This window comes from Anomaloglossus baeobatrachus, chromosome 12 (assembly GCF_048569485.1).
Source record: "Anomaloglossus baeobatrachus isolate aAnoBae1 chromosome 12, aAnoBae1.hap1, whole genome shotgun sequence".
Lineage (NCBI taxonomy): Eukaryota > Metazoa > Chordata > Amphibia > Anura > Aromobatidae > Anomaloglossus > Anomaloglossus baeobatrachus.
The window spans coordinates 100,437,470-100,581,648 of NC_134364.1; the positions used below are offsets into that span (position 1 = coordinate 100,437,470).

Below are 144,179 nucleotides of genomic sequence, written 5' to 3' on the forward strand. Positions count from 1 at the left end.
ATGGAGATGGTAACTCAGAGAGCAAAGAAAGGGTAGTAGAAGAAATAGTCTCTATTGTACGAACCAGGCAACTTTCTTGGCACGTGGAACCCCAAGCAAACACTTTCCCAGAAGCCCAATCTATGTGTGGAGAATGGAGTTTAAGCCATGGTAGATCCAAAAGAATGGTGTCTACCCCTTCTGGTAATACCAAAAACGAAATGACCTCCTGATGGTTATGTGGCATACGTAGGGTAAGGGGTACGGTTCTATGGGTTACCATCTCGGGTAGCACCGAACCATTCACCACACGTATGGGAATAGATTTGGGGAGTAGTAGTAAAGGAATAGCATGTTGACAAGCAAAATGGGAGGATAGAAAATTCCCATCAGCCCCAGAGTCCACACATGCCACAACCTCTATCTTACAGGTGTCAAAAGAAAGAGAGCCCGTCAGGGTCAATTTAGAGGTAGAAGTAGGCACATTTAGTGACCCCCCCAAGGGTCACTAGATGGGAGCGTTTCCCTAACGGGAAGGACACTTGTTAGCGTACTGTCCAGACTGGCAACAGGCAAAACAGATAGGTGGAAGAGCCTGTTGATGAACTCAGGCACCCGTCCGAGCTATCTCCATAGGAGTAGTAGAAGACTCAGACGACTGAGGAGCTATGGGAGTCGAAAAAGAAGGAGCCAGTCGCACATTAGGACGTGCCTGAGCAACTTCTAACTTTCGCTCGGAACGTCTGACGTCAATTCTAGTAGCTATAGGACTCTACAGTAGAGTAGTGGGAATTTCCCTTGTGGATAGGGCATCTTTAATGAACCCAGCTAACCCTTTCCAGAAAATAGCTACAAGAACCCTGTCAGGCCAATCCAGTTCAGCAGCCAAAGTCCTGAACTTAATGGTGTATAGGCTGGCACTAGAGGACCCTGAGAGAGTTCCAGTAATTGTTGGGCTGAATCATGCGTGACTTGAGAACCCCTGAATACTGCTTTTAAGGCCTCAAGAAATGATTCTGCAATGGCAACTACTACATCATCTCTCTCCCATAAAGGAGTAGCCCATTCTAAAGCTCTTCCTTCCAATAGGGAAAGAATAAATCCCACTTTGGTCTCCCCAGTGGGGTAGTCTTTTTCAAGCAGCACCAAATGGTTGAGACATTGGTTAATGAAACCATGGCATGTTTTACTCTCCCCTGAGAACTAATGGGGAAGAGCCAACTGAGGTCGTGCCTGAGCGAGCCGTACTGCAGGAGTAACCAATGCTGATGCTTGATTGGCTGCACGCGCAGCTACTGTTTCAAGGTCAGCAGCTGAATTGCCTTCCTCCACAGTTTTAAGTCTGGCCTCCAACTCCTGGATATACCGGTGCAATTGCTGAATATCATACATTTCAGCCAGACTCTTGGCGCACTCGTACTGTTACGGATGGACCTACTGATATGGTAAAAGATGAGAGTAAACCGATATCAGTGGTCAGGGTCCACCGTGCAGTGGTGGTAAACTGCAGCTGATAGAATAAGGCTCTACTGATATTCAACAAAGACCCAAGTAATAATATACGCCTGTGTTACGGGTAACACAGGTGTTAACGCAGGTATAATAAGTACTCAGAACCTGCGTGTACAGTCTCTGTGTTCTAGGCCACACAGAAGCTGTAGCATAATATAGCTGGACCCTGTTAACTCACAGGACCCGAAGTGGGTAATAATATTTAAAGGAAAGGACCCTGTTAACTCACAGGACCAGATATGGTGCAATGCTCTCCTGTGACTTCACAGAAGTTAATATATATTGCATACACAGTATGGATAGGCCTGCAGAACACTACCTGTATTCTGCTAGTATATGCTCTGGGTATATGCAGGAGTGAGCATGTAGGGTAGTGCTCCTATATCGGGATGTATTAGGGTGTAGCCGGTTAACCATCAGTCCCTTAGCGGCACAGCACCGATATCTATGGAACCCTGCCTAGCCGGCTTCTGAACCTAATTCGGTCTAGATGTGACCTCGACACCTCACCCTAACCTGCCTCCTGATCCTCAATCAGTCCAGTTGGACCTCGCCGCGTATCCCTACCTAAGATAGCTGTGTGATGCTGTATGCACAAAGACGAGTGCGCACCTTCATGTGGGCATCAAGGCTATTTATCACCTCTGTACCACCCACAAGATGGAGGAACCACGCGTAGCCAGCCCCTCTGGCCAATGAGAGCCCTACACATCACTGATGATGTGACAGTGGCCAATAAGAACGTGCCACATCACTGATAACGTCACCGGCCAATAGGAATGTGCCACATTATCGATGATGTCACGGCGGCCAATGAGGACGTGCCACATCACTGATGATGTCAATGTGGCCATTGGGAATGTACAACATCACCGATGATATCACTGTGGCCAATAGGAAAGTGCCACATCACTGACATGCTCAGATAGTCTCAAAAGACCCATAGGAATCCCGCACATGCTCAGCAGGCTCTTTTTGACACTTAGTGTCAGAATTCCAAAAAGTCCTGGTCACCATCCGTGGCTTAGGAGATCGGACCCAGCGACCTCGGGTACGGGGAGGAACAGCTCTAGAAGACAAACGAGGAACCCCCGTTCCCCGATTCGTGACACTTAGTTTGCCAGCATTGCTGCCCTTGCATACACATATGAATGAAGACTCCTTGTGGGAATTGCCAACGTAACCTCCTTTACTTCCTCCTCCTCATCTGCTGAGCTACACAGCTGCGTGCATCTGGGTTCACACCAAGTAGGATCTACAACTTCATCATCAGGCTCTATGTTGTCCCACTCCTCCTCTTCCTGACCTGACATCACAGGACAGTATGCATGCGCCTCAGGTATCTGAGCCTCATTATCATCACCTTCGCCAGTTGATGAGGGTCATGATCCTGCTGGGATCCTACTTCGTCCAGGCCAGGATCCAACTCACAAAGACTTAGGGCATCGGTGCAGATGCCGTCTACCTCTTCAGTCTGGGAACCTTTGGAGTGGACCTGTAATGCCCATGGGATAGAATGTGTGAACAGCTCTTGAGACTCACCCATGTGTGGTTCCCCAAAGTCAGTTTGCAGGTTAGAGAATTGGGACGTGGGTGGAAGCAAGTGTAATTGGGGTGGTACCTCCTGGGGAATGAACTGTGTGTGATGTTGAACTGCAGGAAGAGGAGGAGAGGCCACTTGATGCAACGCTTACCATCCACTCCAGCACCTGCTGTTTATCAGCCTCATTTCAAAGTTGAACCGATGTGTGCCTGACAAAGTAATGTAGTAAAGTAGGCTGTCCAGAGACGCAAGTTGTTCTCATTTCTCTTGGGATAGGATGTGCCGGCAACTGCTCACTAGACCTTTGACTAACAGAACTTCCCACACGTACATCTCCAACACCCCACCTATTCCCCCTTCCACGAACACCTCATTGTTTTTTACCATTCACGGTTGACCTTTCAAACACATGTTTCGCAAAACTACACTCACACCTGTCAGACACCTAACGCAAAAAGATTAATTATTTATTTCCTGCCTGAGTTGCCAATATTGTGAAGGCACTAAAAATACCACTACCTACAAATGCTTTTTACTGTGTAATTTGGAGCAGACACAAAAAACTGCCAAGAAGACCTTTTTACCTTGTTCAATACCAAATTTTCAGCAGACACTAATAAGAATACCTAGAAATGTGTTTCACTGTGTAATTTTGAGCAGGCAATTAAAATTGGCAAGATCCCCTTTTTACATACTTCCCTAGCAACTTTTTAGGCCACACACAGCTAACTAGTAATACCTATAAATGTGCGTAATAATATTTGATGCCATGCATTTCCCGTTCTTTTGCAGCAACTGTTCATTGTTGTGATCCTACACAAAATTAATATAATTGACTCTACATTTTTTTCTCTATTAAGGTTACTGTTACCATATCATCTGTGTAGGATCAGCAGAATTTGTTTTTACACTACATTTTCTATCACGCAGTATTTTATGCTGTGGTGTGTCTAGACTGCATTACCTATGCACTATTATATGCTATGATGTAATTGCATTTAACAGGGTGGCATCTGTTGGCGGTGTTGTTTTGTACTTTGTTTGCCCCTTTCATGGCTGTTGTCATCTTAGCCACCTTCACTTTCTTTGCAGTATCACCTTGCTATTACTATTTGAATAATTATTTTTGCATTTTCATTATTTGGTCCTTGTTTTTTTCTGGTGTTCTTCTTTGACATTATCATAGTGGTATTCCACTTTTTTTTCTAGGTTAATACCTATAAATGTGTTTGCGTAATTTTCAGCAGGCAATTAAAATTGCCAAGAACCACTTTTTAGATACAGTCATATGAAAAAGTTTGGGCACCCCTATTAATGTTAACCTTTTTTCTTTATAACAATTTGGGTTTTTGCGACAGCTATTTCAGTTTCATATATCTAATAACTGATGGACTGAGTAATATTTCTGGATTGAAATGAGGTTTATTGTACTAACAGAAAATGTGCAATCCGCATTTAAACAAAATTTGACCGTTGCAAAAGTATGGGCACCTCAACATAAAAGTGACATTAATATTTTGTAGATCCTCCTTTTGCAAAAATCACAGCCTCTAGTCGCTTCCTGTAGCTTTTAATGAGTTCCTGGATGAAGGTAAATTTGACCATTCCTGTTTACAAAACAATTCCAGTTCAGTTAAGTTTGATGGTCGCCGAGCATGGACAGCCGCTTCCCATCATCCCACAGATGTTCAATGATATTCAGGTCTGGGGACTGGGATGGCCATTCCAGAACATTGTAATTGTTCCTCTGCATGAATGCCTGAGTAGATTTGGAGCGGTGTTTTGGATCATTGTCTTGCTGAGATATCCATCCCCTGCGTAACTTCAACTTCGTCACTGATTCTTGCACATTATTGTCAAGAATCTGCTGATACTGACTTGAATCCATGCGACTTTCAACTTTAACAAGATTCCCGGTGCCGGCATTGGCCACACAGCCCCAAAGCATGATGGAACCTCCACCAAATTTCAATCCAGAAATATTACTGAGGCCATCAGTTATTAGATATATGAAACTGAAATAGCTGTTGCAAAAACCCAAATTGTTATAAAGAAAAAAGGTTAACATTAATAGGGGTGCCCAAACTTTTTCATATGACTGTACTTCACTAGCAACTTTTTAGAACAGGCACTGCTAAGTAGCAATGCTTATAAATGTGTTTGCATACTTTTGAGCAGGCAGTAATACGTAGCAATACATATTTACATGCTTCACTGGCAACTCTTTAGCAGGTACTACAAGTATCAATCCCTATTTTGATCATGAAATGTGCCAATTTGTGGCACTCACATTTCCCTATGTTAGACGTGCCTATTCTACACTACCGCTCTCCTATCTCAGCTACCTAGCATTAAACCCATAACCAAGCACACTGTCTAGCAGCACTGGCAGCATCACCTTTCCTAACGTTTGACATTCAAAAAATGGCGCCAATGCAACATGTCCGCAATTTATATGCATACTGACATGTGATTTAGGCAGCCAATCACAGAAACCATTCTTTCTGAACCTTGTGGGTGTTTGCTGCACCGTGATTGGCTGTAGCAACATCTACAAGTAAATTTAAGGAAATAAAATGTCGCCGCTCGCCAAAAGCCTTGTCCCAGTCCGGAGTCCCGCCTCCTCCACTGATTTTAGACTTCCCCACATCAGACAGCCCCCAATCCTATATAGAAAGCAGAAAATGCTGTTAAAAAAGAAAAACATTTTTGGAAACACGGCCAACATTCGGGGGCAGAAAACTAACATAACCGACTGTTAGGGAAAGTGCTCGGGATGGCCGAGCCCAAAACGAACAAGCTAAAGTTCGTATCGAATTTGAAATTGGCGAACCTTTTCTGAACAGGTTTGCTCATCTCTACACATCGATACAATCCACCAATGTTACAATCCAACCCCACAGACCAATGACCAGGTCAATGTTAAATCCACCCCTACACACTGATCATATCCCATGCACAGAGGTCACAAAGGCACGGGTAACTTTTTCAACTCTTGGACTATACAATTTAATACAAAATAACTCATCCTGATGAAAAATAGATCAAACGCTCAGGAAAGTAAGGCTAGTGTAAGAATTAAGCTTCTTACCTTATGCTGCAGCTATTAGCATCACTTTCCCCAAAAGATCTATTTTAACTAGAGATCTGGATGGTATAATGTCTGTCTGGGTCCCTGTTCATGACGCCCTGTTTGTGAGTGAAATACACTTCTTCTGTGCAACTGGAACTCAAATAAGATTTGTTTTACAAGCGCTTGGGAAATCATTGCAGTACACACGCTTTGCGGTATACTTAAAGTTTCAGTTTTATTACATCATGTGACCAGTTTATATAGTATCCCAAACAAAGAAATAACTCTTCAGAACTATGCACCAATAAGAGCGGCAGGGATGGGTGTAGAAATGTGAAACTTCCCCGCCCATCAGTGTTAGCTGAACCCTATGACATCATTCAGTTATAAGACAAGATGATTTCTATGGATTGTATTCTCTCACACCTTATTTATCTGTGCACTGTATGGCGGTAGCTATCTGTGCACTGTATGACCCTATCTGGGCAGTATTTCTCTGCACACTGTATGGCAGTATTTATCTGTATACTGTATGACCCTATCTGGGCATTATGTCTCTGCACACTGTATGTTAGTATTTATCTGTGCACTGTATGACCCTATCTGGGCATTATTTCTCTGCTCCCTGTATGGCAGTATTTATCTGTGCACTGTATGACCCTGTGTACTGTAAGGCACTATTATCTGCACACTGTATGACCCTATCGAGGCATTATTTCTGTGCGCACTGTATGGCAGTATTTATCTGTGCGCTGTATGACCCTGTGTACTGTAAGGCACTATTATCTGCACACTGTATGACCCTATCGAGGCATTATTTATGTGCGCACTGTATGGCAGTATTTATCTGTGCGCTGTATGACCTTATCTGAGCATTATTTCTCTGCACACTGTATGGCAGTATTTATCTGGGCACTGTATGACCCTGTGTACTGTAAGACACTTATCTGCAGACTGTATTGCAGTATCTGGGTATTGTAAGGCACTATTATCTGGACACTGTATGACAGTATTTATCTGCACACTGTAAGGCACTATTATCTGCACACTATATGGCAGTATTTGTACACTGTACGACAGTATGTGGGTACTGTAAGGCACTGTTATCTACACACAGTATGGCAGTATTTATCTGTGCACTGTGTGGCAGTATCTGGGTACTGTAGAGCACTATTATCTGCTCACTATATGGCATTATCTGGGTACTGTAGGTCACTATTATATGTACACTGTATGGCAGTATCTGGGTACTGTATGGCAGTATTTCTCTGTGCACTGTATGGCAGTATCTGGGTACTGTAGAGCACTATTATGTGTACACTGTATGGCAGTATCTGGGTACTGTATGGCAGTATTTCTCTGTGCACTGTATGGCAGTATCTGGGTACTGAAAGGCACTTTTATCTGTGCACTCTATAGCAGTATCTGTGTTGTTAGGCACTATTATCTGTGCACTGTATGGCAATATCTGGGTACTGAGAGGCACTATTATCTGTGCACTGTATGGCAGTATGTGGGTACTGTAGGACATTATCTGTACACTGTATGGCAGTATTTATTGTGCACTGTATGGCAGTATCTGGGTACTGAAAGGCACTATTATCTGTACACTGTATGGCAGTATTATCTGTGCACTGTAGGGCACTATTATCTGCACACTGTATGGCAGTATCTCGGTAGTATAAGGCACTATTATCTGTGCACTATATGGCAGTATCTGGGTACTCTAAGGCACTATTATCTGTAGACTGTATGGCAGTATTATCAGGGCACTGTAGGGCACTATTATCAGCACACTGTATGGCAGTATAAGGGTACTGTAAGGCACTATTATCTGTGCACTGTATGGCAGTATCTATTCACTGTAGGACACTATTATCTGTGCACTATATGGCAGTATCTGGGTAGTGTAGGGCACTATTATCTGTGCACTGTATGGCAGTATCTGGGTAGTGTAGGGCACTATTATCTGTGCACTGTATGGCAGTATCTGTGCACTGTAGGGCACTATTATCTGTACACTGTATGGCAGTATCTGGGTACTCTAAGGCACTATTATCTGTAGACTGTATGGCAGTATTATCAGGGCACTGTAGGGCACTATTATCAGCACACTGTATGGCAGTATAAGGGTACTGTAAGGCACTATTATCTGTGCACTGTATGGCAGTATCTATTCACTGTAGGACACTATTATCTGTGCACTATATGGCAGTATCTGGGTAGTGTAGGGCACTATTATCTGTGCACTGTATGGCAGTATCTGGGTAGTGTAGGGCACTATTATCTGTGCACTGTATGGCAGTATCTGTGCACTGTAGGGCACTATTATCTGTACACTGTATAGCAGTATCTGGGTAGTGTAGGGCACTATTATCTGTGCACTGTATGGCAGTATCTGGGTAGTGTAGGGCACTATTATCTGTGCACTGTATGGCAGTATCTGGGTAGTGTAGGGCACTATTATCTGTGCACTGTATGGCAGTATCTGGGTACTGTAGGGCAATATTATCTGCACACTATATGGCAGTATGTGGGTACTGTAAGGCACTTGTACACCTGTCAGCAGCAGGTGGACGGTGGCCCCAGGACTGGGTGAATGTAGCACAGATTTCCCGGGAGCTGGGATCAGGGGTAATGGCGGTAATCACAGACAATATGGAGATAGTCAGGGGCGATATCTGCAGTCACACAGGCGGCCCCGGGCTCCGGGCAGTGATGGCCTCTGGGGGCGCTGCCCTCCTGCACTGCACTGTCTCTATGGTCCCTCTCTGGGCACAGTGTCCGGCCTCTGGGGGCGCTGCCCTCCTGCACTGCACTGTCTCTATGGTCCCTCTCTGGGCACAGTGTGTCCGGCCTCTGGGGGCGCTGCCCTCCTGCACTGCACTGTCTCTATGGTCCCTCTCTGGGCACAGTGTCCGGCCTCTGGGGGCGCTGCCCTCCTGCACTGCACTGTCTCTATGGTCCCTCTCTGGGCACAGTGTCCGGCCTCTGGGGGCGCTGCCCTCCTGCACTGCACTGTCTCTATGGTCCCTCTCTGGGCACAGTGTCTGGCCTCTGGGGGCGCTGCCCTCCTGCACTGCACTGTCTCTATGGTCCCTCTCTGGGCACAGTGTGTCCGGCCTCTGGGGGCGCTGCCCTCCTGCACTGCACTGTCTCTATGGTCCCTCTCTGGGCACAGTGTCCGGCCTCTGGGGGCGCTGCCCTCCTGCACTGCACTGTCTCTATGCTCCCTCTCTGGGCACAGTGTCTGGCCTCTGGGGGCGCTGCCCTCCTGCACTGCACTGTCTCTATGGTTCCTCTCTGGGCAGTGTGTCCGGCCTCTGGGGGCGCTGCCCTCCTGCACTGCACTGTCTCTATGGTTCCTCTCTGGGCAGTGTGTCCGGCCTCTGGGGGCGCTGCCCTCCTGCACTGCACTGTCTCTATGGTCCCTCTCTGGGCACAGTGTGTCCGGCCTCTGGGGGCGCTGCCCTCCTGCACTGCACTGTCTCTATGGTTCCTCTCTGGGCAGTGTGTCCGGCCTCTGGGGGCGCTGCCCTCCTGCACTGCACTGTCTCTATGGTTCCTCTCTGGGCAGTGTGTCCGGCCTCTGGGGGCGCTGCCCTCCTGCACTGCACTGTCTCTATGGTCCCTCTCTGGGCACAGTGTCCGGCCTCTGGGGGCGCTGCCCTCCTGCACTGCACTGTCTCTATGGTCCCTCTCTGGGCACAGTGTCCGGCCTCTGGGGGCGCTGCCCTCCTGCACTGCACTGTCTCTATGGTCCCTCTCTGGGCAGTGTGTCCGGCCTCTGGGGGCGCTGCCCTCCTGCACTGCACTGTCTCTATGGTCCCTCTCTGGGCACAGTGTCCGGCCTCTGGGGGCGCTGCCCTCCTGCACTGCACTGTCTCTATGGTCCCTCTCTGGGCACAGTGCCCGGCCTCTGGGGGCGCTGCCCTCCTGCACTGCACTGTCTCTATGGTCCCTCTCTGGGCACAGTGTCCAGCCTCTGGGGGCGCTGCCCTCCTGCACTGCACTGTCTCTATGGTCCCTCTCTGGGCACAGTGTCCGGCCTCTGGGGGCGCTGCCCTCCTGCACTGCACTGTCTCTATGGTCCCTCTCTGGGCACAGTGTCCGGCCTCTGGGGGCGCTGCCCTCCTGCACTGCACTGTCTCTATGGTTCCTCTCTGGGCAGTGTGTCCGGCCTCTGGGGGCGCTGCCCTCCTGCACTGCACTGTCTCTATGGTCCCTCTCTGGGCACAGTGTCCGGCCTCTGGGGGCGCTGCCCTCCTGCACTGCACTGTCTCTATGGTCCCTCTCTGGGCACAGTGTCCGGCCTCTGGGGGCGCTGCCCTCCTGCACTGCACTGTCTCTATGGTCCCTCTCTGGGCAGTGTGTCCGGCCTCTGGGGGCGCTGCCCTCCTGCACTGCACTGTCTCTATGGTCCCTCTCTGGGCACAGTGTCCGGCCTCTGGGGGCGCTGCCCTCCTGCACTGCACTGTCTCTATGGTTCCTCTCTGGGCAGTGTGTCCGGCCTCTGGGGGCGCTGCCCTCCTGCACTGCACTGTCTCTATGGTCCCTCTCTGGGCACAGTGTCTGGCCTCTGGGGGAGCTACCCTCCTGCACTGCACTGTCTCTATGGTCCCTCTCTGGGCACAGTGTCCGGCCTCTGGGGGCGCTGCCCTCCTGCACTGCACTGTCTCTATGGTCCCTCTCTGGGCACAGTGTCCGGCCTCTGGGGGCGCTGCCCTCCTGCACTGCACTGTCTCTATGGTCCCTCTCTGGGCACAGTGTCTGGCCTCTGGGGGCGCTGCCCTCCTGCACTGCACTGTCTCTATGGTCCCTCTCTGGGCACAGTGTGTCCGGCCTCTGGGGGCGCTGCCCTCCTGCACTGCACTGTCTCTATGGTTCCTCTCTGGGCACAGTGTCCGGCCTCTGGGGGCGCTGCCCTCCTGCACTGCACTGTCTCTATGCTCCCTCTCTGGGCACAGTGTCTGGCCTCTGGGGGCGCTGCCCTCCTGCACTGCACTGTCTCTATGGTCCCTCTCTGGGCACAGTGTCCGGCCTCTGGGGGCGCTGCCCTCCTGCACTGCACTGTCTCTATGGTCCCTCTCTGGGCACAGTGTCCGGCCTCTGGGGGCGCTGCCCTCCTGCACTGCACTGTCTCTATGGTTCCTCTCTGGGCAGTGTCCGGCCTCTGGGGGCGCTGCCCTCCTGCACTGCACTGTCTCTATGGTTCCTCTCTGGGCAGTGTGTCCGGCCTCTGGGGGCGCTGCCCTCCTGCACTGCACTGTCTCTATGGTCCCTCTCTGGGCACAGTGTGTCCGGCCTCTGGGGGCGCTGCCCTCCTGCACTGCACTGTCTCTATGGTTCCTCTCTGGGCAGTGTGTCCGGCCTCTGTGGGCGCTGCCCTCCTGCACTGCACTGTCTCTATGGTTCCTCTCTGGGCAGTGTGTCCGGCCTCTGGGGGCGCTGCCCTCCTGCACTGCACTGTCTCTATGGTCCCTCTCTGGGCACAGTGTCCGGCCTCTGGGGGCGCTGCCCTCCTGCACTGCACTGTCTCTATGGTCCCTCTCTGGGCACAGTGTCCGGCCTCTGGGGGCGCTGCCCTCCTGCACTGCACTGTCTCTATGGTCCCTCTCTGGGCAGTGTGTCCGGCCTCTGGGGGCGCTGCCCTCCTGCACTGCACTGTCTCTATGGTCCCTCTCTGGGCACAGTGTCCGGCCTCTGGGGGCGCTGCCCTCCTGCACTGCACTGTCTCTATGGTCCCTCTCTGGGCACAGTGCCCGGCCTCTGGGGGCGCTGCCCTCCTGCACTGCACTGTCTCTATGGTCCCTCTCTGGGCACAGTGTCCGGCCTCTGGGGGCGCTGCCCTCCTGCACTGCACTGTCTCTATGGTCCCTCTCTGGGCACAGTGTCCGGCCTCTGGGGGCGCTGCCCTCCTGCACTGCACTGTCTCTATGGTCCCTCTCTGGGCACAGTGTCCGGCCTCTGGGGGCGCTGCCCTCCTGCACTGCACTGTCTCTATGGTTCCTCTCTGGGCAGTGTGTCCGGCCTCTGGGGGCGCTGCCCTCCTGCACTGCACTGTCTCTATGGTCCCTCTCTGGGCACAGTGTCCGGCCTCTGGGGGCGCTGCCCTCCTGCACTGCACTGTCTCTATGGTCCCTCTCTGGGCACAGTGTCCGGCCTCTGGGGGCGCTGCCCTCCTGCACTGCACTGTCTCTATGGTCCCTCTCTGGGCAGTGTGTCCGGCCTCTGGGGGCGCTGCCCTCCTGCACTGCACTGTCTCTATGGTCCCTCTCTGGGCACAGTGTCCGGCCTCTGGGGGCGCTGCCCTCCTGCACTGCACTGTCTCTATGGTTCCTCTCTGGGCAGTGTGTCCGGCCTCTGGGGGCGCTGCCCTCCTGCACTGCACTGTCTCTATGGTCCCTCTCTGGGCACAGTGTCTGGCCTCTGGGGGCGCTACCCTCCTGCACTGCACTGTCTCTATGGTCCCTCTCTGGGCACAGTGTCCGGCCTCTGGGGGCGCTGCCCTCCTGCACTGCACTGTCTCTATGGTCCCTCTCTGGGCACAGTGTCCGGCCTCTGGGGGCGCTGCCCTCCTGCACTGCACTGTCTCTATGGTCCCTCTCTGGGCACAGTGTCTGGCCTCTGGGGGCGCTGCCCTCCTGCACTGCACTGTCTCTATGGTCCCTCTCTGGGCACAGTGTGTCCGGCCTCTGGGGGCGCTGCCCTCCTGCACTGCACTGTCTCTATGGTTCCTCTCTGGGCACAGTGTCCGGCCTCTGGGGGCGCTGCCCTCCTGCACTGCACTGTCTCTATGCTCCCTCTCTGGGCACAGTGTCTGGCCTCTGGGGGCGCTGCCCTCCTGCACTGCACTGTCTCTATGGTCCCTCTCTGGGCACAGTGTCCGGCCTCTGGGGGCGCTGCCCTCCTGCACTGCACTGTCTCTATGGTCCCTCTCTGGGCACAGTGTCCGGCCTCTGGGGGCGCTGCCCTCCTGCACTGCACTGTCTCTATGGTTCCTCTCTGGGCAGTGTCCGGCCTCTGGGGGCGCTGCCCTCCTGCACTGCACTGTCTCTATGGTTCCTCTCTGGGCAGTGTGTCCGGCCTCTGGGGGCGCTGCCCTCCTGCACTGCACTGTCTCTATGGTCCCTCTCTGGGCACAGTGTGTCCGGCCTCTGGGGGCGCTGCCCTCCTGCACTGCACTGTCTCTATGGTTCCTCTCTGGGCAGTGTGTCCGGCCTCTGGGGGCGCTGCCCTCCTGCACTGCACTGTCTCTATGGTTCCTCTCTGGGCAGTGTGTCCGGCCTCTGGGGGCGCTGCCCTCCTGCACTGCACTGTCTCTATGGTCCCTCTCTGGGCACAGTGTCCGGCCTCTGGGGGCGCTGCCCTCCTGCACTGCACTGTCTCTATGGTCCCTCTCTGGGCACAGTGTCCGGCCTCTGGGGGCGCTGCCCTCCTGCACTGCACTGTCTCTATGGTCCCTCTCTGGGCAGTGTGTCCGGCCTCTGGGGGCGCTGCCCTCCTGCACTGCACTGTCTCTATGGTCCCTCTCTGGGCACAGTGTCCGGCCTCTGGGGGCGCTGCCCTCCTGCACTGCACTGTCTCTATGGTCCCTCTCTGGGCACAGTGCCCGGCCTCTGGGGGCGCTGCCCTCCTGCACTGCACTGTCTCTATGGTCCCTCTCTGGGCACAGTGTCCGGCCTCTGGGGGCGCTGCCCTCCTGCACTGCACTGTCTCTATGGTCCCTCTCTGGGCACAGTGTCCGGCCTCTGGGGGCGCTGCCCTCCTGCACTGCACTGTCTCTATGGTCCCTCTCTGGGCACAGTGTCCGGCCTCTGGGGGCGCTGCCCTCCTGCACTGCACTGTCTCTATGGTCCCTCTCTGGGCACAGTGCCCGGCCTCTGGGGGCGCTGCCCTCCTGCACTGCACTGTCTCTATGGTCCCTCTCTGGGCACAGTGTCCGGCCTCTGGGGGCGCTGCCCTCCTGCACTGCACTGTCTCTATGGTCCCTCTCTGGGCAGTGTGTCCGGCCTCTGGGGGCGCTGCCCTCCTGCACTGCACTGTCTCTATGGTCCCTCTCTGGGCACAGTGTCCGGCCTCTGGGGGCGCTGCCCTCCTGCACTGCACTGTCTCTATGGTCCCTCTCTGGGCACAGTGCCCGGCCTCTGGGGGCGCTGCCCTCCTGCACTGCACTGTCTCTATGGTCCCTCTCTGGGCACAGTGTCCGGCCTCTGGGGGCGCTGCCCTCCTGCACTGCACTGTCTCTATGGTCCCTCTCTGGGCACAGTGTCCGGCCTCTGGGGGCGCTGCCCTCCTGCACTGCACTGTCTCTATGGTCCCTCTCTGGGCACAGTGTCCGGCCTCTGGGGGCGCTGCCCTCCTGCACTGCACTGTCTCTATGGTCCCTCTCTGGGCACAGTGCCCGGCCTCTGGGGGCGCTGCCCTCCTGCACTGCACTGTCTCTATGGTCCCTCTCTGGGCACAGTGTCCGGCCTCTGGGGGCGCTGCCCTCCTGCACTGCACTGTCTCTATGGTCCCTCTCTGGGCACAGTGCCCGGCCTCTGGGGGCGCTGCCCTCCTGCACTGCACTGTCTCTATGGTCCCTCTCTGGGCACAGTGTCCGGCCTCTGGGGGCGCTGCCCTCCTGCACTGCACTGTCTCTATGGTCCCTCTCTGGGCACAGTGTCCGGCCTCTGGGGGCGCTGCCCTCCTGCACTGCACTGTCTCTATGGTTCCTCTCTGGGCACAGTGCCCGGCCTCTGGGGGCGCTGCCCTCCTGCACTGCACTGTCTCTATGGTCCCTCTCTGGGCACAGTGTCCGGCCTCTGGGGGCGCTGCCCTCCTGCACTGCACTGTCTCTATGGTCCCTCTCTGGGCACAGTGTCCGGCCTCTGGGGGCGCTGCCCTCCTGCACTGCACTGTCTCTATGGTCCCTCTCTGGGCACAGTGTCTGGCCTCTGGGGGCGCTGCCCTCCTGCACTGCACTGTCTCTATGGTCCCTCTCTGGGCACAGTGTCCGGCCTCTGGGGGCGCTGCCCTCCTGCACTGCACTGTCTCTATGGTCCCTCTCTGGGCACAGTGTCCGGCCTCTGGGGGCGCTGCCCTCCTGCACTGCACTGTCTCTATGGTCCCTCTCTGGGCACAGTGTCCGGCCTCTGGGGGCGCTGCCCTCCTGCACTGCACTGTCTCTATGGTTCCTCTCTGGGCACAGTGTCCGGCCTCTGGGGGCGCTGCCCTCCTGCACTGCACTGTCTCTATGGTCCCTCTCTGGGCACAGTGTCCGGCCTCTGGGGGCGCTGCCCTCCTGCACTGCACTGTCTCTATGGTCCCTCTCTGGGCACAGTGTCCGGCCTCTGGGGGCGCTGCCCTCCTGCACTGCACTGTCTCTATGGTCCCTCTCTGGGCACAGTGCCCGGCCTCTGGGGGCGCTGCCCTCCTGCACTGCACTGTCTCTATGGTTCCTCTCTGGGCACAGTGTCCGGCCTCTGGGGGCGCTGCCCTCCTGCACTGCACTGTCTCTATGGTTCCTCTCTGGGCACAGTGTCCGGCCTCTGGGGGCGCTGCCCTCCTGCACTGCACTGTCTCTATGGTCCCTCTCTGGGCACAGTGTCCGGCCTCTGGGGGCGCTGCCCTCCTGCACTGCACTGTCTCTATGGTCCCTCTCTGGGCACAGTGCCCGGCCTCTGGGGGCGCTGCCCTCCTGCACTGCACTGTCTCTATGGTCCCTCTCTGGGCACAGTGTCCGGCCTCTGGGGGCGCTGCCCTCCTGCACTGCACTGTCTCTATGGTTCCTCTCTGGGCACAGTGTCCGGCCTCTGGGGGCGCTGCCCTCCTGCACTGCACTGTCTCTATGGTCCCTCTCTGGGCACAGTGTCCGGCCTCTGGGGGCGCTGCCCTCCTGCACTGCACTGTCTCTATGGTCCCTCTCTGGGCACAGTGCCCGGCCTCTGGGGGCGCTGCCCTCCTGCACTGCACTGTCTCTATGGTCCCTCTCTGGGCACAGTGCCCGGCCTCTGGGGGCGCTGCCCTCCTGCACTGCACTGTCTCTATGCTCCCTCTCTGGGCACAGTGCCCGGCCTCTGGGGGCGCTGCCCTCCTGCACTGCACTGTCTCTATGCTCCCTCTCTGGGCACAGTGTCCGGCCTCTGGGGGCGCTGCCCTCCTGCACTGCACTGTCTCTATGGTCCCTCTCTGGGCACAGTGTCCGGCCTCTGGGGGCGCTGCCCTCCTGCACTGCACTGTCTCTATGGTCCCTCTCTGGGCACAGTGTCCGGCCTCTGGGGGCGCTGCCCTCCTGCACTGCACTGTCTCTATGGTTCCTCTCTGGGCAGTGTGTCCGGCCTCTGGGGGCGCTGCCCTCCTGCACTGCACTGTCTCTATGGTCCCTCTCTGGGCACAGTGTCCGGCCTCTGGGGGCGCTGCCCTCCTGCACTGCACTGTCTCTATGGTCCCTCTCTGGGCACAGTGTCCGGCCTCTGGGGGCGCTGCCCTCCTGCACTGCACTGTCTCTATGGTCCCTCTCTGGGCAGTGTGTCCGGCCTCTGGGGGCGCTGCCCTCCTGCACTGCACTGTCTCTATGGTCCCTCTCTGGGCACAGTGTCCGGCCTCTGGGGGCGCTGCCCTCCTGCACTGCACTGTCTCTATGGTCCCTCTCTGGGCACAGTGCCCGGCCTCTGGGGGCGCTGCCCTCCTGCACTGCACTGTCTCTATGGTCCCTCTCTGGGCACAGTGTCCGGCCTCTGGGGGCGCTGCCCTCCTGCACTGCACTGTCTCTATGGTCCCTCTCTGGGCACAGTGCCCGGCCTCTGGGGGCGCTGCCCTCCTGCACTGCACTGTCTCTATGGTCCCTCTCTGGGCACAGTGTCCGGCCTCTGGGGGCGCTGCCCTCCTGCACTGCACTGTCTCTATGGTCCCTCTCTGGGCACAGTGTCCGGCCTCTGGGGGCGCTGCCCTCCTGCACTGCACTGTCTCTATGGTTCCTCTCTGGGCACAGTGCCCGGCCTCTGGGGGCGCTGCCCTCCTGCACTGCACTGTCTCTATGGTCCCTCTCTGGGCACAGTGTCCGGCCTCTGGGGGCGCTGCCCTCCTGCACTGCACTGTCTCTATGGTCCCTCTCTGGGCACAGTGTCCGGCCTCTGGGGGCGCTGCCCTCCTGCACTGCACTGTCTCTATGGTCCCTCTCTGGGCACAGTGTCTGGCCTCTGGGGGCGCTGCCCTCCTGCACTGCACTGTCTCTATGGTCCCTCTCTGGGCACAGTGTCCGGCCTCTGGGGGCGCTGCCCTCCTGCACTGCACTGTCTCTATGGTCCCTCTCTGGGCACAGTGTCCGGCCTCTGGGGGCGCTGCCCTCCTGCACTGCACTGTCTCTATGGTCCCTCTCTGGGCACAGTGTCCGGCCTCTGGGGGCGCTGCCCTCCTGCACTGCACTGTCTCTATGGTTCCTCTCTGGGCACAGTGTCCGGCCTCTGGGGGCGCTGCCCTCCTGCACTGCACTGTCTCTATGGTCCCTCTCTGGGCACAGTGTCCGGCCTCTGGGGGCGCTGCCCTCCTGCACTGCACTGTCTCTATGGTCCCTCTCTGGGCACAGTGTCCGGCCTCTGGGGGCGCTGCCCTCCTGCACTGCACTGTCTCTATGGTCCCTCTCTGGGCACAGTGTCCGGCCTCTGGGGGCGCTGCCCTCCTGCACTGCACTGTCTCTATGGTTCCTCTCTGGGCACAGTGTCCGGCCTCTGGGGGCGCTGCCCTCCTGCACTGCACTGTCTCTATGGTTCCTCTCTGGGCACAGTGTCCGGCCTCTGGGGGCGCTGCCCTCCTGCACTGCACTGTCTCTATGGTCCCTCTCTGGGCACAGTGTCCGGCCTCTGGGGGCGCTGCCCTCCTGCACTGCACTGTCTCTATGGTCCCTCTCTGGGCACAGTGCCCGGCCTCTGGGGGCGCTGCCCTCCTGCACTGCACTGTCTCTATGGTCCCTCTCTGGGCACAGTGCCCGGCCTCTGGGGGCGCTGCCCTCCTGCACTGCACTGTCTCTATGGTTCCTCTCTGGGCACAGTGTCCGGCCTCTGGGGGCGCTGCCCTCCTGCACTGCACTGTCTCTATGGTTCCTCTCTGGGCACAGTGCCCGGCCTCTGGGGGCGCTGCCCTCCTGCACTGCACTGTCTCTATGGTCCCTCTCTGGGCACAGTGTCCGGCCTCTGGGGGCGCTGCCCTCCTGCACTGCACTGTCTCTATGGTCCCTCTCTGGGCACAGTGTCCGGCCTCTGGGGGCGCTGCCCTCCTGCACTGCACTGTCTCTATGGTTCCTCTCTGGGCACAGTGTCCGGCCTCTGGGGGCGCTGCCCTCCTGCACTGCACTGCCTCTATGGTCCCTCTCTGGGCACAGTGCCCGGCCTCTGGCTGCAGCCATTACTATAACACACAGATACTCTCCTCTTCTGGCTTCCAAGGAAACACATTTTCATCTGCGCACCTTACAAAACCTTCCCTCACTATTCCCTGAAGAAAGGTTCCTAGCTCTCAGCCGTTGGTTCTGCAGGGACATTGTGCTGCCATCTATTGGTCACTGCAGGCACAGCTCTCTCACTATCTGCAGTAATCTCTAGATATTGCAGGGCCCTTTTCTTGTTTCCTTTCTGAAGATGTGAGCACAGCCATTGCAACCTCCTCTCTATTTACTATTTAGCATCTCAGGGGCTGTAAAATACTACAAATGCTTCTATTGGTTTAGTCATTTCCTGTTGCACCCTACAACGCTATAAACCTGCAGATTAAGGTTAATACTGGAAGGTTCCTGGACGTTGTTCTGAAATAAAGCTCGTGTTCTCCAGGTGTTGCACTTTCAGCACCTCCATTAATTTGTAAAGTAACCCTACATGTGCAGCTTAATAGCAATATCGGACATGACAGGATCCCTTTAAGGCTTGTCTGCAACCAAAAAAATAGAAGTAGAAATTGGGGAAATATCATGTGAGGCGCAACAAATAAATGAACATTAATGTCGTAGAGCCTAGGGAAGAACAGCGGGACCACAGCCCTGCAAAGAATAGACACTTACAACATTGTCACCAGATATCGAATCAGGAGACACAAAGAGTGTATATATGCATATTAATAGATTCCGTAACTTCTTTTAGGATAAAACCCAAACTTTATTGAATAGTCAAATATACAAATATTAAAATTCAACAGGGAGACACACCATGTTGAAGGACGGTTATAAGCCCCTATTAAATACACACATCAGTATTGATCGTCAGATATAATGTCAAAGACGCTGATTTTTTATCTCTTATTTGTACATCCTATCAGTTATGATTATTCTAGGATCGCTATTGTTGCCTAGATGTTAGTACAATATGACTGCTGTATACTGCTAATCTTATCTCAATTCTATATAGCACTCTAACAGGGTCAAACTAATTCCATTCATCTGACATCATAAATAGTCATGACTAGCACATGGGTAGAGGCACGGGCGGCAGCGCATCAAATGATGTTTTTTTTGGTATTGTTATAGCTATATAGACACTGCGTTATCCATGCGTTTAGGTCAAGTGCCTACAATTCGCAGATTAAATTCACACGCATGGATAAATCAATTAATAAGTAGTGTGTCATTCATATTAAACTTATACTCAGATCGATGCGCTGTCATCAGTGCAATCAAACCATGTGCATCTACTAACCCAAGAAAGAATTTTTTTGCATCATTAAACACTTAGTGCATATGTATACTTGCGGATATATTTTTTTCATATTCAATGTATTAATTTAAATTTAACCCATAATATCTCCAAAAACATGCATGATTTTAATGAATTAAAGAGCATATGTGTAGTTATAATCATAACATTGCAGCACCAGTTATATATAGTTCATATTCCCAATGCACCTCCACGTTGCTAAATTACCAACAAATTAAACTTAGTCTAGGATCGATTTTATTACCCAGACATTGAAGTTATACAGCTGCAGTATATTGCAACTTTTGTTTTAATTATATGTAGCACTCAGCCAGGGTCATAGCAATTCTATTCACCTGACAGCATAAATTGTCATAGCTTGCACGTAGACAGAGGCACAGACGGCAGCGCATCAGATGATATTTTTTATTTTTTATTTTTGTTGTAACCATATAGATACTGCGTTATCCATGCGTTTAGGTCTAATGCCCATAATTCATTGATTTAATTTGTACACATGGATAGGTCAGTTATTGAATAGTATATCATTCCTATTAATCTTATAATCACATTGGTGCGCTGTCACCAGTGCACTCGCATCATGTGCATCCACTATCTCAATAGAGTTGCAAAAGCATTTTTATATTTATTATATCGCATTGTGGACGTGCATATTTAAATACTGGTACATATACATGGATATGCTCTTTTTAGATAAATTCAATATATTTATTTACCATTTAAATTTAAATTTATTATCTTCAAAATCATGCATGATTATAATAAATCAGAAGGCATGCATCTAGTTATAGTCACAACCCTGCAGCCAAGCTATATGCAGTTTATATTCTCAGTGCTCCTCAACGTTGCTTGATTGCCATCAACTTTGCAGCACATAGAAAATCACAAATATAGCCACATGCTGCAATACATAGGGCCAGTCGCCATTGTGTTAATTGGAGTATGCAAAATACAGAATAGCAAGTACAAATATACACAGTCACCAGGCGTACATAAATGTCCAGTAGTGCAACTTGATTTATAAAAATGTGCCTGTGAAGGAAGCCATATTTGCTAAATAGCAAGGATATACAATTGTTTTTAAAGCGTATATACCAAACTGACGTAAATTCATTTACCTGAGTGTGGGGCGCCCGTCCTTCCACCTTTGACGCACGTTTCACTAATGCTTCTTCAGAAAGAGGCCTCTTTCTGAAGAAGCATTAGTGAAACGTGCGTCAAAGGTGGAAGGACGGGCGCCCCACACTCAGGTAAATGAATTTACGTCAGTTTGGTATATACGCTTTAAAAACAATTGTATATCCTTGCTATTTAGCAAATATGGCTTCCTTCACAGGCACATTTTTATAAATCAAGTTGCACTACTGGACATTTATGTACGCCTGGTGACTGTGTATATTTGTACTTGCTATTCTGTATTTTGCATACTCCAATTAACACAATGGCGACTGGCCCTATGTATTGCAGCATGTGGCTATATTTGTGATTTTCTATGTGCTGCAAAGTTGATGGCAATCAAGCAACGTTGAGGAGCACTGAGAATATAAACTGCATATAGCTTGGCTGCAGGGTTGTGACTATAACTAGATGCATGCCTTCTGATTTATTATAATCATGCATGATTTTGAAGATAATAAATTTAAATTTAAATGGTAAATAAATATATTGAATTTATCTAAAAAGAGCATATCCATGTATATGTACCAGTATTTAAATATGCACGTCCACAATGCGATATAATAAATATAAAAATGCTTTTGCAACTCTATTGAGATAGTGGATGCACATGATGCGAGTGCACTGGTGACAGCGCACCAATGTGATTATAAGATTAATAGGAATGATATACTATTCAATAACTGACCTATCCATGTGTACAAATTAAATCAATGAATTATGGGCATTAGACCTAAACGCATGGATAACGCAGTATCTATATGGTTACAACAAAAATAAAAAATAAAAAATATCATCTGATGCGCTGCCGTCTGTGCCTCTGTCTACGTGCAAGCTATGACAATTTATGCTGTCAGGTGAATAGAATTGCTATGACCCTGGCTGAGTGCTACATATAATTAAAACAAAAGTTGCAATATACTGCAGCTGTATAACTTCAATGTCTGGGTAATAAAATCGATCCTAGACTAAGTTTAATTTGTTGGTAATTTAGCAACGTGGAGGTGCATTGGGAATATGAACTATATATAACTGGTGCTGCAATGTTATGATTATAACTACACATATGCTCTTTAATTCATTAAAATCATGCATGTTTTTGGAGATATTATGGGTTAAATTTAAATTAATACATTGAATATGAAAAAAATATATCCGCAAGTATACATATGCACTAAGTGTTTAATGATGCAAAAAAATTCTTTCTTGGGTTAGTAGATGCACATGGTTTGATTGCACTGATGACAGCGCATCGATCTGAGTATAAGTTTAATATGAATGACACACTACTTATTAATTGATTTATCCATGCGTGTGAATTTAATCTGCGAATTGTAGGCACTTGACCTAAACGCATGGATAACGCAGTGTCTATATAGCTATAACAATACCAAAAAAAACATCATTTGATGCGCTGCCGCCCGTGCCTCTACCCATGTGCTAGTCATGACTATTTATGATGTCAGATGAATGGAATTAGTTTGACCCTGTTAGAGTGCTATATAGAATTGAGATAAGATTAGCAGTATACAGCAGTCATATTGTACTAACATCTAGGCAACAATAGCGATCCTAGAATAATCATAACTGATAGGATGTACAAATAAGAGATAAAAAATCAGCGTCTTTGACATTATATCTGACGATCAATACTGATGTGTGTATTTAATAGGGGCTTATAACCGTCCTTCAACATGGTGTGTCTCCCTGTTGAATTTTAATATTTGTATATTTGACTATTCAATAAAGTTTGGGTTTTATCCTAAAAGAAGTTACGGAATCTATTAATATGCATATATACACTCTTTGTGTCTCCTGATTCGATATCTGGTGACAATGTTGTAAGTGTCTAAATTGAGTGATGCTTCCTAATTTTGAAGTTGGGACTTATGTGTTGATTAACTGCAAAGAATAGAAGCCAGGGGGAGAGTTATGTGGAGGCCAAAGCCTCAAAATCCAGCAAAATTGCTTCTAACCGGTCACCATTGTGGTGGAAGTCATGCAAATCAAATTGCGAAAAATTTGGACTCTGAATTTGTAATTAATTTGCGATTTTCAGAGTGAATGGCTCATTCCCTGCACTTTCCTGTCCAGACTAAAATGGACGTGTGTATGTGATATATGTTCATGTAACAATGGAGGCTCAATTTCTCGTAGGAAGTAATGAGGCCCATCGTATCCTTCCCTTCCAACTGTGTCAGTGTCCAACATGGCGTATTGTGATTGCAGAGGACGCTGTGCTCTCTGAAATGCTCAATGGTTCTTCTGCTCAATATCAGGACTTTCCTCTTCAGCTTATTCAGATTTGGTTGTGTAAGTGGCCGATGCCTAAAAAATATACAACCCATCGTTGTTTTAGACGTCCAGAAGAAGATGAAGAGAAGCCCCAGGAAACCCAGTTATTCCAAACGCCCATCAAAAGATGAGTGAAGCTCCAGAACACCCATAGCTGTTCCAGATGTCCAGGAGAAGATGAAGAGAAGCCCCAGGAAACCCAGTTATTCCAAACATCCAGCAAAAGATGAGTGAAGCTCCAGAACACCCATAGCTGTTCCAGATGTCCAGAAGAAGATGAAGAGAAGCCCCCAGGACACCCATTGTTGTTCCAAACGTCCAGCAAAAGATGAGTGAAGCTCCAGAACACCCATAACTGTTCCAGATGTCCAGGAGAAGATGAAGAAATGCCCCAGGACACCCATTTTTGTTCCAGAAGTCCAGGAGAAGATGAAAAAAACTCCCAGGAAACCCATCATTGTTCCAGACATCCAAGAAAAGATGAAGCGAAGCCCCAGAAAACCCATCCTTGTTCCAGATATCCAGGAGAAGATTAAGAGAAGTCCCAGGAAACCTATAATTGTTCCAGACATCCAGGAGATTAGTAGAAATCCCAGGGACGTCCCGGAGAAGAGTAAAAGCCCCAGGAAACCCAGCATTGTTCCAGATGTCCTGGGGCAGACTAGGAGAAGGCGCCAAGAAAACCCATTATTGTTCCACATGTCCAGGAAAAGATAGGATAAGCTCCAGGAAACCCATTATTGTTCCAGATGTCCAGGAGAGGTTCAGGAAAAATCACAGGGAACCCATTATTGTTCCAGAGGTCCAGAAGTAGATTAGGAGAGGCCCCTGGAAATCAATATAAAAAACCCCGCAGATCATTCCACCATGTACCGAAGTGACTGGAGAGAAACAGAAGTGTGAATGGCTACTGGACAATTAGGAGGCCATTGGGACCGCTACTTCATGTCTGACTAGGTGTGGAACCATCTAACCGGATGTGGTCATTCATAGCATATTAGGTACTAACATGATTGTTTTCAGGAAGTTATTATTGATTATCAATCAATTTGCTCATTTCTCATAGAAAAGCTCATACTCCTTCACTTTCCTAACCAGAAGACGTGTGTATGTATAATTGGCAGAATGGCCATGTAGTGCACACGCCTGAACTCTGCTCCATTGATTCCCTATGGAGCTGTAGAGTCCTGCGCTCGGAAACCATGTAAGCAATGAATGGGGATGCTTTCATGCAGTAATATACCGTAATATCTTTATTTCTCTCACAATGGAACGATGTAGAAGGGAAACTACCAGGGTGCTCATGACAAGCGGAAACCACATCTGTCGAAACTTCTCTATTTTTACCAGGATGCATAAGGCTCAAGATGCTGCTTCTACTCCTCGTAATGTTTGGTATTAATTCTTGTAAGTACTCCATCTAAATGAATAACTAGAATCAATTTTTATACATTTACCGTCTGTTTTGACCTTGTGGTACTGCTAGTTATTGCATTCAGTTCTGTATAGAGATGAGTGATGGGGAGGACTCCTGTTGCCTTGTATATGAGGGGGGAATCATAGCACGTAGACGCCCTAGGACAGATGTCCCCACTTACATAGTCATTTAACATTACCAGCCAGTGGCATGGGTCTAATTTCTGAAATCATGCACCTAGTAACGCATCATAGTATATGCTGCTGCCAACTGCTTGACAGCCACCGCCACGGACCAAACAGCATGACAAATATTGCCCGGAGAGGACCAGCTGTATGTATTATCATGAAGAACTGTAACACTATTTTGAGTGACTTATTTTAGAATCTCTACAGGTCCCCGACATGCATGCATTCCCTTAAAAGTGTAACTTCATTATTGCAGCTGTGCATGCTTTAATGTGGGGCTGCCACTGCGACATTTCAGAGAAAACATCCTTTGAAAACCTGGTCCGGAACTATGTGTCTCTGATTACTAATCTCATACAGTACAGCTGCTTCTCCCAGCTCAGTCCGCGAGACAGGTTAGTGCTGTTCCCATACATAGGGAGAGACCTGTCAATCAATGGCACTGAGGCGGGGAGGAGCCGCTCTTGGACTAACTGTATTAGGGTGCCCATAGAACAGGCAGCAGCAAAGCAGATCTTTTGAGCTGTTCACAGACTACGGCTGCTCTTGTGCATTATCCAGTATATGGTGGGTCTTGTGGGGGTGTTCCTGATATATGGCAGTCTGCACTATGACATCACTGTGTATTATACCTGTACTGTAACATCTCTGTGTGTATTATCCCTGTACTGTGACATCACTGTGTGTATTATCCCTGTACTGTAACATCTCTGTGTGTATTATCCCTGTACTGTGACATCACTGTGTGTATTATCCCTGTACTGTGACATCACTCTGTGTATTATCCCTGTAATGTGACATCACTGTGTGTATTATCCCTGTACTGTGACATCACTGTGTGTATTATCCCTGTACTGTGACAGCACTGTGTGCATTATCCCTGTACTGTGACAGTACTGTGCGTATTATCCCTGTACTGTGACATCACTGTGTGTATTATCCCTGTACTGTGACATCACTGTGTGTATTATCCCAGTACTGTGACATCACTGTGTGTATTATCCCTGTACTGTGACATCACTGTGTGTATTATCCCTGTACTGTGACATCACTGTGTGTATTATCCCTGTACTGTGACATCACTGTGTGTATTATCCCTGTACTGTGACATCACTCTGTGTATTATCCCTGTACTGTGACATAACTGTGTGTATTATCCCTGTACTATGACATCAGTGTGTATTATCCCTGTACTGTGACATCACTATGTATTATCCCTGTACTGTGACATCACTATGTATTATCCCTGTACTGTGACATCACTGTGTGTATTATCCCTGTACTGTGACATCACTGTGTGTATTATCCCTGTACTGTGACATCACTGTGTGTATTATTCCTGTACTGTGACATCACTGTGTGTATTATCCCTGTACTGTGACATCACTGTGTGTATTATCCCTGTACTGTGACATCACTGTGTGTATTATACCTGTACTGTGACATCACTGTGTGTATTATCCCTGTACTGTGACATCACTGTGTATTACCCCTGTATTGTAAGATCTCTGTGTGTATTCCCTGTACTGTGACATCACTGTGTGTCTTATCCATGTACTGTGACATTACTGTGTGTATTATCCCTGTACTGTGACGTCACTGTGTGTCTTATCCCTGTACTGTGACATTACTGTGTGTATTATCCCTGTACTGTGACGTCACTGTGTGTATTATCCCTGTACTGTGACGTCACTGTGTGTATTACCCCTGTACTGTGACATCACTGTGTGAATTACCCCTGTACTGTGACATCACTGAGTATATTATCCCTGTACTGTGACATCACTGTGTGTATTATCCCTGTACTGATATCCCTGTGTGTATTACCCCTGTACTATGACATCACTGTGTGTATTATCCCTGTACTGTGACATGACTGTGTGTATTACCCCTGTACTGTGACATCACTGTGTGTATTACCCCTGTACTATGACATCACTGCGTGTATTATTCCTGTACTGTGACATCACTGTGTGTATTATCCTTGTACTGTGACATCACTGTGTGTATTATCCCTGTACTGTGACATCACTGTGTGTATTATCCCTGTACTGTGACATCACTGTGTGTATTATCCCTGTACTGTGACATCACCTTGTGTATTATCCCTGTACTGTGACATCACCGTGTGTATTACCCCTGTACTGTGACATCATTGTGTATTATCTGTGTACTGTGACATCACTGTGTGTATTATCCCTGTACTGTGACATCACTGTGTGTATTATCCCTGTACTGTGACATCACTGTGTGTATTATCCCTGTATTTGGACATCACTGTGTGTATTATCCCTGTACTGTGACATCACTGTGTGTATTATCCCTGTACTGTGACATCACTGTGTGTATTATCCCTGTACTGTGAAATCACTGTGTGTATTACCTCTGTACTGTGACATTACTGTGTGTATTATCCCTGTACTGTGACATCACTGTGTGTATTATCCCTGTACTGTGACGTCACTGTGGGTATTATCCCTGTACTGTGACGTCACTGTGTGTATTACCCCTGTACTGTGACATCACTGTGTGAATTACCCCTGTACTGTGACATCACTTAGTATATTATCCCTGTACTGTGACATCACTGTGTGTATTATCCCTGTACTGATATCCCTGTGTGTATTATCCCTGTACTGTGACATCACTGTGTGTATTACCCCTGTACTATGACATCACTGTGTGTATTGTGGCGCCCCAGGACCTGGTCGCCACAACAGCATTGCCCTCCCAAAGGGTTAATGCTGAGCCTGGAGGTAATTGGGAGGTCCATTGGCCAGCAAGTTTAACATCCAACGCAGTTCTCCCTCCGGCCAGTGGGGGAGCTCTGAACCTGGAATTCCAGGGAGCATTCCTTAAGTCTGACCTGAGGGAGGAAGTAGAGTTCAGTCTGTAGAGAGAAGTGGAAGGAAGCAGACACAGAGTGTGCTGTCCTGTGGATCTGGGGCCTGGAGCTGGAACAGCTTGGCCCAGGGAAGCAGGAGTAGCAGAGAGGCAGAGAAGAGACTCGGACATCAGAGTCTGTGGCCACCAGGGCTTAAAATACTCCCTGGTAGCCGAATCCGAAGGGCAGGAGAGCTGCAAGCACCTGGCCCATAAACAACCCCAAGGTACAGCTGCAGCATCAGGGCCCGGTGTGGACTCCAGCAGAGAAGCACCAGAGAGGGCCTGAGCAGCCTACCACAGAGGGAAAGGGACGTACCACTGGTCCCAGCAGCAAAGAGGGCCATTGCTGGATCCAGAGAAGCAGGGTCCTATCGTAGTAAAGAAAGGAACAGGAGTAGGCCTCATACTCAGCTGGCCAGAAAGATCACCCCAAGTACTTCCAGGCCGACCAGATCCCCTTCACCACCTGTGATGGTCTCCCAGGATTGGACTGTTCCTAAAGTAAAAGAGGAGAAGGTAAAGAGACTGTTGTTTGTGCCTGGTTCTTTCATTGCCTGTCGGCCCTTCACCGTGTTAGCCACACAACACCATAGACTTTCACGAGCACTAACAGTGTCCCCGGGGCTCCGCTCCACCTGTGGGGAGCAGTACCACCATTGCTGCTATATCATCACCCCGGAGGCCTCACACAGCAGCGGCGGCTTAATAGCCGCAGACCACAGGTGGCGTCACGAAACAAATACTTTAATTGCTCCCAAGTCACCAGCCATATTAAACTGACACCCACCAGGGCCACGGAGTCGGGCCCCGCCACCACTGACGTCCCCCGGACTAGTCCGGCCCGGCATCGGGTGTCCCATAGCCCTGGGGTGGGCGAGTCAAATTTTGGCGTCACGAACAGGATTTCGTGCCCGGTCCCACCGGGTACTGTGCGCCTGCAGAAACTGTGCTTAAAAGACTGTGTTACTGTTTGCAAACTGTCGCCGCCATTAGCCTCGCCGAGCGCAGGAAGAAGGGGGGCGTGCCTGACAAAGAGCGCGAAGGGAGCGCGCCATCAAAGCAGAGCGCCGTTAACCCCGCGCGACCTAGAAGGAAATTTGAAAAGTGAACGGAGCCTGGTAAGGTTCACTAAGGGGGGGGAGATGTCCGACTCGGAGGGAGGGCAGGTGGCTGCCATAGCCCGAGACGCCGCAGCACCAGCCGAAGCAATCCCAGTCGCCGTCGCCCCAGCCGCCGCGGTAGCGCCGGTAATGCCGATCACAATGCCGTACATCCCGGGAGCAGAATGGCTGCCGCAGTACTCCGGGGAGTCCCATACCTTGAGCGACTTCAGAGAAAGGCTGCACAGCTTGTTCCGGGTGTATCCACTGACTGAGAGCCAGAAGGTGGGCATATTAATGGGGCAGCTAGCCGGCGCGGCCCAGCGTGAAGTGAAGTCCTGGCCTGATACAGATAAAGGGACAGCAACCCAGATACTGGCCAAGCTAAAGAGTACTTTCGACACCCGCAGCGCAGCAGAAATAAAGATGAGATTCTTTGGGTGCAAACAACGGGCCACAGACAGCATAAGGGACTATGCCTTAAACTTGCAGGAGGCCCTGAAAGCAGTTAAACAGGTGGACCCAGAGAGTGTACGTGAAGAAGACAAACTCCTAACTGAGCAGTTCATAGAGGGGCTCCTGTCAGATGTCCACAGGACCCAGCTGCGTATCATGGTCCTGCAGAACCCTGATCTGGACTTTGCAAAGTTTAAGGACCAGGCCATCCGGGTACTGAGAGAATCTACACCGAATGACCCAGTACCCCTCCGGCCTCTTGCTATCACGTACCCAGGGGTGGTGCCTGCAACACGAGCCGCTGCAGGGGCTGAGGCGCAGTCCCTGGATAAGGATCCCGCTGCAGAGCTCAGACAGCAGGTCCAGGAGCTGACCAAGACTGTAGCTGCCCTTGCCAAGACCGTGCAGTCTCTACAAGTGACCCCATCGCCTGCAAGAATCGAGTTGGCCTCCAGCCCAGATGACGTCCCATGGATGCGACAGAGGAGGATTCCGCCGACCCGAGGCAGAGACACAGACCTGTATGATTCAACGGGACAACCGATCTGCCGCCGCTGCAGCCAGGCGGGCCACATTGCACGACACTGTCCTTTAAATGGGCCGAGCCTGGGGCCAGGCGCCGACCCCCAGGTGTAAGGAAGCCCGGCTCAACCCCCAGTCGCAGCAAGTATGTGGGAGGACGCCCGGTCCTTCCTATTGTGCTGGATGGGATCCCTTTGAATGCCCTCCTGGACACGGGGTCCCAGGTAACAACCATCCCTTATAAACTGTACAAAAGATATTGGGCTGATTCAGACATTGACCATGGCCCAGATGATGATTTAACAATTGGGGCCAGTAATGGTCAGCCCTTACCTCAAATTGGGTATAAAGAAGTAACCATTAAAGTGGGGCGGGTAGAATTGCCATGTCAGGGGATGATAATTGTAGATATTGATCGCAAAGAATCTGACCCACTGCTAACCATTGGTACAAATGTGATAGAAAATTGTATTGCCGAAGTGATAATTTTGTTGCAACAGGCGTCTGAAACTGCCAGCTCCGGGCAGCAGCGTGCCCTACAGAGGGAGATCAGAGCCCTGATGAGGAGGCAGCAGGTAGAGCTGGCCGGAGGAGAAATTGGCAGTGTGAGGGTAAGTGACCCCCCCCCATTGCAATACCCCCAAGAAGTGAAATGTTGATATGGTGTCGGGCAGCAATAGGCCTCAAGGGTCAGGATTACCATGCCTTGGTAGAACCGGTGTATTCAGACAGTAGGCCTGGAGTCCTGATAGCCAGAGGGGTAGCAGACATCCGCAAGGGGAGAGTGCCCGTCCGTGTCCTGAATTGTGGGGAGGAGGAAGCCAAATTGCCCCGGTACGCCACTGTAGCAAAACTATACACTGTCAGTAACAATACCATCAAAGCAGTGGAACCCTTGACCCCGTCCGACCAGGCGGAAGACAATGGTTCCAAGGGGCAGCTGGAAGACTGGTGCCAAAAATTACATGTGGGCACCGACTCCACCCCCTCACACCAAAAGCATGGGGTTTACCGGGTGGTACAGGAGTACGAGCGGGTCTTCAGCAAACACCCCCTAGATTTTGGGCAGGTAAAAGGGGTTAAACATCAAATCCCCACGGGTGATCATCATCCCATTAAAGAGAGATACCACCCTGTACCCCCAGCACAGTATCAGCGTGCCAAAGAAATGTTACGGGAAATGAAGGAGGCTGGGGTTATCAGAGATAGCTGTAGCCCTTGGGCAGCTCCACTAGTGCTCGTAAAGAAAAAAGATGGTACAATGAGAATGTGCGTAGATTACAGACAAATTAACCGCATTACACATAAAGATGCTTATCCACTACCCAGAATAGAGGAGTCACTAACAGCCTTAAAGTCAGCTAACTATTTCTCCACCTTGGATCTCACTAGTGGGTATTGGCAGGTTCCCGTGGCAGAGGCGGACAAGGAGAAGACTGCATTCATGACGCCAATGGGCCTCTGCGAGTTCAACTGTATGCCATTCGGGCTCTGCAACGCCCCAGGGACATTCCAAAGGTTGATGGAGTGCTGCTTGGGCCACCACAACTTTGAAACCGTGCTGTTGTACCTGGATGACGTCATAGTCTACTCCAAGACTTATGAAGACCACCTGAGGCACTTAGCAGAAGTGTTTGAGTCCTTGTCGGAATATGGCCTGAAGATAAAGCCGTCCAAATGTCACCTCTTGAAGCCAAAGGTACAGTACCTGGGTCATGTGGTCGGCGCAGAAGGTGTGGCACCTGATCCGGAGAAAGTCACCGTAATCAAGGACTGGCCAAGACCCACCACGGTAAAGGAGGTGCGGCAGTTCCTTGGGCTGGTGGGCTACTACCGAAGGTTCATTGATGGTTTCACAAAGATAGCAGCGCCCCTTCAAGATATCCTGGTGGGCCAGCCAAAGCAGGCTAAGAAGCAGAGCCCTCCATTTGAATGGAGCAGCCAAATAGAAACATCCTTTGTCCGACTGAAAGGGGCTCTCACGGGAGAAGAAATTCTGGCCTACCCTGACTACAGCCAGCCGTTTGTACTGTACACAGACGCCAGCAACGTGGGCCTGGGAGCAGTTCTGTCCCAGGTGCAGGGAGGCAGCGAGAAGGTGATAGCTTACGCCAGTAGGAAGCTTCGGCCCACAGAAAGGAACCCAGAAAACTACAGTTCCTTCAAGCTAGAGTTCCTCGCTATTGTTTGGGCAGTGACTGAACGCTTCAAGCACTATCTGGCATCGGCCAAGTTCACCATCTTCACGGACAACAATCCGTTGACACATCTGGCAACACCCAAGTTAGGTGCGTTGGAACAGCGATGGATGACCCGGCTGTCTAACTTTGACTTTACCATCAAGTACCGAGCTGGCAAGAAGAATAACAATGCTGATGCGCTGTCCAGAATGCCTCACTTACCCGAGTCTGGAGAAGACCTGGATGAACTCAAAGAGATAGAGTTACCGGCTTTCCATCACCAAGGTGTTTCCCAGTGTGAGCATGCTGTAGGAGTGAAGCGCTCGAGCCAGCACGAGGTCTCGGTCAACCCATTACTCCACCATAATTGGGAAGAGACACAGAACGGTGACCCGGCCGTGCGATTGGTCAAAGAAAAGCTAGCACAAGCTGAGACCCATCTTGGCCCAGATGCTCCAGAAGAAGCCCAGCAGCTGTGGAAGGAAAGGGGCCGACTGTTCACATACCAAGGCAAGCTCTGCAAGAGATATGTCAACTGGCGAACGAATGAACTCGTCTGGCAGATAGTGGTCCCACAGAGGGATGCTCCAATGGTCCTAGCAGCTTACCATGATAACGCAGGACACTTCGGGTGGAAGAAGTTGGAGACCCTACTCCGTGATCGGTTCTACTGGGTGCACATGAGAAAGACAGTCGAGAAGTGGTGCCGAGACTGTGGTCCGTGTAACCTGAGGCGGAAAGATGATGCCAGCCAGAGGTCTCCCCTACAGCCAATTGTCACGAAGCAGCCCCTGGAGTTGGTGGCCCTGGACCACGTGAAGTTAACACCAAGCCGGTCAGGCTATGTGTACGCCGTCACCATTGTGGACCATTACTCTCGTTTCCTGGTAGTAGTGCTCGTGAAGGACCAGACAGCCAGAACAGCAGCTAGAGCATTTTAGGCATACTTTTGTCGACCTCACGGTTACCCTGAAAGGGTACTGACTGATCAAGGTCCTGCATTCGAGGCAGAAGTGTTCCAAGAGTTCTGTAACATGTACGGTTGTAAAAAAAACAGAACCACACCGTACCACCCCCAAACCAATGGATTGTGCGAGAAGATGAACCATGTGGTTATTGATATGCTCAAGACTCTACCTCTGGAAGAAAGAAACCAATGGCCAGAGAAGTTACCAGATCTGGTAGACCTGTACAACCATATCCCAGTAAATTCGACCAACTGCAGCCCTGCTTACCTGATGCGAGCAAGACCTGGCAAGTTACCTGTAGACTTTGAGATGGGGACTGTGTCACCTGAAGCGGTTCAGGAGATAAAGATTGGGATACAGAGCGACAACAGCAGTACCGCAAGGTCCAGGAATGCGTAGAAAGGAGCCTGTCCCAAGCAAGAACGAGACAAGAGCAGCATTACAATCAAACAGCTCCAGCAACTCCCTTAGCACCTAGAGAACAGGTCCTCAAGAAAAAGCGGAGGGCGCATAAATTAGATGATCAGTGGGAGAATGAACCCTACACCATTATCCCCTCCAACTTTGACAATAGTAAGGTATGCCTCATAAGCAAAGATGAAGGCAAGACCTATCAAGCAGTTTCTCGAGACCGCCTGAAAGCGTGCCCCGAACGGTGCAGAACCCAAAAAGAAGTAGAAGAAGTACAAGAATTTCCCCAAAGTCCAGAAAAAGAGGAAGAGATGATCCAAACAATCCTTGGAAAATTCCCCAAAACTTGGACCCGAATAAACAATGCCATAGTGGTACCAGTGTTGACGTTCCCGCAGTTGGTCGAGCCAGAAACAGAAGAGGTTCCAGATCCACCTAAAGAACCGTCCGCTCCAACACGAGATGACACGCCAGCAGTGGAACAGGAGAATCAACCCCCTGTCAGTGGTGAACCTGTCATACCCTTGGCGACTCTCAGACCACGTAGGCAATCATCACGCATACCTATCAGGGTTAGGCCTACCTGTAGTGCTGAGGTAGAAGACACACCAAGTAGTCAAGGTTAGACACCAGAGCTACGCAGGTCCCAACGCAGCACTCGGGGACAGCCCCCTCCAAGGTATAGAGAGTAAAAAGAAAGAGTACTTATTAGAATGTAAATAGTTATGTGAAATGTCTGTAATGTTGTGTATAAAATGTTTTTTTTTTTGTTGAGAAAATGGACAATTGGGCCACTAGACTATGGGTGGCCAACACCTAGCTGTACATAGGTAGCACCAGTGTGCTCAGCAACCCCTGAAGAAAAACCCGTCCGGCGTGCATAGAGTGGGGTCATCAATGCTCTGACGCACGCCCAGAGCCTACGTTGGGGGTTTTATCGCGGCGGGTCCCCCATGGACCAGTGTAATGGACACCCGGCAGGGAGCCACACTGGACTCTTATAGTTGTTTAAGGTTGTAACATGTATGTCTTGTTTTGTTTTCTACAGTCCGGGAGTACTGAATTTAACTAAGGGGGAGTGTGGCGCCCCAGGACCTGGTCGCCACAACAGCATTGCCCTCCCAAAGGGTTAATGCTGAGCCTGGAGGTAATTGGGAGGTCCATTGGCCAGCAAGTTTAACATCCAACGCAGTTCTCCCTCCGGCCAGCAGGGGGAGCTCTGAACCTGGAATTCCAGGGAGCATTCCTTAAGTCTGACCTGAGGGAGGAAGTAGAGTTCAGTCTGTAGAGAGAAGTGAAAGGAAGCAGACGCAGAGTGTGCTGTCCTGTGGATCTGGGGCCTGGAGCTGGAACAGCTTGGCCCAGGGAAGCAGGAGTAGCAGAGAGGCAGAGAAGAGACTCGGACATCGGAGTCTGTGGCCACCAGGGCTTAAAATACTCCCTGGTAGCCGAATCCGAAGGGCAGGAGAGCTGCAAGCACCTGGCCCATAAACAGCCCGAAGGTACAGCTGCAGCATCAGGGCCCGGTGTGGACTCCAGCAGAGAAGCACCAGAGAGGGCCTGCGCAGCCTACCACAGAGGGAAAGGGAAGTACCACCGGTCCCAGCAGCAAAGAGGGCCATTGCTGGATCCAGAGAAGCAGGGTCCTATCGTAGTAAAAAAAGGAATAGGAGTAGGCCTCATACTCAGCTGGCCAGAAAGATCACCCCGAGTACTTCCAGGCCGACCGGATCCCCTTCACCACCTGTGACGGTCTCCCAGGATTGCACTATTCCTAAAGTAAAAGAGGAGAAGGTAATGAGACTGTTGTTTGTGCCTGGTTCTTTCATTGTGTGGCGCCCTAGGACCTGGTCGCCACAACAGCATTGCCCTCCCAAAGGGTTAATGCTGAGCCTGGAGGTAATTGGGAGATCCATTGGCCAGCAGGTTTAACACCCAACACAGTTCTCCCTCCGGCCAGCAGGGGGAGCTCTGAACCTGGAATTCCAGGGAGCCTTCCTCTACCTGACCAGAGGGAGGAAGTGGAGTCTGTCTGAAGGGAGTAGTGGAAGTGAACAGACGCAGAGTGAGCTGTCCTGTGAATCTGGGGCCTGGAGCTGGAGCAGCTTGGCCCAGAGAAGCAGGAATAGCTGAGAGGCAGCAGAGAGACTCAGACATCGGAGTCTGTGGTTGCCAGGGTATAAAATCCGTCCCTGGTAGCCGAGTCCGAAGGGCAGGAGAGCTGCAAGCCCCTGGCCCAGAAACATCCAAGGTACAGCTGTAGCATCAGGGCCCGGTGTGGACTCCAGCGGAGAAGCACCAGAGAGAGGGTCTGCGCAGCCACCTACAGAAAGAAGGGACGTGCTATTGGTCCCAGCAGCGAAGAGGGCCATTGCTGGATTCAGAGAAGCAGGGTCCTATCATCACAAAGCAAAGTACAGGAGTAGGCCTCATACTCAGCTGGCCAGAAAGATCATCCCAAGTACTTCCAGGCCGACCGGATCCCCATCACCACCTGTAACGGTCTCCCAGGACTGGACTGTTCCCAGAGTAAAAGAGGAGAAGGTAAAGAGACTGTTGTTTGTGCCTGGTTCTTTCCTCGCCTGTCGGCCCTGCACCGTGTTAGCCACACAACACCATAGACTTTCACGGGCACCAACGGTATCCCGGGGCATCGCTCCACCTGTGGGGAGCAGTACCATCATAGCTGCCATAACATCACCCCGGAGTTCTCCCATAGCAGCGGCGGCTTAATAGCCGCATACCACAGGTGGCGTCACGAACATTAACTTTAACTCATCAGCCACATATTCAACTGACACCCACCAGGGCCACGGAGCCGGGCCCAGCCACCACTGACTACCACCGGACTAGTCCGGCCCGGCACCGGGTGTCCCATAGCCCTGGGGTGGGCGAGTCAACTTTGGCGTCACGAACAGGATTTCGTGCCCGGTCACACCGGGTACTGTGCGCCTGAAGAATTGCGCTTTAAAGACTGTATTACTGCGTGTTTCACTGTTTGAAAACTGCCGCCGCCATTAGCCTCACTGAGCGCAGGAAGAAGGGGGGCGTGCCTGACAAAGAGCGCGAAGGGAGCGCGCCATCAGAGCAGAGCGCTGTTAACCCCGCGCGACCCAGAAGGAAATTTGAAAAGTGAACGGAGCCTGGTAAGGTTCACTAAGGGGGAGGAAGATGTCCGACGCAGAGGGAGGGCAGGTGGCTGCCATAGCCCGAGACGCCGCAGCACCAGCCGAAGCGATCCCTGTCGCCGTCGCCCCATCCCCCGCTGTAGCGCCGGTAATGCCGATCACCATGCCGTACATACCGGGCGCAGAATGGCTGCCGCAGTACTCCGGGGAGTCCCATACCTTGAGCGACTTCAGAGAAAGCCTGCACAGCTTGTTCCGGGTGTATCCGCTGACTGAGAGCCAGAAGGTGGGCATATTAATGGGACAGCTAGCCGGCGCAGCCCAGCGTGAAGTGAAGTCCTGGCCTGATACAGATAAAGGGACAGTAACCCAGATACTGGCCAAGCTAAAGAGTACTTTTGACACCCGCACCGCAGCAGAGATAAAGATGAGATTCTTTGGGTGCAAGCAGCGGGCCACAGACAGCATAAGGGACTATGCCCTAAACCTGCAAGAGGCCCTGAAAGCGGTTAAACAAGTGGACCCAGAGAGTGTACGTGAGGAACACAAACTCCTAACTGAGCAGTTCATAGAGGGGCTCCTGTCAGATGCCCACAGGACCCAGCTGCGTATCATGGTCCTGCAGAACCCTGCTCTGGACTTTGCAAAGTTTAAGGACCAGGCCATCCGGGTACTGAGAGAATCTACACCGAATGACCCAGTACCCCTCCGGCCTCTTGCTATCACGTACCCCGGGGTGGTGCCTGCAACACGAGCCACTGCAGGGGCTGAGGCGCAGTCCCTGGATAAGGATCCCACTGCAGAGCTCAGACAGCAGGTCCAGGAGCTGACCAAGACTGTAGCTGCCCTTGCCAAGACCGTGCAGTCTCTACAAGTGACCCCATCGCCTGCAAGAATCGAGTTGGCCTCCAGCCCAGATGACGTCCCATGGATGCGACAGAGGAGGGTTCCGCCGACCCGAGGCAGAGACACAGACCGGTATGATTCAACGGGACAACCGATCTGCCGCCGCTGCAGCCAGGCGGGCCACATTGCACGATACTGTCCTTTAAATGGGCCGAGCCTGGGGCCAGGAGCCGACCCCCAGGTGTAAGGAAGCCCGGCTCAACACCCAGCCGCAGCAAGTATGTGGGAGGACGACCGGTCCTTCCTATTGTGCTGGATGGGATCCCTTTGAATGCCCTCCTGGATACGGGGTCCCAGGTAACAACCATCCCCTACAAACTGTACAAAAGATATTGGGCTGATTCAGACATTGACCATGGCCCAGATGATGATTTAACAATTGTGGCCAGTAATGGTCAGCCCTTACCTCAAATTGGGTACAAAGAAGTAACCATTAAAGTGGGGCGGGTAGAATTGCCATGTCAGGGGATGATAATTGTAGATATTGATCGCAAAGAATCTGACCCATTGGTAACCATTGGTACAAATGTGATAGAAAATTGTGTTGCCGAAGTGATAATTTTGTTGCAACAGGCGTCTGAAACTGCCAGCTCCGGGCAGCAGCGTGCCCTACAGAGGGAGATCAGAGCCCTGATGAGGAGGCAGCAGGTAGAGCTGGCCGGAGGAGAAATTGGCAGTGTGAGGGTAAGTGACCCCCTCCCCATTGCAATACCCCCAAGAAGTGAAATGTTGATATGGTGTCGGGCAGCAATAGGCCTCAAGGGTCAGGATTACCATGCCTTGGTAGAACCGGTGTATTCAGACAGCAGGCCTGGAGTCCTGATAGCCAGAGGGGTAGCAGACGTCCGCAAGGGGAGAGTGCCCATCCGTGTCCTGAATTGTGGGGAGGAGGAAGCCAAATTGCCCCGGTACGCCACTGTAGCAAAATTGTACACTGTCAGCAACAACACCATCAAAGCAGTGGAACCCTTGATCCCGTCCGACCAGGCGGAAGACAATGGCTCCAAGGGGCAGCTGGAAGACTGGTGCCAAAACTTACATGTGGGCACCGACTCCACCCCCTCACACCAAAAGCATGGGGTTTACCGGGTGGTACAGGAGTACGAGCGGGTCTTCAGCAAACACCCCCTAGATTTTGGGCAGGTGAAAGGGGTTAAACATCAAATCCCCACGGGTGATCATCCTCCCGTTAAAGAGAGATACCGCCCTGTACCCCCCGCACAGTATCAGCGTGCCAAAGAAATGTTACGGGAAATGAAGGAGGCTGGGGTTATCAGAGATAGTTGTAGCCCCTGGGCAGCTCCACTAGTGCTCGTAAAGAAAAAAGATGGTACAATGAGAATGTGTGTAGATTACAGGCAAATTAACCGCATTACACATAAAGATGCTTATCCACTACCCAGAATAGAGGAGTCACTAACAGCCTTAAAGTCAGCTAACTATTTCTCTACCTTGGATCTCACCAGTGGGTATTGGCAGGTTCCCGTGGCAGAGGCGGACAAGGAGAAGACTGCATTCACGACGCCAATGGGCCTCTGCGAGTTCAACTGTATGCCATTCGGGCTCTGCAACGCCCCAGGGACATTCCAACGGTTGATGGAGTGCTGCTTGGGCCACCACAACTTCGAAACCGTGCTGTTGTACCTGGATGACGTCATAGTCTACTCCAAGACTTATGAAGACCACCTGAAGCACTTAGCAGAAGTGTTTGAGTCTTTGTCAAAATATGGCCTGAAGATCAAGCCGTCCAAATGTCACCTCTTGAAGCCAAAGGTACAGTACCTGGGTCATGTGGTCAGCGCAGAAGGTGTGGCACCTGATCCGGAGAAAGTCACCGTAATCAAGGACTGGCCAAGACCCACCACGGTAAAGGAGGTGCGGCAGTTCCTTGGGCTGGTGGGCTACTACCGAAGGTTCATTGATGGTTTCACCAAGATAGCAGCGCCCCTTCAAGATCTCCTGGTGGGCCAGCCAAAGCAGGCTAAGAAGCAGAGCCCTCCCTTTGAATGGAGCAGCCAACTAGAAACATCCTTTGTCCAGCTGAAAGGGGCTCTCACGGGAGAAGAAATTCTGGCCTACCCTGACTACAGCCAGCCGTTTGTACTGTATACAGACGCCAGCAACGTGGGCCTGGGAGCCGTGTTGTCCCAGGTGCAGGGAGGCAGAGAGAAGGTGATAGCGTACGCCAGTAGGAAGCTTCGGCCCACAGAAAGGAATCCAGAAAACTACAGTTCCTTCAAGCTGGAGTTCCTCGCTATTGTTTGGGCAGTGACTGAACGCTTCAAGCACTATCTGGCGTCGGCCAAGTTCACCATCTTCACGGACAACAATCCGTTGACACACCTGGCAACAGCCAAGTTAGGTGCGTTGGAACAGCGGTGGATGGCCCGGCTGTCTAACTTTGACTTTACCATCAAGTATCGGGCTGGCAAGAAGAATAACAATGCTGATGCGCTGTCCAGAATGCCTCACTTACCCGAATCTGGAGAAGACCTGGATGAACTCGAAGAGATAGAGTTACCGGCTTTCCATCATCAGGGTGTTTCCCAGTGTGAGCATGCTGTGGGAGTGAAGCGCTCGAGCCAACACGAGGTCTCGGTTAACCCATTACTCCACCATAATTGGGAAGAGACACAGAACGGTGACCCGGCTGTGCGATTGGTCAAAGAAAAGCTAGCACAAGCTGAGACTCATCTTGGCCCAGATGCTCCAGAAGAAGCCCAGCAGTTGTGGAAAGAGAGGGGACGACTGTTCACCTACCAAGGCAAGCTCTGCAAGAGATATGTCAACTATCGAACAAATGAACTTGTCTGGCAGATAGTGGTTCCGCAGAGGGATGCTCCAATGGTCCTAGCAGCGTATCATGATAACGCCGGGCACTTCGGGTGGAAGAAGTTGGAGGCCTTACTCCGTGATCGGTTCTACTGGGTGCACATGAGAAAGATGATCGAGAAATGGTGCCGAGACTGTGGCCCGTGTAACTTGAGGCGGAAGGATGATGCCAGCCAAAGGTCTCCCCTACAGCCAATTGTCACGAAGCAGCCCCTGGAGTTGGTGGCCCTGGACCACGTGAAGTTAACACCAAGCCGGTCAGGCTATGTGTACGCCCTCACCATTGTGGACCATTACTCTCGTTTCCTGGTAGTAGTGCCTGTGAAGGACCAGACAGCCAGGACGGCAGCTAGAGCGTTCCAGGCATCCTTTTGTCGACCGCACGGCTATCCGGAAAGGGTACTGACGGATCAGGGTCCTGCATTCGAGGCTGAAGTGTTCCAAGAGTTCTGTAACATGTACGGTTGTAAGAAAATTCGAACCACACCGTACCACCCCCAGACCAATGGACTGTGCGAGAAAATGAACCATGTGGTTATTGATATGCTGAAGACCCTACCGCTGGAAGAGAGGAACCAATGGCCAGAAAAGTTGCCAGATCTGGTAGACTTGTACAACCACATCCCAGTGAATTCGACCAACTGCAGCCCCGCTTACCTGATGCGAGCCAGACCAGGCAAGTTGCCTGTAGACTTTGAGATGGGGACTGTGTCGCCTGAGGCGGTTCAAGAAATAGAGGATTGGGATGCAGAACGGCAGCAGCGGTACCGTAAGGTCCAGGAGTGCGTGGAAAGGAGCCTGTCTCAAGCAAGAACGAGACAAGAACAGCAGTACAATCAAACGGCCCCAGCAACTCCCTTAGCACCTGGAGAACAAGTCCTCAAGAAGAAGCGGAGGACGCATAAATTGGATGATCAGTGGGAAAACGAGCCCTACACCATTATCCCCTCCAACTTTGACAACAGTAAGGTGTGCCTCATAAGCAAGGATGAAGGCAAGACTTGTCAAGCAGTATCCAGAGACCGCCTGAAGACGTGCCCTGAGCGGTGCAAAGTTCAAAAGGAAGTGGAGGAAGTTCGAGAAGAGGGGGAAGAGATGATACAAACAATCCTCGGCAAATTCCCCAAGACTTGGACCCGCATAAATGGTGCCGTAGTGGTACCGGTCCTGACGTTCCCACAGTTGGTCGAGCCAGAAACAGAACAGGTTCCGGATCCACCCAAAGAACCGTCCGCCCCGACACGAGGTGACACGCCAGCAGTGGAACAGGAGGATCAACCCCCTGTCAGTGGTGAACCTGTCATACCCTTGGCGACTCTTAGACCACATGGGCGATCATCATGCATACCTATTGGGGTTAGGCCTACCGGTAGTGCTGAGATAGGAGACACACTAAGTAGTCAGGGACAAACACCAGAGCTACGCAGGTCCCAACGCAGCACTCGGGGACAACCCCCTCTAAGGTATAGGGAATCAAATGTATAAAGGAGAAAGAAAGAGTATTTATTGGAATGTAAATAGTTATGCGAAATGTCTGTAATGTTGTGTACAAAATGTTTTTCTTTTTCTTTGATTGTGAAAATGGACAATTGGGCCACTGGACTATGGGTGGCCAACACCTAAATTGTTCATAGTTAGCACCAGTGTGCTCGACACCCCTGAAGAAAAACCCGTCCGGCGTGCATAGAGTGGGGTCATCAATGCTCTGACGCACGCCCAGAGCCTACGTTGGGGGTTTTATCGCGGCGGGTCCCCCATGGAGCAGTGTAATGGACACCCGGCAGGGAGCCACACTGGACTCTTATAGTACTGTTTGAATTTGTAACGTTAAAGAGAATGTGCCTCCCATATTGGGATGAAATGTATGACATGTTATGTGTTGTTTCCACAGTCCGGGAGTACTGAATTTAACTAAGGGGGAGTGTGGCGCCCTAGGACCTGGTCGCCACAACAGCATTGCCCTCCCAAAGGGTTAATGCTGAGCCTGGAGGTAATTGGGAGATCCATTGGCCAGCAGGTTTAACACCCAACACAGTTCTCCCTCCGGCCAGCAGGGGGAGCTCTGAACCTGGAATTCCAGGGAGCCTTCCTCTACCTGACCAGAGGGAGGAAGTGGAGTCTGTCTGAAGGGAGTAGTGGAAGTGAACAGACGCAGAGTGAGCTGTCCTGTGAATCTGGGGCCTGGAGCTGGAGCAGCTTGGCCCAGAGAAGCAGGAATAGCTGAGAGGCAGCAGAGAGACTCAGACATCGGAGTCTGTGGTTGCCAGGGTATAAAATCCGTCCCTGGTAGCCGAGTCCGAAGGGCAGGAGAGCTGCAAGCCCCTGGCCCAGAAACATCCAAGGTACAGCTGTAGCATCAGGGCCCGGTGTGGACTCCAGCGGAGAAGCACCAGAGAGAGGGTCTGCGCAGCCACCTACAGAAAGAAGGGACGTGCTATTGGTCCCAGCAGCGAAGAGGGCCATTGCTGGATTCAGAGAAGCAGGGTCCTATCATCACAAAGCAAAGTACAGGAGTAGGCCTCATACTCAGCTGGCCAGAAAGATCATCCCAAGTACTTCCAGGCCGACCGGATCCCCATCACCACCTGTAACGGTCTCCCAGGACTGGACTGTTCCCAGAGTAAAAGAGGAGAAGGTAAAGAGACTGTTGTTTGTGCCTGGTTCTTTCCTCGCCTGTCGGCCCTGCACCGTGTTAGCCACACAACACCATAGACTTTCACGGGCACCAACGGTATCCCGGGGCATCGCTCCACCTGTGGGGAGCAGTACCATCATAGCTGCCATAACATCACCCCGGAGTTCTCCCATAGCAGCGGCGGCTTAATAGCCGCATACCACAGGTGGCGTCACGAACATTAACTTTAACTCATCAGCCACATATTCAACTGACACCCACCAGGGCCACGGAGCCGGGCCCAGCCACCACTGACTACCACCGGACTAGTCCGGCCCGGCACCGGGTGTCCCATAGCCCTGGGGTGGGCGAGTCAATTGCCTGTCGGCCCTTCACCGTGTTAGCCACACAACACCATAGACTTTCACGAGCACTAACAGTGTCCCCGGGGCTCCCATTGCTGCCGTATCATCACCCCGGAGGCCTCACACAGCAGCGGCGGCTTAATAGCCGCAGACCACAGGTGGCGTCACGAAACAAATACTTTAATTGCTCCCAAGTCACCAGCCATATTAAACTGACACCCACCAGGGCCACGGAGTCGGGCCCCGCCACCACTGACGTCCCCCGGACTAGTCCGGCCCGGCACCGGGTGTCCCATAGCCCTGGGGTGGGCGAGTCATGTATTATCCCTGTACTGTGACATCACTGTGTGTATTATCCCTGTACTGTGACATCACTGTGTGTATTATCCCTGTACTGTGACATCACTGTGTATTATCCCTGTACTGTGACATCACTGTGTGTATTACCCTGTACTGTGACATCACTGTGTATTATCTGTGTACTGTGACATCACTGTGTGTATTATCCCTGTACTGTGACATCACTGTGTGTATTATCCCTGTACTGTGACATCACTGTGTGTATTATCCCTGTACTGTGACATCACTGTGTGTATTATCCCTGTATTGTGACATCACTGTGTGTATTATCCTTGTACTGTGACATCACTGTATTATCCCTGTACTGTGACATCACTGTGTGTATTATCCCTGTACTGTGACATCACTGTGTGTATTATCCCTGTACTGTGACGTCACTGTGTGTATTACCCCTGTACTGTGACATCACTGTATTATCCCTGTATTGTGACATCACTGTGTGTATTATCCCTGTACTGTGACATCACTGTATTATCCCTGTACTGTGACATCACTGTGTGTATTATCCCTGTACTGTGACATCACTGTGTGTATTATCCCTGTACTGTGACATCACTGTGTGTATTACCCCTGTACTGTGACATCACTGTGTGTATTATCCCTGTACTGTGACATCACTGTGTGTATTATCCCTGTACTGTGACATCACTGTGTGTATTACCCCTGTACTGTGACATCACTGTGTGTATTATCCCTGTACTGTGACATCACTGTGTGTATTACCCCTGCACTGTGACATCACTATGTGTATTATCTCTGTACTGTGACATGACTGTGTGTATTACCCCTGTACTGTGACGTCACTGTGTGTATTATCCCTGTACTGTGACGTCACTGTGTGTATTATCCCTGTACTGTGACGTCACTGTGTGTATTACCCCTGTACTGTGACGTCACTGTGTGTATTATCCCTGTACTGTGACGTCACTGTGTGTATTATCCCTGTACTGTGACGTCACTGTGTGTATTATCCCTGTCCTGTGAGGTCACTCTGTTAATTATTTTGAAAATTCCCATTGTCCCCAAAAAAAGACCATATAAAGTCATATAAAAAACACCACAAACAAAAAAATTGGCTTTCAAAAACATTTGTCTGCAGCTCATTCCAGGTTTTGCTTCTTGTCTCCTGAGTCCTTACCGATCAGACTTAAATGATCACTTTATTTGAAGTAATCTTCCAGTCTTAGTATCTTCTTCTTCTTTGGTCTTCTCTTTGGGTCTTACGGTGGTGACGTGGCCTCCCTTGACCAAGTGGAGCATACTGATAACCATTAACATGTGTGATTTGGTTTGCCCCATGTGAGGGTGAGTCAGTGTAGGAAAATCCAAAGACTAAACCAAAGACCAGAAAGTGAAAGAGCAGAAGGCCGGGAGAAGATCCATACCAGAGACCAGTGGACTGGGTGAAGGGGAAGCTGGAGGATGGGCCTGGGATAAGTGAGGAGAATGATTTATTATTTTTCTCTGTTTATTCTGCTTTGGGATCTGGAAAGAGCTCAGGACATTTTTTGAGTCATAACAAATTGATGCTGTCCACATTTCAGCCAATACTTGTGTAGGAATACACAGCCACATCACGTTTAATCGTTCAATTCCTATGCAAAAACACAGTTACTAACCATGGAGGAGGTACCTCTCAGGTAATACTCTGGTGATGTTGGATAGTAATGTACCGCCCTGCGGCATCGGCTGCGGCCGCCGAGCCGCTCGGATCCGTGCTCGTGTACTGCGGGTGGTGGCTCGAACCTCTCACGGACCCTCTCACGTCGCTCTGAATGGTGATTGGCGGTGTACGCAGGGGTTTGGTGGAATAGGTAAAGTTCGTGACGCCACCCATGGGCTGTGGTGATTGTATGGTGGACACCACCGCTGCCGTTGACTAGGCCTCTCGGGGACGGTGTTATGCAGCTCGGTGTTAACCCCTCCATGGGCAGGGGCATTGGTCCCGCAGGTCTGTGGAAAGGTGCTGAGGGCTAGGGAGCGTGGGCGTATTGGACGCGGGTGCAGTGCAGTGCGATGCGCAGCCCGAAGGCGCTGGTATACTCACTCTGACACAAGATAACAGAGTCTCTGGTAAACCAAAGGCAGAATGGACGGGGCCCGCAGCCGGCTGCAGTGTTCTCCCTGGACGGGTTGGTGATGGCTGTCGTTTCCCTGCACCTGTGTTGTGTGGATGTTGACTCCTGTGCCTGGACACTGGTAGTCCGCTCCCCGGCGTGTAAGTGTTGTAGGAGCCTGTTTGCCCACAGACGCTGGCCTTTGGATCTCTTGCCTTTGGCGGTGGCACTTATCCTGGCTGGTTGGGCTGTTGCCTTCAATCGGGACTTGGGTGGGAATGAACCCCTGAGGTCCAGACCGCAATCAGTGAATTTGACTATCAGGGCGGCTACTAGCCTAGTCGGGGTCTGAGTACCCTGCTTGGTGCTTGGCTTCCAATCAGCTCCCCGGCTCGGTACCGGTGGGCCACCGCCCGACCCCGGTCCTACGGTTCCACCGACTGTACTCCCAACTCCTGCAGACGGCCACCACCGTCTGCTGACCTTGCTGGAGGTGCCTGGGCTCCGACCCAGACACCAAGCAGTTCCACTGGCGGGCCTGGTCCCAGGTCCACCTGTGCGTGTCCTTTCTCCTCTACTCTCCTAACTCCAACTCTGCAACTGCACAACTCAACTCAACTGCAGTGTTTTCCCGCCTCCAGGCCTGTGAACTCCTCGGTGGGCGGAGTCTACCGCCTGGCTCCGCCCCACCTGGTGTGGACATCAAACCTGGAGGGTGGCAACAAGGGTTTTTGTGTGACTGGTGTCACCTGTCCGGGAAAGGGGTGTGTGTGGTGTTGTGTTTGTGACTACCTGGCTAGTCCAGGGCGTCACAGTAGGTGCCATGATTCCTCAGCTCCTCTTATTGGTATGTTCAATCCTTGTCCACAACTGTCTGCAGCTGAAATCCTGGTTCCTCATATTCGAGAGCTATGGACGCTCTTCTACCTGCTTCTCCAGGCTGTATGCGCAGAAAAGGAGGTACATAATGTATATCCTCAGCTCCATGTCTGCCGGGCATCTTCCATCTCACACTCTCGCCTGCTCCTCAGAGGAGGAGTTCACACAACATGACTCCTCCCATCTAAGGTGGTAAACCTCCATGCAATAAGCTGACAACATTTTCCTCTATAGTAGAAAGAATTCCAGAAGTTTCTGCCAAATATTTTCTCAATTTAATATCTTGTTATCCAAACATTATCCTGAGTATAGTAGAGTGTGTGTGTGTGTGTGTGTGTGTGTGTGTGTGTGTGTGTGTGTGTGTGTGTAGCAGCATAAGACATTAAAGGGAATCTGTCAGCAGGTTTTTGCTATGTATGCTGAAAACAACATCCTGCAAAGTTTAAATCCTATAAAGAAAGATTTGCTAAAAAGACAAAAGTGAACATTTTCTTGTATCCTTTGGGGTGTTACATGTGTAAATGAGCACATGCAACAAATTTATAATTGTCCTGCCCACAAGTAATCCACTACAATTACTTTATATCAGGTGTTGTCTATTGTGAATCCTGTACACAGAAAAATGTATCTCGTTCGGAGGGAGGAGAAGTCGTTCTGCGCGTCCATCAGACGGGGATCAGAACCATCAACTGGATTTTATTACCAGAGGGAAATGTTATTGTTACAACTAAACCTGGAAGATCCATTGAGGATGACGATGTGAGAAAACAATATAGAGGAAGAGTGAGAAGTGAGGCTGATGGATCCTTACACATCAATCATTTATCACCGCAAGATCAGAGAAGCTATAAAGCAGATATACAAACAAAGGAAGACCAGACCTTCTGCATACTATTTAATCTTACTGTATACGGTAGGTCATATCTCCTAGATGTCTACACAAATTAGAAATATTATTTAGCATTATTTATATACTTTATATAATATATATAACTATATAAATTATATATATATATGTGTGTTTGTGTATAGATGTGTAATACACGCACTTTCACAAATATAAACTAGAGGAACAAAAGAACACTAATTCTAATATATTTTTATTAAATGGCAAATATATATACTGTATATATCATATTTCAGTTACTATATTCACAGTGACATAACTTTTATATTTTTCTGTTGAAGGAGATGTATTTCAGCTACAGTTTTTGTGTACCATTTTGGGTTTAATACCACTTGTTAATAACTTTTTATTTTATTTTACTCTATTGGGAGCGGAGGTGCCCAAAGGAACAGCAATTCTTTTCTTTTCTTTTTTCATGATGCAAGAAAAATAAGGTATTATTATGATGGTTTGGACAGTTATAGACGTGCAGCGATAACAATGATGTGACTTCTTTATTCAATAAATAGGAAAAGGGGGGTGTTTAAACATTTTATGGGGTTTATTTAATTTTTAAATGTTTTAGTTTGTTAGTCCCATGAGGAGATATAACGCTGGTACAGTACTCTGAGATACTTCTGTATTGCAATGTATTGTGCTGTCAGAGCTCCGAGAAATTTTCATTTTATTTTTACTGGCTGAAAATAATAGAAAAAAGCATTACAATTAGTGATGAGTGAGCACACATCAGCCAAACGTGTGCCTTCCGAGAAAACTTGGGGATATTACCCAAAAGGGATGGGGTATAGTTTGTGCCAGAACTGTGATATAAGTAAACGTTTTAGAAAAAAAACTCATTGAAGAGCCCAAGTCAATAATTACTTCCACCACAAATGGAAAAGAATGTCCATTTCATGACAATCAGACTACAAAGCATGTCTGTAGTCTGTAACCACAGAGACACACATTTCTGAATAGGAACAGTATGAGAAAATCATTGCAAAATGTTTTCAGGAATATTTGCAAAATTGCTTTAATTTTATTTTTAAAAAATTGGCTGTCTGAGATTGAACTTGCTGGTTCCTTATGTGTTGGGTAGAATCGGGAGGGCCCGCCATGCACATTAAACTGTCAGCTGAACCCCTTGACATCAGTGGGTTCGGCTTTTACTTAGGACGCCAAATATTTTATTGTGATACTATTTTTCTCCCAGTTTTCCATACTTGAAGTTTTGATCTCCTAGCTTGAGTGATGGATTTGCACCTCAAATTCTTCTTGTGATGTTGGCTGGTGGATGTGGTGGAGAGTGGTGGACATGGACATATCCATGTCTCTACTCTAGCTTTGGCCATCTCTGCTTTTTACATGCTAAAGGTATAAATGTTACAAAGATGTCTTCCTGCTAATAGAACAAGGCTATATTGATTGTTCTTTTGACTTTTGGCTTGACCCCGGTTCTACTCTACACTACTGACCTATGACTGCGTCCATCTTGATGTGACTACTTACCTTGTCTTCTTTCTGGCTCTGTTTGCCAGCTCCTGACTTTCCTGCTGTCACAAACCACCGGGGGGGTCACTCAGAAATCCCCCGCGCTGGCTACCAGTACGTCACAATCGGGGGGTAACAAGTGGGGGTCACCCCTCCTTTATACCTCCCGACCGACAGACAGAGCACGTGACGCGCTCTCTAGCGCCCCTCTTATAGTCAGGCCAATTATGGAATTGCCCGACAATAAGCAAGGAGGCCGCTATACTACTTATGCCGATTATTGAAGGGTCCCCGGTGAGAGTAGGGTATATATTCCCCCGACCTCCGCGGGCGGAATATATAATATCTTCCCGAATCTCACTGGCCTCCCCACAATAATCCTTGGCACAACTCGCTGCCACCAACCGCTTCACGGTAACTATTAGCCGAACACACAGACGTGGGATTCAAGATCGAGATAACAGAACAGCCCAAGATTAATTATATAATTTAATCAGCCTAAAGCACACTAGAAACTACAATATATACAATAGGGAATCTACAGAATATACATATGTCAGAGTACAGTTACAGATAAAGCATGGGTTACAAACAGGTATACAATTACATCAGTTACCTTGTGTGTCTGGCCACAGGGGGGCGCTGTAGACCAGGTTTCTAGGATTCTTCCTCACAGGTCTTTCCCAACCAGGCCCCCGAGCAGAAGAACCTTGGAAAATGGCCGAAGCAGGGTTATCAACCTGGGCAAATCCAGGTCCCCTCCTACCTTAGTGACCTCACAGGGAGCACTGCTCCACCCCTGGCTGGAGTTATGGACAAATTCACAACATGGAATATGGGCCATAACTTTGCCTGGGAGCGTCGTAGGCGGACGCCAATGCTCTCATTGTGACAGTTATGAATTTAGCTACAGAACGAGGGGACTCATGACCTGTCTACGAGTTCCCATATGGCTGATATCACGCCTGGGGTATTTCCCAAGCTCCCCCTTCCATAAAAAAGGTGTGCCAGCATCGTCCGCCTGCGCAAACACCATTTTTATGGTTGCCATATTTATCGGAGATATGGCTTGCGAGATATGAACCATTTTTTACTGGAGTCGTTCTGTCTGGCTACTTCCAAGCCTTGCTAATGAGATACAACTCTTGTTACAGGGTGACGGCAGGGAGTCATCCTGGGTCCATTGTCCTCACATCATCTCATCTCCATATCAGAGGAGATGGCTGTTGGAGGTGTAAGTGGGATGTGACACCTTCACAGATGCTGGACATTTGAGAACAAGAAGGGAGGGGGGGGGCACTGCCAGGGAGTGATGAGAGCAATTATGACTTCTAGTCATAATTCCTCTTCATATCCCAGGATTTACCTCACACCTCCCCCCTTTTGAGGGCGCTAGGGGGCAGCACACTCCGGTGTTCCCCCGTGCGCCCGTCCGCGACCTCTCCTTGTCGGGACAGCCCGTCTGCGTTACCGTGGTCACGGCCCCTTTTGTGGCGAATGGTGAAGTCGTATTGCTGGAGCGCAAGGCTCCATCGCAACAATCGCCCATTCGTCCCAGAGACGGTGTGCAACCAGCTGAGGGGATTGTGGTCCGTCTCCACGATGAAGTGGCGCCCGTATAGATAGGGTTGCAGACGCTGCAGGGCCCACACTATGGCCAGGCACTCCTTCTCCATTGTAGAATAGGCCACTTCCCTTGGTAATAGCTTCCTGCTCAGGTACAAGACTGGGTGCTCTTGGCTCGCAGAGTCCACCTGGCTGAGCACCGCACCGAGGCCGAAGTCACTGGCGTCGGTCTGTACTACGAACGGCCGCGTGAAGTCGGCTGCCTGTAGCACGGGCGGGCTGGACAGGGCGTCCTTTAGGGCCCGGAAGGCTGTCTCGCAGTCCACTGTCCAATCGACTGCAGAGGGCAGCTTCTTCTTGGTGAGGTCCGTCAAGGGCTTTGCCAGGCTACTATAGCATGGAACAAACCTCCTATAGTACCCAGCGGTCCCCAAGAAGGACATCACCTGCTTCTTGGTCCTGGGGGTGGGCCAGGATGCGATGGCCTCCACTTTCTCAGGCTCGGGCTTCAGCGTTCCCCCACCTACCCGGTGACCGAGGTACTGGACCTCGCTCATGGCCAGCTGACACTTTCCCGGCTTGATGGTCAAACCTGCCCGGTGGATCCGCCTGAGCACCTGTGCTAGATGCTCTAGGTGGTCCTCCCAGGTGGGACTGAAGACGGCAATGTCATCCAGGTACGCGGCCGCGTACCCTTCAAGTCCCTTGAGCAGGGTGTTGACCATCCGCTGGAAAGTGGCAGGGGCATTCCTCATCCCGAATGGCATCACCGTGGACTCGTACAGTCCAAATGGGGTAATAAAGGCAGAGCGTTCCCTGGCCTTGCGAGTCAGGGGGATCTGCCAATATCCCCGGCTCAGATCCATGATGGTCAGGTACTGAGCCCCGGCCAACTGATCGAGCAGGTCATCGATGCGTGGCATTGGGTACGCATCGGCGACCGTGACCGCATTGAGCCCCCTGTAGTCCACGCAGAACCGAGTGGTTCGGTCCTTCTTAGGGACGAGGACTACAGGCGAGGCCCAAGCGCTGTTGGATGCCTGGATCACCCCCAGCTCCAGCATCTCGTCAATCTCCTGGCGCATGTGTTGCTGCACCTCCAGGGAGACCCGATATGCTGAACGCCGGATCGGGGGATGATCCCCAGTGTCCACGTGATGGACAGCCAAGTCAGTCCTTCCGGGCTGGTTGTAAACAACCCCCGGAAGGGGTGTAGGGTGGCCCACAGCTGGGACCGTTGGTCCTCCAAGAGCTGGTGGCCAACCTCCACATCCTCAATGGATCCGCCTGCCCTAACCTGGGCTAGCATATCCAAGAGGGTTTCCGCTTCTCCCTCCTCGGGCAGGTTGCACACGGGGAGCGCACATGCCTCCCGCTCATGATGTGCCTTCATCATGTTCACATGGAAGGGCTTCCGCCTTCCACGGGCAGGGTCCAGGGTGACCAGGTACGTTACAGGGTTGAGCTGCTGGTACACGAGGTATGGGCCTTCCCAGGCTGCCTGAAGCTTGTCCTGTGGTACGGGGACCAGTACCCACACCTCTTGACCCACTTGGTAGGTCCTCTCACAAGCGTTCTGGTCGTACCAACGCTTCTGATCGGCCTGGGCTTGAGCCATATTGTCGTGTACCAGTTGCGTCAAGGCCTGCATTTTGTCCCGGAAGCGCATGACATACTCGATAACCGACACTCCAGGGGTGGCCAAATCCCCTTCCCAAGCCTCTTTCACCAGAGCCAGGGGGCCCCGCACACGTCGCCCGTACAGGAGCTCAAACGGTGAGAATCCTGTTGAGGCCTGTGGAACCTCCCGGTAAGCAAATAACAGGTGTGGGAGATACCGCTCCCAGTCACGCCCATGGGAGTCGACCAACATCTTAAGCATCTGCTTTAAGGTGCCATTGAACCGCTCGCACAGGCCATTAGTCTGTGGATGGTACGGGCTGGCCACCAGATGTCGCACCTGGACTTGCTTACAGAGGGTCTCCATCAGCTGGGACATGAATTGGGTCCCCCGGTCGGTGAGCATTTCCTGGGGAAAACCCACTCGGGAGAAAATCTCCAGCAATGCGGTGGCCACCTTGTCAGCCCGAATGGACGACAAGGCCACTGCTTCTGGGTACCGGGTGGCATAGTCCACTACCGTCAGTATGAAGCGTTTCCCGGAGCTGCTGGGGATGGCCAGCGGGCCGACCAGATCCACAGCCACCCTCCTGAAAGGCTCATCGATGATGGGCAGAGATACCAGTGGGGCTTTGGGGCGTGGCCCCGCCTTCCCCACTCTCTGACAGGTTTCACACGAACGGCAGTAGGCAGCCACATCGGCCCCCATTTTTGGCCAGTAGAAATGCTGGTTTAACCTGGCCTTGGTCTTAGCGATCCCTAGGTGTCCGGCCATCGGAATCTCATGTGCGATCCGCAACAACTCCGTCCGGAACGGATAGGGTACCACCAACTGTCGGTCCCTGGGCCACGCCTCCGGTGAACCCTGCTGGACCGTGGCCCGGTACAGCCGTCCTTGGTCCCAGACCACTCGCTCCGGGTCCGAGTCCGAGGGAGGCTGTGCCGCCTGCTCCTTAAGAGCTTTCAGGCTGTCGTCAGCTTCTAACGCTGCCTGAAACCCCTGACTAGATGTGGCCAGAATCGACGAGACTGTCACATCTTCAGTCAGTACCCCGGGACCTGTGTCCTGGCCTCCACCTGACTCGGCTGCCACTTGGTCAGAAGGGGAAGAGCTATCGGACCTCCGGGAGGCCCCTTGGCTTCCAGCACTCCCACTGCGGGTGACGGCGGCCACAGCCGCTGCGACCGTGGGTCGTGCCTGCTCCTCCTCCGTTCCTGACCAAGTCGCCGGTTCAGGCAGACCTACCTGGCTTCCTGACACCCCGGTTGTGGGGGAACCCTGCACCGAGATCTTACCTGGGAGCACTTCCGCTCCTGGACCGGCCCCAATCTCACCTGCCTGTTCCCCTCCTGCAGCAACAGAACCCCGCTGTGAAATCTCTGGGGACCCCACATTTGCTGTGGTAGCCCCCACCCCACACACTGGTCCTCCCCCTGCAGCACCCTGCTCTCTGCTTATCCCTGCAGAGGGCAACAGATCCCAGCTCACAGGCTGGTTACTTGTAGAGGCATGGTCACACCTTTCTCTGACCCCCTCCCCTGTCACAGCTGCAGCTGAGTGTGTGTCTATGGTGTCTATGCAAGCAGAAATATCAGAGTTCACTCCCTCCTCCCTTACATCATTCATAGATAACACATTAACATTGTCCGGAGGCACGTCAGCACTGGCTGAAGGTTCAGCCTTTGGGGCGGGGCCAAACTGGGAGGTTATTTGCCCCAAATCTGTCCCAAGTAGCACGTTTGCAGGGATCCGATCAGTTACCCCCACCTCCCTCACCCCTCGCCCTGCGCCCCAGTCCACATAAATGTCAGCAACAGGCAGCGCCGGGTCAATGCCTCCAATCCCGGAGACAGCGAGGGTTTTTCCAGGGATCAAGTCTTGGGGGGACACCATCTCAGGCCGCACCAGAGTCACCTCCGAGGCGCTGTCTCGCAGTCCTATGGTCACAGACTGGCCGACGGTGACAGGTTGGAAGCTGTCCAGGGACCTACCACCACCCCCACCCACACAATACACCTTGGGCGGCCCTTGGGACGGGGACGGAGCCGGGGCCTTGGGACGCTGAGGGCACATGGCCTTGAAGTGTCCAGGTAGGTTGCACTGGTGGCACCGTCTTGGCTCTGCCACGGGCCTGGAGAGGGGAGTTGAGGGGGACACCCCCTGCAGTCTAGGGGCAGGTGGGGCAGTCGCAGAGTTCATCTTACCCCCTCTCCAGGTGCTGCTGGTGGCTGCTCTCCTGGCTTCAGGAGCCCGATTGTTGGTGTAGTCATCTGCCAGGGCAGCTGTAGCCGTGGATCCCTTTGGCTTCTGGTCTCGGGTGAACTGGCGGAGATCCTCAGGGCAGTTCCACAAGAGTTGCTCCGTGATGAACAAGTCCAGGATCTCCGGTCCGGTGGAAAGCTGCAGGCCTTGGGTCCAGTGGTCGGCAGCTCGGGCAAGTGCCCGCCGGTGGTCAGCCCAGGAGTCCTTTGGTCCCTTCTGCAGCGTCCGGAACTTCTTGCGGTAGGACTCCGGGGTGAGGTTGTACTGTTGGATCAGGGCCCGCTTGATGGTGTCGTAGCCCTGATCTGCCTCAGCAGGCAAGTCCCCAAGGACATCCAGGGCCTTACCCCTTAAACGGGGGGTCAGGTATTTGGCCCACTGGTCCTTGTCCAGATGGTGCTGCAAGCAAGTCCGTTCAAAAGCAGTCAAGAAAGAGTCCAAGTCTCCATCCTTCTCCAGCACTGGGAAGTCCTCAACACGGACCTTTGGAAGTTTGGTGTCTCGAAGGTCACGTGTGGCTGATGAGGGCCGGAGCTGAGCTAGCTGCAGCTGGTAGTTACGCTCTGCCTGGCGCTCTTCACGCGCTGCTTGCCGCTCACGCTCGGCCATGAGTTCCTTGTAGCCCTCCCGGTCTCCAGCCTGGCGTAGGGCCATAGCCATTTGAAGAAGGCTATCCGAGCCTACCAGGCTCGGTGGAATGGCACGTGGTGATCTGCGGCCCGCTGCGGAGCCTGGTGCTTCACTGTCCATTGCAGAGCGGAGGGCTGGCGTCTGGCTCGTTGAGGACCCTTGGGCGAGCTGCTCCTCATCTTGTCCAGCAGTGCCCGGTTGTGCAATGTCCTCTGCAGAGCTGTTTTCTGGCGTCGAGCTCCTGGAGGACTCGTGGACAACCTCCTCATCGTCTCTGGCCTGAGCATCGGCCATTCCTTTGGCTTTGCTCCTGGTGCTCTCAGCCATTCTTGCAGACTTTTGGTCACTGACACAGAACTGACACCTGATGCCTCCACACACCTTACAGTATCTGCCCTCTGACACTCTAGTGTTGAGCTAGTCTGAAGACCCCAGCAGCCACAGCTGCTGCAGGCAGTCTTTAGTGTCTGGGAGTATGGGTCTCACACTCACACACACTATTATCTCGATCCCACCGCTTGCCACCAATATGTCACAAACCACCGGGGGGGTCACTCAGAAATCCCCCGCGCTGGCTACCAGTACGTCACAATCGGGGGGTAACAAGTGGGGGTCACCCCTCCTTTATACCTCCCGACCGACAGACAGAGCACGTGACGCGCTCTCTAGCGCCCCTCTTATAGTCAGGCCAATTATGGAATTGCCCGACAATAAGCAAGGAGGCCGCTATACTACTTATGCCGATTATTGAAGGGTCCCCGGTGAGAGTAGGGTATATATTCCCCCGACCTCCGCGGGCGGAATATATAATATCTTCCCGAATCTCACTGGCCTCCCCACAATAATCCTTGGCACAACTCGCTGCCACCAACCGCTTCACGGTAACTATTAGCCGAACACACAGACGTGGGATTCAAGATCGAGATAACAGAACAGCCCAAGATTAATTATATAATTTAATCAGCCTAAAGCACACTAGAAACTACAATATATACAATAGGGAATCTACAGAATATACATATGTCAGAGTAGTTACAGATAAAGCATGGGTTACAAACAGGTATACAATTACATCAGTTACCTTGTGTGTCTGGCCACAGGGGGGCGCTGTAGACCAGGTTTCTAGGATTCTTCCTCACAGGTCTTTCCCAACCAGGCCCCCGAGCAGAAGAACCTTGGAAAATGGCCGAAGCAGGGTTATCAACCTGGGCAAATCCAGGTCCCCTCCTACCTTAGTGACCTCACAGGGAGCACTGCTCCACCCCTGGCTGGAGTTATGGACAAATTCACAACATGGAATATGGGCCATAACTTTGCCTGGGAGCGTCGTAGGCGGACGCCAATGCTCTCATTGTGACAGTTATGAATTTAGCTACAGAACGAGGGGACTCATGACCTGTCTACGAGTTCCCATATGGCTGATATCACGCCTGGGGTATTTCCCAAGCTCCCCCTTCCATAAAAAAGGTGTGCCAGCATCGTCCGCCTGCGCAAACACCATTTTTATGGTTGCCATATTTATCGGAGATATGGCTTGCGAGATATGAACCATTTTTTACTGGAGTCGTTCTGTCTGGCTACTTCCAAGCCTTGCTAATGAGATACAACTCTTGTTACAGGGTGACGGCAGGGAGTCATCCTGGGTCCATTGTCCTCACATCATCTCATCTCCATATCAGAGGAGATGGCTGTTGGAGGTGTAAGTGGGATGTGACACCTTCACAGATGCTGGACATTTGAGAACAAGAAGGGAGGGGGGGGGCACTGCCAGGGAGTGATGAGAGCAATTATGACTTCTAGTCATAATTCCTCTTCATATCCCAGGATTTACCTCACACCTGCCTTTGAGAGTATTTGCCAGCCCATGAGCTCTACAACATGTCCCACCCCTGAGGACCACAAATTGCAAGTTCTGATTGACATAAAAGTTAAAACAATGGGCTTGCTAGACTCTACGTCAACACTACTTTAAGAGGACACTTTTTGGTGTAGCTTCCACAACTTTATTCTTGTACTACATTAAATAAATAGTCCATGAAATTTAACCCTTTTTGCACCGTTGCAAAATTTTTGTTTCTTTTCGATAACAAAAATTTTTCCTTACACTATTTTCCTCAACATATTCTTAAACCTTAGTTTCAATGTTTCTTTCACAGAGAGGTTATCAGATGGAGACATCAAGATCAACCACAGTCTAACCAGGAATGGCTCTTGCTCACTGAGACTGCTGTGCAGTGTGAACAAACGAGATGTGAATATAACATGGAGTAATTTAAATGGCAGTGATGTTAATGCAACCCAAGGTGTCCTGTATGTACCTCCCGGTGATGTGAACTTCACCTACATCTGCAACGCAAGTAACCCTGTCAGTAACGTCTCCAAGACAGTGAGCCCCAAGGAGTACTGTGATAAAGGTAATGATATATACAAATCTGTGTAGATAAAAAGTATAAATAAATATCATTTCACATAATCTCACTTCACCCATATCTTGTTGCTTCTTGTATTTCCAATTTACATTTTCTGTAATAGAAATCCACCTTCAGCATTCTGCCTGTACTATTGGTACTGGAACTTCTTCGTCCTCACTTTTAACCAGTTTGACACATGAGGGGGCAAAAGAAGAGATACACAAACCTACTCACACTTCCCAAAAAGAGATAAAGCAATAGCCCCATTTTCAGTAGAAAGACAAAAAAGTATCCCCAATTCAGCAAGTTAAGGAGGACCTGTCATGTTCTTAAAAAAATTGCTTTAAACACCTTGTAAAATTCCCTGAAGTCCCATGATTCTGCCACTCTTTTCCATTTAGTGCTGTGTTGCTCAATTGTTGAGATATTCACATTTGTTCTTTTGGAGCGCAGTATGAGAAATCTCTGCTTGAAGTACAACTGGGTTTTTATTTTCTAAGGGCGTGTGCTTTCACCCCTCTCTCCCAAATATTGCCAATCACAGCTCAGCAGTGTTTAAGACTGCTAGACTGTTAGATAGGCTGCAAGGCTGTGATTGGCAGCATCTAGAAGAGAGGGGTGAAAGCACCCCCCCCCCAGAAAATAAAAACCCAGTTGTACTACAAGCAGAGATTTCCCATACTGAGCTCCAGAAGAAACAAATGTGAATATCTCTGTAATGGAGTAAAGCACAGGTAAAACGAAAAGAGTGGCAGAATCAGGGTAGCTCAGGGATTCTTACAGCATATTTAAATATATTTTATTTGAGCTTTCCTAACAGTACAAGAGGCTACAAAAGCTGTTATTAATATTATGAGAATTTTAATCTCATTAATATTCAATAGTCTGTATTCATTATAAGTCATGTTATAGCAATATTAGTGTCATATCAATAGCTGGATATTATAAGTAATTGTAGTTCTCTGTACTCATAATTCTGTATCTTCTAATGTATGAAGAGGGGGAGCATTAGCAATTGTTTATCTAGGCTTCTCCTGTTTGGGCAATAGGGCAGAAGAAAAAGATTTATTGAAGTCAAACAAAGTCTTATATATAAAATAGATAATGGTTACAAGTTTCTTATCTGGTGAGCTGGGAATTAAGGATTTTATGTTTTAAGGCTAAGGTGATATGTCATTCCTATTGAATATTAATATGAATGACATATCACCTTAGTAGTGTTATAGGAATTTTAGACTCATATTAATAGCTGTATATTATAAGTAATTGTAGCTCTCTAGACTCATGATTCTGTATCTACTAATGTATGAAGAGGGGGAGCATTAGCTATTATTTATCTAGGCATCCACTGTCTGGCCAATTCGGCAATAGAAAAAGATTTATTGAGGTCAAACTAAGGCTATGTGTGCACACTGCATCTTTGTGGTGACTACAAAGATGCACATTTTTGGGCAGAAAAAAATGTTCCCTCGGCATGCATTTTTTGTCGCGTTTTACTGTTTTGTTTTTACAACGTTTTTGTTTTCCCAGTGTGTTTTTTAAGTCAAATCTATTGACTGTAAGGGCTCAAAAACGCTGGCAAAAAACGCAGAATGAATTGACATGCTTTATCTTTGTGGTCATCTTAAAAATGCAGCCAAAGAAAAGCTGCAACCTGCGCACAGCAAAAATGAAATCTCATAGACTTTGTTGGGGAAGGAGATGCATTCAGTTTTGGGGCCAAAACTGCACCCAATAAACGCTCACAAATGCGGAAAAAAATGCAGCATGCGCACAAGGCCTAAGTCTTATTTAAAATAGATAATGGTTACAAGTTTCTTATCTGGTGAGCTGGGAATTAAAGGCCCCGTCACACTAAGCAACATCGCTAGCAACATCGCTGCTAACGAACAACTTTTGTGACGTTGCTAGCGATGTTGCTGTGTGTGACATCCAGCAACAACCTGGCCCCTGGTGTGAGGTCGTTGGTTGTTGCTGAATGTCCTGGGCCATTTTTTAGTTGTTGCTGTCCCGCTGTGAAGCACAGATCGCTGTGTGTGACAGTGACAGAGCAACAACTAAATGTGCAGGCAGCAGGAGCCGGCTTCTGCGGAGGCTGGTAACCAATGTAAACATCGGGTAACCAAGAAGCCCTGTCCTTGGTTACCCGATATTTACCTTTGTTACCAGCCTCCGCCGCTCTCACTGTCAGCGCCGGCTCCTGCTCTGTGCACATGTAGCTGCAGCACACATCGGGTAATTAACCCGATGTGTGCTGTAACTAGGAGAGCAAGGAGCCAGCGCTAAGCATTGTGCGCTGCTCCCTGCTCTGTGCACATGTAGCTGCAGCACACATCGGGTAATTAACCCGATGTGTGCTGTAACTAGGAGAGCAAGGAGCCAGCGCTAAGCATTGTGCGCTGCTCCCTGCTCTGTGCACATGTAGCTGCAGCACACATCGGGTAATTAACCCGATGTGTGCTGTAACTAGGAGAGCAAGGAGCCAGCGCTAAGCATTGTGCGCTGCTCCCTGCTCTGTGCACATGTAGCTGCAGCACACATCGGGTAATTAACCCGATGTGTGCTGTAACTAGGAGAGCAGGGAGCCAGCGCTCGGTGTGCGCTGCTCCCTGTTCTCTGCTCTGTTCTGTAGCTCCGTGCACTGGTAACCAAGGTAAATATCGGGTTGGTTACCCGATATTTACCTTAGTTACCAAGCGCAGCATCTTCCACGCGGCGCTGGGGGCTTGTCACTGGTTGCTGGTGAGCTCACCAGCAACTCGTGTAGCGACGCTCCAGCGATCCCTGCCAGGTCAGGTTGCTGGTGGGATCGCTGGAGCGTCACAGTGTGACATCTCACGAGCAACCTCCTAGCAACTTACCAGCGATCCCTATCGTTGTTGGGATCGCTGGTAAGTTGCTTAGTGTGACTGGACCTTAAGGGATTTATGTTTTAAGGCTAGGGGGATATGTCATTGTTTGCAGCTGTTCCTTTGAAGTATTACTATTAAAAGACAAATGTAATTATAGAAAATCAGGCGCTTATATTTTACTTCTAAAAGGTGATTCTGAGCAGTGTCCTCATATAAAGACTTCAACAGGAGTAGATGTATTCGGCCTCTCTGATTGATAAATAAGAAATTCTCCTGTCAATTAGAAAGTAACATGTTTTATATTATATCCTTGTTACCAGATAATAGCCAAGCATCACCAAAATTAAACTTACCATGGATCCTTGGAATCCTTTTCACCATTTGTGTGATAATTTTAATATTTGTAATTTACAAAAGAATGGGAAAAGGTAATAAAATACATGATACAAGAGACTATTAAGTGATAGATAAATATGTGTCAGTGTCACTACACAGTTTCCCAAGTGTCAGTGCCATTATCCTGCACCCCCAGTGTCAGTGCCATTATCCTGTACCCCCAGTGTCAGTGTCATTATCCTGTACCCCAGTGTCATTATCCTGTACCCCCAGTGTCAGTGTCATTATCCTGTACCCCAGTGTCATTATCCTGTACCCCCAGTGTCATTATCCTGTACCCCCAGTGTCAGTGTCATTATCCTGTACCCCCAATGTCAGTGTCATTATCCTGTACATCCAGTGTCAGTGTCATTATCCTGTACCCCCACAGTCATTATCCTGCACCCCCAGTGTCAGTGTCATTATCCTGTACCCCCAGTGGCATTATACTGTACCCCCAGTGTCATTATCCTGTACCCCCAGTGTCATTATCCTGTACCCCTAGTGTCATTATCTTGTACCCCCAGTGTCATTATCCTGTAACCCAGTGCCATTATCCTGTACCCCCAGTGTCAGTGTCATTATCCTGTACCCCCAGTGTCATTATCCTGTACCCCCAGTGTCATTATCCTGTACCCCCAGTGTCATTATCCTGTACCCCAGTGCCATTATCCTATACCCCCAGTGCCATTATCCTATACACCAGTGTCATTATCCTGTACCCCCAGTGTCATTATCCTCTACCCCCAGTGCCATTATCCTATACCCGCAGTGCCATTATCCTATACACCAGTGTCATAATCCTGTACCCCCAGTGCCATTATCCTGTACCCCCCGTGTCATTATTCTGTACCCCCAGTGCCATTATCCTGTACCCCCACTGTCATTATCCTGTACCTCCAGTGTCATTATCCTGTTCCCCCCAGTGTCATTATCCTGTACCCCAGTGTCATTATCCTGTACCCCCAGTGTCATTATCCTGTTCCCCTCAGTGTCATTATCCTATACCCCCAGTGTCATTATCCTATACCCCCAGTGTCATTATCCTATACCCCCAGTGTCATTATCCTGTACCCCCAGTGTCATTATCCTATACCCCCAGTGTCATTATCCTGTACCTCCAGTGTCATTATCCTGTACCCCAGTGTCATTATCCTGTACCCCCAGTGTCATTATCCTGTACCCCCAGTGTCATTATCCTGTACCCCCAGTGTCATTATCCTGTATGTGGAGACACGGGGCTCAGTGGGTGCTCTCGTCCACTTAAACCCGCCGCCTTTAGAAAGACAGCGTGGCTCAGGGCTCATCCCAACTGAACACCGGCCTCCTTAACCGTGGGCGTAACACTACTCAGACAACACAGGGTGAGGGAACCACAATAATTAGACTTTATTGGATCCCCAAACAATTAACGGCACATAACCAGCAAAACACACAAATGTAACAGGCAACAGAGTCTCACCCTTCCGCTGGCTCACCAGGGATTTAGAATGTCCATGCCTCACAGGTTCCAAGCTGTCTGAGGTCTGCAAAGTCTGTTCCAGGTGACTGAACTGTCCCAACCTGAGTGTCCTCCTTAGGTAGTCCTGGTTTGATTTTAAAATCCTGGCAGCCGGAGTCGAAATCCCTAGGCTGTGGATATGGTCTCCAACCGGGACCGGAGTCCCTAGATTGAAGTCATAAGATATCCTGATCCTCTAGTCAGCTCCAAAGAGCTTAGACTGGATCCATCAGCATCCATCAACCTTCATCAACCCTGGTGGCTGAAAGAAGTCCCTTTTATAGCCATAACCTTCCCTTAGGATACACTGCGTCCTCATCGATTGGTTGGACAAGATTGCTTCTCCCATTGGATGAATTTCAAGCTGCATGGATAATGTTCATTTAAATGATGTGCATAGAAAGATTCAGTATATCTACATGGAGTCGGCAAGTCACAGACTAGACAATGGCTACTAAGGTAATTACATTATCAATACACAACTACAATACAATGGTTACTGGAAATGTCTGGAGAACAATACGTCTGGCTTTCAGTGGCCAACACAATTACATTGAGTCAACAAGAGTCTTGTAAAAACAATGAGGGACTTCTCCCCCCGTCTATAAACAATCTATCATGCTGTCTGGCTGGATTTTAAGAAACTTTAACCCATGAGAGTCCATGTCGTCACATTCCTCCCCCTTCTTAATATTAGCTAGACATGATAGGCTTCTGATCATCCTTCTCCTCTTGACGGCATTGTCCTTTTTAATGGTGAGGTCAGCAACAGAGGCTTGCATCTATACACCTCCCCCTGATTACCTCCCCCAAGTGGAGCAGCCATATTGTGGACAAGCACTAAGGTGGGGTCCATGAGTTGGGCTTCCACAAATCTCCCACTATCAATCCTCCCCCAGTCAATAGCCACAATGTGGTTAGGCTTACTCACGGTTCTTGGCTCAGAAGTGGATGATGGAGACCGGGAATGCAAACCATCCCTGGAAAAGATGTTAGAAAGATCCACATCAGGGTCCTGCTTGGCTTGGAGGTGGGTGATGGCTGCTTCAAACTGACTGGATAGTCCTTGTCCTAGCTCATTCTCCAAAATGACTGGTGTGAGCAGGTAATTCACAAGCCCCACTTTCACTTCCCTTTGAGTGGTATCCGAAACAACAGGCTTGGTGGGGCCATCTATGAACCCCACTTCAACTTCCTCCTGGCTAGTCCCCGAAACAACAGGTGTGGGGAGGCTGTCCATAAACTCCATATGGACCTCTTCCTGGTCAGACCCCAAAGTAACTGGTGTGGGGACGGTGTCCATAAGCTCCACATCAGCCTTGCTCTGATTAGTCTCCACAATGACAGGTGTGGGGAGGCTGTTCACAAGTCTCACATCAACCTCTCCCTGGTCCTTTCCCGAAATAACTGGTGTGGGGACGGTGTCCATAAGCTCCACATCAGCCTTGCTCTGGTCAGTCTCCACAATGACAGGTATGGGGAGGCTGTTCACAATCCCCACATCGATCACTTCCTGGTTGGTCCCCAAAATACCAGGTGTGGGGAGGCTGTCCACAAGCTCCACCTCGACCTCTCCCTGGTCGGTCCTTAGGTCCAACTGCACACATGCCAGAGGAATGTCTGAGCACTGGCCCTCAGCCAGGGAGATGGATAATTGGGAATCTGGTACAGGGTCTTCTGGGGAAACAATAACTGGGCTTACCAGAGTGATGGAAGATCCAATGTCTCGAAGTCCCTGAGCCTGTATATCACCGACCTTGACCGTCTGGATGTGGGGATGGAGGTTGGCTGGTGTACGGTGTCCGGCCTGCCGTAGGGTGTGGACTGGATAAACCACTTCCTCAGCTATTGGTGTTTCTTGGGAGTAGCATTCCTCAGGTCTCGTTGGTTCATCTCAGCATATGTTGACTGGTTGGAGTGGCAGACGGGCTCCAAGCATGCGGCCTCGGTTTTGGAGACAATCTTTACCTATATGTCCATTGCGCCCACATGTATAACAGCGCCATAGATTGGGCGAGTCACAGGCCCTGTTTGTAGTCCTTTGTTTTGGCGCAGCTTCTGCTGGGTAGCGGGACCATCCTTCTCGACCGGCTGGTGTTAGCAGTACTGCAGCTGGAATCCCATAAACATATTCCAGAACATAAGCCCTCTCTTCTCTTGAGGATCTAGGCCCCAATGCATCCAACAACGCTGTGGCTTGGGCCATTTTGGACAAAGTTGATTCCCGATTGTCACTAGGTCCATGATGTGGCACATAGTTTAAATCCTCTGGGTCAATATCGGCGGGATCCTCATCGTCCTCTGCATCATTCTGGGCATCCCAACGGACTAATTTCTGGATCAAGACTGACCGAGTCTCAGCGTTCCAGTAGATAATCTTTCGCCTCTGGCACAGATCCTGTAGCATCCATTTACTGCTGCGGTCGTAACTCCTCTCTTGTCCATGTCCCATGGCTGAGCTGGTGGGGTTGGACATGGCAGCTTCCGAAACCTGAATGCCTCCCCTATGGCCTGCTGGGTATGCTTATGTGCCTCCCTGGTTGTTGAGCCCTAGACGGTGTCCGAAAACACCAGTCCACTGCAGCTCCCCTGGGTAAACCAGGCTGAGTAGTATCCCACCGCTGCCACCAATTGTGGAGTCACGGGGCTCAGTGGGTGCTCTCTTCCACTAAAACCCGCCGCCTTTAGAAAGACAGCGTAGCTCAGGGCTCATCCCAACTGAACACCGGCCTCCTTAACCGTGGGCGTAACACTACTCAGACAACACAGGGTGAGGGAACCACAATAATTAGACTTTATTGGATCCCCAAACAATTAACGGCACATAACACATAACCAGCAAAACACACAAATGTAACAGGCAACAGAGTCTCACCCTTCCGCTGGCTCACCAGGGATTTAGAATGTCCATGCCTCACAGGTTCCAAGCTGTCTGAGGTCTGCAAAGTCTGTTCCAGGTGACTGAACTGTCCCAACCTGAGTGTCCTCCTTAGGTAATCCTGGTTTGATGTTAAAATCCTGGCAGCCGGAGTCGAAATCCCTAGGCTGTGGATATGGTCTCCAACCGGGACCGGAGTCCCTAGATTGAATCCATAAGATATCCTGATCCTCTAGTCAGCTCCAAAGAGCTTAGACTGGATCCATCAGCATCCATCAACCTTCATCAACCCTGGTGGCTTAAAGAAGTCCCTTTTATAGCCATAACCTTCCCTTAGGATACACTGCGTCCTCATTGATTGGTTGGACAAGATTGCTTCTCCCATTGGATGAACTTCAAGCTGCATGGATAATGTTCATTTAAATGATGTGCATAGAAAGACTCAGTATATCTACATGGAGTTGGCAAGTCACCGACTAGACAATGGCTACTAAGGTAATTACATTATCAATACACAACTACAATACAATGGTTACTGGAAATGTCTGGAGAACAATACGTCTGGCTTTCAGTGGCCAACACAATTACATTGAGTCAACAAAAGTCTTGTAAAAACAATGAGGGACTTCTCCCCCATCTATAAACAATCTATCATGCTGTCTGGCTGGATTTTAAGAAACTTTAACCCATGAGAATCCATGTCGTCACACTGTACCCCCAGTGTCAGTGTCATTATCATGTACCCCCAGTATCAGTGTCATTATCCTGTACCCCAGTGTCATTATCCTGTACCCCCAGTGTCATTATCCTGTACCCCCAGTGTCATTATCCTGTACCCCCAGTGCCATTATCCTATACCCCCAGTGCCATTATCCTGTACCCCAGTGTCATTATCCTGTACCCCCAGTGTCATTATCCTGTACCCCCAGTGTCATTATCCTATATGCCCAGTGCCATTATCCTGTACCCTCACTGTCATTATCATGTACCTCCAGTGTCATTATCCTGTACCCCCAGTGTCATTATCCTGCACCCCCAGTGTCATTATCATGTACCCCCAGTGTCATTATCCTGCACCCCCAGTGTCATTATCCTGTACCTCCAGTGTCATTATCCTGTACCCCCAGTGTCATTATCCTGCACCCCCAGTGTCATTATCCTGTACCTCCAGTGTCATTATCCTCTACCTCCAGTGTCATTATCCTGTACCTCCAGTGTCATTATTCTGTACCTCCAGTGTCATTATCCTCTACCTCCAGTGTCATTATCCTCTACCTCCAGTGTCATTATCCTGTACCTCCAGTGTCATTATCCTCTACCTCCAGTGTCATTATCCTGTACCTCCAGTGTCATTATCCTGTACCTCCAGTGTCATTATCCTGTACCCCCAGTGTCATTATCCTGCACCCCCAGTGTCATTATCCTGTACCTCCAGTGTCATTATCCTGTACCCCCAGTGTCATTATCCTGCACCCCCAGTGTCATTATCCTGTACCCCCAGTGTGATTATCCTGTACCCCCAGTGTCATTATCCTGTACCTCCAGTGCCATTATCCTGTACCTCCAGTGTCATTATTCTGTACCTCCAGTGTCATTATCCTCTACCTCCAGTGTCATTATCCTGTACCTCCAGTGTCATTATTCTGTACCTCCAGTGTCATTATCCTGTACCCCCCAGTGTCATTATCCTGTACCCCCAGTGTCATTATCCTGCACCCCCAGTGTCATTATCCTGTACCCCCAGTGTCATTATCCTGCACCCCCAGTGTCATTATCCTGTACCTCCAGTGTCATTATCCTCTACCTCCAGTGTCATTATCCTGTACCTCCAGTGTCATTATTCTGTACCTCCAGTGTCATTATCCTCTACCTCCAGTGTCATTATCCTGTACCTCCAGTGTCATTATCCTGTACCCCCAGTGTCATTATCCTGCACCCCCAGTGTCATTATCCTGTACCTCCAGTGTCATTATCCTGTACCCCCAGTGTCATTATCCTGTACCCCCAGTGTCATTATCCTGTACCCCCAGTGTCATTATCCTGCACCCCCAGTGTCATTATCCTGTACCCCCAGTGTCATTATCCTGCACCCCCAGTGTCATTATCCTGTACCTCCAGTGTCATTATCCTGTACCCCCAGTGTCATTATCCTGCACCCCCAGTGTCATTATCCTGTACCCCCAGTGTCATTATCCTGCACCCCCAGTGTCATTATCCTGTACCTCCAGTGTCATTATCCTCTACCTCCAGTGTCATTATCCTGTACCTCCAGTGTCATTATTCTGTACCTCCAGTGTCATTATCCTCTACCTCCAGTGTCATTATCCTCTACCTCCAGTGTCATTATCCTGTACCTCCAGTGTCATTATTCTGTACCTCCAGTGTCATTATCCTCTACCCCCAGTGTCATTATCCTGTACCTCCAGTGTCATTATCCTGTACCTCCAGTGTCATTATCCTGTACCTCCAGTGTCATTATCCTGTACCCCAGTGTCATTATCCTGTACCCCCAGTGTCATTATCCTGTACCTCCAGTGTCATTATTCTGTACCTCCAGTGTCATTATCCTGTACCTCCAGTGTCATTATTCTGTACCTCCAGTGTCATTATCCTGTTCCCCTCAGTGTCATTATCCTGTACCCCCAGTGTCATTATCCTGTACCCCCAGTGTCATTATCCTGTACCCCCAGTGTCATTATCCTGTACCCCCAGTGTCATTATCCTGTTCCCCTCAGTGTCGTTATCCTGTACCCCCAGTGTCATTATCCTGTACCCCCAGTGTCATTATCCTGTACCCCCAGTGTCATTATCCTGTACCCCCAGTGTCATTATCCTGTACTCCCAGTGTTATTATCCTGTACCCCCAGTGTCATTATCCTGTACCCCAGTGTCATTATCCTGTACCCTCAGTGTCATTATCCTGTACCCCCCAGTGTCATTATCCTGCACCCCCAGTGTCATTATCCTGTGCCCCCAGTGTCATTATCCTGTACCCCCAGTGTCATTATCCTGTACCCCCAGTGTCATTATCCTGTACCCCAGTGTCATTATCCTGTACCCCCAGTGTCATTATCCTGTACCCCCAGTGTCATTATCCTGTACCCCCAGTGTCATTATCCTGTACCCCCAGTGTCATTATCCTGTACTCCCAGTGTCAGTGTCATTATCCTGTACCCCCAGTGTCATTATCCTGTACCCCCAGTGTCAGTGTCATTATCCTGTACCCCCAGTGTCATTATCCTGTACCCCCAGTGTCATTATCCTGTACCCCCAGTGTCATTATCCTGTACCCCCAGTGTCATTATCCTGTACTCCCCAGTGTCATTATCCTGTACCCCAGTGTCATTATCCTGTACCCCCAGTGTCATTATCCTGTACCCCCAGTGTCAGGGTCATTATCCTGTTCCCCTCAGTGTCATTATCCTGTACCCCCAGTGTCATTATCCTGTACCCCCAGTGTCATTATCCTGTACCCCCAGTGTCAGTGTCATTATCCTGTACTCCAGTGTCAGGGTCATTATCCTGTTCCCCTCAGTGTCATTATCCTGTACCCCAGTGTCATTATCCTGTACCCCTCAGTGTCATTATCCTGTACCCCAGTGTCATTATCCTGTTCCCCTCAGTGTCATTATCCTGTACCCCCAGTGTCATTATCCTGTACTCCCAGTGTCAGTGTCATTATCCTGTACTCCAGTGTCAGGGTCATTATCCTGTTCCCCTCAGTGTCATTATCCTGTACCCCAGTGTCATTATCCTGTACCCCCAGTGTCATTATCCTGTACCCCAGTGTCATTATCCTGTACCCCCAGTGTCATTATCCTGTACCCCCAGTGTTATTATACTGTACCCCCAGTGTCATTATCCTGCACCCCCAGTGTCATTATCCTGTACCCCAGTGTCATTATCCTGTACCCCCAGTGTCATTATCCTGTACCCCCAGTGTCATTATCCTGTACCCCCAGTGTCATTATCCTGTACCCCCAGTGTCATTATCCTGTACCCCCAGTGTCAGGGTCATTATCCTGTTCCCCTCAGTGTCATTATCCTGTACCCCCAGTGTCAGTGTCATTATCCTGTACCCCCAGTGTCATTATCCTGTACCCCCAGTCTCAGTGTCATTATCCTGTACTCCAGTGTCAGTGTCATTATCCTGTACCTCCAGTGTCAGTGTCATTATCCTGTACCCCCAGTGTCATTATTCTGTACCTCCAGTGTCATTATCCTGTACCCCCAGTGTCATTATCCTGTACCCCCAGTGTCATTATCCTGTACCTCCAGTTTCATTATCCTGTACCCCCAGTGTCATTATCCTGTACCCCCAGTGTCAGTGTCATTATCCTGTACCTCCAGTGTCAGTGTCATTATCCTGTACCCCCAGTGTCATTATCCTGTACCCCGAGTGTCAGTGTCATTATCCTGTACCTCCAGTGTCATTATTCTGTACCTCCAGTGTCATTATCCTGCACCCCCAGTGTCATTATCCTGTACCCCCAGTGTCATTATCCTGTACCTCCAGTTTCATTATCCTGTACCCCCAGTGTCATTATCCTGTACCCCCAGTGTCAGTGTCATTATCCTGTACCTCCAGTGTCAGTGTCATTATCCTGTACCCCCAGTGTCATTATCCTGTACGCCCAGTGTCATTATCCTGTACCCCCAGTGTCATTATCCTGTACCCCCAGTGTCATTATCCTGTACGCCCAATGCCATTATCCTATACCCCCAGTGCCATTATCCTGTACCCCCAGTGTCATTATCCTGTACCCCCAGTGTCAGTGTCATTATCCTGTACCCCCAGTGTCAGTGTCATTATCCTGTACCCCCAGTGTCATTATCCTGTACCCCCAGTGTCAGTGTCATTATCCTGTACCCCCAGTGTCAGTGTCATTATCCTGTACCCCCAGTGTCAGGGTCATTATCCTGTTCCCCTCAGTGTCATTATCCTGTACCCCCAGTGTCATTATCCTGTACCCCCAGTGTCAGTGTCATTATCCTGTACCTCCAGTGTCATTATCCTGTACCCCCAGTGTCATTATCCTGTACCCCCAGTGTCAGGGTCATTATCCTGTACCCCCAGTGTCAGGGTCATTATCCTGTACCCCCAGTGTCATTATCCTGTACCCCCAGTGTCATTATCCTGTACCCCCAGTGTCATTATCCTGTACCCCCAGTGTCAGTGTCATTATCCTGTACCTCCAGTGTCAGTGTCATTATCCTGTACCCCCAGTGTCATTATCCTGTACCCCAGTGTCATTATCCTGTACCCCCAGTGTCATTATCCTGTACCCCCAGTGTCATTATCCTGTACCCGTGTCAGTGTCATTATCCTGTACCCCAGTGTCAGTGTCATTATCCTGTACCCCAGTGTCATTATCCTGTACCCCCAGTGTCATTTTCCTGTACCCCCAGTGTCATTATCCTGTACCCGTGTCAGTGTCATTATCCTGTACCCCAGTGTCATTATCCTGTACCCCCAGTGTCATTATCCTGTACCCGTGTCAGTGTCATTATCCTGTACCCCAGTGTCAGTGTCATTATCCTGTACCCCAGTGTCATTATCCTGTACCCCCAGTGTCATTTTCCTGTACCCCCAGTGTCATTATCCTGTACCCCCAGTGTCATTATCCTGTACCCGTGTCAGTGTCATTATCCTGTACCCCCAGTGTCATTATCCTGTACCCCCAGTGTCATTATCCTGTACCCCCAGTGTCATTATCCTGTACCCGTGTCAGTGTCATTATCCTGTACCCCAGTGTCAGTGTCATACCCTCCCCCTCTTTAAATATAGATTGCCATTTTCATTTTTTTTTTTAGGAAAAGGTAAAAAAGAAGACATTTCCACGACGTACGCTCAGGTTATAAATCTTCACTTATGCCACAATGAAATATATTTAGCAATAATTTCAGTATGTGTAGATGTGACTGTTTGTTTACTGTATTTATAATGTGTACTACTATGAAGTGAATGAGATGAATTGCTATGAGTGTGCGCAGGTTTTATTCTACTATTACATATATTCTGCAGTAGACTCTGCACAATGTAGATAATGAAGATGAGAGTATAATACCCCGTACTTACTCCAGTATAAAACTGAAGACTTGCTACCCGGCTTATGATTCTTCACTTGCCCAATAAATAACATGAGAGAATTTCCAATTTTGTTCCCATTTATTTCTGATATAATGATTTGATAGGTGGAAAAACCTCAAGGACCAGATGGAAATCTTTATCATGAACCTCAAAAAGATCAACAATGTCTAACCGTATACAGTGAGGTCCAGTATGCCAAGGTATGATCTACTATGGCTCTTACGAAATGTCTGATCTATTAAAGATTATACAGAAATAAAAGTAAAAAAAAAAAACAGCAGAAATTCAAATATCCGTTCAATCAATCCTTTTTGTTTTCCGTGGAAATTAAGAATAAAAAAAATCTATGAAAATAGGATCAAAATTCAATGTTTCACTGAAAAATGCCAAACAAGAACAGGTTAAAAAACCTGTTCCCAGCAGAACAACCTAATAGTACTGTATCTGGCTGTTAGACAACTGTCTGCAGCAGGAACCATTTTGTTAGTTCTTTTTTTTTTCTTTGGTTATAAAACCTCAAAACTAAAATCAGTAAAAATAGGATCAAAATTACAATGTTTCACTGAAAAATGCCAAACAAAAACAGTTTATCAAAACCTGTTCCCAACTTAATAGTGCTGTATATGGCTGTTAGACAACTTCTTAGTTTTACCCTTTTGATTGTGTGTTTTTAGTTTTTGATGGTAAATAAAACAAAAAAATAAATTAGTGAAAATAAGATCCAAAATTGTGATTATAAAAACTCAAAACTAGAATCTATATCTGTCGTTATAAAACTCAAAACTAAAATCAGTACAAATAGGATTAAAATTACTACATTTCACTGAAAAATGTCAAACAAGAACAGGTCCCAATAGAACAACCTAACAGTACTGTATCTGGTTGTAAAACAACTGACTGCAGCAAGAGCCTCCCCCTTATGCAATTTTTGAGTTTCATCCTTTTGTTGGAGCTTTTTTAGTATTCTGTGGTAATTAAAACTCCCAAAAAAACTGTGAAAAGAGGATCAAAATTACATCATTTCACTGAAAAAATATCTGTTAAAATATCTGTTCTCTGCAAAACAACATAATAGTACTGTATCTGGCTGTAGGACAACTGGCTGCAGCAGAAGCCTCTCCCACCTTGTGCTCCACCCATATACAATTATTATATGTTTGGTACATATTTTTTAGTTTTTTGCAGATATTAAAACTCAAAAATAAATCTATTAAAATAGAAAACAAATACCATACTCCTCAATACAAGCTCATGAGATAATGACCCTTCCCAACAGATTAGCCTAGTAGTACTGTATCTGGCTGTAAGACTAAAGGCTTCAGCTGGAACCTTATTCTCATATTTCTTCTTATACCATTTCTTCATCATATCAATTTGTTCAGTCTTTTCTTGTGCAGAAATTAAAATTGAAAATAAATCACTAACAATAGGATAAAAATGATAATTCACAAAAACATGATGTAGTCACTCATAAAAATCAGATTAAAATAGTTATCACTACTGACAGCTATTATTATTGTGTAACTGTGTAGGTGGAGAGCTGGGGACAGGGGCTCCTAGACTTGCCCTCAGACTTGGGGTCCCTAGCTATCCCTAATCCCAGAGTTACCTCTGATGGTGAGGATATCTGGGCGACCAGCACTGCTCTGTTCCTCACCAGTCCTGATCTTATACCCCCTCCCCCCAACCCCTCTGAAGGGCCAGGGCAGGAGTGATAGAACCAACAGAAATAGCCAAACAGAGGAAACTAAATCCCTATCTCACGGCACACACATACACAGAGGTATAAGACAAAAAGGTCTTAGGAGGACAATAAGAGCAGGGAGGAAGCAACAAAATAATGGGAAAACTCCACAACAACTCCATGCACAAAGCAATACAATCACCAGCAGGGCTGAGATATAATAGCACACGGACCAGTTTTCCAAAAAGCTATAGTCGGCATGAGGAGACAGGTTCTACCATCTTAAAAAAGCAGGGAGTGACTGGGATAGGTCTCCTTCAGCATGTGATCCAAGAGGTAACCAGCAGGCTAACAGTAATTAACTACTGCAAGCCCGATCACTAATGAGCACACAGCTGGTCGACGCCCGAGCTGGTCTGTGTAACTCAGAAGCATCAAAGAAGTCATAGTGACGAGTGTCAAATTCTGCAGTATGAACAGCATTAGAAGCTGCCATGACATTGGGCGAGTTTACAGCCAAACACCGTGTGACATACTGTACCTGGCTGTAAGACAACTGGCTGTTGCTGGAATCTCTCCTCTCATGCAATTTCTTAGTATAATCATTTTGTTTAATCTTTTTTAGCTTTTTGTAGTAATTAATATTAAAAGTATATAACTTAAAATAGGATCAAAATTAAGTTTCACAAAAAAGTGCCACTCAAGATCAGAAAAATTGTTTAAAAGAACAGAAAGTCCTCAGTGGTTGATACCTTTTAATGGCTAACTGAAAAGATGGTAATAATTGCAAGCTTTCGAGACTACTCAGGTCTCTTCATCAGGCATGGTAGTCTCGAAAGCTTGCAATTATTACCATCTTTTCAGTTAGCCATTAAAAGGTATCAACTGTGGAGACACGGGGCTCAGTGGGTGCTCTCGTCCACTAAAACCCGCCGCCTTTAGAAAGACAGCGTGGCTCAGGGTTCATCCCAACTGAACGCCGGCCTCCTTAACCGTGGGCGTAACACTACTCAGACAACACAGGGTGAGGGAACCACAATAATTAGACTTTATTGGATCCCCAAACAATTAACGGCACATAACACATAACCAGCAAAACACACAAATGTAACAGGCAACAGAGTCTCACCCTTCCGCTGGCTCACCAGGGATTTAGAATGTTCATGCCTCACAAGTTCCAGGGCTATTTACTCCAATCCAGCAGCACCCCGCTTTTGGCGGGCACCCACCGTGACTGGAATAATGCCAGATTTAGGAAGCTGTGTGAGGTCTGCAAAGTCTGTAACAGGTGACTGAACTGTCCCAACCTGAGTGTCCTCCTTAGGTAGTCCTGGTATGATGATACAATCCTGGCAGCCGGGGTCGAAATCCCTAGGCTGTGGATATGGTCTCCAACCGGAACCGGAGCCCCTAGATTGAAGCCATAAGATATCCTGATCCTCTAGTCAGCTCCAAAGAGCTTAGACTGGATCCATTAGCATCCAACAACCTTCATCAACCCTGGTGGCTTAAAGAAGTCCCTTTTATAGCCATAACCTTCCCTTAGGATACACTGCGTCCTCATCGATTGGTTGGACAAGATTGCTTCTCCCATTGGATGAATTTCAAGCTGCATGGATAATGTTCATTTAAATGATGTGCATAGAAAGACTCAGTATATCTACATGGAGTCGGCAAGTCACCGACTAGCCAATGGCTACTAAGGTAATTACATTATCAATACACAACTACAATACAATGATTACTGGAAAAGTCTGGAGAGCAATAGCTAAGCAAACATGACTTAGCACACAAAAGAACAATAGTCTGGCTGAATGTTAAGAAACTTTAACCCATGAGAGTCCATGTCGTCACATCAACCACTGAGGACTTCAGTTCTTTTAAACAATTTTTTTATCTCTACTGGCAAACACGGTACAAAGATATATTTTACTTGTACTCAAGATCAGGTATTATACCGATTCTCAACATAACTACCTAAAAGTACTGTATCTGACTGTATGACAACTGTCTGCAGCTGGAATCCCCTGCTTTTTTTTACCTCTTTATGATCTCATTATTTTGTTTAATCTTCACTAAAAAATAGGATAAAAAATACCATACTTACCTATACAAGATGAGGTTAAAAAAGTTGTTCCCAAAATAGCAATGTAGTGTATCTGGCCGTAAGACAACTGGCTACAGCAGGAGCTTCTCCAAGTATACAATTCGTTAATGTCATTATTTTGTTTGATCCTTAAAAGTAGTTTTATAGTTTTAAAGATCAAACAAAATGAAATTAAGGAATTGTATAATTAGAGAATACTAAAAATACTATCAAAATTAAAATTTTCATGAAAAAATACTATAATCACTCATGCAAGATCAGGCTAACACATCAGCTCCCAACAGAACAGTCTATCAGAATGCATCTGGCTGTAAGACAACTGGCTACAGCAGAAGCTTCCCCCTGATACTATGTCTTTCATAGGACAAAATGACAACTCCCATACAATGAATACAGAAAATGTAAAAGATCAGGAAATTAGTCTGTATTCTCCAGAGTTCAATGAGACTGTTTGCTTATGGAACATGCAGAAAATCTATCTATTAGAAATAAGTAAATACAAGATATAATTGATAGATGGACACATGACTATATTCTGAGAAATGTTATCGTTTTTTTATGTCAGAAAACAAATTCTCAGAAGAAAACGGTAGAGAACAAGCCCACTCCATTAGAAACTGTGTACAGTACGGTTCAATTTCCACAGGTATGTTACACACAGAGACCCGCCCACGTTGCTATTTCGTCATGGGGGTGATCGCTATAGTTCGCTACGGCAGCGTCACACGCACATACCTGCTTAGCGGCGTCGCTGGAGACACCGAACAATCTCTCCTTTAAGGGGGCGGTTCGTTCGGCGTCACAGCGACGTCACTAAGCGGCCACCCAATAGCAGAGGAGGGGCGGAGATGAGCGGGACGTAACATCCCACCCACCTCCTTCCTTCCTCATTGCCGGTGGACGCAGGTAAAGAGATGTTCGTCGTTCCTGCGGTGTCACACATAGCGACGTGTGCTGCCGCAGGAACGACAAACAACCTCGCTACTCACCTGTCAACGATTTTTGGTGTTGGAGCGACCGCTCCAATACCAATGATTTTTACCTCTTTTGCGATCGTTTTAGCTCGCTCAGAGGTGTCACATGCTGCGATGTCGATAACGACGCCGGATGTGCATCACAAACACCGTGACCCCGACGATATATCGTTAGCGATGTCGCAGCGTGTAAAGCACCCTTTAGTGTGACATTGTCATCTACCACTGTCCTGTATCATTATGTTTCCAAGACAATAGACATTTCTTATAGCAAATCTATCAGCAGATTTTTGCTACCTCATCTGAGAGAAGTGTGATGCAGGTAAAGAGATCCTGAATCCAATAATGTATCACTTAGATTACTGGGTGCAGCCATTGTGACACAATCAGAATTTTTAGATTTAGCCATGTATCAGAGCTGAGATCTGCCCTGCCAACACCTGGCTGGCTATAGAGATTATATATTGACTGTGAGGTGTCAATCAGAGGAAAGGACGTGCCGGACTGCCATGCGCTTGACATTGTAGTCCCAGAATTAAGAAGTTCTGCTGCTTAAACAAACCTAGCAAATGAATAGATCGGACTGTGACAAGACAGGCATCCCTGCATTCTCTGTGTTAACCCATGCAGCATACTGGCTTCAGCTTACATAGTAAAAACCTGCTGGCAGATTCCCTTTAAGGATTGATGCAGATAGACTTAGGCGGGCTGTGCACACTACGATATCGCAGGTACGATGTCGGTGGGGTCAAATTGAAAGTGATGCACTTCCGGCATCGCAGGCGACATCGTAGTGTGTAAAGCCTAGATGATACGATTAACGAGCGCAAAAGTGTCGTAATCGTATCATCGGTGCAGCGTCGGCGTAATCCATAATTAACGCTGACACGACGGTCCGATGTTGTTCCTCGCTCCTGCGGCAGCACACATCGCTGTGTGTGAAGCCGCAGGAGCAAGGAACATCTCCTACCTGCGTCCTGCGGCTCACGCCGGCTGTGTGGAAGGAAGGAGGTGGGAGATGTTTACATCCCGCTCATCTCCTCCCCTCCGCTCCTATTGGCCACCTGCCGTGTGATGTGGCAGTGACGCCACACGACCTGCCCCCTTAATAAGGAGGCGGGTCGGCGGCCAGAGCGACGTCGCAGACCAGGTGAGTCCATGTGAAGCTGCCGTAGCGATAATGTTCGCTACGGCAGCTATCACAAGGATATCGCAGCTGCGACGGGGGCGGGGACTATCGCGCTCGGCTTCGCAGCATCGGCTTGTGATGTCGCAGCGTGCAAAGTGCCCCTAAGGTAACTTAAGGCATATTTTATATGATACCACAATTAAAAACTAATTTCATATTGCACATCTCTACTTTTTGGGTTTTCAGGAAAATCGGCAAAATGGAACAAATGCCCAATCTGCAGGACCGAGTAATCCTAATAAAGTTGCAGCTAAAGTGAGTAAAAGACAAATGTAAATATCTTACAGCAGATATGTCACCAATTTCACAATACAAACTGTGTACGTTAACAAAGTAGATCTCTTAGACCTGATGATGCTGATGTACTTATTCATATAATCCACATCAAAGTGGATGTACATTTCTGATATTAGCAAAAGTAGTTTATGAGTCCAGCTATACATTGAGTAAACTTATGAGTCCAAGTGTATTCCGCCTCACCCCACCCAGCCTGGCTAATAGCTGCAGCTTGTCTTGAGTATTGTGAGATCTCAGCAGGGAGGAGGGACACTGATAAGTGGTCAGTAATGCTTGGTGGGTGGAAATTTCATCAGCAACAAGGGGGTGGGAAAATGAGGAGCTGGTCATTCAAGCTATGTAGGCAGAGATTCATCAACATAGATGAGACCTTTTAATCAGGAAAGGTAAACAACAGCAGGGGAGGAGGGATGTTGAGGAGCTGTCTCTCAGGCTATGTGAGTGGAGATTTCATCAGCCACAGGGTAGAATGACATTGAGCAGTGTTTCAATCAGGCAAGGTGGGCAGAGATTAGCAGCCAGGAGTAAAGATAATGAGGATCTGTCAATCAGGTTAATAGGCATAGATTAAGCAGCAGCAGGGGAGGAGGGACACTGAGGAGCTTGTCTATCAAGCAAGGTGGGCCAAGGATTCTAGTTTACATTGTTGATACCATTTTACATTCAGCAGTAGGGAGGAGCCTATTATTAGTATTGATGTGTGTAGATTATGCAGTAGCAGGAAGGAGGGGCACTGAGGAGCCATTAATCAAGATACATGAATGTAGATTAAAGATTAGCAGGGCAGAGGGGCACTGAGGAGTCATCAGCTAGGATAGGTAGGTGTAGATTACACAATAACAAGGAGGAGGGACACTGAGGAGTCATCAGCTAGGATAGGTAGGTGTAGATTACACAATAGCAGGGAGGAGGGACACTGAGGAGTCATCAGATAGGATAGGTAGGTGTAGATTACACAATAGCAGGGAGGAGGGACACTGAGGAGTCATCAGCTAGGATAGGTAGGTGTAGATTACACAATAGCAGGGAGGAGGGACACTGAGGAGTCATCAGCTAGGATAGGTAGGTGTAGATTACACAATAGCAGGGAGGAGGGACACTGAGGAGTCATCAGCTAGGATAGGTAGGTGTAGATTACACAATAGCAGGGAGGAGGGACACTGAGGAGTCATCAGCTAGGATAGGTAGGTGTAGATTACACAATAGCAGGGAGGAGGGACACTGAGGAGTTTGCCAATCAAGCAAAGTTGGCAAAAGATTGAAGTTTACACTGATCATACTAGTTTACATTCAGTAGCAGGATGGAAGGACAATTAGAAGTCTTCAAACAGGAAACATGGGTGTAAATTGAGCAATTAGCAGAAAAAGGGGCACTGAGGAGTCCTCAGTCAAGATAGGGGTATATAAATTATGCAGTAGGAGGAAGGATGGGGAACCAAGGAGCATTCAATCAGTATTGATGTATGTAAATCATGCATTAGCAGGGAGGAGGGGCAGTGAGGAGTCATCAAGATACATTGGTGTAAATTAAAGAATAGCAGGGCGGAGTGGCACTGAGGAGTCATCAGTTAGGATAGGTAGATGTAGATTGCACAGTAGCAGGGAGGAGGGGCACTGAGGGGCTTTTCAATCAGGTGAGGTTGGCAGAGAATTCTAGTTTGCATTGATAATACCAGTTTACACTCAGCAGCAGGGAGGAGGGACAATTAGGAATCATCAATCAGAATACATGGATGTAAATTGATCAGTAGCAGGAAGGAGGGGCACTGAGGAGTCTCATCAAACAAGATAGGTGGATGTAGATTAGGCAGTAGCAGGGAGGATGGAGCACTCAGGGGCATTTTATTAGTATTGATGTGAGTAGATTACACAGTAGCAAGAAGGAGGGGCACTGAGGGGTCATCAATTAGGATAGGTAGGTGTAGATTGTGCAGTAGCAGGGAGGAGGGGCACTGAGGGGCTTTTCAATCAGGCGAGGTTGGCAGAGGATTCTAGTTTACATTGATGAAACCAGTTTACATTCAGCAGCAGGGAGGAGGGACAATTAGGAGTCATCAATCAGAATATATGAGTGTAAATTGATCAGTAGCAGTAAGGAGGAGCACCGAGGAGTCATCAAAGAAGATAGGTGGATGTAGATTAAACAGTAGCAGGAGGACAGGGCACTGGGGAGCCTTTTCTTAGTATTGGTGTGCATGGATTATGCAGTAGCAGGAAGGAGGGGCACTGAGGAGTCGTCAATAAGGCTATTTGGATGAAGATTTTAGCATGAGGAGGGAGGTGAGACACTGAGAACTTATAAATCATGCCATTTAGGCATTTTGACTCAATGTAAGTACATCAGTCTCTTTAGATCTGTGATCTATGTAATAACACATTTAATATGTAATCACTCCAGTGACAAATCCATTTTAACTGCTCCCCCTGTCCAGGCGACTTATTAGTAGTACATTTTGACACTTGTCAACTGTACCAATACAATCCCGGCGTATACTGTAAAAGGGGCAGGAATTATGGAAACTCCTTCCAAATATGAGCAAACCTGTACTTTTTCTGACTGTTCTTATTTAGTCCCAAATTGTCATGCTAGGTACGGGAAAAATCCTGTGTGGAAAGGGAAGATGGTGATCCCTGACCAAACCTACTGCAGGTCCCTGGTGTCCCTCACCACCCTAGATAGGTTCCTCACCTATGCGCCGAGCCGGATACCTGACCTGCTTGACCCTAAATAGGGAACGGATGGGATGAACGCATCGTTAAACTCTCTAAACACTATAGAAGACACAAGGAGGACACATGGGGAAAAGCATGAACTACCTATCATTAGATGACTCAGGTAGAAGTTCAGCAGAGCTTTCAGCAACGGTACCACAGAGGAGTACAAGCCACCTGCTTGCAACCTAGGTTTGAAGGCACTGAAAAATATCACCAGCACCAGTCCAAAAAAGGAAGGGGTATTTAAACACCAAGGGAATACTGATGGTCAGCAGCTGAGTGGTAGGGGAGCTCCTGCTAGGTCCAAAAGGGTAGAGATGAATCCAGCAGGAAAGCTACCTATACCAATGAATACTGACAGCAGGAACAATGGAAAGTCAGGAAGCATTCTGTGGGGAGATAAGGTATGCACACCAGTGACTATGGAAGGGGAATACATGTAATAGCAGAAACTGCTGTGTGAATACTGACATGAAAAACTCAATAGCTATATGTATAGAATGAAATGTGAAAAATGGAACCTGCATTACTGCCATGAATACATGAATAAAGAGAAATTTAGCTACTGAATTGATCAATGCAATAGAGCCCCAACACTACGCCAAAGTATTTCTCTACGTTGGGGTCCCTAGCTTGTGTGTGTCCTCTCATGCACTTAAAAAACTTACCGTGTATGGGAAGCTGAGACCCAGGCTATATATACGATGTGGATTGGCAATAGGTGTGGTTGGGGAGGGTTCACAAACGAAAAACTACTAACATTAAGGAATAACGTTTGGAACTCCATTCTATGTCTGAACTGGGTGCAAAAAACCTAAAAAACATCACTATGGGGAGATAAGGTATGCACACCAGTGACTATGGAAGGGGAATACATGGAATAGCAGAAACTGCCGTGTGAATACTGACATGAAAAACTCAATAGCTATATGTATAGAATGAAATGTGAAAAATTGAACCTGCATTACTGCCATGAATATATGAATAAAGAGAAATTTAGCTACTGAATTGATCAATGCAATAGAGCCCCAACACTACACCAAAGTATTTCTCTACGTTGGGGTCCCTAGCTTGTGTGTGTCCTCTCATGCAGTTAAAAAACTTACCGTGTATGGGAAGCTGAGACCCAGGCTATCCACATCATACGCATCAGTATCAGGCAGTCCATATCATACGCATAAATAGCCTGGGTCTCAGCTTCCCATACACGGTAAGTTTTTTAACTGCATGAGAGGACACACACAAGCTAGGGACCCCAACGTAGAGAAATACTTTGGCGTAGTGCTGGGGCTCTATTGCATTGATCAATTCAGTAGCTAAATTTCTCTTTATTCATATGTTCATGGCAGTAATGCAGGTTCCATTTTTCACATTTCATTCTATACATATAGCTATTGGATTTTTCAAGTCAGTATTCACACAGCAGTTTCTGCTATTTCATGTATTCCCCTTCCATAGTCACTGGTGTGCATACCTTATCTCCCCATAGTGATGTTTTTTTAGGTTTTTTGCACCCAGTTCAGACATAGAATGGAGTTCCAAACGTTATTCCTTAATGTAAGGAAGCATTCTGTGACCTTCTATGGCCAGAAACCAAATGACTGTCTTTTAAGGATTATTTCTCTAAAAAAAATAATATTGCTCATTAAACCGCGTTGATGAAAAAGCCTAAAATGTTGTCACCGTCATTCCAGTCAGCCATTAACAGGTAACTACCGAAGAGTCACAATTTTGATCTTTTCATAGCATAGATTTGGGGGGGGGGGGAGTTTCATGCAAATGTTTTAAAGTCTGTAAGTGATGACAGTTTTGTGGTCGTGACAATCAACAGGAAACACATTGGCGTTACAGTACTAAAATAATGATTGGTTTGAGAAAATACAGTGCGACTAAAAGATCCACTCCAAACCACAAGAATATTCTGAGAACGAAAGAAAGTCAACGTGTTGAGGCGTTTGCAGAAAAAGTCCAAAAAGTTTTGAATGGAACCTAAGGTGTCATAGGCAGAGAAGCCATATTTGTAGAGCCACCTTGTCACACAGATTATGGGCCCACATACACATTACACTGAATGATTAATTGGCCAACAGAATCTTTCCCGATTCTGTCACGATGGGAATCGGGGTTCCTAAGCTGACCCTCAGGCTAGGGGTCCCTATGCTATCCCTAATTTCAGGGATACCCCGGATGGTGGAGAGGCCTGAATCTCCTTCCTGTCCTTGCTCCTGACCAGTCCAGATCTTATTCCCTCTCCCCCTCCCACCAGGGAGGGACGGGAATGGGGTGTGTTGAAAAGCACATAAATAGACAGACAATGGAAAACCAAAACTCTGTTACTCATTATGCACACACAGAGGTATAAGACAATAAGAGAGTAGGAGGAAAACAAGAGCAGGAAGGAAACAACAAGACAACAGGGGTAAACTCCACGACGGCTCCAAGCAAAAGCAACACTTTCACCAAAAAGTTTGGGACACTAAAGTTCACAGACCAATACAGGATAACCTATAGCTGGCATGGGCAGTAGATTTCATCCAGCATAAATAAGAGGGGAACAGATGTAATAGGCCTCCTCACTACATGTGATCACAGGACCCTAATAAGCAGACTAGCAGAGATTAACTCTTGCTAGCCTGCCTATGAATCAGCACACAGCAGATTGACGCCCGTGTCTGCTTGTGTTGATCCCAGACACCAGAGAAACCCTCAGGCGAAGTGTCAGAGTCTACAATCTGAACAGAGCCCAACAACGCCATGACCATCAACGAAGTTTGTGCAAAACTCCGTGTGACAAATTCCTTGGCTTGGCCAAGCACTCCCAAATTTTCCATATGAGAGCTACTGGCAGAATCCACTGATCTCTGGAGAGAACAAAAGTATCATCTATCGGGAAAATCCAACAAGATCTTTTTCTACCCTGACATTGTGTCTGGGGAGAATTGGGAAACTCCCTTACATGTCAGACACCCAGCAATCCTGCTGATGTTGGCAGATTCGGACAAGCTTAGGCTAATTTGTATAAATTCCTCAAAGTGGTTATCCAGAACGATTTATTATTATTATTATTATTATTGGTCTAAAAATATACAGGCCGGTAGTCTCTAACCACCAGCCTATTCTACATGGCGCAGATCTCTGCCAGTTCACAGTGGTTCACAGACCTCTCTTGCCTGCGATTGTCTGGTTTCCATAGTCAAAGCAGCTGCTTATGTAGCGCCCCATGGACCAAGTATTTTAACCTACTCATAGCCGGGCTAGGGGTGCAGATCCTCTGTGATGTCACGGGGTGGCCTGGCCCGATTCTGTTATCCCGAGGCGTACAGGAAGTAGGGTTGGAGGATGGTAGGGAGGATGGAGGTGGTAGTTGGAGATTAGGAAAGTCTTTTTAAGGATCTTGACGCCACCTGTGGTATATGGCCAGGGATGGGCCGCCGCTGCAAGGTCTCACACCGGGGCAGATGTCGGTTGCAGCCGGGATGGTATCACTCCCCACAGGCGGAGCGGGCCCCGGGAAGATGGCGGGGGTGGTGGAAGTCCCCGTTGGTGCCGCCGCGCTGGGCACCGGTGCCAGTAAAGGAGAGGCAGAGGCAGGGGCTGCGGTTCTAAGTCTTTTTACTCACAGGTAGTTCAGGTGCTGCCCCAGAGTACCGATCTCTGCCACGATGGGCTCCAGCCACTCCCGGATAGTCAGCGGTCACCGCCGGTGCTCGTGAAAGTCTTTTAGTGAAGTGTCCCTTGGTTGCTATCCGGAACCCGGGCCGAGCCTCCTGCTCCAAGCCACGGGCCGACGAAGAGAGATAAACACTAACTCCTGTTGTCAGTGCTAGGTGTTATCCCAAGCTGTGACCAGGAAGGTTCTGTCTCAAGTGTGTTGGTTGCTCCTACTTCTACCCCATGTGCTGCCACCCCCAGTGGTTGTTCTAGCGACCGGGAAAGTCCCATGCTTCGTGATGGCTGGCTACCCTGTCTGCCCTAGTCCAACCCTCTGTGAGTAAGCACCTTGCTGTTGTTTGTGTGTGTTTTGTGAAGGCACCGGCAGGTTAACCCCCTCCTGACCCGGGATAGATATTACCTCTGAAAAGTGGTGTCATACCCTGTGGCACCTGAAGCCCAGCGGTGCCACACTTATTTTCCACTTTGCTCTGTTGATGGGGTGTAACTACCGATGTCATGCTGATGGGCAGAGGGTAGCCGGCTGTCAAACTGCGAGGAACCAACTGTCAATCAGCATGACGTCAACAGAGCAGCCCGGAAGAGCTGCTCTGGTGACGTGAAGCAGCAGAATTGCCAGGAGGACCAGTCCATGTCCATCCTGAGCCAACTTTCTGTAGAACAGGCAGGTAGTTAGCAAATACCATGTAACACTACCAAAAAAAAAGAAAAAAAAAAAAGACCAAAAAGATGAAAAACTGGCAGAGTATACCAATACATAAGAAACCAAAAAAAAAATCAAGTAATGTCTAAATAATTAGTTATACCAATTGTGTAATTAGTGATATTTATTTATTGATGCAAAAGGAAAGTTAAAAAGGAGCGTTTCGCTAGTTGCTTCCTCAGGGAGTTATCAAAAACCTGCCTGTCAGTTCTTAGGTTCCTGAGAAAACAAATCCCGGATAATCCCTTTAAGTGTATGACTGTAAGGTACTTTCAAGAGGAGAATAAAGGCCCCTTTACACACTGAAACTTTCTAGCGATCCCACCAGCGATCCCAACCTGGCCGGGATCGCTACAAAGTCTCTGGTGAGCTGTCAAACAGGCAAACCTGGCCAACGACGCAACAGCGATCCGGACCTGCAGAACGACCTAGCTGGTCATTGGGGACGTGTCAAAGCAGCTTTTTGAAAGGGAAGTCGCTAACGAAGTCGCTGTAAAGTCCCCTTTACACACTAAAACTTTGCTGCACAGCGGGAAACAAAGGACCAAAGAATGGTCCTGAACGATTTGTAGCGATCACAACCTCACAGCAGGGGCCAGGTCGCTGATGTGTTTCACACACTGCAATGTCGCTGGGGAGGTCGCTATTACGTCACAAAACCGGTGACGTTACAGCGATGTCGTTAGCGATGTTGCAGTGTGTAAAGCCACCTTAAGTCTATGAGCATGTCACACTTTCCATATGGTATACGGCAGTTCAAAATAGCCTTATATACTTCTGTATTCAAATTCTGTAGAACTTGTAAGGAGTCATAATAACATCATCATTTATTTAAGTCCTTGTTCTGGGGAAATCCAAAGCTATATTAGATAAATTGCCAGGCAGGCTGGTAGCTGGCAAAGCATGGTCATTACCTATAGATGCATAGTTGCCTTATAATATATCTCAATAATGGTGGTTATTGCTAAAAATGTAACTAATTTTTTGTCTTTTTTTATACACACAGGACTAGAACATCGAAGAACTTCATAGACTTGAGTAGTTTGATATAACTTTTACATTGTAAATAAAACTTCAAGCTTTTCAACCTTCTAATCTTCAAGTCTTCGTTCAACATCTACTTAGAGCATAGCTCACTGGATTTACTATGTGTGAAGTCAATGATCCATCGTGAACTGTAGAAAAATTAATAGACATATCACCTAATCCATATGATCTACAGAACTCAAGAAGACCAACATCAATGGCCAAAACTTGTTGGGCTTTAGTTTTGCTTCATGATATTTCAAGAGTAATCTCTGGATACCTTGAGTTTGAATCCAGTCAAGGACAATCAGAATGATGAAGTTTTGAGATCTTTTGATCTTCATTCTACATTGTAAAAAAAATCCATACTGAGATTGTCATGATTCATGCATGGCTCTGCCATCCCTGAGCTGGTGCAAGTATCCTGCCTCCGAAGTTTAGGTTCCTTGGGATGGACCTGTTTGTTCTGGCCTCGTTTTGGGTGTCGCACCACCAATCCCCCCCGTGCTTACTTGCTCTCCTGGTATCCGACCTCGGTTTTGTTCTTTGACTTTGACTTGTTTTCTCCTCGGTACAGAAGTCACATCCTGGACTAGACAATGACTAATTGACTATCCCTGCTTTTGTAGTAGCGACCTCTATTGAGCTTCTATCTAACTGCACTCAAGAGTTCTCTTTCTACCTGAGTCCCAGAGCCTCCTACCGGTAGCTTGGAATTGGTCCTCATGTCTTTCGTTGACCTAAAATCTACCTCTCGAAAAGGAAAGGCATCTTTCTTCCCAGTGGAAATATCCAGGATCAGTCTTGGTACTGATAGTTATTGGACATATCCATCACCTTTAGGGCCAGATCGGACAAAGGACTGAACATGGACAATTCCCAAATCAATGTGGGTGAATAAACCAGTTCACATTGGTGATGCTTCACAAGACCAACTGGTCCATTTTGCGAATTTGAGGGTGCTAGTTTCATTTGTGCCGTATGGGACATGTGTGCTGTTCGATAATATGGCTGCAGTCATATCCTTGATTTTTTAGACATGACTGAACCTAGTATTCATATGTTCATGTGAACTTTGCCTTCACTCTCAGATCAACTGTAGAATACATTTTGGACAGGACTTTGTGATGTATCTTCACTGTAGAAATCACTCTGATGAGCACTTCACTTTTTTGCCAGTTTCATCAGGGTTAGGCAATTTTACAGTGTACACCCCGGAAACCACAGTCAAAACTGAAATGGCATGAAGATATGAGACTGCGATTACCACAAAACTGTCCTACTTCTTGTAACTGAGAGAATGACTTTACTCATCTCATACTGTACAGAGACATTGTTGTAACCCAGACTTTGTTTAGTCCAAGCACTTGGTACCACGGACTGGATGTCAGTACTTGGTTCTACTATATTTACACAGTTACGGAAGTTTCCGTTCATTACATGTAGACATGATCAAAAAGATCTGAAGGACTGTTCCAGCAGTCTTGTTCGTAGTCAACGGCCACCAGACCAGAGCTCTATAAATTGCCTCCAACTTATGAGAATTCCCAACCCCTCCTCAGATTCGTAGAGCGTCGTAGAGCGTTACTGCACGACACACAACTTTGCGCCCTTCTGGTGGTAGCTGTCTACAAAGCTCTGTTTTGATAGCCAGGGACTACAATATGGCTGATGGCCAAGTTAACTTTTTTGATCATTTCTAATTTGTTCTCATGTTCCTCAATCCCTTAGACTTAACATTCCGTTTTAATCATCACATTTCATTCTGTAGAAAATCAATAATGTGGTTGTCTATTGTTTTAATGTTGTATTTTTAAAATCTTCCATGCTAGCCGCCATATTGGGTAATATCCAATATGGCTGCCTCCTATATTGTCAATTTAGACAATACACAACGGTTTATGTGCATGAGAAACATTAACTTGCTCTGTTACTGCTATCAATGAGTTGACTCATTCATTCTACTCCAATCTGTACAGTAAAGCTTCTAGGTGACGGTTAAGGCTAGCAGTGTTTTTTTTATCAGTATTCCTTCCATTTTTTTTCCTGTTAATTCCATGGAACTAATAATACGTTTAGCATTTTACAAATGTTACATGAATTTTTTTATCCTCTTTTACTAAAAAAAACACTCTTTAACCTGCTAAAGGATTTTGGGCCAGCAGCACCAAACATATTTGTTTCCTTTATGTCATAATTTGAATCCACGATTGTTTTTCTGTTACTAAAGCAGGAAGAAGGGTTCATATTTTTAGTTAATTTTATGGGCACCCTTTTATGGTGCACATAAATTATTAAATTAAATTTTTATTATTATTATTTGTTACATTAATACCAAATTTATTTTTTAATGCTTTGGTACTTTTTTTTCTAAATAAATGATATATATATATATATATATATATATACACTGTATATATATATATATATATATATATATATATATATATATATATATACATATATATATGTACATATACATATATATATGTATATATATATATATATATATATATATATATATATATATATATATATATATATATATATATATATATATATATATATATATATACGGTATATATAAATATAAAAATTGTGCGCTATCAAATATGTTAACTTTTAGGCTGCTTTCACACATCAGTTTTTTTGCATCAGACACAATCCGGCTCAAAAACCTATGCAACGGATGCAGCGAAAAAAAACGGATCCGTTGCATAAGTTTTTCCATGCGACCCGTCCGTTTTTTGACAGATCCGGTTTGATACTGAGCATGCACAGTTCAAAAAACCGCATCCGCCCGCCGGATGCGTTTTTTTCCGCTACACGCCGCATCCGGCGTCCATAGGCTTGCATTTTAAATCATGCTTCATCATGCCGGATCCGGCGCGATTCAGTTTTTCGCTGCAGACAAAAAACGCTGCAAGTAACGTTCCATCCGGCCGCCGCATGGGCTAAATATGCCGCATCCGGCAAAAAACGGATGCAATGCAAGGCCATGCGGCACAATCCGACACTAATGCAAGTCTATGAGGGAAAAACGCATCCGGCGGCAAAAAAAACGGATGCGTTTTTTCTGCAAAGTGCCGGATTGTGCCTGATTGAAAAAAACTGATGTGTGAAAGCAGCCTTAATGAGAATTTTAGTTGCTTTTTATGCTTTAATATGTTTTTTAATGAATAAAAGTATATTTTAAAGGAAGAAAAATAATGTATTTCTTTTGAGATACATATCATTAATAGAATCGATGTTTATTGCATAGTCTGGATGCAAAACAAAGTTGTGTTGAAGTTTGAGGAACTCGCTGAACCCAGCGTTTTTGAACAGTTTGAAGCAAATAGCTTAAAATGGTTGCCACCATATTATACGTTGTAGATGATTGCATCAGCGAAGGGAGGATTTCACAAGCTTGGGTTGGGTCTTCAATAATGCCTTGTAACTGTCTCATCAAATGGTACAGCACAGCTAATCAAGAAGGATTATGATAGCCTGTATAAAAGTCGAGGCGCGGAATGCAGCAGCCTTTATGTAGTGAATCTGAATAGTGAGAGGATGTCACAGTTGAGTCATAAATATATGGAGAGAAATCTATAAAACATAAATGGAACAGTTTGTTTGTGGCAGCACAGCAGTAAAGAGAAAAGAATAGTGTTGTTCCTTTCCTGACATAAGACGTACAGTTACATCATATTTCATGTCCCTTACTTTGGATGTTGGCTCACATACCGAGCCTGCATCTTTCCTGGCAGATGATGGCTGAATTATTCAGCCATCATCTGCTCAAACAGTCATGGGTGGAGTGGGAGATGCACCCGTAACTGTTAAATTCTGCTGTGTGTCTACAACACTGGCATTTTAAATGTGGGTGGACGCATTGGCGTGCCCATGATGTGATCTCGTGGCACCAATGGATTGCCATGACAACCAGGGTCTGCTGAAGAACACTGTGCCTGTCATTATGTATTTGTCACGCACGGTCTAGGGGATGTCCAGCGCTATGCAGAGCTTACAAGAGGATGGAAAGGGGGCAGGAAGGCCCTTATTGTAGGGAGAGAGGAGACGGGTCACATCTGACACTAACCTGTGTCTGCACCCTAAGCGGGTCCTTCACCCCACCACCATCACATGTCTAGTCCCTTACTGTCCCTTTACTTACCCTGAACAGTATCAAGGCCAGTGAGTGCAGTAGACATCACCACTAAAATAATACAACACAGAGGAAGGGAGACAGACAGGGGAACATAGACAAAAGGATATCAACAAACAGCAAGGTAGCAACCAAACACCAGGGCTGCAGACAACTGGGCTCCAGCAACTTCCAAATACGTCATCTCTTCACGGTGGTCAGTTTAGAGTGATTTCTCTATAACTGATATCAAGTGATAGAACATGTGACTATTTAAAGGGAATGGAAGTTGTCACAAACTGGCTGCACCTGAAAGTGGACTAGATAGCAACTACCAGCAAAGAAAATGACATTAACCCTTGCTGCACCAACAGAAAGCAAACATTTAAAATACAGAGTTTCACAGAGCAATGTGAGACTCAGATTCCAGAGCTGTCATTAACCGTGACATTACTCCTGTGAAAACCAGCCCATGGCCGGCATTCATAGGAGACCATTATTTTTGCTATACATAGTAGTGCTGATGCACTGCTATGTCTAGTACAAACATATTTTAAAAAAAATACACACACATGTTTGGTATTGCTATGTTCATAAAAGTCTGATCTATAAAATATTAAAAAAAAAATAATCCAATCAGCAAACAGCGTAACGAGAAAAAAAAATGAAATGTCAGAATTACTTTTTTAGTTTGCCTTAACATAGTAATTAAATGCAATAAGAGGTGATCAAAACAATACATCTACCAAAAAATGGTATCAGTAAAAATATCAGCTCATGGTGCAAAAAAAAATGACACAGCCGAAAATTGAAAATGGCAACAAGCAAAATGTATTTACGGTATTTATTTTTTTTTCTACAAATTTCCAAATTCTTTTTACCACTTAAAAAAACCCCATCTTTACATGTTTGGTACCTGAGTAATAGTTCTGATCTGGAAAATCATATTGTTAGGTAAGCTTAATCATATAGTGAAAATGGTTATAAAAGAAAAAAATACCATTGTGGAATTGCACTTTTTTTTGCATTTTCTATGCCCTTGGAATTATTTTTCTGCTTTCCAGTGCATCACATGATAAAATGAATGGTGTCATTCTAAAGTAAAACTCTTCCCGCAAAAAACAAGCCCTCATATGGCTATGTGGACGTAAAATTAAAAAAGTCATGACTCTTGCAAGAAGGGAAGTAAAAAACAAAGCGCAAAAACAGAACATCGCCCAGTCATGAAGGAGTTAAGAAGACAAATTTGGCAAATTCTAATTTTACAAAAATGTGCTTCTCTCTAATCACAATTTCATTTTTATTATTATTATTATTAGTATTATTATTACAATCCATAGGAATACGCTTTGTGAAATTAGCAGATTGTGTTCTCTAGCACCATCTACTGGCTCTAACAATCCTTAAAGTCAATATCGATCCTTTAATGAGCCTTACCATATGACTCTGAATAAGAAGCCAAACCAGAAACTCAATTTGCAAACACATGTTTCGGGGTGTTACTCCTCCTCAGTGCAAAGCAGAAGATCTGATTAGGCTGGGTGAATGGACTCTGACTGGGGGTATAAGGGGGAATGTTTCTCCTTGTGGAGAGTGACATGCCAGTGTCAAGAGACATCTAGGCTATACAATGCTCCTCTGGGAAATTAAATATGCAAAAAGCCTTTCCAGAAGGAAAAATATTTGATCTCTAGCATAATCTATTGGATGTAGCAATCTTATAAGTCAATATCAATCCTTTAATGAGCCTTACCATATGACTCTGAATAAGAAACCAAACCAGAAACTCAATTTGCAAACACATGTTTCGGGGTGGAACCCCTCCTCAGTGCAAAGCAGAAGATCTGATTAGGCTGGGTGAATGGACTCTGACTGGGGTATGTTTCTCCTTGGGAAGAGTGACATGCCAGCATCAAGAGACTTCTAACCCATACAATGCTCCTCTGGGAAATTAAATATGCCAATAGCCTCTCCAGAAGGAAAAAGTTTTGATCTCTAGTATCATCTATTGGATGTAGTACTCTTATAAGTCCATATCAATCCTTTAATGAGCCTTACCATATGACTCAGGATAAGAAGCCAAACCAGGAACTCTATATGCAAACACATGTTTTGGGGTGTTAGCCCTCTTCAGTGCAAAGCAGAATATCTGATTAGGCTAGGTGAGTGGAATCTGACTGGAGGTTTATGGAGGAATGTTTCTTAGTGGAGAGTGACATGCCAGCATCAAGAAACTTCTAGGCTATACAATGCTGCTTTGAGAAATTAAATATGCAAGTATCCTCTTTGGAAGGAAGAGGATTCGATCTCTAGCATTGTCTATTAGATTTAACAATCCTAAAGTTCAATATCGACCCTTTATCAACCTTGCCACATGACTTAGGATAAAAAGCCAAACCAGAAACGCCATTTTCAAACACGTTTTGGGGTGTTGCTCCTCCTCAGTGCAAAATAAAAGAGGCTTCTCATGAGGGTCTAAGGGGTACTTTGCACACTGCGACATCGCTAGCCGATGATAGCGATGCCGAGCGCGATACTACCCGTCGCACATGCGATATCTTGTGATAGCTGCCGTAGCGAACATTATCGCTACGGCAGCTTCACACGCACTTACCTGCCCTGCGACGTCGCTCTGGCCGGCGACCCACCTCCTTCCTAAGGGGGCGGGTCGTGAGGCGTCACAGCGACGTCACACGGCAGGCGGCCAATAGAAGCGGAGGGGCGGAGATGAGCGCGACGTAAACATCCCGCCCACCTCCTTCATTCCGCATAGCCGGTGGAGGCAGGTAAGGAGATGTTCCTCGCTCCTGCGGCTTCATACACAGCGATGTGTGCTGCCGCAGGAACGAGGAACAACATCGTATCTCCTATTGGTGCGACATTATGAAAATGACCGACGCTACACAGATCACCAATTTATGACGCTTTTGCGATCGTTTATCAGCGCATCTAGGCTTTACACGTTGCGACGTCGTTACTGGCGCCGGATGTGCGTCACTTTTGATTTGACCCCGACGAGATCGCAGTAGCGATGTCGCAACGTGCAAAGTACCCCTAAGATATGGAACTAATACAGTTCAAGCGTCATGACAAAACTTTGTTATCTCTTTTCCCTCAAAGGGGAAGAAAAAAATTTCTGACTGTTGAGGTCTCCTGCCTGTGATGCGGTGAGTTTCGAGCACGGTCCATGTCAACTGATCAAACATCTGAAGACACAAGCAAAGAATAAAATGGGAAATAAATGTGATAGTCTTGGTCTTTTTAATAAATGAAGGACAATATAGACCATTTGTGCTGAAGAGCTCGGATACATCTGCAGCAGACACTCATTTCTCTCCTCTGTTGCTCACACACAGGAAATGTGAAGGCTGGTGTAAAGTGACAGGAAATACACCACACACTATTTGTGACAGCAGCGTGTTACTATGTCAAAACCATAAAACCGGTGGAAATTTATAGACCACTGAGTAGGGTCACTTAGTCAGAAATAAGCACAAACTCCACTTCACTTCTGTCTTTCTATTTGAAGAAACATCTTGGTAGAACGTTTTGTATCAGTGGAAAATGGAATGGAGTAGTTGGAATGTTTTTTTGAAGATTTAATAGAATGGAAATAGCCTCTTGCTTTGGTTCTCTCTTGTTATGCTCACTCGTGCTCACCCGGTTCTCGTACAGACTAGAGGTCTCATCTGCGCAGTCCCTAAAGTCCACTGTGCAGACTGAAACAACCCTAACTGGATTAATCAGACGACCACTTGGACTTTTGCTTCCTAAGTGGCCATCAAGGGTTTCGCGGAGCTCCTAAAGAACCTGGGGGAAAGTGCAGAGTAAAATAAGGTAAACTAAAAGTTATAATCTGCCAGGAGAAACACTTGGCAGACAGGGTCCACTTCAGAAATATCACTAGAGTGAAATGCAAGTCTGGGGAAGCTTTAAATAGTTACACTTGCCGGGAGATAGGGCAGACTGAATTACAGCATTGGAAACACCTGTTTGCAGAAAGGCAATGAAAACACAAACAAGGTGTTCAGAACCAGGAGAGCAAGCGATCCTGAATGTAGCTCAGTGGAGAAGGAAACAGACCACAGCACAAGAGGCTACCGGATCAAATCTGAGATGTGATATCTTCATAAAGGGGCTAAAATACCAGATATATACTGTATAAACATAGAGACAGTGGTTTGTTACAGTAATGTTTTCAGTTTCTAAAAATGTAAAGGACTGTAAAAAAATATTTTCACAGATTTGCGCAACATTACCAACTTCTCCATTTTGAAAAATAAAACAAATTAGGCAATACGTTGTGTGTGTCAGATGCTCTAATCTTACATCGGAGGTTACAAACAGGATTCTCCGGTAATGTATAAGAAAGATGAACATCTTCTTTTTACTAATCTATCTTCTAGTCTGGTTGTCTGGTTTGGTCAACATGAAGGATGATTTGATCATGAAGATCTTTAACAGATGAAACTACATTATACCCATTAACAAAACAACGGGTCAATAAAGAAATGAGCTGGGTCCAACAAAAAAGCGCCATTGTTTGTAGTGGTTCCAGAGGGTAGACCCAAAACATTTTCCAGAGAAAATACTAGATAATCTCACAGATCAAGGTTGACTTTCTAAACTTGGAAAACCCCTTTAACTGCAATGAAATGTTCCATCACCTCTGTCAAGAAGGGTCCTGTACTCTCGCCTTAAGTCAACTTCATTCCAGAATTGAAGAAGTCCATCCTTCTGAATACCTTACATACTCAAAAATAACCACCTCTACCTCACCCGGGTAGGGTGCTGCCCAAATCTAGAATGCTTCTAATACTTGATATTTTCTTACAGAATACTTTCTCTCTTTTGAAGAATTTTATTTTTTCCTTATTTTCTCATAAATATTGTAATAATTAACTTCCGTTATTTTTTTTTTTAGCCTTTTCACCGATTCCACACCCTTTTCTTGGCACTCAGTTGGCTCCAGGACTTCCATTATTTCAAAGTTCCGTGAGTGGAGCATTACTGAGCATGTGCAAACACTGCTTCATTCATACATGCTCACTACAATTTGTTTTACAAAGCAAACTTTAGGCCCTTGACATGTTATCGGTGGGAGTCTCAACAGTTGCACTACCAGCAATTATACCTTTTATTGTATGGATAGGCTATAAATGTTGTTTAACGGACGACCTCCTTAAGGCTACGTTCATGTATAGGTTGGGAGATACACATTCTAAACAGTATACATCAGTTGTGTAGACAGTGTTAGACTGGCCCAGTGGGACACCAGATGAGGCACTGATGGGTCTCGGGCCATCAGTGGGGCCCCGAGTAGAATGTATCCTGTAGGGGGCTGTATGAGGGCTAGTACAGTCTATAGGGGGCTAGTACAGTCTATAGGGGGCTAGTACTGACTATAGGGGACTATTTAGGAGCTTATATTGTATATTGGGTTATGTGTGGGCTCATACTGTATGTAGGGGGCTGTGTGTTGGCTCATGTTTTGTATAGAGGGCTATGTGTGGGCTCCTGCGGTATATAGGGGTTTGTGTGGGGGCTTATTCTGTATATGGTGGCTGTGTGTGGGTCATATGGTATATAGGAGCAGTTATAAGGGCTAATACTGTGTATAGGGGATCTGTGGGGGCTCATATGGTATAATGGGGTGTCAGGATACATAATTCTGCTCAATATTAAGTGAAAGAATGAATTATAATATAATAAAATTAGTATAATATAAATATTGAATAGAATTATTTTAGATTATTGGTTCTGCCTCCACAACAGTCACTGTTTCTCTTGTGGCCCTTGGGGAAAATTAATTGCTCACCAGTGCTGTATACTATATACAGAGCTCCTGTGTATATCACCCGTTATCTCTGTATACTATTCATTATATAAATACCTTCTGTGTATAATGGTGGTAATAGTGTTATTAGTATTGTGTCACTATGTGGTAGTGATATGTGGTCTGCTCATGGTGCGGCAGTATTTATCCCTTGTAGATGGTATTATTTGGTCACTATGTTGTAGTAATATGTGGTCTGGTGAAGGTGCGACAGTATTTGTCCCTTGCAGGTGGTATTATTTGGTCACTATGTTGTAGTAATATGTGGTCTGGTCATGGTGGGGCAGTATTTCTCCTTTTTATGTGGCATTATTCAGTCACTATAGGGTGGTAATATGTGGTCTGATCATGGTGTGGCAGTATTTGTCCTTTGTAGGTGGTATTATTTGGTCAAGGCCTGAGATCTCGTGTTACAGATCACACGGATGCTCGAATATAAACTCTACCGAGTACTGTTATTTCACAGCATCAGGTTATGACTTATCACTTCTGTTACTTCACAGAAGCAAATATATGTGGCGTACACAGTACGAATAGGGTTATTTAGTGGACACTAACCGTATCCCACAATGGAGGAGACTCAAAGGGTGTGTAGAGGAGTCAATGAGGTGACTAGCTCCTATCAAGGACTACTGTGGAGTTCCACCGGCTAACCACCAGTGAACCCAGTACTAGCGTAGCCCAGAAGCTCTGTCTAACCGGCAACTGACCCTAAACCGGTCTGATGTGACCGCGACGCCTCACCCTACACCTGCCTCCTAACCCTGTATCAGTCCCAGAGGACTTCGACGCCTGTGTGACGCCCTGACAAAACCAGGTAGTCACAGTTAGGCCCCCGCATTACACCTTTCCCTCATTAGGAAACACACAGCCAACCATTTAACCCTAGTCACCCCCCCTAGGAACAGTTAGACACACCAGTGGGCGTGGCCAGGTGGTTGGTGCACGCCCACCCAGGGGTTTAGACTGCCCGGGGCGGGAAAAGAGTCAGATCAGTTTGAGAGTTCAGTAGTGGAGGTCAGGCCTGTGTGTCAGGCCTGAAGCAAAATAAGAAAAATCTGTGGAAAGAGAAGCGCAATAGGGTCTTACCCCGGTATATAGGGGTCTGAAATGAGCAATCCTACTCACCAAAGATGGTTGTGAAAGTCACAACTCCTATGCAAGCATGTAGCTCCAATCACGGCAGCGGTCCCCAAAATGGCAGACAACAGAGAACAGTAGAGAAGGGTTTCAATACCGCGCCAATGATCGACAATCCGGGAGTGTCAGATTAATGTTTCTTTATTTCATGCACAGGTCAGGTCAACGCGTTTCAAGAGGCTCCGCTCTCTTCATCAGGACAAGCTGGTTAAAAACATCAAATCCCTATTTGATTTGATGTTTTTAGCCAGCTTGTCCTGATGAAGAGAGCGGAGCCTCTTGAAACGCGTTGACCTGACCTGTGCATGAAATAAAGAAACATTAATCTGACACTCCTGGATTGTCGATCATTGGCGCGGTATTGAAACCCTTCTCTACTGTTCTCTGTTGTAGGCCTGAAGCAAACTGACAGGTACCAGGGTAGGAGCCCTGGTGCCACTGGCTAGGAGGCAGACAGTGGTCTCCGTCGACAGGAGACGGGAAGACGGCTCGGTGGAACCGAGGTGGACCAGGCCAGGGTTGTAGCCCGCCGGTACCGACACGGGGAACCGACCTGGAAACCATAGCACAAAAGGGGGGTACTCGGACCCTGAAGCCAGGAACCAGAACCTACTGGAACTGGTTAATTAACCAATTGAGGCCAGGACTAGAGGTCCTGTCCCACCCAAAGTCCCTCATAGAAGACAACAGCCCACCAATTAGGGATAAGAGGTCACCGCCAAGGCCCAAAGATCCCATGGGCCAGCGTCTGCGGACACGGCTCCTTAGGCCACATCCAGCTGGGAGTGGACTCCTACGTTTCATACAAGGAAGTCTATTCTACTAAAAAGGTGCAGGACAAGGATAGAGAGCACCAGCTGGGTGGGGGATCCCGAACGCAACCGGCCGCGGCACCGGCCACCACCATCTTGGTTTACCAGAGACTTGTGTGTATTCCTAACTGTGAGTACACCAGCACCCTCTGCGGTCGTCATTCCCCCTGCACCAGAGCCATCGGGTCCCGGGGCCACCATCCCTGCCCACGGAGGGGTTAACATCTTGCTGCACAACATCTCCCCCGGGTACCCCGTAATAGCAGCGGTGGTGTCCCACCTCACCACACACCGTGGGTGGCGTCAAAAACCTATTACGGCCTAGCCCGTACATCTACGTCCCCCATTTTATTCGGCATGTCCGCGAGACCCCCGGGTCCGGAGACCCTCGAGCCACCACCCCTGAAGGTCCGGATCCGAGCAGCGGCAGCTGCTGGCACGGGGGTGGCACACCTGGCCCTGTACTAACGTGGTAAGTGCTTGGTGCACCACATATGAAAACGACTGGGCGCGGCCATGTGGGTGACCAAGGCTTATATAACCTAAGGACAGCCCACAAGATGAAAATTCCTATGGCACGCTCAAACCATAACCAATGAGAGTTCTTCCATGTGACCACACGTCACTGATGACGTCACTGTGGCCAATGGGATTGTTCCACATAATCTGTGATGTCACTATGGCCAATGGGATCACGCCACGTCATCTGTGATGTCACTAGGCCAATGGGATTGCGCCATGTCATCTGTGATGTCACCATGGCCAATAGGATTGTGCCACGTCATCTGGACACCTGATGCACTAAGTGCCTGAGCATGCTCAGAAGCCTGAACCACTGACTTAAGGGTGCTTTACACGCTGCGACATCGCTAACAATATATCGTCGGGGTCACGTCGTTAGTGATGCACATCCGGCGCCGTTAGCAACATCGCAGCGTGTGACATGCTCTATGAAGCAACGATCAACTAGCGCAAAAACATCAAATATCGTTGCTCGTTGACACGTCGCTCCTTTCCTTAATATCGTTGCTGCTGCAGGTACGATGTTGTTTGTCATTCCTGCGGCAGCACACATCGCTATGTGTGACACCGCAGGAGTGACGAACATCTTACCTCCGTCCACCGGCAATGAGGAAGGAAGGAGGTGGGTGGCATGTTCCGGACGCTCATCTCCGCCCCTCCTCTGCTATTGGGCCGCGCTTAGTGACGCCGCTGTGACGCCGCACAAACCTCCCCCTTAGAAAGGAGGAGGATCGCCGGCCACAGCGACTTCTCAGGGAATTTAAGTCCGTGTGATGGGTGTTAGCGATGTTGTGCGCCACGGGCAGCGATTCGCCCGTGTCGCACAACCGACGGGGGCGGGTACGCTCGCTAGCGATATCGGTACCGATATCGCAGCGTGTAAAGTACCCTTTAGTCTCAGAATTGAGACTATCAGGCTGAGCATGCTCAGAAGGCAGAACCCAGGACTTGGGAACACCTAGATGTTCGGGTCAGTACCTGAGACTCAAGGAAGCGATCAGAATGAGGCCGAGCATAGGGGGAAATCATCCCAGGAGGCATCCGAGAAGATGCCGCAGCTCGGTTTGTGACAAACTCTGGACTTTTTTGATCTTGCACAACAACCAACCCCATTATATATAGTGGTGAGAGAGGAGCTTAAAATATGTCTGATTAGTGTTAATGAAACCTATTAGACGTGACTTCCTTTTCCATTTACCAGCTTTGCAAAAGGCATTTTTTCACTACTAGTCTCCAGAAAAAGCTAGTTGTACAATATATTTTATATACCGTATTTTTCGCTTTATAAGATGCACCTGATTATAAGACGCACCCCCAAATTTAGTGAAGGAAAAGAGAAAAAAATGGTTTTTAATGTTAAATGGGGTCCGTCTTATAATTCCAGTGTCCGTCTAACAAATCATATAGGGTATATGTCCCTCATAGCCTTATCTTAAAATTAGCCCCCTTAATCTGGATATGGCTCCCTTATATTGAATATATCCCCCTTGTGCTGGCACATGTCTCCCATTGATGGCACACATCTCCTATTGATGGCACACGTCCCCTATTTATGGCACACGTCCCCCATTTATGGCACATGTCCCCTTATGCTGGCACACGTCCCCCTATGCTGGCACACGTCCCCCTATGCTGGTACACGTCCCCTATTGCTGGCACACGTCTCCTACAGCTGGCACAGATCTCCTATAGATTGCACACGTCTCCTACAGGAGGCACAGGTCTCCTATGGAGGGCACACATCCCCCTGTGCTGCCCATGGCCCCCTATGGATGGCTAATCTGAGTCACTGGTAATCCATTAACAGCATAAATGGTGAGGCCCAAGTCCAGACGGGTGAGTTCAGCAGTTGACCAGAATCTTTTATAGAGTACATATGGGATAGTTGTTACATGCGAGCCGGTGTCCAACAATGCAGAGGTGGGAATTCTGTCCAGGGTGATGGCCAGAAATGGTCATCCTCCCACATACCAGTCAAGCCAGTCAGATGGGCATTGTCGTCTTGTTTCTGGGGGTTGGCCCTTGACCCCAGGGATGGACAGTTTAAAAGGACACACTCGTGCAAAATGGCCGGCCTTGCTGCAGCGACGACAGATGGGTTGTCCAGATTCACCATAGCGATCGCTGCTCCTTCTTCTGAACGATGGGATCCTCCTTCCTCGCATCCATGGAACGTCCTCAGGGCAATCGGCTAGCTGGATCTTCTCTGCGGCTTGGACTCTGGCTGGAGCTGCATCACTTTCAGAATCAGAGCCACATCCTTGCTCAGCTGTTGCACCTGTGAACACAAGTCATTTGAAGCACTAGGGGGCGCTGCCTGTCTATTAGCTTCTATCACGGTTAAGGAAGAGGGCTCCACTCGCAAGGGCGAGGTACTGGCTTGCCAGGACTGGGGGGCAGAGTCTGTGGTTGCAGGGGATTGCATGGCTTTTCTTGCCCAGTCTTTCAGAACAACAAAGTCTACATTCGGGTGTTCCAGGGCCCACAGGTGCAGCTGCTTGTGGTCCTGCACTGATTGTAACCCCTGTAGGAACTGCTCAATCATCATCTTGTTCCCTTCTGGATCACTGATGGGGTCTACATGCCCGCAACGTTGCTTGTAATCTTAAAGCAAAGTCTATGATACTGTCCTGTGGTCTCTGTTTACAATTATAAAAACCAATTCTTAGCTTTGCCTCTGTATGGGTTACAAAAACAATTTTTAACTTTTCAAAGATGGTGCTCACTGATCCCCGGTCGTCATCTGACCAGGTCTCTACTTCCAGCTCTGCTGCACCCGTTAACTGTCCCAGCATGACAGACACTCGTTGCTTACCGGTCATTGCATAAATTTCCAATACAGTGCATATTTTCTTTTTGAACCCGAGTAAGGCATCTGGTGTGCTATCAGACTGGAGCAGCGACGCTGCTCCTGGGACATACGGCAAGGTAATCGGCATTTCGGGAGCTTCCGGGTTAGGTCACTGTCCCCTTCCACCCGAGCTTGCAGGAGTTGGGACGGGATCCCCTTTCGCGCCTTATTCCCCACAGCGATGGTGCAGTAGCTTTTTCACACAAAATAGCAACAGTTGCACAAGTCCCAAAAACAGTCCACAAGGTGCAAGTCACCCGGTTTTAACGGGTCTAGTCCAATCCTGTTCGTGATGCCAGAAAGCTGACTCGCCCAGGGCTATGGGGTACTTGGTCCCGGGCCGTATATTTACGAGGACAGTTCACTGGGTGGCCGTTGCCCGGTTCTGTGACCCTGGGGGTCGCTTGGAGGGGTTTATGTACAGGGGAGGATTTGCAAAGTTTATGTCGTGACGCCACTTGCGGGTTGCATTTATGGTGATGGAACCGCCGCTGCACAGTATCTCATCGCTGGGGCTGATATTAGTGGCAGCTTGGATGCTGGGCCCTCCGCAAGTAGGGCCGGGGCCTCAGGGGTTAGGTGATGGAGTTAGGCATGGAAAGAAGGTATGCCAAACAAGGGATTGCATTGTAACTGGGTTCTTTACTCACAGCAGTGTGATGGCTGGTACCTGGAGGAAGGCTGGTCTTCACCACTGGTTCCCTTAGTACCAGTGCCGGTTTGGTGACCTAGTGGCTTCTTTCTCCTGCACCCTTCTCTTGTTGGTGAGACCCCGTGGCTTGGAGCGTCTGGAGGTCCCCTCCTGTTGGTATCTCAGTCTTTAGTCCGTACAGCGGCAGTTTGAACACTGTAGGGTTGGTGTTCTGTTCTGGTCCGTGGTTCTCACGTCACTGCTGATGCCCCCAAACTTTACGGTCAATGGATGGTCCCCTCACTGTGCGGATTTTATCAGGTCTGCCTGGCGCATTTACCTGATCTAGGGCTCTGTACCCCATCGGTGCTATGGTTCCGGGAGCACTCCACTGTACTCCACCGGCAACCACATGCCTGGGTCTTCAGGTCACCGTCACACACTCTTGTCAGTGCGGTACGTCCGTCTCCTCTCACCTCCACTCACTAACTCTACTTTCTCTCTACTAACTGACTGTCCATCCCCTCCCACCTGGTTGTCTTCTAGTGTACTGGATTGTCTCCCCCTCTAGGTGGCCATCCATTGGGTCCAACACTAGTCTGTTACCAGTCTTTGGGGAGGGAAAACAGGAATTAGATTGTGTTTTGCTGTTACCGGCACTGGTCTTCCAGGTTCCTGGGGCTAGGCCCTGCATCTTTTACAGGATGCAGTAACTTGTAGGTCCTGATGGGTTCAGGGGCGCTACATATACGCACTCTCCTGGAATACTTACCCTTGGCCTGTGACCTGACTGAGGTTTTGCTTACTCTCTGTGTCCTGTCGTGTCCTCCTGTTTCCTGACCCCGGCTTGTTTATCTACCCTTTCATCCATACTGCTCGTAGTGGTGTCTAGCATCAAACTGGGGCACTAAGCCAAGACACAGGGGGTCTCTACCTTCACATTGATGAGTAATGACAAACCCAAGTAACTTTCCTCTGGTCGCTGCTACCAACAGGCTCGCTACTTTTCTCTGCATCCATGTGAGACACTTCCAATCAGCGCCCCAAATAACTTTAGCTCAGCAATAGAACAAATCCTGTCCAGCACTGAGCTCCACACATGATCACTGGGCACAGGATCTGATAGTCAAAACACGGTAAAATAGTACAGAAAATGGGTGACAATATATTGGTAGAACACATTAACAAAGTCAATGTCAAGTTGGCCTCAGTGGTGGCAAAAAAGAGTTCAAGATCATATCATCCGTGCTTGGAAAACAATATTCCATAAATTATGTACAGCGTGTGCAGAATTATCAGATAAGTTGTATTTAAGAGGGGTTTTTTATTATAGATCAACAACTATGTTCTCAAATCAACCCAAAAGGCTCATAAATATCACAGCTTAATATTTTTGGAAGTTGGAGTGCGTTTTTTTTTTAGATTTGGCTATCTTAGGAGGATATCTGTTTGTGCAGGTAACTATTACTGTGCAGAATTATTAAGCAACTTAATAAAAACCAAATATATTCCCATCTCACTTGTTTATTTTCACCAGGTAAACCAATATAACTGCACAAAATTTAGAAATAAACATTTCTGACATGCAAAAACAAAACCCCAAAAAATTAGTGACCAATATAGCCCCCTTTCTTTACGATGACACTCAGCAGCCGACCATCCATAGATTCTGTCATTGCTTGATCTGTTTACGATCAACATTGCGTGCAGCAGCCACCACAGCCTCCAGACACTGTTCCCAGAGGTGGACTGTTTTCCCTCCCTGTAGATCTCACATTTTATGAGGGACCACAGGTTCTCTATGGGGTTCAGATCAGGTGAACAAGGAGGCCATGTCATTATTTTTTCATCTTTTAGACCTTTACTGGCCAGCCACGCTGTGGAGTAGTTGGATGCATGTGATGGAGCATTGTCCTGCATGAAAATCATGTTTTTCTTGAACGATACTGACTTCATCCTGTACCACTGCTTGAAGAAGTTGTTTTCCAGAAACTGGCAGTAGGTCTGGGAGTTGAGCTTCACTCCATCCTCAACCCGAAAAGGTCCCACAAGTTCATTTTTGATGATACCAGCCCATACCAGTACCCACCTCAACCTTGCTGGCGTCTGAGTCAGAGTGGAACTCTCTGCTCTTTACTGATCCAGCCTCTGGCCCATCCATCTGGCCCATCAAGAGTCACTCTCATTTCATTAGTCCAGAAAACCTTTGAAAAATCTGTCTTAAGATATTTCTTGGCCCAGTCTTGACGTTTTATCTTATGTTTCTTATTCAAAGGTGGTGGTTTTTCAGCCTTCTTTACCTTGGCCATGTCCCGGAGTATGGCACATCTTGTGCTTTTTGATACTTCAGTAACGTTGCAGCTCAGAAATATGGCAAAACAGGTGGCAAATGGCTTCTTGGCAGCTTCACGCTTCATTTTTCTGAATTCATGGGGAGATATTTTGCGCCTTTCTTGCCCAACACGCTTCTTGCGACCCTGTCGGCTATTTGCCATGAAACGCTTGATTATTCAGTGATCACGCTTCAAAAGTTTGGCAATTTCAAGACTGCTGCATCCCTCTGCAAGACATCTCACAATTTTGGACTTTTCAGAACCCGTCAAATCTCTCTTCTGACCCATTTTGCCAAAGGAAAGGAAGTTGCCTAATAATTAAGCACACTTTATATAGGGTGTTGATGTCATTACACCGCTGTTGTGAATGTCAGTTATGCTTTGGCTGCTGGGAGGCTCCCTCTTGTGGCCAGGAATGGTTTGGACATAGACAAGGTGTGTTGAGGAATGGGCGTTTCCATTGCTAACTCTCTGCTTATTTAAATCCTGGTCTGATAGCAGGCTATGCCGGATGGCAGTTGTTCTTTGTTCACCAGCCTGCTTCATTCTGCTCCACATCACATCTACCCCAGATATGTGCTTTGCTCTTTATTTGTTGTTTGGTTCTTTTACTCTTATCTAAGTTTGTCATTTGCTGTGGTTGTTTTCAGTTTATTTGCATGCAGGGATCTTCCCTCTCAGTTGCTTAGCTGGGAAACTCCCTGCAGTTTTGTTTGGAGTATAGCTCCTATAAGTCCATGTGTTTGTGGCTTTTTGAATTTGTAATGATTCTTGTTTTCTGTTCATTGGTATGACAAGAGCGCCTGGTATAGGACGGAGTGCAGATCGTGCGATCTGAGGGCCTTTTTGTACTATCAGGAATTTGGAATTTTGCAGGGTTTTTCTCTGGCCACCATCAGCCCCTTTCCTGTCCTTTCCTATTTTAGTCAGTGGGGGCCTCACCTTTTGCTAATCCTATCATCTATCTGTGTATTGTGTTTTCCTATATCACCGCAGTCTTTGAATGTGGGGGGCTTGCTATTCTTTATCTATTTTCTGAGGCAGAGAGTTATTCATCTTTCCTTCCTTTAGGATAGCTAGTTCTCCGGCTGGGTTCGCGGTGCACAGGATATTAGTTCACCCCTCGGCTACTTCTAGTGTTGATGGTTAGTAAGGGGATGGTGGCCAGATTAGTTGCCAATGCTCTTGTCACCTTTTACCAATGAATTAGGGTGGTCTTCCATGGTTCCGGATCGTAACACACCGCACCCCTATTCATTACAGAGATGCACATCACTTGATTTACTTAATTGGTAGGAACCAATTGAATGACCAAAAAGTAAAGATAGCTACACTCATTTAAGCAGTAAGAACCTATAAAGATGTGAGTGAACCAGCCAATATAAAAGTATATAATCTTTATTGAAAAATTTGTTAAAAGACAAACACATAAAACAGACAATGATGAGGACACATACAATTAACCTCAGGTGAACCAAAATATACAAGCAATAAATAGCATAAGTGCATAATGGTCATGTATCGGAAAAAAAAAAAAAAAAATGCACCAAAAAAGGTGCTGTCCAAGTTTCTTTGAAGAGCCAATAGTCTTTAGGTAAATGAAGAGTGTCCCAAAGAACACCAATAAGGTGGAACTATATTAAATTTCAAGCTAAACAAAGCTTTTTTCTTCATTCAAGACTAAATGTATGAGAGCCACAATCCTATTGCTACAAAACGTGGCATATAACAGGGGAAACAAAGAATACATGTGTCTATGATATTACCAGGATATAATCCTATAAAATGCAAACATAATAGTTTATAAAAAGCAAATCCTGAATGGATCAGGTGGTATAACCACAACAATGTTTCCAAATGCCTACAGTCCCAAACAGGGGAGAAGCAGGATCTCAACCATACATATAAAGAAAAGGCAGAAACTGACACAAGTGTCAAAATATAACACTTTTTTCCACAGGGCTGGACTAGGAGGCCATATTCCCAGTGTTATAATCAGAAAAAAGGGCGGAATGGCTGCATTACCACAGTACTATACCTTTACAAGGAAACAGAGTCAGCCATAGGACCGACCCAAACACTGTGGTGAATCCACAAAAACACACACCAGAAGGGTGTTACAGGGCCCAGACTAAAAAGCCATATTCCCAGTACTATAGCTCACAGAAAGGCAGCATGGCTGCAATACCACAGTAATTTGCCCCTACAAGGGAACAAAGTCAGCCATGAGAACCAACCTTAGCACTGAGTGGCAAGCCCACAAAGACACAGACCAGGAAGATAATAACCTGAGGATAAAGGTACCCCGACACGTGTTTCGCAGAAAAGCTTCTTCCAAGGGGTGCTGATGCCAGTCAATACCCAGGTATATATACCCCCACTCACCAGCGTGATGTGTAACAGCGGCGCTCAATCACAGCTCCACAATCGTGCACATGGGGTCTGGCGTCTGACATCATCATGATCCGCCCATGTCAGACACATCATAGCATGGGAGGAGCATGGTGAGGTAAGGAGACACGTCGCCCCACAGCACAGAAAGTGGGCGGAAAACTGAGCGCTCAACACACACAGGGAGATGCAAAGATATTGCCATTGAGAACAAAGCAAAACGTGTCAGTGGCACACCATTTAGAGAACATTCACACAAACAGAAAATGTACAGAGGTGCACGTAGGGTTCAAACCCAAAAAGTATAAGAAAATTATTCCAATTATTTAATAATTTTATAATAATGAAAAAGTGTGAACCAAGTGTATAGATATCTCAACACACATGTATATCTTAGTACAGACATGCATACAAGAGTATGCACTTAGATGTCCCTGCAGGGATTCTTCACATAAATATATAATAACCATGTGAAAATTATATTTATAAAATACAAGTCTAAAGTGCATAATACAAAAAAATTGCTGTATTACAAAGTAGCAAAAAAAAAAAAAAAAAGTGCATGGTGCATGTAAAATAGATACAAAAACACATAATAAAAGGTGTAAAGTGCAAAGATGACCAAACATATGTTAAAAGAATCTGAAAAGCCCATATGCAGTGGCGCACAACAAAAGTCAGCAACACCAATGCCTGATACATATTGTGCAAAAAAGGGTGTTCGAAACCAAAGCAGGGACAATGCAAAAAAAAAAAAAAAAAAAAAAAATAGAAGAAGATATAAACATATATACACATTGGAAATAGAAAAACATGTGAAACAAAACAAAAATCTTTATTAAAAAAAGAGAAAAAAAAAAAAAATTTTTATATTTTTTGGGTAGAAAAATTTGAGTAGAAGTACTCATCTATATATATATATACGTGCACATATACATACATACACACATAAAAAGAGATAAAAGTGTGCCAAAGTTATTACATTAAAAATACAAGACAAAAAGTGCAAAAATACATATAATGGTGGTTAAAAATCCGCTCGTGAAGATATCAACAGGGATGGAGCTAAAAACAAAAACAAACAGAAACAGAAGAATTAGAAACAAATTTATTCATAAAAATACAAATTAAAATATACCAATGGGCATAGACTAAAAACACATATAACAATAAAATTATAGGAATGGGACAAAACTCAAGACGTCATTAAGACCATGTGGACGAACAGAACCAATCTTAGAGATCCAACGGGTTTCTAGTTGAGCTAACCGCTTCTTAAAGTCACCTCCTCTGTTATCCAGGATCACCTTATCAATTCCGAAAGCCCGCAACCCACTGCTATTACAGCCGTGTTTAGACTTAAAATGTCGTGGGATAGGTTTTAGGGTGGAGGTATCCTGGATAGTAGCCGCCTTTTCAATGTCACGCACATGTTCTCTAATACGTGTTTTCAGTGGTCTAGATGTAAGACCAACATATATAAGATTGCATGGGCAAGTGGCATAATATACCACATGCGTCGTGTTACAGGTCATGTGCTGAGTAATCAGAAATTCGTGATTTCCATCACTGGACTTAAAATTCAAGGCTCTGACCATATTCGGACATGCAACGCAACTGCGGCATGGATAGAAACCCCATTTGGGTCCCGCTGTTCCAAAAGGATTGGTCTTGGGGCCTTCATAACAACTGTGTGTAATGAGATCCTTCAAATTAGGAGATCTCCTATACGTAACAGCAGGAGTCCGTGGGAGGTATTTGGATAGAGTAGCATCAGACCGAAGGATAGGCCAAAACTTCTCCAAAATTGTTTTAACCTCTTGCCATCTGTTGTTGTAGGTAGAAATAAATCTTACCTGCTGATCATTCTGCTTTTGCCTCTGTGAGTGTAACAAAACTTCTCTCTTAGTGTTCTTGGCTCTCAAAAACCCTTTCTTAATGCTCCTATTTGAGTATCCACGATTTCTAAAGCGATCGCTCAGGTCCTCAGCTTGTTTGTAAAAGGTATCTTCAGACGAACAAATTCGTCGAGTCCTCAAAAACTGGCCTGTTGGAATACCAGAAATAAGGGAATAAGGATGCGATGAAGTGGCATGTAACAATGCGTTAACAGACGAGGGTTTCCGAAAAACCTCAGACTGTAAAAAGCCATTAACATCCTTAGAAACCAGAACATCAAGAAATTCAATACTAGATTGACTATACTTATATGTTACCTTGATGTTCATGGAATTCAGATTGAGCTTCTGCAGAAACGTAACCAGATCACCCTCTGAGCCCTGCCAAATCATAAAGACATCGTCAATATAACGGGTCCAAACAAGAATTCCAGGATACCTCCACCCTAAAACCTATCCCACGACATTTTAAGTCTAAACACGGCTGTAATAGCAGTGGGTTGCGGGCTTTCGGAATTGATAAGGTGATCCTGGATAACAGAGGAGGTGACTTTAAGAAGCGGTTAGCTCAACTAGAAACCCGTTGGATCTCTAAGATTGGTTCTGTTCGTCCACATGGTCTTAATGACGTCTTGAGTTTTGTCCCATTCCTATAATTTTATTGTTATATGTGTTTTTAGTCTATGCCCATTGGTATATTTTAATTTGTATTTTTATGAATAAATTTGTTTCTAATTCTTCTGTTTCTGTTTGTTTTTGTTTTTAGCTCCATCCCTGTTGATATCTTCACGAGCGGATTTTTAACCACCATTATATGTATTTTTGCACTTTTTGTCTTGTATTTTTAATGTAATAACTTTGGCACACTTTTATCTCTTTTTATGTGTGTATGTATGTATATGTGCACGTATATATATATATAGATGAGTACTTCTACTCAAATTTTTCTACCCAAAAAATATAAAAAAATTTTTTTTTTTTTTCTCTTTTTTTAATAAAGATTTTTGTTTTGTTTCACATGTTTTTCTATTTCCAATGTGTATATATGTTTATATCTTCTTCTATTTTTTTTTTTTTTTTTTTTGCATTGTCCCTGCTTTGGTTTCGAACACCCTTTTTTGCACAATATGTATCAGGCATTGGTGTTGCTGACTTTTGTTGTGCGCCACTGCATATGGGCTTTTCAGATTCTTTTAACATATGTTTGGTCATCTTTGCACTTTACACCTTTTATTATGTGTTTTTGTATCTATTTTACATGCACCATGCACTTTTTTTTTTTTTTTTTGCTACTTTGTAATACAGCAATTTTTTTGTATTATGCACTTTAGACTTGTATTTTATAAATATAATTTTCACATGGTTATTATATATTTATGTGAAGAATCCCTGCAGGGACATCTAAGTGCATACTCTTGTATGCATGTCTGTACTAAGATATACATGTGTGTTGAGATATCTATACACTTGGTTCACACTTTTTCATTATTATAAAATTATTAAATAATTGGAATAATTTTCTTATACTTTTTGGGTTTGAACCCTACGTGCACCTCTGTACATTTTCTGTTTGTGTGAATGTTCTCTAAATGGTGTGCCACTGACACGTTTTGCTTTGTTCTCAATGGCAATATCTTTGCATCTCCCTGTGTGTGTTGAGCGCTCAGTTTTCCGCCCACTTTCTGTGCTGTGGGGCGACGTGTCTCCTTACCTCACCATGCTCCTCCCATGCTATGATGTGTCTGACATGGGCGGATCATGATGATGTCAGACGCCAGACCCCATGTGCACGATTGTGGAGCTGTGATTGAGCGCCGCTGTTACACATCACGCTGGTGAGTGGGGGTATATATACCTGGGTATTGACTGGCATCAGCACCCCTTGGAAGAAGCTTTTCTGCGAAACACGTGTCGGGGTACCTTTATCCTCAGGTTATTATCTTCCTGGTCTGTGTCTTTGTGGGCTTGCCACTCAGTGCTAAGGTTGGTTCTCATGGCTGACTTTGTTCCCTTGTAGGGGCAAATTACTGTGGTATTGCAGCCATGCTGCCTTTCTGTGAGCTATAGTACTGGGAATATGGCTTTTTAGTCTGGGCCCTGTAACACCCTTCTGGTGTGTGTTTTTGTGGATTCACCACAGTGTTTGGGTCGGTCCTATGGCTGACTCTGTTTCCTTGTAAAGGTATAGTACTGTGGTAATGCAGCCATTCCGCCCTTTTTTCTGATTATAACACTGGGAATATGGCCTCCTAGTCCAGCCCTGTGGAAAAAAGTGTTATATTTTGACACTTGTGTCAGTTTCTGCCTTTTCTTTATATGTATGGTTGAGATCCTGCTTCTCCCCTGTTTGGGACTGTAGGCATTTGGAAACATTGTTGTGGTTATACCACCTGATCCATTCAGGATTTGCTTTTTATAAACTATTATGTTTGCATTTTATAGGATTATATCCTGGTAATATCATAGACACATGTATTCTTTGTTTCCCCTGTTATATGCCACGTTTTGTAGCAATAGGATTGTGGCTCTCATACATTTAGTCTTGAATGAAGAAAAAAGCTTTGTTTAGCTTGAAATTTAATATAGTTCCACCTTATTGGTGTTCTTTGGGACACTCTTCATTTACCTAAAGACTATTGGCTCTTCAAAGAAACTTGGACAGCACCTTTTTTGGTGCATTTTTTTTTTTTTTTTTTTCCGATACATGACCATTATGCACTTATGCTATTTATTGCTTGTATATTTTGGTTCACCTGAGGTTAATTGTATGTGTCCTCATCATTGTCTGTTTTATGTGTTTGTCTTTTAACAAATTTTTCAATAAAGATTATATACTTTTATATTGGCTGGTTCACTCACATCTTTATAGGTTCTTACTGCTTAAATGAGTGTAGCTATCTTTACTTTTTGGTCATTCAATTGGTTCCTATATCTTTTTCTGTGGTTTACAGATTGACCCATTATGGATATTAGATCCCGTGACAAGAATTGGCTGTCCAGTATTGATACATTGTTTAATGATGAGGTCACAATCAGTGACACAGTAGGAATGGGACACTCCTCTGAAATTAAAAACAATTTGAAATATCTGTTAAAGAAACGACTTAGGATCTGGTGGGGTAAAGCTACCCTTGAAAAATACTTGAGTAAAAATTTGATACCTCGGGGCCTTCGGGTGAGAATTTTGCCCTCCTTCCCTGTAGAAGACCTTGATTTCAGAACCAAGTGGGAACAGGTTTGTGATACCTGCTCCAAGGATTTAATCCGACTGCTAATTGAGATTAACCAAAGCAGTTTAGTTTCTGTGGAAAAGGAGATTGAAAATAACCAGACGAAATTGAATGAGATCCTGTCCACACTGAGTATGGAATCCTTTAAATTAGAAGTGGACAAACAATTTCTTATTTGGGAGAAAGAAGTCCAAGAACAAAAAGTCAAAAAGTTCCAGAGAGACCTCCAGGACTATCAACTTAAGAGAGTCTACAGATGGCAGGGGACGACACAAAATAAGGGACATCACAGACGATCCATAGCATCAACGTCTATCTCCTCTACTGAGGATGAATCAGAAACATACAATCTGAGGAGCAATACGAATGATCGTTTTGGAAAACGAAAATACGTTGGCAAGGGTTTTGTACAGAAAAAGACTCCTCACCTTCCGGACACTAAACTGAAGGTAATTAATTTATCTGATATCCCTCTTACTACTGACCAAATTGATGTTTTGAGTTTGGGTTTGAGTTTCTCCCCCACTTGTTCGTTTGATTCCTTTATAGCCATAAAGGATTTACACCTTTTCGCTCGCAAATTGGTTTTAAAGAAAATTCACGAAAAATCAGATGGGTGGTCCAGTGAAGAACTACAGGCTATTGAAATTCTCAAAGAGTTGGGTGGCGAACAGGATGCCCCGACTGAATGTGGTAAGTTTATGATTCCGAAACCCAAGAAATTTCCTCCTCTTACCATGTATCCCGATATAGATGTATTTGTGAGACTGGTTTCTGAGGAGTTCAGTAGAATTTCCACCAAGGTACCAAATGACAACCTCTCCAAATCTCAGAGAAGGGCTCTACAGGACTTGAAAAAACGAAGGGATATAATCATCAAACCCGCTGATAAGGGGGGTAATGTTGTGGTATGGCCCACCGTGATGTATGAAAAGGAAGCATTCAGGCAGCTGAATGATGGTACTTGTTACAAGAAACTTACGTTCAATCCGACTTCTTCTTTTCACACACAGTTATCTGCCATTTTGGAGGAGGCCTGTGAAAATGGCACAATCAATAGGGAGATGAAAGAAGGTCTCATTCCTAAGTTTCCTAGGACGGCTTGCCTTTATCTATTGCCGAAGGTCCATAAGAGCACAGTGTCACCATCTGGACGTCCTATTGTGTCGGGAAATGGAAGTCTTTGTGAGACTGTGGGTAGGTATATAGATTTCCATCTGAAACCCATAGTGGAAAATCTACCATCTTTTTTGAAAGACACCAATGACTTTCTCCGTAAAATAGAGAATATTCAAATGGATGATGATATGTGGCTGGTGACGTGTGACATTGAGTCATTGTACACGTCTATACGCCATCATGATGGGATGAGAGCCGTAGAGACCTTTTTAAATATGACCATGATGGATCAAGATGACATTCATTTTCTCCTTTCCCTTGTTGATTTTGCCCTTACCCACAATTATTTTCTGTTCAAGGGCGCCCTCTACCTGCAGCTCCAAGGTACTGCAATGGGGGCGGCTTTTGCGCCCTCTCATGCAAATTTATTCTTGGGGCTGTGGGAGAGGGGTATCTTTTTTTCACCTGATTTTTCTGAATTTATGGAACAAGTTCTTGTTTGGACCCGTTATATTGACGATGTCTTTATGATTTGGCAGGGCTCAGAGGGTGATCTGGTTACGTTTCTGCAGAAGCTCAATCTGAATTCCATGAACATCAAGGTAACATATAAGTATAGTCAATCTAGTATTGAATTTCTTGATGTTCTGGTTTCTAAGGATGTTAATGGCTTTTTACAGTCTGAGGTTTTTCGGAAACCCTCGTCTGTTAACGCATTGTTACATGCCACTTCATCGCATCCTTATTCCCTTATTTCTGGTATTCCAACAGGCCAGTTTTTGAGGACTCGACGAATTTGTTCGTCTGAAGATACCTTTTACAAACAAGCTGAGGACCTGAGCGATCGCTTTAGAAATCGTGGATACTCAAATAGGAGCATTAAGAAAGGGTTTTTGAGAGCCAAGAACACTAAGAGAGAAGTTTTGTTACACTCACAGAGGCAAAAGCAGAATGATCAGCAGGTAAGATTTATTTCTACCTACAACATTAGATGGCAAGAGGTTAAAACAATTTTGGAGAAGTTTTGGCCTATCCTTCGGTCTGATGCTACTCTATCCAAATACCTCCCACGGACTCCTGCTGTTACGTATAGGAGATCTCCTAATTTGAAGGATCTCATTACACACAGTTGTTATGAAGGCCCCAAGACCAATCCTTTTGGAACAGCGGGACCCAAATGGGGTTTCTATCCATGCCGCAGTTGCGTTGCATGTCCGAATATGGTCAGAGCCTTGAATTTTAAGTCCAGTGATGGAAATCACGAATTTCTGATTACTCAGCACATGACCTGTAACACGACGCATGTGGTATATTATGCCACTTGCCCATGCAATCTTATATATGTTGGTCTTACATCTAGACCACTGAAAACACGTATTAGAGAACATGTGCGTGACATTGAAAAGGCGGCTACTATCCAGGATACCTCCACCCTAAAACCTATCCCACGACATTTTAAGTCTAAACACGGCTGTAATAGCAGTGGGTTGCGGGCTTTCGGAATTGATAAGGTGATCCTGGATAACAGAGGAGGTGACTTTAAGAAGCGGTTAGCTCAACTAGAAACCCGTTGGATCTCTAAGATTGGTTCTGTTCGTCCACATGGTCTTAATGACGTCTTGAGTTTTGTCCCATTCCTATAATTTTATTGTTATATGTGTTTTTAGTCTATGCCCATTGGTATATTTTAATTTGTATTTTTATGAATAAATTTGTTTCTAATTCTTCTGTTTCTGTTTGTTTTTGTTTTTAGCTCCATCCCTGTTGATATCTTCACGAGCGGATTTTTAACCACCATTATATGTATTTTTGCACTTTTTGTCTTGTATTTTTAATGTAATAACTTTGGCACACTTTTATCTCTTTTTATGTGTGTATGTATGTATATGTGCACGTATATATATATATAGATGAGTACTTCTACTCAAATTTTTCTACCCAAAAAATATAAAAAATTTTTTTTTTTTTTTTTTCTCTTTTTTTAATAAAGATTTTTGTTTTGTTTCACATGTTTTTCTATTTCCAATGTGTATATATGTTTATATCTTCTTCTATTTTTTTTTTTTTTTTTTTTTTTTTTTTTTGCATTGTCCCTGCTTTGGTTTCGAACACCCTTTTTTTGCACAATACGTATCAGGCATTGGTGTTGCTGACTTTTGTTGTGCGCCACTGCATATGGGCTTTTCAGATTCTTTTAACATATGTTTGGTCATCTTTGCACTTTACACCTTTTATTATGTGTTTTTGTATCTATTTTACATGCACCATGCACTTTTTTTTTTTTTTTTTTTTTGCTACTTTGTAATACAGCAATTTTTTTGTATTATGCACTTTAGACTTGTATTTTATAAATATAATTTTCACATGGTTATTATATATTTATGTGAAGAATCCCTGCAGGGACATCTAAGTGCATACTCTTGTATGCATGTCTGTACTAAGATATACATGTGTGTTGAGATATCTATACACTTGGTTCACACTTTTTCATTATTATAAAATTATTAAATAATTGGAATAATTTTCTTATACTTTTTGGGTTTGAACCCTACGTGCACCTCTGTACATTTTCTGTTTGTGTGAATGTTCTCTAAATGGTGTGCCACTGACACGTTTTGCTTTGTTCTCAATGGCAATATCTTTGCATCTCCCTGTGTGTGTTGAGCGCTCAGTTTTCCGCCCACTTTCTGTGCTGTGGGGCGACGTGTCTCCTTACCTCACCATGCTCCTCCCATGCTATGATGTGTCTGACATGGGCGGATCATGATGATGTCAGACGCCAGACCCCATGTGCACGATTGTGGAGCTGTGATTGAGCGCCGCTGTTACACATCACGCTGGTGAGTGGGGGTATATATACCTGGGTATTGACTGGCATCAGCACCCCTTGGAAGAAGCTTTTCTGCGAAACACGTGTCGGGGTACCTTTATCCTCAGGTTATTATCTTCCTGGTCTGTGTCTTTGTGGGCTTGCCACTCAGTGCTAAGGTTGGTTCTCATGGCTGACTTTGTTCCCTTGTAGGGGCAAATTACTGTGGTATTGCAGCCATGCTGCCTTTCTGTGAGCTATAGTACTGGGAATATGGCTTTTTAGTCTGGGCCCTGTAACACCCTTCTGGTGTGTGTTTTTGTGGATTCACCACAGTGTTTGGGTCGGTCCTATGGCTGACTCTGTTTCCTTGTAAAGGTATAGTACTGTGGTAATGCAGCCATTCCGCCCTTTTTTCTGATTATAACACTGGGAATATGGCCTCCTAGTCCAGCCCTGTGGAAAAAAGTGTTATATTTTGACACTTGTGTCAGTTTCTGCCTTTTCTTTATATGTATGGTTGAGATCCTGCTTCTCCCCTGTTTGGGACTGTAGGCATTTGGAAACATTGTTGTGGTTATACCACCTGATCCATTCAGGATTTGCTTTTTATAAACTATTATGTTTGCATTTTATAGGATTATATCCTGGTAATATCATAGACACATGTATTCTTTGTTTCCCCTGTTATATGCCACGTTTTGTAGCAATAGGATTGTGGCTCTCATACATTTAGTCTTGAATGAAGAAAAAAGCTTTGTTTAGCTTGAAATTTAATATAGTTCCACCTTATTGGTGTTCTTTGGGACACTCTTCATTTACCTAAAGACTATTGGCTCTTCAAAGAAACTTGGACAGCACCTTTTTTGGTGCATTTTTTTTTTTTTTTTTTTCCGATACATGACCATTATGCACTTATGCTATTTATTGCTTGTATATTTTGGTTCACCTGAGGTTAATTGTATGTGTCCTCATCATTGTCTGTTTTATGTGTTTGTCTTTTAACAAATTTTTCAATAAAGATTATATACTTTTATATTGGCTGGTTCACTCACATCTTTATAGGTTCTTACTTAATTGGTAGTTGGCTCTCAAGCCTATACAGCTTGGAGTAGGACAACATGTATAAAAAGTATCATGTGATCAAAATACTCATTTGCCTAATAATTCTGCACACAGTGTATATACGTTGCACCTCAGAATCATTCACTAGGCCCTCTATTTACCAATTCTGAAGGGTTTTCTTGGCCTTCACCTTTTAACACTTGTAAAGGAATCTGACCTTACACAGGTGCTGGATGGTGGTTCAGACATTCAGAGGATCGTCACGAAGCCACTGTGACGACATGGTCTCTGAGTGCCTCGCATGGGTTAACTTTCTTAACATTCAGCCAGACATGAAGACAGTTTGTTTATAGATGGGGGATAATCCCTCATTGTTCTACAAGACTCTTGGGAGTTTAGTATTGAAGTTTTTGTTGACTCATGTAATTGTTTTGGCCACTGAAGGCCAGACACCCAGATAACTCATTTATGCAAACTTCCCATTTTATTACTAAGTGAATTGCTAGATGTGATGTAACTTACCTGTCTCACCCTTGTCTCTGGATATTTGAATATAGCTTGAAATTCATCCAATAAGAGAAGCAATCTTGTACAACCAATCCGATAAGGGCATAGTATATCCTAAGGGAAGGCTATGGCTATAAAAGGGGACTTCTTGGAGTCACCAGGGTTGATGGATGTTGCATGATCCAGTCTAAGCTCTTAGGAGCTGGCTAGGGGATCAGAACCAGGATGCCTTGTGGACATCGGTCTAGGGACTTTGGCTCCGACTAGAGAATCACTTGGCCTCATGGCTTCAATCTAGAGACTCAGATTCCGATTGGAGACCATAACCACAGTCTAGGGATTTCGACTCCAGCTGCCACGATTATATCATATCATCATACCAGAGACTACTCAAGGAACAAACCCAGGTTGAGACAATTTGGTCACCTGGCTACAGACTTTGCAGACCTCAGCCAGCTTCCTAAATCTGGCGTTATTCCATTCTCGGTGGGTGCCCGCCGAAAGCGGGGTGCTGCTGGATTGGAGTAAGTAGCCCTGGAAGCTCTGAGACACGGACATTCTAATCCCTGGTGAGCCAGCGGAAGGGTGAGACTCTGTTGCCTGTTACATTTGTGTGTTTTGCTGGTTATGTGCCGTTAATTGTTTGGGGATCCAATAAAGTCTTAATATTGTAATTCTCTCACCCTGTGTTGTCTGAGTAGTGTTCCGCACACGGTTAAGGAGTTCGGGCGTTCAGTTGGGATGAGCCCTGGACCATGCTGTCTTTCTAAAGGCGGCCGGGCCAGCGGACGAGAGCACCCACTGACCCCCGTATCTCCACAGCCAGATCAATTCCAAGACGTCTTGATCTGAAGTTGCAACATCAGACAAAAAAAAAAGGCAACCAACAAGAATCAGCTGAACCAGACACAGGCTGAAAAACACAAGTACACCAGGTCAAGTAAAGCTTATAACTGGCAGACATCAACACCAAAACAATGTCCCCTTAGCATCTAATGGTGAAAACAAACAGTTCAAGTTTACATAATTAGTGCTTAGAGAACCCCATTATGTGTATAATATAAAGAGGGAATACAGAGAACCTCAACTTCTGGTTCCTTAAAATTTCCATGTGGTTGTTTTTCAGAACCGGATCAAATTATGTGGCGCTCCCTGAGCAAACATGTGGATGAGGAAAGCCTTGGGATTTCTTAGGAAGTATTTAAATTACTAGGCTACCCATAAACAAAATGGCAAAATCAATTGAACTTAAGGTCTTACAGGACTCGTTACCTATCTTATGGATACAGGAGCGGGACGACTACCCTTCTTCCACCATGATAGCAAGTGTCAGAGGAAAGCGAAATCTAACATTCAGCATATCCAATCATTTGATTGGAAATCACATGTGAACCAGGTCAAGCAAAGCTTATAACTGGTATAGGAGACAGGTATTCAGGAGGATAAATAGATGGCAGCCCCACTCAGTTCTAGTATCAAGTTAAATTTAACCAGAGGCACAAGTTAACCCAAGCTCACTGCCTAATACCACTTGTGATGAGTGAGCACTACCATGCTGGAGTACTCAGTACTCATAACGAGCAGTCGGATGCTCAGATGGGCTCGACTCGTGTACCAAGTATAATGGGAGTTAATGGGGAACTCGAGCATCTTTATGGAAGATCTTCCAGAAAAGTGCTAGAGTTTCCCATCAAATTCCATCATACTCTGTACACGATTGTCTGACTGCTCTTTATGAGAACCAAGCACCCGAGCATGGTAGTGTTCACTTATCAGTAAATATCATAACTTCCAGCATAGGTATCACAAACCGTACCAAATAGCCCACAAGATGGTACCACAAGTTCCATGAGACATATCACATTGTCACACCATATTACCTGCAAAACAGGCCTGGTAGCAGAAGCAGAATATTGAGGGTGCAGGCACCAACATGGATGTGACATCTAATATTAAAACAAGTTGCCCAGCCTTGGCATACAAGTCTGCATCTATGCGTGACTATGCAATTTGCATACATGCAGTCATGCACCAACTAGACATGTATGGCCTCGCTCAATGTAAGTGTATTAAAGGAGGCTGATCACGTCTAGTTGGTATGTGGTCAGAAGCATGCAAATCGCATACATGCTGTCATTTGACCTCCAGATCCCAGCACTGGTGCCAGAGAATCCTCCCAAGTCTGCAGTGACAGAGTAACAAATAGGAATAACGTTTGGAACACCATTCTAAGTCCGAACTGGGTGCAAAAACCTAAAAAAACATCACTATGGGGAGATAAGGTATGCACACCAGTGACTATGTAAGGGGAATACATGAAATAGCAGAAACTGCTGTGTGAATACTGACTTGAAAAATCCAATAGCTATATGTAAGAGTGAAAATGTGAAAAATGGAATCTGCATTACTGCCATGAACATATGAATCAAGAGAAATTTAGCTACTGAATTGATCAATGCAATAGAGCCCCAACACTACGCCAAAGTATTTCTCCACGTTGGGGTCCCTAGCTAGTGTGTGTCCTCTCATGCAGTTAAAAAACCTACCGTGTATGGGAAGCTGAGACCCAAGCTATTTATGCGTATGATATGGATTGGCAATAGGTGTGGTTGGGGAGGGTTCACAAACGAAAAACTACTAACAATAAGGAATAACGTTTGGAACTCCATTCTAAGTCCGAACTGGGTGCAAAAACCTAAAAAAACATCACTATGGGGAGATAATTAGGTTATTCCTATTTGTTAGTATTTTTTCTCAGCTTCCCATACACGGTAGGTTTTTTAACTGCATGAGAGGACACACACAAGCTAGGGACCCCAACGTGGAGAAATGCTTTGGCGTAGTGTTGGGGCTCTATTGCATTGATCAATTCAGTAGCTAGATTTCTCTTGATTCATATGTCCATGGCAGTAATGCAGATTCCATTTTTCACATATTCACTCTTGCATATAGCTATTGGATTTTTCAAGTCTGTATTCACACAGCAGTTTCTGCTATTTCATGTATTCCCCTTACATAGTCACTGGTGTGCATACCTTATCTCCCCATATTGCAGTGACAGAGTGACTGGACAATGCCTTTAACCAAAATCACTAGGCAAGCAGCCATTACCACCAACCTTCTTTAGAACAACTAGAACACCAGGAAACTAAAGATTAACCATAGACCACAAGATAAAAGTCAGCAACCCACTAACCCTAGACCCTTACATGGCCAAAGACCACATGGGACGTATAAGGTAATGCTGCTGTGATGCCCTGAACTAGCCAGGTCGTCACAGGTAACACACACACACACCCACACCCCTCAGACAGTTACATTAGCCAGACACAAAATCCTTGTTGCCTCCCTCCAGGGTCTGATGTCCACACCAGGTGGGGCGGAGCCAGGCGGTTGGCCCCGCACACCGAGGAGTTCACAGGCCTGGAGGTGGAAAAAGGAGCAGATCAGTTTAGGAGGTTGAAGTGAGAGGAGGAAAGTGGAGAGTGTCTGGGTTTGTGGCCCAGGTACTGACAGCAAGGTTGGCAGACGGTGGTGGCCGTCTGCATGAGTGGTGGATCAATGCGGAACCGTAGGACCGGGGTCGGGCGATGGCCCGCCGGTACCGAACCGGGGAGCAAAGTGAAGTTAGCACACACAGGCAGGGTCATCGGACCCCGACTAGGCTTGGAGCCACCGTTAACAGTCAAATCCGAGTGTGACAGGAACCCCAGGGGTTTCCTAACTACCAAGTCCCGTCAGAAGGCAACCGTCCACACTGTGAGGGTATACAGCCACCGCCACAGGCTAGAAACCCAAGGGCCAGCGCCTGCGGGCAAAATAGGCTCCTCCAGAATCCATACACCGGGGAGCGGGCTACCGTTGGGAACCCACCGTAGTCAAGATAGTACACAAAGGTGCAGGGAAAGACAGGCGCCATCACCTGTCCGGGGAGAGACAGTGCAGCCGGCTGCGGGACCCGTCCATCCAGCCGTTTGGTTTACCGGAGACTTTGTGACTTTCTATCTGAGTGGGTACAACAGTGCCATCCGACACTGCGCCGCGCTGTCCCTGCAACCCTGCACCTCACCGACCCTGCCTCCCTGTCACACCACCGGGCCCCGGGACCACCAACCCCTACCCACGGAGGGGGAAAACAACATCCCAGCTGCTCCCTACTATCGCTCCCGGGATCCCCGTCACCAGCAGCGGTGGTGCCCACCTTCACCACAACCCGTGGGTGGCGTCACGGACTAAATCCCCAAACAAACCACCCCCTTTTCACTCACGGGCGAGGAGCGCCGCTCGAGTCCCCGGATCCGGCCCACCGCTCGAGCCACCGAGCAGCAGCAGAAGCTCTGGACCCGAGCGTGGTGAGCGCATCCCCTCCACCCGCGACAACTTGGCGCTGTGAACAGGATTGAGCCGATCTACTTACCAGTAGAAGTGCGCCTTGCAGTCCCCGCCGGCGGCGTCCGGCCGAAAAAATTTGAAGCGCCGCCATCTTTGGCGCGAAGATTTCCCGCTCGAGCGTCTTCCCCGAGCAGGGAAGGGCGCGAAAGCGAAGCCCCGCCCCCAACAAGCGGAAGTGCTAAAGAGAACCAAGGGGGGACGGGAAAAAGATGTCTGCGCCCGACGGAGTCGTCGGAGGAGTGGCGGTCGCAGCCACAGAAGCGCCCGTAGATGGAAACGGGATAGCCCATGCTCCGGCCGCAAGAGTGGGGGAGGCCGCGGGCCCAACGGTCGCCCAGGTGATGCCGTTCTCCCTGCCCTATGTGCCCGGGGCTACCTGGCTACCGCACTACGATGGGAAGCCTGATGCCTTGCAGGTGTTCCGGAAAAAGATTAGCCCGGTCCTCGATTTATATCCCTTTACGGACAGGCAACGGGCAGCAGTAGTGCTAGGACAGCTAACCGGCGTGGCTGAGCAGGAGATGGAGACCTGGACCGACGCGGACTGGGCCTCAGTGACTACCATTTTTGAGAAACTACAAATCGCTTTTGAGACCCGCACGGAAGCGGAGCTGAGGATGCAGTTTTATCAGTGTCGACAGCGGCCTGTTGGCAATATAAGAGACTATGCCCTGCGTCTGCAAACAGCCCTCCGTGCGCTGAAGCGAGTGGATACCATTAACGATGTGGACAGCAATAAGATGCTAGTGGAACAATTCTTGCAAGGGCTGGGGTCCACGGAAGACCGCTAACAGCTACGACTGTGGGCCCTAGAACACCCTAATCTGGACTTTGCAGTATTGAAAGAACTGGCCATCAAGGCTCTGCAAGCCCCAACACCAGATGCCCCTGAGGCGGCCCCATGGCCGGCTGAAACTACCCCCATCACGGTGGCACCTCCACCCCCGGCTCTACCGGCCTCTGCAGCGCCCGTCAGGATGATGGAGGAACTAGCGGCCCAGGTCCGCCGCATGGATGGAGACCTAGCCAAGATCCTCGCCGCACTCCAGTTTCCGACGAGAGTCAAGCCCCCAGGGAGGATCCAGCTCGCCGACAGCCCGGAGGACGTCCCCGGATGCAGCGGAGAAGGACCAATGACTCACGGTATGGGCCTCCTATTTGTTACAGGTGCAGCAAGCCTGGCCACTACTCTAGGCGATGCCCGTTAAACGAGCAACCCCTGGGGCCAAGGGCCAATCCTCGGGAGTAGACACCAACGGCCCCCCAGACTGGCGAGACCGGTACGTCGGAGCCCGCCCCATCATCCCCCTGGCAGTGGACGGCATCCCGCTTATGGCCCTATTGGACACAGGATCACAGGTAACCACCATACCATATACACTGTACCAGCAGTATTGGGGTCCTGATGAATTTACCCCCTCTGATGATAGCTTGACCCTTGTTGCGGCCAATGGACTCCCCCTAACCCAAGTGGGTTACAAACAAGTGACCCTGACCGTGGGCCATGCGGAGCTAAAACACCAAGGAATGATTGTGGTGATGAATGAACCCAGTGACCATAACCCAAAAGTAATTCTAGGGACCAATGTGATGGAGCATTGTATGAGTGAGGTGCTGAGTCTGTTGCAGCAGTTGGCCGCCACAGCAGGAAAAGGCCGACAGAGGGCTGTGCAGCGTGAGATCCGGGCCCTTCTGTATCGGCAGCAAGTGAACTCAACCGGTGGGGAGATTGGTGGAGTAAGGGTGATGGATGTGGCCCCCTTGGTGGTGCCGCCCCGAAGTGAGATGATGATTTGGTGCAGGGCAGAAGTAGGCCCCCAGGGGCGCGACTACCCGGCGATGGTGGAACCCACGCCTTCTGAGCATTGGCCCATGTTGATGACAGCCAGAGGGGTGGTTGACGTTAAAAAAGGGAGAGTGCCTGTAAGAGTGCTGAATTGTGGAGAGGAGAAAGTCAGGCTCCCCCGTTACGCTACCCTTGCCAAGTTGCTCACACTTGACCCTCACACCATTCACGAAGCCGTCCCTCCTACCTCAGCTTACCCTGTCGGTAACCATACACCCCCTGAACAGTCAGAGGAGTGGTGCCAGGAACTACACGTAGGCACTGATGCCACACCCACGCATCACAAAGAGGGGGTATACAGGGTGGTGCAAGAGTATGAACAGGTTTTCAGCAAACACCCGTTAGATTTCGGGAGGATTAAGGGGGTTCAACACCAAATCCCTACAGGCCTACATCCACCCATCAAAGAGAGGTATAGGCCCATTCCGCCAGCGCACTATCAATGCGCCAAAGACATGTTGAGGAACATGAAGGAGTCAGGGGTCATTCGGGATAGTTGTAGTCCCTGGGCAGCCCCATTGGTGCTGGTAAAGAAGAAGGACGGCACCATGAGAATGTGTGTGGATTACCGTAAGATCAACCAGATCACGCATAAAGATGCCTATCCTCTCCCACGTATCGAAGAATCACTAGCTGCACTGAGAACTGCTAACTTCTTCTCTACCCTTGACCTTAGCAGCGGGTACTGGCATGTAGCGGTTGCACCCGACGACCGTGAGAAGACTGCATTCGCCACCCCCATGGGGCTCTGCGAGTTTAACAGCATGCCATTCGGGCTGTGCAATGCCCCTGGAACCTTCCAACGGCTCATGGAGTGTTGACTGGGACATCTCAATTTCGAAACGGTCCTACTGTACCTGCACGATGTGATCGTGTATTCCTCTAAGTGCCACCTACTGAAACCCAGGGTGCAGTACCTCAGACATGTGGTGGGCGCGGAAGGCGTCGCCCCAGATCCCGAAAAGATTGCTGCTATTCAGGACTGGCCGAGGCCGACCACGGTGAGAGAGGTGAGACAGTTCCTGGCCCTGGTGGGCTACTATCGCCGCTTCAATAAAGGATACACGAAGATAGCCGCCCCCATGCAAGACCTCCTCGTGGGACAGACAAAGGGTGACAGGTCCCCTGGAACTCCGTTTGTGTGGGAGAAGAAGCATGAGGAGTCCTTTCACCAGCTGAAGACAGCCTTGACGGGAGAGGAGATCTTGGCGTACCCAGACTACAGCCTCCCGTTCGTCCTCTACACCGACGCCAGCAATGTGGGCTTGGGAGCAGTCCTGTCCCAGGTCCAGGACGGGCGAGAGAAGGTGATCGCCTATGCCAGCAGAAAACTCCGGCCCACGGAAAGGAACCCCGAGAATTACAGCTCCTTCAAGCTTGAGTTCCTAGCCCTGGTGTGGACCATTCCTGAACGGTTCCGCCATTACCTCGCAGCAGCCAAGTTCACCGCCTATACAGCCAATAATCCGTTAACCCATCTGGACACGGCCAAGCTGGGTGCGTTGGAGCAGCGGTGGGTGGCCAGGCTGTCCAATTATGACTTCATGATCAAGTACCGAGCATTCCAGGCCTACTTTTGCCGACCGCACGGGTACCCGGAGAGGGTGCTTACCGATCGGGGCCCGGCTTTTGATGCGGAGGTGTTTCAAGAATTCTGCCAGTTATACGCCTGCAAGAAGATTCGGACCACGCCATACCATGCCCAGACCAATGGCATGTGTGAGAAGATGAACCATCTGGTCTTGGGTCTCCTTAAGACGCTACCGTTAGAAGAGCGAAACCTGTGGCCAGAAAAGCTACCTAACCTGGTAGACATGTACAATAACATTCCCTGTAGCTAGACCAAATGCACACCAGCGTATCTGATGAGAGCCCGACCGGGCCGGTTGCCGGTGGACCTGGAAATGGACTTGGAAGCTCCAAAGGCCCTTCCTTCGACTGCTGGTTCGGACACTCGGCGGAGAGCGCAGTACCGACAGGTCCAGGAGTACGTGGAAAGGAACATGTGTCGGAGCCGGTGACAGCAAAAACAATACTTCAACAGACGGGCTCCAGCTGGTCCCTTTAAACCTGGGGATGTAGTGCTAAAACGGAAAAGAAGAACCCATAAGCTTGATGACCAGTGGGAGAAAACCCCGTATGCCATACAACCCACTGAATGGGAGAATGAGAAGGCCTACCAGATCACTCGTGACCAGGGGAAGACTTCAGCCACAGTTTCCAGGGACCACCTGAAGAGATGTCTGTGACGACATGGACTCTCATGGGTTAAAGTTTCTTAAAATTCATCCAGACAGGATGATAGATTGTTTATAGACGGGGGATAAGTCCCTCATTGTTTCTACAAGACTCTTGTTGACTCATGTAATTGTGTTGGCCACTGAAAGCCAGACGTATTGTTTCTCCAGACTCTTTCAGTAACCATTGTAACGTAGTTGTGTATTGCTAATGTGATTACCTTAGTAGCCATTGTCGAGTCTGTGACTTGCAGATTTCATGTAGATATCTTCAGTCTTTCTATGCACATCATTTAAATGAACATTGTCCATGCAGCTTGAGATTCATCCAATAGGAGAGGCGATCTTGTCCAACCAATCGATGAGGACGCAGTGTATCAAAGTGGAAGGCTGTGGCTATAAAAGGGATTTCTTTAAGCCACCAGGTGGTTGATGGATGCTGATGGATCCAGTCTAAGCTCTTCGGAGCTGACTAGAGGATCAGGATATCTTATGGCTTCAATCTAGGGACTCCGGTTCCGGTTGGAGACCATATCCACAGCCTAGGGATTTCGACTCCGGCTGCCAGGATTGTGACATCAAACCAGGACTACCTAAGGAGGACACTCAGGTTGGGGCAGTTCAGTCACCTGTTACAGACTTTGCAGACCTAAGCCAGCTTCCTAAATCTGGCGTTATTCCAGTGTCGGTGGGTGCCCGCCAAAAGCGGGGTGCTGCTGGATTGGAGTAAATAGCCCTGGAACCTCTGAGGCATATACATTTTAAATCCCTGGTGAGCCAGCGGAAGGGTGAGACTCTGTTGCCTGTTACATTTGTGTTTTGCTGGTTATGTGTTATGTGCCGTTAATTGTTTGGGGATCCAATAAAGTCTAATTATTGTGATTCCCTCACCCTGTGTTGTCTGAGTAGTGTTACGCCCACGGTTAGGGAGGCCGGCGTTCAGTTGGGATGAGCCCTGAGCCACACTGTCTTTCTAAAGGCGGTGGGTTTTAGTGGACGAGAGCACCCACTGAGCCCCGTGTCTCCACAATTGGTGGCAGCAGTGGGATACTACTCAGTCAGGTTTACCCAGGGGAGCTGCAGCGGACTGGTGTTTTCGGACACCGTCCAGTGCTCAACAATCAGGGAGGCACATAAGCATACCCAGCAGGCCATAGGGGAGGCATTCAGGTTTCGGACGCTGCCATGTCCAACCCACCAGCTCAACCATGGGACAAGGACAAGAGAGGAGTTACGACCGCTGCAGTAAATGGATGCTACAGGATCTGTGCCAGAGGCGAAAGATTATCTACTGGAACGCTGAGACTGTCAGACTTGATCCAGAAATTAGTCCGTTGGGATGCCCAGCATGATGAAGAGGACGATGAGGATCCCGCCGATATTGACCCAGAGGATTTAAACTATGTGCCACATCATGGATCTAGTGACAATCGGGAATCAACTTTGTCCAAAATGGCCCAAGCCACAGCATTGTTGGATGCATTGGGGCCTAGATCCTCAAGAGAAGAAAGGGCTTATGTTCTGGAATATGTTTATGGGATTCCAGCTGTAGTACTGCTAACACCAGCCGGTCGAGAAGGATGGTCCCGCTACCCAGCAGAAGCTGCGCCAAATCAAAGGACTACAAATAGGGCCTGTGACTCGCCCAATCTATGGCGCTGTTATACATGTGGGCGCCATGGACATTTAGATAAAGATTGTCTCCAAAACCGAGGCTGCATGCTTGGAGCCCATCTGCCAGCTCAGCCGGTCAAGAGCCAGGGACTACGAGACACTGGTTCCTCCATTACCCTGGTAAGCCCAGTTATTCTTTCCCCAGAAAACCTTTTACCAGATTCCCAATTATCCATCTCCCTGGCTGAGGGCCAGCGCTCAGACATTCCTCTGGCATGTGTGCAGTTGGACCTAAGGACCGACCAGGGAGAGGTCGAGGTGGAGCTTGTGGACAGCCTCCCCACACCTGGTATTTTGGGGACCAACCAGGAAGTGATCGATGTGGGGATTGTGAACAGCCTCCCCATACCTGTCATTGTGGAGACTGACCAGAGCAAGGCTGATGTGTAGCTTATGGACACCATCCCCACACCAGTTATTTCGGGAAAGGACCAGGGAGAGGTTGATGTGAGACTTGTGAACAGCCTCCCCACACCTGTCATTGTGGAGACTAATCAGAGCAAGGCTGATGTGGAGCTTATGGACACCGTCCCCACACCAGTTACTTTGGGGTCTGACCAGGAAGAGGTCCATATGGAGTTTATGGACAGCCTCCCCACACCTGTTGTTTCGGGGACTAGCCAGGAGGAAGTTGAAGTGGGGTTCATAGATGGCCCCACCAAGCCTGTTGTTTCGGATACCACTCAAAGGGAAGTGAAAGTGGGGCTTGTGAATTACCTGCTCACACCAGTCATTTTGGAGAATGACCTAGGACAAGGACTATCCAGTCAGTTTGAAGCAGCCATCACCAACCTCCAAGCCAAGCAGGACCCTGATGTGGATCTTTCTAACATCTTTTCCAAGAATAATTCCCATTCCCAGTCTCCAGCATCCACTTCTGAGCCAAGAACCGTGAGTAAGCCTAACCACACTTTGGCTATTGACTGGGGAAAGATTGATAGTAAGAAATGTATGCAAGCCCAACTCATGGACCCCACCTTAGTGCTTGTCCGCAATATGGCTGCTCAACTTGGGGGAGGTAATCAGGGGGAGGTGTATAGATGCAAGCCTCTGTTGCTGACCTCACCATTAAAAAGGACAATGCCGTCAAGAGGAGAAGGATGATCGGAAGCCTATCGTGTCTGGCTAATATTAAGAAGGGGGAGGAATGTGACGACATGGACACCCAATGCCTCTCATGGGTTAAAGTTTCTTAACATTCAGCCAGACTATTGTTCTGTGTGGTAACTCATGTTTGCTTAACTATTGTTTGGGACCAGACCCTTCGGAGCATTCATTGTAATGTAGTTGTGTATTGCTAATCTAATGTAAATTGCCTTAGTAGCCATTGTCGAGTCTGTGACTTGCAAACTTCATGTAGATATCTTCAGTCTTTCTATGCACATCATTTGGATAAACATTGTCCATGCAGCTTGAGATTCATCCAATGGGAGAGGCGATCTTGTCCAACCAATCGATGAGGACACAGTGTATCCAAGTGGAAGGCTGTGGCTATAAAAGGGACTTCTTTAAGCCACCAGGTGGTTGATGGATGCTGATGGATCGAGTCTAAGCTCTTCGGAGCTGGCTAGAGGATCAGGATATCTTATGGCTTCAATCTAGGGACTCCGGTTCCGGTTGGAGACCATATCCACAGCCTAGGGATTTCGACTCCGGCTGCCAGGATTGTAACATCAAACCAGGACTACCTAAGGAGGACACTCAGGTTGGGACAGTTCAGTCACCTGTTACAGACTTTACAGACCTCAGACAGCTTCCTAAATCTGGCGTTATTCCTTTCTCGGTGGGTGCCCGCCAAAAGCGGGGTGCTGCTGGATTGGAGTAAGCGACCCTGGAACCTCTGAGGCAAGGACATTCTAAATCCCTGGTGAGCCAGCGGAAGGATGAGACTCTGTTGCCTGTTACATTTGTGTGTTTTGCTGGTTATGTGCCGTCAATTGTTTGGGGATCCAATAAAGTCTAATTATTGTGGTTCCCTCACCCTGTGTTGTCTGAGTAGTCTTACGCCCACGGTTAAGGAGGCCGGCGTTCAGTTGGGATGAGCCCTGAGTCACGCTGTCTTTCTAAAGGCGGCGGGTTTTAGTGGACGAGAGCACCCACTGAGCCCTGTGTCTCCACAATGTCCACCTCCATTGAGGGTGGCAGCTGAAGTCCCGGCCCCCAGACCAACCGGGGAGAAAGAAAAAGAGGTGATCCACACAGTGATGGGTGATTTACCAGCGGACTGACCTACGCAGAACGGCGCGGTGATTATTCCGGTAATAGTGTTCCCACAACCCGTGGAGGAAAAGGAGACGGAAGTAACAACCAGTGAACCAGTGCCCAGGGCTGCACCTGTACCTAGTCTCCCTGGGTCTCCGCCTGCCCCACAAGATATACGGGAAGAGGAACCGGTTGTCTCCTCTGTCCCCTCACCTGTTACTACTGACATTGGGCCCCAAAGGTCCACACGTTCCAACCTAGGTAGGCCCCCCGCTTAGGTATAGGGAAACTGACATTTAGGGGTGCAACCTGTTGATTGTGTAAATATGTAAGTGCATGAAAATTAATCAAACCGAAAAATCATCTGATTGCCGTCTGAGAGAAGAACCGTCCCCGTTGGGACTGGAATTGTCCTTGTTCAGTTAACCCCCTCCATACCCACTTGAGAAACTCCTCATGAACATGGCCGAGAACTTGCAGGCCACCCACGAACTGGTGGGTTTATAAATAATGTTGTGGGATGGATAGCGTTGCCGCCTCCGGAGAGGCTGATTTGGAGGATGGGCCTGGAGGAAAGAGATGGCCCAGGCCCACCACTACCGTAACCGGTGGCGATCCTCTGGGGGTCAGGGGTCCCCCTTGGACGTGGGGTCCCCTGAAGTGACAGTCGGGTGCGAGTTACCGTACCCATTTCCGCTCGGGCAGCCTGAACCTGGACTGGGGTCAAGGGGTGCTGCCCACTTCTTAGGGGCAGCATCAGGGCTAGGTTGCTTGGGTGGGAGAGCGGAAGACATCCGTCCGTCCATCTGTGATTAAAAATGTTTATATGTACAACGTCCAAGTGACCAAAAGAATGCTTATATTTTAAATGTTTGCCGTTACCATGTTATTTATATTTTTACAGTTTTTGAACAAAATAAAACCGGTGATGGACGGGCAGCCCGCGGACGGTCTGCGTTTTACCAAGGGGCAATGTGGCGCCCTGAACTAGCCAGGTCGTCACAGGTAACACACACACACACACACCCCTCAGACAGTTACATTAGCCAGACACAAAATCCTTGTTGCCTCCCTCAAGGGTCTGATGTCCACACCAGGTGGGGCGGAGCCAGGCGGTTGGCCCCGCACACCGAGGAGTTCACAGGCCTGGAGGCGGAATAAGGAGCAGATCAGTTTAGAAGGTTGAAGTGAGAGGAGGAAAGTGGAGAGTGTCTGGGTTTGTGGCCCAGGCACTGACAGCAAGGTTGGCAGACGGTGGTGGCCATCTGCAGGAGTGGTGGATCCCCGAACCGGGGAGCGAAGTGAAGCTAGCACACACAGGCAGGTTCATCGGACCCCGACTAGGCTTGGAGCCGCCGTTAACAGTCAAATCCGAGTGTGACAGGAACCCCAGGGGTTTCCTAACTACCAAATCCCGTCAGAAGGCAACCGTCCGCACCGTGAGGGTATACAGCCACCGCCACAGGCTAGAAACCCAAGGGCCAGTGCCTGCGGGCAAAATGGGCTCCTCCGGCATCCATACACCGGGGAGCGGGCTACCGTTGGGAACCCACCGTAGTCAAGATAGTACACAAAGGTGCAGGGAAAGACAGCCGCCATCACCTGTCCGGGGAGAGACAGTGCAGCCGGCTGCGGGACCCGTCCATCCAGCCGTTTGGTTTACCGGAGACTTTGTGACTTTCTGAGTGGGTACAACAGTGCCATCCGGTATCGCGCCGCGCTGTCCCTGCAACCCTGCACCTCACCGACCCTGCCCCCCGTCACACCACCGGGACCACCTACCCCTACCCATGGAGGGGGAAAACAACATCCCAGCTGCTCCCTACTATCGCTCCCGGGATCCCCGTCACCAGCAGCGGTGGTGCCCACCTTCACCACAACCCGTGGGTGGCGTCACGGACTAAATCCCCAAACAAACCACCCCCTTTTCACTCACGGGCAAGGAGCGCCGCTCGAGTCCCCGGATCCGGCCCACCGCTCGAGCCACCGGGCAGCAGCAGAAGCCCCGGACCCGAGCGTGGTGAGCGCGTCCCCTCCGCCCGCGACAAGGTAGTCACAGGCATGACACCGCCCACATCCCCCTCCCCTAGACAGGTCCATCCGTCAAACTCAAATCCTTGTTGCACCTCTCCAGGGGCTGATGTCCACACTAGGTGGGGTGGAGCCAGGCAGTTGGCCCCACCCACTGAGGAGTTCAAAGTCCTGGAGGCGGGAAAAAGAGCAGTTGTTGGTGAGAGAGTGACAGTGAGAGAGGAGTGGAGTGAAGAGCCCAGGGTGGGCAGGAGTGAAGTGAAGTAAAGGAGAGGTGAAGCTGCCGGTGTCTGGGAAGGAGCCCGGGCACGGAGAGCAAGGTCGGCAGACGGTGGTGGCCATCTGCAGGAGTAGGTGCAGGTCGGTGAAACCGAAGGACCGGAGACGGGCGGTGACCCGCCGGTACCGAGCCGGGAAGCGGAACCTGCATGAGCACGAAAGGGCAGGGCCATCGGACCCCGACCAGGCTAGAAGCCGCTGGCAAAGGTCAAATCCGAGTGTGACCGGAACCCCCGAGGTTACCTAACTACCAAGTCCCGTTAGAAGGCAACCACCCAACCCGTCCGGATAGAGAGCCACCGCCAAGGGCTAGAGATCCAAAGGGCCAGCGACTGCGGGAAACGAGAGCTCCTTAGGGCATATACACCAGGGAGTGGACTACCGTTGGGAAACCATCATAGTCAAGCCAGTTTCAGGGTGCAGGGAAAAGACAGCCGCCACCACCTGTCCGGGGAGAGCACAGACGCAGCAGCCGGCTGCGGGACCCGTCCATCCAGCCGTTTGGTTTACCGAGGACTTTGTGCATTTGTATCTGAGTGAGTACAACAGTGCCTTCCAGCACCGCGCCGCGCTGCCCCTGCAACCCTGCACCCCCGGCCATCCAGCCTCCCCGTATCCTCACCCGGGCCCCGGGAACACCAACCCCTACCCACAGAGGGGACAACATCCTAGCTGCTCCCTACCATCTCTCCCGGGATCCCCGTTACCCCTATGCCACTCAGGCCGTCCACTGGTGTGTCTGGTGGGTGTGGTGTAGTGTACCTAGGATTTTAATTAGCTGTTGTAGGCAACACCATATAGTTAGGGACCCATAACCAAGGACGAGGTGATTATTGCACAGAAGGGCAGATTGCACAATACCCTGTGACGACCTGATAGTCCAGAGCATCACAGTATGATCAATAGTCTGAAGTGCAAAAGAACAGGCATTAACCATTTTACTATCCTAGGCTTCAAGGATAAAAAAAACATTAATCCCATTCATAGCAATGTTTGACTCACAAATCAGACTTTTTAAGCCATCATCCTTCTCCTTTCGCCCTGAAATGACTGGGAAATCTGCAAATCTGCACAAGAGCTTTCCAGTTTTTTCTCCATACCATAGAACAGAAAGTGTGACTGTAGATATATTCACCTTTTACTTCATCACCATACACAGTATGGCGGAATACAGTCATACCGAGCTTAGCACATACACTCCCAAGTACTTCTTTTTTTTTTTTTTTTTTTTAAAGAAAAAGTCTTTAAGGCGTTAACAATTTGTGCTCTATAGACCTTGTGAAAAATGTTTGCATTGTACTGACACCTGGTGGCGGTCTTTGGTGCAGCATGTATTCTGTATTATTTTTTAATTCTGCTAATTCATTTTTAGGCTTCAAGGCTACAAACTCACTGGTGCCCCCTGCTGGCTGACTGTGTTTAGAGCAAGCCCTGCTGGTTTGCCAGCTTAGGCCAAATTTATTTTTGGCCAATATAGCCCCAGTGCATAGTATAATCAACATGTTTCCAGAGTACATGTAAGGGTCACAAATAGTCCGTACACAGATGCCATCATTTACAGTGATTCTTATTAACCACATTTATAGTTTAACTGTTTTAGTTGGATTCTCCTAATAATTTCTTAGTTGCATGTTACTGCACAAGTCTTGATCCATAAACAGCTTACAACACAGCAAAGGGATCTGACTGTTTAGGAGAAGAGTACAAAAATGTTTCCAAGACATTAGATATACTATGGTACACTGTGATCACATCATCAAGTAGTGGCTGAAATTTGGCACAATAGCAACATTGCCTACAACTAGACGTCCATCACAAATTCATTACTTTTACTCAAGAAAAAAAAATCAAGAAGAAAACATTTGTCCGGGAGGCTGCAAAGAGTCCTACAGCAACATTAAAGGGGCTTGTGATGGGGTATGCGACAGAGCAGTAAGGGGCGCTGGGCCAAGGAACAATCCAAAGGACTTTATTGGAACCACAAAGATAAAGTGTGACGCCCTGGACACCCCAGGGGTCACAGGTCATTACACTCACCACATACACCCCCACCCCAGTAAGGTACCATCAGTCAACCCAAAAGACCTGATTGCCTGCCTCAGAGTCAGACAGGCACACCAGGTGGGCGGAGTCAGGCGGATAGACACATCCTCCGAGGAGTCTGCTGACCTGAGGCAGGAAAACACAAGTAGATGGAGATAGAGTTTTGGAGAGAGGAGTGAGAGGAGCGCAGTTCTGCTTGGGGCCTGGGTTGGAGCCTAGGACCCCAGATCAGTCAGGCAGGCAGACGGTAGTGGCCGCCTGCAGGAGACCGGGAATACGACCGGCGGAACTGTAAGGGACCGGGACAGGGAAGTGGCCCGCCGGAACCGAACCGGGGAGCCAACTGGATACCGGAGCACCAGGCAGGGTACTCAGACCCCGAACTAGGCTATAAGCCACCACCATAGTCAAATCAACTGATTGCGGTCTGGACCTCAGGGGTTCATTCCCACCTAAGTCCCGATTGAAGGCAACAGCCCAACCCGTCCGGATAGGAGCCACCGCCAGAGATCCAAGGGGCCAGCGTCTGCGGGCAAACGGGCTCCTACGACACTTATACGCCGGGGAGCGGGCTACCAGTGCTCAGGCACAGTAGCCAAGATCACATACAGGTGCAGGAGAAAGGCGGACATTACCAACCGTTCTGGAGAAACTGCAGCCGGCTGCGGGCCCCGTTCGTCACCCCGTTTGGTTTACCAGTGACTCTGTGTGGTTTAGTCGTGAGTACACCAGTGCCCTCGGGCCCCGCACCGCACTGCACCGCAACCCTGCGCCCTGCAACCTCACTACCAGGCCCCGGGACACACCGCCCCTACCCACAGAGGGGTTAACACCAAGCTGCGCCACTACACCGCTCCCGGGAGCCCCCGTACCTGCAGCACAGCGGTGGTGCCCACCATCACCACAACCCGTGGGTGGCGTCACGAACTGTACAACACAACCACACCACAACCTCTGCGTCCACTGCCACTACACCCCTTCCAGAGCGACGTGACCCCCGGGTCCGGAGGCGCTCAAGCCACCGACACACACGAGCCCGGACCTGAGCGGCTCGGCGGTCGCAGCCGAGGCCGCGGGGCGGTACAAAAGCACCAAACATGAATATAAATCCTTAAAATCTGCAAGGAGTCCACAACTTCCCGGTATTCCGACGCCAGGGAAAATATGGCAATGGTCCTTATGAGTTCCTTGAGTCCAACAGGGTGAACAACAAAACACAATCTCATGTGGCCACTGAGCTCCAATCTGTAATAGTCCATACACAGGCACTAGGATCTAGCCTCAGCTATAGATCCTAGTCCTTTTCCAGCCGAGATCCAACTAACTGACTAACATATGTCTCATTGTTCTCTTCTCCTGGGATCAGCCCCTTAGGAGGGCAGAAGGGCCCACCTCCCCTGGACATTTGATACATGAAAGGATTCTAGATGTCCTGGCTCTATTCTGTTTAACAAGTTGTGGATTGGAGGAATCCCATGCTGAGAAGAACAAACAATCTCCCACCAGAAGTAGTACATACAGGACAGTCAAGGAGGGACAGACTATTACAGCATGAGCACAGGCGGGAGAGGGACACGCTGTTGAAACCCGTTTCCCCCTCAATTTGTGTACGGACTAGTGACCGCAACAGGTCGCTTGTCAAGTACACATAAACATGGCGGACCTGACTCAGGGCTCCTCCTGTCTGGACAATCCATCGGCATTTTGTGTTGGCTCCATCTTCTTTAGTGTATGGTGGAGGTGTATAGTTGAGGGGTCGTGCTCCAGTTTGTATCCTCCTTGACTTAAACTCTGCTTCCTGCACCCACAAATCAGCATTGTAGATCTCCCACATCATTGCCTAGGAGAATATCTGCAGGCAGGCCGCTCATCACTCCAACCACACATTGCTTAACCGCAAAGCCAAAGTCCAGTTCTACACTTGCTTTTGGGATATTTCTCCTTTGTTCTCCAGCCAATTCAATGGTAAACCCTGGTACTGGCTGTATCACCTCTGGCCAAACCACTCGGGGATCAACTATTGTGAGAAATGCCCCAGAGTCACAAAAACCAAGAACTTTATGTCCATCCAGTACAACCTCCTGTAAGTGCTTTCTTGGTTGATAAGAAGAATTCGGGGCTGTGGCTCGCACCGCATAAACACCTAGTGGTCGAACATGAGTGAGTCATTAGGCAAGTCAACTTGAAGGGGTGACACCTCTTCCCTCATTGTACTTGGCTGTAGATAGTTAACAGGTCGATTTGGTGCAGGGTCATTTCTCAGTTGAGCAGCTGGGAAAGTGTCTTGTAGATGGCCAGGCTGCCCACATCAATAACACCTGTTCTGCGTCTCACTCTTTCCAGTTTGCATTCTAGAGAAGTAGGTAGGAGAACCTGGTGACTGATATGGATGTGCAGGTGCTGGAGGTGGTTGTCGATTTGGAGGATGACTCCACTGGATAGATGAGCATGTGGCCTGCAGATGCCCGGGATGCCCACAGCTATAATATCTACGCGTTTCTACTTTCTTTCCTCGTCGCATTCCAGAAAATGTGGTAGGAGCAACTGGAGGCACATTCACACGGGTATCCACATGAGGTGGTGACCTAGGAGGTCGAGGGACATTGGGTACTGAAGGACAAGGAAACTCTGATGTTGGAGTACTGGTCATTTTGTCTCTCTCCGCTAGCAGCTTCTTCCACTGAGGCTTGATAGTGAGCACCTCATCAGTTAGAGCAGCAGTTTGTTCCACTGTCTCTGGTCTCCTCTCACGCACCCATTCCCAGATCTCAGTAGGGCACTTGGTGTGGCGCCCTGGACAAGCCAGGACGTCACAGGTACTGCAACAACACACCCCACACCCCAGTTAGGCACATCAGCCGCACACACAAATCCTTGTTGCCTCCCTCCAGGGGCTAATGTCCACACCAGGTGGGGTGGAGCCAGGCGGTTGGCCCCACCCACTGAGGAGTTCACAGTCCTGGAGGCGGGAAAGGAAGAGAGAACAGTTAGGGAGAGTGAAGGAGCAGCAGGAGTGAAGTGGCAAGTGAGGAGCAGACTGACCGTGTCCGGGTACGTGGCCCGGGCACATACAGCAAGGTTGGCAGACGGTGGTGGTCGTCTGCAGGAGAGGCCGATCGACGCGGAACCGTAGGGCCGGGGCTGGGCGGTGGCCCACTGGTACCAAACCGGGGAGCGAAGAGAAGCCAGCACAAACCGGCAGGGCCTGCGGACCCCGACCAGGCTGGGAGTCGCCGTTAAACTGGTTAAATCCGTTAGCGACAGGAACCTCCGGGGTTTCCTAGCAACCAAGACCAGATTGAAGGCAACCGTCCAAACCGAACCGGGAGAGACAGCTACCGCCAGCGCTAGAGCTCCCAGGGTCAGAGCCTGCGGGCAAAAGGGGCTCCCCCGGCATCTATCCAAGCTGGGGAGCGGGTTACCGGTGGGAAGCCAATTGGGACCGAAGACACACACCAGGTGCAGGGAAAGGCAGCCACCACCAACCATCCGGGCGTGATCACAGCAGCCGGCTGCGGGACCTGTCCATCCAGCCGTTTGTTTTACCCGAGACTCTGTCTCTGTTATTGGCTGAGTGAGTACCACCGTGCCCTCTGGCACCGTGCTGCCCCCGCGACCCTGCACCTCACCTACCCTGCGTTGCTCCCTTCACCTTACCGGGCCCCGGGACCACCAACCTTTACCCACGGAGGGGAAAACATCCCAGCTGCTCCCTAACAACGCTCCCAGGATCCCCGTCACCAGCAGCGGTGGTGCCCCAACCTCACCACGACCCGTGGGTGGCGTCACAAACCCGATTCCCAAACCAAACCAATTCCTTTCACTCACGGGCGAGGAGCGCCGCTCGAGTCCCCGGATCCGGCCCACCGCTCGAGCCACCAAGCAGCAGCAGCAGCCGGACCCGAGCCGCGAGCGCGGTCGAGCAGCGCACCCCCTCCGCCCGCGACACTTGGCATAGAACTGTTCTTTTAGGATGACCTGGAAGAAGGTCTCCCAAGTTAAGGCCCCCTCTCCCTCCAGCCAGTAATTGCATACTTGTTGAAGTCTGTGAGCATACATTTTGAAAAACACTTCTCCATCACAGGCTAACGTACGCAAGTGAGTCCTTTAAGTATCTGGGGTCACGGCATAATGTTCTAAAATGGTCTATCTCCCCATACTCACAATTCCACTGAGGGTCCATAGCTCTATAGGCTTTGGCAGCTCCTCCCTCCAAGAGGCCCATCAGGTGTCTATGTGCCGCCCCCACGCCCGCAGCAGCTGGGCTGCTTGGATCCGGACCCGCTGTATGGCTCAAGGGATCCTCCGGACACAGGGGTCATGCGGACACGCCGAATGAAAAGGGGAACGTAGTTGTACGGCCTTGGCCGTATTCAATTCATGATGCCACCCACAGTGTGTGGTGAAGTGGGACACCACCGCTGCTGTTGTGGGATACCCGGGGGAGATGTAGTGGCAGCCGGATGTTAACCCCTCCATGGGTAGGGATGGTTGCCCCGGGGCCCAGTGTCTCTGTGCAGGGTATGGCGATGGCAGGGGCCTGCGCGCCCGGACGTACCATAGGATGTTTACTCACAATTAAATGAATGACAAAAGTCTTTTGGTAAACCAAGGTGATGGTGGCCAGCCACCGCGGCCGGTTGTACTCTGTTTCCCGACCCGGGCTGGTGGTTGCCGTCTTTTCCTCTGCACTAGTTTTGGTTGTGTGTTTAGACTTCCCGGTATGGAACACGGGAGTCCGCTCCCGGCTTTTTGTGTACCTGGGGAGCCGTGCCCGCTGACGCTGACCCATGGGATCTATGGGCCCTGCCGGTTGCCCTATCCCTCTCTGTGGGTGGTTGTCTGCTTTTGGGACTTTAGTTGGGACAGGACCTATAATCCTACCCTCAATCGGTTGATTAGCTAGGCCGTTGGTTCCAGTCCTGGCTTCAGGGTCCGAGTACCCCCTCTGTGCGCGGTTTCCAGTCAGGTCTCCTGTGTCGGTACCGGCGGCCTCCAACCCTGCCCCGGTCCACCTCGGATCTGCCGAGCCGTCTTCCCGTCTCCTGCTGACGGAGACCACCATCTGCCACCTAGCCAAGGTACCAGGGCTCCGACCCTGGCACCGTTCAACTTGAACTTCTCCTCTGCTGGAGCTACGCCTATCCCCAGCCTCCACTCCTCTCAACTTGAACGCCAACTCAATCTGAAGCTTAACTGCTTGTTTTCCCGCCCCGGGCTGTCTAGACTCCTAGGTGGGCATTTCCTAACCGCCTGGTCCCGCCCACTGGTGTGCCTGAGGGGGTGACTAGGGTTTCAGGTCAGCTGTATGTAACCCTGTGAGGGATGGTGTTATGCAGGGGCCTAGTGTGTGACTACCTGGTTTTGCCAGGGCGTCAAATATGACTCGCTCTCTTTCTGGAACTTCCATTAATCGGCACTGATGCTCGAAGTCCTGGAAGAAGCCCTCAATGTCACATGCAGCTTCATTAAATGGTTTAAAGTCCTTACGGGACACTCTGGGGTATTACCTCATGGTGGATGCTAGGATTAAAGTCTGTCTGGAGCTTTTAGCTGTTTCTGCCATGCATTGCCTCTCCTGAGCTCTACGAATGGCCTCTCGCTTATCTTCTATGGTGGCCTCATCTCCCAGCAGTGTTATCTCCTCCTCGTACCACACAACCCATTGACTTTTTTGAATATTTACCTCCAGCTCCCATCTTTCCTGTCCTTGTTGTGGAAATACTTCCTCGGTGCCATCTTGCAGGTAAGCGTCTTCCATTCCTTCTGCTTTGATCCCTCCGCTGCCAACCAGTATGTGACGGGGTATGCGACAGAGCAGTAAGGGACGCCAGGCAGAGAAACAATCCAAAGGGCTTTATCGGAACCACAAAGATAAAGCACCAAACATGAATATAAATCCTTAAAGTCGGCAAAGAGTGCACAACAAAACAACAGATCCGGGGGTGCCTCCCGGTATTCCGACGCCAAGGAAAATATGGCAATGGTCCTTTTATATGAGTTCCTTGAGTCCAACAGGGTGAACAACAAAACACAATCCCACATGGCCATTGATCTCCAATCTGTAATAGTCCATACACAGGCACTAGCCTCAGCTATAGATCCTAGTCCTTCTCCAGCTGAGATCCAACTAACTGACTAACATGGGTCTCATGGTTCTCTTCTGCTGAGATCAGCCCCTTAGGTGGGCAGAAGGGCCCACCTCCCCCTGGACATTTGATACATGAAAGGATTCTAGACGTCCTGGCTCTATTCTCTCTATTAAGTTGTGGATTGGATGAGTCCCATGCTGAGAAGAAAACAAACAATCTTCCACCAGAAGTAGTATATACAGGACAGTCAAGGAGGGACAGACTATTACACCATGAGCACAGGTGGGGGAGGGACACGCTGTTACAGGGCTGCAGGAATTTCCGACAATTATTAATTGTATATGTGCCGCCCCCGTGCCAGCAGCTGCCATTGCTCAGATCCGGACCTCCTACAGGGGTGTGTTACGGGGGGACTGGCAGATTAGGACCAGGGGTATATATCCCAATCGCCAGTCGGGGCCCACCGTGCTCCAGATGGTAATGGAGCTGCTGGCACCCTGTGGGTTAGGCGGAGACTATAGAGCTGGATGGCTCTGAGATAACTCAAGGAACCGGTCACGTGTGTAGGGACACGTCAGACCGGATGACAACCCAGTTAGCGTTTCGGTGGAGTGGACGCTACTCCGACCACGTGTGTAAGAACACGTCAGGCCGGATGGTAACCAGTTAGCGTTGACCGAGAAGACCGCTGCGACAGCGCCCTGTCGGACACGTGTGTAAGACACGTCAGGCCGAGCGGTCCTCCAATTAGCGTTTCTGGCCACCACTCGACTGGCCACGTGTGTAAAGGACACGTCAGACCAGGTAGTCACACCAGTAGAATTTGACTGGGAAGCCGAGGAGGATAATAGGGTTCACACACCCAATCCAGGAACACCCTGTTAACTTCACAGGGGTTCTGGGGTGCGCTGTCCGTGCGCGTAGAGGGCACAACCGGACAGGTGGCGCAGCAGGTACACTGTCTGTGTGTGTAGAGGGCACTCTCGGACAGGTGACGCAACAGGTATTCTGTCAGTGTGCGTAGGAGGCACAACTGAACAGGTGACGCAGCAGCCGCAGCCCAGTTAACGCCACTGGACTGCTCTAGCACAACAGGAACGGTAGCAAGGAAGCACAGCGCCTGACCCTCATGTGCTGAGCCATGAATCTTGGCGTGACAGGCACCGTTCGCCTAGCCCTACCTACCGCTTCCAACAAGGCTTATGCCACCAAGAACTCTAAATGAAGACTGCGCACCTCCATGTTGTCTCCAGCCCCTTTTATAACCTGGGTCCACCCCAAACCCAGGGTGGAACCACCAAGGTCCAATAGCAGAGTGCCATGTCATCAGTGACGTCACATGCGACCTATCCGGAACCGCCACGTCATTGATGACCTCATGGCAGCCACGCCCCAAACACTTCACCAGTCATCGTCTGACGACCAATGGTGAGGTGCCAGATCATAGGGGCGGGCCTCTGCGAGCCAGTCCGGAGTTGCCACGTCATCAGGACACCTGACACCCTCTGCCCTATCAGGGCCTGCCACCTCACGGACATGCTCAGTGAGGTCCTTACCGGACCTAGCCTCTGATGCACTTAGTGCCTGAGCATGCTCAGAAAGCAGACTATCAGTTTGAGCATGCTCAGTAGGCACATACCAGAACTTAGACACAGCACGAAGTCCAAGTACCTGTGCAAAGAGGCAGTTAGGGTTAATTGTGGGAGCATGCTCAGTAGCCTGAACTGAGGACTTAAGGCTGCTTTACACGGTACGACCGATTGTGCAATTTCACAATCGATCGTACCCGCCCCCGTCTTTTTTGCGTCACGGGCAAATCGCTGCCCGTGTCGCACAAAGTCAGTAACCCCCGTCACACATACCTCTCGTGCGACCTCGCTGTGGGCGGCGAACGTCCACTTCCTGGAGTGGGAGGGACAATCGGCGTCACAGTGACGTCACACGGCCACCGGCCAATGGAAGCAGAGGGGCGGAGATGAGCGGGACGTAAATATCCCGCCCACCTCCTTCCTTCACATAGCCGGCTGTGGCCGCGTGACGCAGGTGAGCTGCTGTTCATCGTTCCCGGGGTGTCACACGGAGCGGCGTGTGCTACCCCGGAAACGATGAACTACTAAATTAAACGATATTATGGAACCTAGCGAGCAGTACACGACTCACGATTTGTGAGCGATACTGCGTCGCTAGGAGGTGTCACACAGGCCGGCATCGCCAGCGATGCCGGATGTGCGTCACAAAAACCGTGACCCCGACGATCTATCGCACGATAGATTGTCTGGTGTAAAGCAGCCTTTAGTCTCAGACATAACACAATCAGGTTGAGCATGCTCACTAGGCAAAACACCGGGCTTAGACTCTGGCTGGGGTAAATCGGCGCACGCATGCGCACTAGCCGCCTCTCCACACTTAGACGTGGTGGAAGAAGCAGCCAACTGGACGACCCGAGGCACGGCTAAGAACGGCAGCCGGCGCCTGGGCGCAACAGGAACCGCAGCAGGCTGCTTGCAGCTATGGCGGCGCCGGTTCGTAACAGGGTGGCTCGAGGGTCTCCGGACCCGAGGGTCTCGCGGACAAATAAATGGACGTAGATGTACGGGCTAGGCCGTATTAAGTTCATGACGCCACCCACGGTGTGTGGTGAGTTGGGACACCACCGCTGCTGTTATGGGGCACCCGGGGGAGATGTAGTGGCAGCTAGTTGTTAACCCCTCCGTGGGTACGGATGGTTGCCCCGGGACCCAGTGTCTTCGTGCAGGGTATAGCGACGGCAAGGGGATGTTTGATTACTCACAGTCAATGAACCACACAAGTCTTTGGTAAACCAAGGTGCTGGTGGCCGGCGCCGCGGCCGGTTGCATTCGGCTCTCCTACCCGGGCTGATGGTCTCTATCCTTTTCCTCTGCACTGACTTTGTGTAAGGTGGACTTCCTAGTCTGGAACTCAGGAGTCCGCTCCCGGCTGGATGTGGCCTAAGGAGCCGTGCCCGCAGACGCTGGCCCGTGGGATCTATGGGACCTGGCGGTGACCTCCTTTCCCTATTGGTTGGCTGTTGTCTTCTATGAGGGACTTTGGGTGGGACAGGACCTCTAGACCTGGCCTCAATCGGTTAATTAACCAGGCCGCTGGTTTCCGGTCCTGGCTTCAGGGTCCGAGAAGCCCCCCTTTGTGCTCCGGTTTCCGGGTCGGTTTCCCGTGTCGGTACCGGCGGGCTACAACCCTGTCCCGGTCCACCTCGGTTCTGCCGAGCCGTCTTCCTGTCTCCTGCTGATGGAGACCACCATCTGCCACCTAGCCAAAGGCACCAGGGCTCCTACCCTGGCACCGTTCAACTTAAACCTCCTCTGCTGGAGCTACACCTAGCTCCAGCCCACACTCCTCTCAACTTGAACTACAAAGTCTTTCCACTTGTTTTCCCACCCCGGGCTGTCTAGACCCCTTGGTGGGCATGTCCAACTGCCTGGTCCTGCCCACTCCTGTGTCTATCTTTCCCTAAGGCGGGGTGACTAGGGTTTCAGGTCAGCTGTGTGTTTCCTAAGTGAGGGAAGGTGTTATGTGAGGAGACACAGGGGTCAGTGGGTGCTCTCGTCCACTGGCCCAGCCGCCTTTAGAAAGACAGCATGGCCCAGGGCTCATCCCAACTGAACGCCCGACCTCCTTAACCGTGGGCGGAACACTACTCAGACAACACAGGGTGAGGGAATCACAATATTAAGACTTTATTGGATCCCCAAAATATTAACGGCACATAACACATAACCAGCAAAACACACAAATGTAACAGGCAACAGAGTCTCACCCTTCCGCTGGCTCACCAGGGATTTGAATGTCCGTGCTTCAGAGCTTCCAGGGCTACTTACTCCAATCCAGCAGCACCCCGCTTTCGGCGGGCACCCACCGAGAATGGAATAACGCCAGATTTAGGAAGCTGGCTGAGGTCTGCAAAGTCTGTACCAGGTGACCGAATTGTCCCAACCTGGGTTTCCTCCTTAAGTAGTCTCTGGTATGATGATATAATCCTGGCAGCCGGAGTCAAAATCCCTAGACTGTGGATATGGTCTCCAACCGGAATCGGAGTCCCTAGGTTAAAGCCATGTAGTTAAGTGATCCTCTAGTCGGAGCCAAAGTCCCTAGACCGAGTCCACAAGGTATCTTGGTCCTGATCCCCTAGCCAGCTCCTAAGAGCTTAGACTGGATCATGCACATCTATCAACCACCTGGTGACTCCAAGAAGTCACCTTTTATAGCCATAGCCTTCCCTTAGTATATACTGTTCCCTTATCGGATTGGTTGTACAAGGTTGCTTCTCTTATTGGATGAATTTCAAGCTGCATGGATAATGTTCATTTAAATAGTTTGGATAGAAAGACTGAGGATTTTTACATGAAATCTGCAAGTCACAGACTAGACAATGGCTACTAAGGTAATTTACATTAGATTAGCAATACACAACTACATTATAATGATTGCTCCAAAGGGTCTGGTCCCAAACAATAGTTTAGCAAACATGAGTTAACACACAGAAGAACAATACGTCTGGCTGAATCTTAAGAAACTTTAACTCATGCTAGGCACTGAGTGTCCATATCGTCACAAAGACTTTATTGGATCCCCAAACAATTAATGGTACATAGCACATAACCAGTAAAACACACA

General features: G+C 48.4%; 1 protein-coding gene across 2 annotated transcripts; it reads left to right on the forward strand.

Moving 5' to 3' along the window:
• Positions 1–24,604: 24,604 nt before the first annotated feature.
• LOC142258372 (SLAM family member 9-like) lies at positions 24,605–87,462 on the forward strand. 2 transcript variants are annotated; one of them, XM_075330954.1, is made up of 9 exons: positions 24,605–24,667; positions 47,119–47,442; positions 57,142–57,399; positions 60,569–60,676; positions 70,817–70,857; positions 71,198–71,293; positions 75,450–75,530; positions 77,234–77,302; positions 85,441–87,462. In XM_075330954.1, exons 1-9 carry the CDS (start codon positions 24,628–24,630, stop codon positions 85,444–85,446), a joined length of 1,023 nt encoding a protein of 340 aa, XP_075187069.1. In that variant the 5' UTR covers positions 24,605–24,627; the 3' UTR covers positions 85,447–87,462. The 2 variants fall into 2 exon arrangements, with proteins under 2 accessions (XP_075187069.1, XP_075187070.1); XM_075330955.1 differs by lacking the exon at positions 75,450–75,530.
• The last annotated feature ends 56,717 nt before the right edge of the window (positions 87,463–144,179 follow it).

Bases quoted from the DNA above. Each gene is read 5' to 3' on its own strand.
- LOC142258372 (XM_075330954.1), top strand. From the start codon at position 24,628: ATGCTGCTTCTACTCCTCGTAATGTTTGGTATTAATTCTT. The intron at 57,400-60,568 runs GTAATGATATAT...CCTTGTTACCAG, and splicing joins CAAGGAGTACTGTGATAAAG to ATAATAGCCAAGCATCACCA. The intron at 70,858-71,197 runs GTTATAAATCTT...ATGATTTGATAG, and splicing joins TTTCCACGACGTACGCTCAG to GTGGAAAAACCTCAAGGACC.